This window comes from Chanos chanos, chromosome 1 (assembly GCF_902362185.1).
Source record: "Chanos chanos chromosome 1, fChaCha1.1, whole genome shotgun sequence".
Taxonomy (NCBI): Eukaryota; Metazoa; Chordata; class Actinopteri; order Gonorynchiformes; family Chanidae; genus Chanos; species Chanos chanos.
In genome coordinates this window covers 15,846,887-15,991,065 of record NC_044495.1, presented here as the reverse complement: position 1 = coordinate 15,991,065, position 144,179 = coordinate 15,846,887, and the positions used below count along the sequence as shown (strand labels likewise).

The 144,179-nt window shown below is 41.6% G+C and overlaps 2 protein-coding genes across 2 annotated transcripts; both read right to left on the bottom strand.

Moving 5' to 3' along the window:
* Nucleotides 1-6,911: 6,911 nt before the first annotated feature.
* On the bottom strand, nucleotides 6,912-13,374 carry tfec (transcription factor EC). The gene is made up of 7 exons (XM_030779543.1): nucleotides 13,313-13,374; nucleotides 10,921-11,054; nucleotides 9,662-9,718; nucleotides 9,475-9,550; nucleotides 8,454-8,601; nucleotides 7,211-7,373; nucleotides 6,912-7,126 (listed from the first exon to the last, which is right to left on the bottom strand). The coding sequence occupies exons 1-7, from the start codon at nucleotides 13,372-13,374 to the stop codon at nucleotides 6,912-6,914; spliced, it is 855 nt and encodes a 284-aa protein (XP_030635403.1).
* Nucleotides 13,375-54,225: 40,851 nt separating this feature from the next.
* On the bottom strand, nucleotides 54,226-129,068 carry wnk1b (WNK lysine deficient protein kinase 1b). Its single transcript, XM_030771724.1, has 30 exons — nucleotides 128,310-129,068; nucleotides 92,529-92,701; nucleotides 89,131-89,351; nucleotides 87,309-87,466; nucleotides 82,791-82,879; nucleotides 80,735-80,954; nucleotides 80,183-80,518; nucleotides 79,905-80,096; nucleotides 74,118-75,413; nucleotides 72,279-72,362; nucleotides 72,028-72,063; nucleotides 71,274-71,408; nucleotides 69,200-69,261; nucleotides 68,732-68,894; nucleotides 68,155-68,271; nucleotides 67,548-67,655; nucleotides 67,382-67,436; nucleotides 67,028-67,171; nucleotides 65,538-66,679; nucleotides 64,722-64,802; nucleotides 63,185-63,271; nucleotides 62,571-62,607; nucleotides 62,293-62,363; nucleotides 61,552-62,036; nucleotides 61,128-61,333; nucleotides 60,449-60,646; nucleotides 59,721-59,792; nucleotides 58,245-58,286; nucleotides 55,857-56,071; nucleotides 54,226-55,432 (listed from the first exon to the last, which is right to left on the bottom strand). The coding sequence occupies exons 1-30, from the start codon at nucleotides 129,066-129,068 to the stop codon at nucleotides 55,085-55,087; spliced, it is 7,332 nt and encodes a 2,443-aa protein (XP_030627584.1). The 3' UTR covers nucleotides 54,226-55,084.
* Nucleotides 129,069-144,179: the final 15,111 nt, after the last annotated feature.

Below are 144,179 nucleotides of genomic sequence, written 5' to 3'. Positions count from 1 at the left end.
GCCCTCTAGTATATTTCACATTAATGAAATATACTAGATTTACTCATATTTGCGCTGAATATATTTCTTCCAAATGGACATTTTATTCTATTTCCTTATGTACTAACATGCTTTATATTTGCAATGTAATATGTCTTTGTGAGATTGCTATATTTTCTTGCATTTGTTTCCCGTGATTTAATTAATCTGGTGATGGTTTTCATTTTAAATATCATCATGGTAATTACAGGATAAATTAATTGTGTTTTAACGAGGGCTGAAGTGAAGTGTGTGTTTGCAAGTGTAGAACTCTTCAGGAAAGTATCATTAGCTGCACACACACACACACTCTCTCTTTCTCTCCCTCCCTCTTTCTCTCTCTCTCTCTCTCTCTCTCTCTCTCTCTCTCTCCCAGTCCTTCAGTTCACACTTCAAATTAATCACTCTCTCCCCAACAAAGACAGGGAAATGTCATTCAGCTGATTATATCACCTCACAATATTTCTCTCTGTTTTTTTTTTTTTTTTATTTTTATTTTTTTTAAATAAGCAGTGAGAGATGCATCCTTCTCATGCAGTATGGGAATTTTATGAAAGGTGCATTAAGTAAATATGTTTCTCTGCAAGCTACCCTCAAAGAATGCTCGCTCTCTCCATCTCTCTCTCTCTCCCTCTCTCTCTCTCCTTCCAACTCCCATACCTTCTCTTCTTTTCTCCTCTCTTTCTCCTGCATTTAATACAATAAATTCTTGCACTTTCTTCTATACTGCTGCTAATTTTTTATGCTTCTCTGTGTTTACTTCAGCACTTACTTGTTCCGCTATGGAAACTTTATTTCTCTCTCCAGACTGGGTGTCAAATAGCTTTTGCAGATATTTTATCAAACAGATGGTACCTGATATTAATCTAAATTGTAAGATTATGTTTGCTGAATAGCAGAGTGGCACAACTGAAAAAAAGAATTTTTGTGAGTGACTGTACCGAATGCTGAATTTAAAGTGCTGTGGGATGCTAATGTGAATTAAATCATTTAATGTCAGTTGCTGGCATTGGATGGTAGAATGCATGTAGGTTTAGAGGGAGAATCTCCGTCTGAAATGTTTGTGTCACTGTGAGAGGAGCCTCATCGGACAGAGGAGCAGAGAAGTGTCTGAACTCTGTGCCAACACTGACCTCTAGTGGCCATTACTGCTCGTCCTTAGTGTAAAAAATAAATGACCTTTACATGGTCTCCCTCTCTCTCTCTCTCTCTCTCTCTCTCTGTCTCTCACACACACACACACACACACACACCATATGCATGCATATTCCCTGTCTTAATTTATAAAGTCACAGTTTCCAATAATGATTACAGCTTGAGTTGCAATGAGAAGTGAGAGTGTGAATTCAGTGTACGGACTAGTGTATACCAGCCTCGTCAAATCACCTTTTCCATATTATCATGATCCTATCGGTTTAACTTTCTGTGATCTTTCTGAAATCTCATGGGATGTTTTTTTTTTAATATATAAAGTAATGACAAAGTAACATTTTAGAAATTCTGCAGAATATTTCACTTCCATTAACTCCAATATAAAGCACTAGCTACACAGGAAGATTTTATTAGTGTAAACCCAATGTTGCCTTTGCTTCTTTAATGGCAGACGAGTGAACACTGTACATGACTGACATGTCATAAACTACATGTGCCATTTCATCGGCTGAACCACATCCACATTTATGAAATTCCTCTCATTTCTTTGTATAAAGTTGTGATTATATCATATAATCTATTAGTCTTCACAGTTTAAGTGCCAGATTAGTGAGTGTATGCCTGATGCTGTTATACCGGTAACTCTGAGGCCCAGGTGTTCCACTGGTTCTGTATATTCCATACCATGGGGAAGCACACTGGCGCTTCACCATAAATATGTATGTCTCCTTTTTGACCCTACACTCACAAATCTTTTTACATCTACTTTGTCACTCAGAGGGTTTTCTGTCTTCACCTTCATCCTCCTCCTCTTCCTCAGACATTTATTGCTCCTTCTTTTGCCCTGTGCAGCTGTATATATCTAAAAAGGCGAATGGCAGATCTTTAGAATATGGTCAAATGCAGGTGCTGTACTCTGCAGTCCCTAATAGGCATAATAGGGTCATAGCCCCGCATTTAATAAACAATTACACATCAATAATGAATGAGTGTGTCTCTGAAGAGGCCAAGCAGGCCCGGTGCTGAGTGGGAATGAATAATGCACACCACCGTGGTCAAACGGGCCGACCCACACACACACCCACGCACGTACACACACACGACCAATTATCTCACCGCGATAACGAGTCTCCCGAACCTGACGCCACACACATACACACACACACAAACACATACACAGGCATTAAACTTTGGTTCTTGCTGATTTTATTTTCCCAATTTCTAATCTGTTTTTTTTTTTTTTTTTAGGGGAAATCCATCGCGTTAAAGGAGCCAGTCACTGTAGACCTGTCGCTCCAACTTTGAATTACAAATCAATCACATACAGACACAGACACACACACACACGCACGCACACACATCCACCCCCCACCAAGGTCGCGCACATTACCAAAGGTCACAGGAGTGAGTGGCGGCCCAGCGGCAGATTAGCATAGTCTCTCACCCCGGCCTGAATTAAACAGAGACAGAGCCGCAGCTCTGCTCCATTTAAATACAGAGTCACAGAAGAAGAACTGGATATGAGGCCCCTCGGATCAAACACACACTGCCAAATCACATCCCTTAGCCTTTATGGACCTGGGGGCCCTTGTAGTCTTTTTCTGTAGACAGAGTGGAAACACTACTATACTACTACAACTACTACCATAGCTCCCACAAAGTCACACATTATAGAAGGAAAAACACCCTGTGCCTCACACATGACATATACATACACACACACACATATCTATATGCATAGATATGTGTGTGTATGTATATATGTATGTATGTATGTGTGTGTGTATATTTATATACACACACACACACACACACTCACAGCCTTGAATTAATTTGCACTCATGCATATGATTCATATGCACATAAAAGCAGAAAGTGTTCACTGCCTGTGATTTTAATGAATAAAATGAAGGTTTTACTGATGAATGAATGTATAACTTTTCATTACAGAAAATTCCTGGATGTAGCCGTTTGCTCTCTCTCTCCCCCTCCCTGTCTGTGTGTGTGTGTGTGTGTGTGTGTAAGCGTGTTCCCTTAATGCACCCAGGGAAATTCTCTGCATTAGCTTTGTGCTAATGACCCAGTCTCTCCTCCCTTCAACCACCTCCAGTGATTTAAAACACATACATACACACACACACACACACACAAAGCCATACACACACTGTAGTCGGCTTTTATTGTGGAATACAACAAAGCATGTCCAGGACACCTTTGCTCCCCAGTCCCCATCTGTTGCACATCTGGAAGTGTGTGCTTTAAATAATTGGATGTCAATTTGTTTGAAGTTGTGTTTTGGCATCTGGTTCGATTCATATAGACTCTGGAAATGGCATTGCGTTTTATAGCACTAGTCACAGCTGGCCCATTTTCATCTCTCATTGTTCCATCGATAATTGGCTGCTTGCCAGCCAGTTGACGTGGGCGTTTGTGAAGTGCCCCCCCATAAACACAAAATGGAGGCTCAGCCCAAGAGGGTGATGGGATAGCTGGTGGTTTAGCATGGTGGCCCTGAGGGTGTCCTGTATCAGAGGTTCACTTGAGGTCAGAACACCCCTGTAGAGAGTGTTTTGTTTTGTCTTACTGGATAACTAAGAGACAGGAGTACCTTATTTTACAGTGCTGTCAGATTATTATTCATATTTTGTGATTTGTGTATAATTTGTGCACAGGCTCTGTGACAGGCATGATGCTGATTATTTTGCTGTATGTGTATGTATGTGTGTGAGTGTGTGTGTGGGTGCGCGCGTGTGTGTGTGTGTGTGTGTGTGAGTGTGTGTGTGTGTGTTCTGCTCTGACTTGCAGAGAGGATGATTAAAAGTTGCTATTGGCAGCCTCAGCAGTTGAGTTCAGTTGTGTATTCAGACAGCTGTGGCATTCTGTACAGGTGACAGCTTCACACACACACACACACACACACACGCACCCACACACCAAGTCAGGAGAAAGACTGGTGACAGAACAACTCTGTCTCTGACTCTGTCTGTCTGTCTCTCTCTCTCTCTCTCTCTCTCTCTCTCTCTCTCTCTCTCTCTCTCTTTCTCTGCAGCATGCTTCTTCAGTGAGGCTTCATTTCATAAAGATTTGTGCTCCTTAGAAATATTTTACTGACTTACACCGTACATCACCTCCGGAATGACTGTTAATTTAGCTTTTTCCTAACAGAGTACAGATGAACTCACTGTTTTACTTTGAATCCATTTTGTTGGTAATTACAGTATAGTTTCTTCATTCTGTGTTAACCTGTGTAGAGCTGTGCTAGACTTTTGGATTCGTGGCGTGCTCTGCTGCTCTCAGATATTTTTTTCTTTAGCAGTGGTGCCTTACCGCCATCAACTGGTGAAAAGTGGAAAAGAGTGTACAAAGCAACAAACATGGTACACACAGGCACATTGTTCATCTCTTAGGGTAATATCAGTTTAATATTATATTTAATGTAATCTTCTGGCATTTCAAAGTCTAGTCTAGTGATTAGCCAACATGCATCATATAAATCAAATTAAATTCAGTGTGACGGAACATGAATAATGGGATAATTTAAAGGACATCAGTCAGGTTCAACCACACTGTGTTTCCTGCCATAAAATGACACAGTCTTGGCCAGTATATTTTCGGAGTGGGCTTCATTCAAATGTTAGATTTCCCAATAATCTCCAAGCTGCAATCTGAAACCTTAGGAGACTTTTGAAAATACTCCCTCTTCATGTGGCCAGAGGCTCCTTGTTCTGATTTGTCTTAATGAGCTGGGATATTCTGAATGGAGCTCAGTTCTTTTTATTTGAGTGCCAGAAGGACAGACATCTCTGTTTTTAGGTCCAGAAAATGAAAATGTTCAAATCTGTGACTCCATCTCCAGTATAACAAGTGTAACAGCGATTTTATGTTTTTTGAAATCTGTGCCATTCCGGACCTGGAAAAATGCCCTCTCCTGTGTTAGGCATGGTTGTCATATTGAAATAAATCAAAGTGTTTGCTACTTAGAAAAAAAGCTCAGAGTAAAAAACAGAAAAAGTTGAATTGCATTCATGGAAATTAATTCCACAGGGCTTTTTTTTCTGAGACCCTGTGTGTTTTCTTTTTCATGAAAATCCATATTTGTTTTCTGTAATTGCGGTTGTCCAATTATCTGTAAACATCACTCAGTACTTTGTACTGGAAGTATCTGAGTTTGATAATGACATGGAAGTTCAATTTTATTTTTCCACTTTAGAGGAGATGCAAGCACCAGTGTTCGATTTCATTATGGAGAAACACACAAGCTAATAACACTCTAAAACATTAATTTAGAGGAGCTTTGATGAGGAAGGCAGGCCTTGGAAATGCATTGGCTTGGCTTGCTTTTTTAGTTTCTAGTGTTTGTTGTATTATTAATGTATTATTTTATTTCACACTTGGTTAAAACCCTATTCACTAATGAAATGTTTCTTCAAAAGGCTCTGCATCATGTGGAACTACTATTGAGTCCAAAACAAAACTTTAAATAAATTTAAATAAAAGAAGTTTGAGCACAGCAGGAACATGTGTATGTTGGGGGCTCTTACATTTAGTTACTCAGTATTTATGATTAATCATATTTAATATTAAACAGTAGACACAAATTCTTTTGGGAAGATTGGTACAACAGCTTTATCTTTAGTGCTTTGGAGGGGAAAAAAACTTTCCATTCACTGATCAAACAAGAGTGTTTTATAGCCTCTTCATTATTGCTGGAATTTTCTACATCATCAGTGAGTCACTGTGGGGTGATCCTCATCAGTGGCTATCCAACCTGTCAATCATTACTCAGTCCCAGCTAGGGACACCAGACATACCACAGCCTCATCAATGCCATCACTGTGTGTATATGTGTGGGTGTGTAATTCACCTTCTATTGCCTCTTTCTGTGTTAACTTTATGTTAGCCTTGATGGTATTCCATGTTTGTATTGTTTTTGCTTGGACACCATTTGATTTATCGCAGAGTAGTAATTAGCATCCCCGGTGTCTTTGTTTGAGTGTAAATGCTGAATTTCAACTAAAGTTGCAGTAGGAGTATGATTGTAGTTGATAATATTTGTTGTTGAAATTGAACAGATTTTTTTCAGAATAAATAATATATAAACATATTAAAGTTAGACTACCTGATAAGATATGACATGGAGGCAAATTGACTTTATCAAAAAAGGGGGTTTATTATATTTTCCCAACCCCTAAAATAATAATAAAAAAAAGTAACATGTTAGATAATGTAAGAAATATCTTGATTACACGGATTAAGACATATAAATACATAAACAGATATCTTTTTTTTTTTAAAAAATTATATATACTGAATGAAAAATAAAGAGGACATGTTAGGGTTTGGGCTAGTATAATCACATTTGCATTGTTTCCTCATAAAGTAGTAACAGACTTTCAGACAGCTCTGAATAAGGCACAACAAAGGAATTACCTCCTATATTTTTTATACTGGTCAATAAGCCTTGAAAAAGCTCAGGAATTTTACACCTGTGAAATGCATTCAGTGTTATTATTGCATATAGTGACCTCGGTCTGCCAGGAACAGCAGTCTGTACAGTGTATCACCACACAGTCCTTCTCCCTTTTCGGTGTGTGTTTTAATCTGCGTTTGTCGCAGAGAGATGTCCCCTTTAATCCCCGACGTAGACGCCGTGGCTCTGTAACTCAGACACAGTGACCTGGGTCTTTTCTAGGGAGTGCGGTGGAGCCAGTTTAAGGTGAAGAAAGAGAGTCCAAAGTCGTCTAAAGGTCTTCTCCGTCGTCAGTGCTGAAGCTGCTCCTGCGGCTGCTGGTTTTGGAGGCGGCGGGCGAGGCGGCGGAAAGGAGCGGGTCGGCGCCGAACGGCGAGAGAGGGTCGTCCATCAGAATCTCGTCCAGTCGGTGCTCCTCTTTCAGTGTGGCGCTGAAGAAGTCTGTAAAGTGGGATAGAGGGTCAGAGAAGGTGGTGGAACCGTCACCTTGCTCTCCGCCCCCGACGCCGGCTGCCGGGACGCCCTGCCTGGGAAGGTATTCTGAGCCGTTTAGGTCTTCCTGGTACAGGCCTGGCTGAGGGGCAGGTGGGGGAGCTGCCTGTGGGCCCTGTGGTGCTTGGGTCTGAGGCTGTTGTTGGTGCTGCTGTTTAAGGAGATGAGAGGACAGCTCCACTGATCCTAAAGCATTAGTCATGTTGGGCAGACCGTGAGCACGAGCCTGGATTTCCAGCTCCTGTTAAAAGAAAAACACACAAGTGACAGATTAAAGATTAAAGTGAGATTTTACAAATGAGGTTCATTGCTTTCTCTGTGAATGAATTCCACATCCTGAAGAGGGAGAGGCCATGGCTCTTGCTCCCGTGGAACAATAGAAGCTGTAATTTGATTTGTGTACCCTTGCTGTCTCCCTTGGGGGCAGTCAGCCCTCTTTGGGGTTTGTTTGTGGTTGTGTGTACTTGAGAACTGGTATGTACTTGTGTATTGGTGTGTGTGTGTGTATGTGTGTGTGTGTGTGTGTGTGTGTGTGTGTGTGTGCTTGTGTGTGTGTGATGGATATGATAGGGAGCAGTGTCTTTATACACATAGCCTTTAGCACACTCAGCTGGAGTTGGTACTATCAGTAGTGTCAAAGTAAAAGTCATCTCAATAAAAAGTCATAGCAATACTATCATAAACTACACTGCATGCTGTTGTTTTCCCTCATTCATACAATTAGAGGGAAAAAAACTGGGTGTAGCCACTGAGAAACAACCTGTGTGGTATATACCAATGGACAACCAATATCAGTTAAATTCCATACATGTCTCTCTACCAATGAGTTCAAATGTCTTTGTTTAGTAAAGCTGTGTGGACTTGGTTGTCTCTTGGTCTAATGAGTTTTCCATAGACTTACTCAGCCGCTGGGTTATAGGATGAGGGAAATCCTGGATAATTCCTCTGAGGGCTAATTGGAATGTCTTAGTGTGTGAGGACCCCCGATTCGTGTGTCAATACCCACCGAATGTAATGCATAATTTGAGAGGAGGAGGAAGAGAGGCATGGCTCTCCAACATTATTAGGTCTTATAATCTAATTTCAGCTCCATTCCTCTCTTGCCTGAGTCTCAGCTCTCTAGTTATTAATCAGGTAATTACTGCAGCACACCATGCTTCAAAGCAGGATGGGAAACATGCTCACAAACATCAGTGAGATTGCCCCAGCTGCACTGACAGGCAACTAAGGGCCGGCAGGGGACAGAGAGGTTGGAACTTAGTGAGGGACCTCTCTGTCTCTCTGTCTTTCTGTCTCTCTGTCTCTCTCTCTCTCTCTGTACCTGAATTCGGAGCAGTAGTCTCCTGTTGGCCTGTTCCAGCTTTTTCTGCCGACTCTCCAGCTCTCTGGCATGCTGCTGCTCCTTCTGCAGCCACTTAATGTACTCCACCGACGCTTTGAGGATGGTCCCTTTGTTCCAGCGCATATCACTGCCAAAGAACGTAAAAGATAACCTTTTTCACACAAGCTGCACGTCAGCAGAACCTTCATAAAAAAAAAACTTACAAAGGACCCATTTTTCATAGGAATAAGAAATGGTGATTTACATGCCCAATTATTCATGCTCGGACATTACATTGCCTTTGAATGGGAATTTTAATAGAATAGTTAAGTACGTCTGCAGAAAGTCCATTCCGAAACCCTTGTATGGTAAAATTAATCCCTGAGTAAAAATAGGTGGCGGGAGAAGTAAAGGAGGAAAAAAAAAAGAATGAAAGAAATGGACTTTGGAATCTAAAGTAAAGTGCAGCCGTACCCAATACCATTACTTTTTTAAAAGGAAAGAACTGTTGTAAAATTGTCTCTTTCTTCGGAGTAAGATGTTGGTTAGATCCAAGCTAATAATCTCCTTTATCTTGTGCTAATGGCGTGGCAGCAGTCGTAACCTTCCATTTAAGTTCTATCAAAAGTTCAATTGAGCTGGAGCAATGGATTCCCATCCTGGACCATATTCTGTCTGAGAGCCCAATTGTGCTTGGTTCAAATGGCTGATGCTTTACATTTAACCCCATTTTCATCATCCAAATGGTGCCACGCGCCAAGGCTCTTAGCCCTACTCGTTTGCTCCAAAAGAGTACAGACATTACAATGGTTCTCTGGCTTTTTCTTTGAAATATCACCCATTTTGCAGTTTCATGTAATTCTAAACACTGGAAAATTTGCATTTTGCCATATTTTGTAGGTGCTCTTTTATTACACTGTTGTATAAAATGGCCTTTCACATGTATGGTATATGTAGAGAAAACCGTGACAGTTTCAGAATGGATTGAATCTAATCTTAAAAGGATGTGGATGGCACTCACGGGTCATTTGACTTTGGTATCAGTGTTCCAAGCTCCTTGATTCTGTAGTTGATATTGTATCGCCGCCTTCTTTCAACTGTCAAATAAGAAGAGGTTAGAAATTAATTCAGTGTCAAAGAAGTACTGCTTTTGACTAAGATTTGGTGAGGGGGGGAAAAAAAGCATTGTAGAATGAATGGCGACTTACTTAAGTTATGGTTGTCCTTTTTCTGTCTTTCCTTAGCCAGCACTCTGGTGTCGTGTTCTATTAGAGAAAGAGAGAGAGAGAGAGAGACAGAGAGAGAGAGAGAGAGGTCACATCACAGTAATGTGCACAAACGTTGGAGAATACCACTTTAACTTGTTCTCTTACTCTCTCCTGATTAGTCCATGGATGAAGCGGTAGAGACCAGCACTAAATTCTATTCCACAAGCTTTGCCACATATTGGTGAATGACCTCTGTGACTATGGGCAAGCTGGTATCTCTCCCCTCTGGGCATACAACACCAGTTCTCTTGGTTTATTGTGGAAAATCAGTGTGTCCCCTTTTCAAGCCACTCTAACCCACAATTAACTAAGCTTCACCAATTTGCTGATGTACCAAAGCATGAGGGGATGGAGAAAGAAAACTCAGACATTCATATTCACATTCGCATTCTTCCAAATTATACAATTGGGAGCTGTGATTGGATTTCTCAATTCATTTTTGCTGATTCAATAAGGCCATTTAAACGCAGTGCAACAACTCATTGTCTGGCTGCACACTTATATGAAAAAGATAGTAATTTACTTATTTTCTCATTGGAGTGAAGAGTTCTTGAGGCATCCTTTCTATTTCCTAAATCAATTAGCTTTACTTGATGCATGACATTCATAAGAAAAAAAAAAGACTCTCAAAGCTGTCTTTGTGCTCTGTATATTAGGACAAGCATAGACACTAGCTAGTCAGTGCCACTACTGATAAGGGAATGTGAGTAATACAGCTACAACCTAAACACAAGCATGCTTTGAAGGGAATAAACTCTGCTCAAGAACGCTCACACATCTTCCTGTGTATGCCTTTGACATCTGACGTCATTTTATTTAATATTCCGGACATGAAGAGCGACTGTCCAGGTCCAACATTTTCATTAGCACAATGTTAAACGTCAGATTTTGAAAACTCCAGTGGTTGCCTTCATTTTGTATGCATTTCTGCTCTACTCTGCTCTGTTCTGCTCTATGATGTGTGCTGATGTACCATGCTGTGTGTGCTAAATGTGTAGTATATCAAGTACATAGTCTCATTTACATTAAAATGAATTAGCTAACTCGCTCTCATTAATGTGGTGTGTAAAACAGATTAGCTACTCTTTTGTTCACTGTGTCTATTATAAAAGTGCAGTTTAGCTGCACTATAAAGCTGTCTCGTGTAATAATGACTGCATATCTAGGCTCTGGTAGGGAAGCTTTACTGAACTGCATACCTGTGATTTCCCTTTTAACTGTGAGCTTTGTTGAGCATGAGGTGGGTGTCATTCCGCCATTAGGGGCAGTCATACCTTGGTCTCCGCTGTACACCTCCAACATGCCACTGCTCAGGGACACCTTCAGAGGAGAGGAGGACAAACAAACAGGCAGACAGACAGAGAGAGGGAGACAGAGAGAGACAGACACAGAGAGACAGAGAATGTTACATGGGTGTGGGAGTAAGTACCTACATTCATTCACTCCTAGCTTGCTTAAGAAGTGCACTCAGGTTCACCCCTCTGTTTGAAGGGTTGCACTGATGAGGAGATTCATGAGACTGGTACTCTAACTATCACCTTCACAGTAAATTAATTTATGGATACGATTTTTTTCTACATCTTTTAATAGACAGGTTCCATTACTACAGACAGGTCTACTAGACAGGTCTTTTGCTTTCTACGGTGTCCAACCAGTCAGCCGTAGGACTCAGCTGTGTGTGTGTGTGTGTGTGTGTGTTTGTGTACTCTGAGATCTAACATCCTGGAGCAGCTCTCTAGAATAGGATCTAATGTTCACTCTGTATGACTGATCCAATTTGCCTAAACTGCCATTCTCAAAGACACAACATTTTAAAGAGGACTGACACAGAAGAGTCAGTGTGTGTGGGAGAGAAAAAAAAAAGAACTCCCATCATCGTCAGGGGTCACCTCTCTGTGTTGAATACTTTTCCAGCGCTACACACAGGTCAGCTTTTACCAAACAGGCATGATAACCTCTCTGACACTCTGCCCCTCTCTCTTTGACTCTGCTGGAATGTCACATGTGGATTATGACGGTTATGGTTCTAATCCATTCACTAGTTTCTTTTTCTTTTTTTTTCTGTGTGAATACCACACGCACACACGCACACACTTTTTCCTGGCTTTGGAAAGCCCATTTGTAGCAGTGCATGGGTGAAAGAGTGTGGTCAATCACTAAAAAAAGTGTCTGGGTCTGGAGAGAGAGTGAGACAGAGAGAGAGAGAGAAACAGAGAGAGACAGAGAGAAAGAGCAACAAGCGGGCGAGAGAAAGATGGTGAGCATTTTAATATTTCTCTGTTAGTTTGCTGTGGCTGCATAGCTGGCTCCCATTCTGTGTGTGTGTGTGTGTGTGTGTGTGTGTGTGTGTGTGTGTGTGTGTTGGTGAGGGGGGGTGCTGCTTATCAAAATGAAAGATTGCAACAGTCCCTCGACTGCTCTCACGGTAATCGCTTCAATCCATTCCCATCTGTGTTCACAGATATGTTGACACGGCCAAGCGATGTGATGCATCGTACTGTATGACTAATTAGAACGAATTGATCCATTTAAGCATGGTATCATTTCAGAACAAACCCACTGGGAATGGAAGCATTAGCCCAATCCAATGCCTCACTGACTCCCTCAAATACTCTCTCTCTCTCTCTCTCTTTCTCTCTGTCTCTCCTCTAAATTCCTATATCTCTATCTCTCCCCTATCCACCCCCTTTGTGCATCACTCCATCTCACACACAAGCTCTCTCTGCCTTTTTTGTATCTTGTTTGTTTTGTTTTGCTCTATTTATTTTGGAATGCTACTTCACTTGTTGTAATGCATACCTTTCTGGTGAATTCTGTTGTTGCCAGGATTATGACTAAACGGATTCTTTGTCCGACCTCAAGAGCCTGCTCATGGCTTTAGGATTCTTGTTCTGTTCTAGTTATCGAGCTCTTAGGGAACTCTTGTTTCCACAGAGCTCCATCTACGGGATTAAACCCTTCCTTTTTTTCAGTGCAGTGCTAGCAGCGTTGACACACAGAATAGCTGTATGTGTTCTTATATTTAAAGAGTTTTCTGTTTATTTTTCTATTATCTCTTTTTATATTCTGTCAACACAAAGCACAGAATCTTTCTGGTCCTCCTCCAGAGATCTGGGTGTATAATGACATCATTAGTGGACTAATCTTTATTGTTACCACATCTTAGAAGAAGAAATGTTTTAAGCCCCTTTCTGTAGAAAGTTGGTGAACTTTGACTTCCAGGTGGACTTAATCTGACCTCACACAAAGCCAGGCTCTTTTTTTCCCATGCACACAGGGACTGGCAGCTGATGTTTGTGCTGAAAATCACCTTTTTCCCTGTCAGTGCTCACATGCTCACAGCAGTCGCTCTCACCACACTTACGCATAAACACAGACTTCTCCATTCCTCTGCTGACAGCATAATTAAACTATCCCAACTGAACTAAAAAAAAAGATCTATATTGTGCAATATATATATATATATATAGTGCATATAAACTTTGCTCTGTTTTGTGGTCTGGACTCAGTGTCAGTTTAACTGATGTAATGAAGGAATTAACTTGATTCATACTTACATTATTTTTCATTATGATGCTAGGCTCCATACATTCCAAGCCCCCATCATTGAACCCGGATTCAAGGTTAATTAAGTCATCAATAACTTCATCCATTGGAAACTAAAAGAAAACAGAGATTATAGCATACTCTCTGTTCTGTTAAACAGTTGCGTGATGACTTGAAGTGATGTGAAAACTGTGTTTCTGATTTGTTTTGCTGTTTCTCTCTCTCTCTCTCTCTCGCTCTCTCTCTCTCTCTATCATTTTCATCTTCAAAAGGCTCTATCATTCATTAGTTGAGTGTAGAAAAGATAGTGTGAAAGGAAGGCTGAGATCAACCCTAATCTAATAAGAAAGGTTTCATCAGCATGGCAGAGGAAGCCAACAGTGTGGAAATGTCCCTTAACAAACTAGAGAGCTCTGTTATCAGCAACAGGGGTGAGTGATTGAAGTTATTGATGAGTAGAAAGAGACAGTAGGAAGAGCAGAGCACAGTGTTGAACTCACCTCACTGTCGTGATTGGAGGCGAGGGTAAGCAGGGTGACAGGACTGTTTGGGGTACTGCTGTCAGTCACTGGGGGCATGTGTCCATTCCGCATGACGGGAACAGCGCCAAGGGCTTGGCCTGTGTGAGGGTGGCCGACGGGATGGGTGGGACCGGGGAGTTTGCTTCCCAGCGTCAGGTACTGCTTGACCTGTTGGGCCTGAGCCTGGTGGAGGTGGTACTTAGAGTTTTCCAGATGGGTCTGGACCTGAGGGACATAATCACACAAAACAATTCATTTACTCTGAAGCTTATGGAAACTCGCTGTTCAGTTAACTCACAATTTGCTGAATACACTGAAAGTTTGACACGTTCTGTTCAGTCATAATATTATGTAAGCTGTTTACACTGCACGCAAGCATTGTAATAAGCATAAACTCTCTAGAGCATTACATATACTTTTGAACCAAATAACAACAACAAACAAAAGACATAACCACAATGTAGCAAACCTCAACACAAACGCATCAAATTATTACATTTAAATGGTTCCCACCATACAGCAATGCTGCAACTACAAATGAACCATTGATGAGTGTAGAAAGATTAAATTATGAACATCCCTGGCTTATTCTTGTATTACTTAACGTGAAAGTTTTGATACCACCTAACCGTCATTAACTGTTCCAAAGTTGCGTTTCACAAAAAACTGCCAGTCACCACCCAAGACTGTAGAAAAATCCAAAAAGCCATCTGAAACTATTGAAGACACCTAAGAAGCCATTCAGATTTCGCGGCGAAAAGTCGAAAGAAGACAACCGCATATCCTTACGTTGGAAACGCGAGCCCCGTCTCTCATCTTGTAGTAGCTACAGTCAGTTAAGTGTGGCATTCTCAGGGTGGTTGTCTCCAGCACTGGTCTGAGGAGGAACTTGAGCAGGATCCTGGGTTGTGACTATCCTGTTTAAGGGAGATGTGCTGACTGTCCCCTGCTGTCCTCAGCAGAGGCTTTATAAACGGCCAGGAGAGAGCTAAATGACCTAATTATCAGACAGGCCGGGCTATCCTTTTATTGCATAGCGTGGTAATCAGCGCAGACAGAGGCTAGGCAGATTAGTGATTGGGTTTGATCTCAACAGGATTCTGCATTTTGCCTATATCATTAATTCTCCAGGACCGCCCCGTTCTGTTTGTGTGAGGCAGCCAGTCATGGACCTCCCTCAGCCACCACATCTCCTTCAGGGGATGAGGCACAAATGCTTGTTGTTCTATTTGGTTTCTACATATCTCCAGGGCTCTTTCCACCACAGGCCTCAGAGAGACATTGTCCTCTCTCTGTATACAAAAAGAAACTGCCGTGAATTGTGTTCTCTTCTAATTTTAGTCCACAGCCTATCGTAAAGCTAAATGTAGCACAAATTCTACACTACTCACTTTTTTTTTTTGGTGGTGGGGGGGGGGGGGGGGGGGGGCACTCAAATGACCTGTTTCGTCACTCTTTTGTCCAAGTTTACAATAGTATGTCTGTAGAATGAATCTATGGTTGACTAAAATATTTTTAGAAACATCCAGAAGTTAAGTTTGGCCCTCAGAGACTAAAATATATCCATTACTTAAATATCAGACTTGACCTCTCTAGTATGGGAGATCATGAAAGTAAAAAAAAAAAAAACTGAAAGAGATATTTTCACTTTTGATTTTGTAATCTTAATTTCTCTCTCTTCAAACCCCAAATGTAAGATGGACACAAGAGGGGTGGGGGGACACTTACCGTCTGCTTATTCCACAACAGTGACAATGGGATGTGTAACAATATATCTTACAATAACTACATGTACCACGATTATATTTTATTTAGCTAGGAACATTCATTAAGACTAAACCATATTTTTAAGAGGGACCAGGCAAGAAGACAACACCGTGCAGTTGTCCATTATGCTAAGAACATCTTTATGAGGATTATGCTGCGTACCAATCTATATCATCACACCACAGTTTAAAGATAATGCTTAATAGTGATTACTGCAGAGGAGAGACACAACGAGGCATTATCCACATAGTATAATACATAATCAGTCAAGAGCACTGAACACTCAAACAGCGTTGTTGTTTTTTTGTTTTTTTAATAATAATAATTCTGGCAAGACTTACACATGGCATATACCTTCTCTCTGCCTCTCTTTCTTCATGTAGGGAGGGCAGTGCTTACCAGGGTTACTACTGATTACAAACTGTCAGTTATATCTGAGGAGCTTGTCCCTGTCTTACACTTCTCTTTCTCCCTGTACTGTAAATTCAGGAGATACACTTGTTAAACAATCAAAGGCTCTAATCTGATTGGCGTTGTAATGGTGCCTCAGTCAGAAATGCAGGGTGGGCTGTGACAGAGCAATGTGTGAACATGCCAGGATTCAAAACAAACAGGCCTGAAAAGTATTTTTAAAACTTTGATTTACAACATTTGTGGCACATGAATAATAAGTTAATGAGTAGAACATTTTGAATGTTACATTTAGTAACACTCTTTTTACTGGCAAAATTTCTCTCTCTCTCTCTCTCTCTCTATCCCCCCCCCCCCTCTCTCTCTCTCTCTCTGTCTTTCTTTCTTTTTTTTCTTTGCTCCAACTGTTCAACGACGTGCACTGGAGCTCCCCCTTCTGTTTGAGAACTGCTACATTTTTAACCACGACAGAAAACAGTGTTTTACATTTAATATTAGTCTTCCTATGTCTAAAACTAAAAACATTTGCCAATTAAAATGAAGTCTTACAGACGGGAATGTTGGAATATTCTCTTTGAATTACCTAACCTGCCAAACTTTGTAACTATCAATGCTTTACTAGCCAATTTACCAGCAGCTTGGGGTGTTGACAGAAACTTGTCATTTTGTGCTTGGCTTTGAAGTTATGATTGAATCAGTCCATGAATTTGTTTTTGTTTTGTTTTCTTTTCTAATTGCAAGCGCAGAGAGATTGAACATGAGACACGTTGCTGATCTTGACAGTGCAGCTGTGGGTTCCTAACTTCGTTTGGCCTGTTTTAACCACTCAAATGTGGAATGCTGCACTCTGCTAATCTGATACTGCAGAATACAGTGCGACACACAGACAAATTCACTAAATGTCAGATCAACACGTACATCTAGCATTCCCACACTGTGGCTAACATTACCGCTTCTGCTAAGAGTCTGCCTATGCTATAAATGTGCTACCATCATGGAGTCATGCCAGAAGTAGCAGGTCCTTTGCCCTACATTTGAAATGTTATGAATTATGTTTGAATTATTTGTTTGGGAACTTTTGACAAATTTTGACAAAAATAAGTTAATATGCTATTATACTCAAAGTTTAAAAGTGAAATTGATAAGAAACTTGCACCAATTAACAAGGGTGCTGCAATTTTAGACCAAATACTGACCACAATTTTATTCCAACCAGCAACGATTTCATTGAATACTTAAAAAGAGGAAACCAAATTATCCACCATGTTTAGCATCTCTGCATTAAACGTCAGATCAAAGATAATAGAGTTTTACCTTTCTAAAATGTGGAGTGTGTAACAGCAGGTCCGTACTCCAAGCTAGCACTGAAGCTATATGTGTTTATCTGAGATATCAAGGTGAACTCTAGAGCTAGAGATGTGCTAATGTTGCTCAACTTTGTTTCAGGATTAGCCAAGTTCTTGTTTCACTTCAGAAAAGGCTGAGTTATGAAACACTGGGTAGGATGTTAAACTGTCTGTAGAAATTATGGATAACACCCTGAAGACCCAGAGGTCAAGCTGTATCATAAGTGGCACTGTCTTTAAACCTTTGCACTTTGTCTCTGTGGTACTGGTTTTGCTAGAAAACACTGATCATGAATCAAAATCAGTAATACTCAACACAGGCGTAACTGAAACCAAATGACACTTGCTGAATCAGATAACTGACATACAATATGCTAGCTCAACCACAACCCTTGTCCAGGAGGAAGAGAAAGCAAAATTAGGACTGCCCAGAGTCTGGAATCTACAATTGCCTGGGTTTGCTTAGAAGGGTTTTTTTTTTTTTTTTTTTTTTTGCTTTGGGTGATGAGAAGGATCATGAAATGAAATGACCATATTGATGGTGTCTCTTTCTAAACATGCCTTTCTTTTGTGTATTTTGGGTTCATTCACACTGACTCTTCATTCACACTGACTCTTTACACTAGTAAAAACACATTGCAAAGCAAATTCTGAATCAGTCCAGGACACCATTGTTAAAACTGTCATCCTTTGAAACCAGCAGTTGCCACACAAACCCAACTATTACTCAGTTCCTCCTAAAAAAGGCCAGAACAATGCCCCCAACCTAGCTGTTTGAAAACTGTTTTAGTTCAGTACCATGGAGAAATTAACAGTGTGCTAAAATCAACACACATACACACACACGCACACACACACACACTCCACATGCCGTGACAGTAACAGTGAGTAACACTAAGCTTTAAATCTATGTGTAATGTAAATGAATTGACTGACTATGAAACCAGTGATGCAGCAGTGTGCTCTCTCTCACTCACACACACACACACACACACACACCTACCGGCAGTAGCTGGATCTCTGTTAGGGAGATCACTTTGACCACACAGCAGCGACTCATGGCTTCTACAGCAGAAGCAGCTTCAGCAGAGGTAGATCACAGATCACACAATCACACATATACACACACACACACTCCAGCCATGCTCTTCTCAGGATCCTAAGAACAGGATGAGTGAGTCTGTGTGGCAGGCAGGGATAGTAGAGAGAGAGGGGAGCAGATGTGGCTTTCCTGTGTGTGTGTGTGTGTGTGTGTGTGAGTGAGCATGAGAGATAGACAGAGAGAGAGAGACAGAAAAGCTGAGACAGGCCTTGTACGGAAACTATGACATGTCAGCTTTCTCAGCACACACACTTCCTCTGAGGTGGGTCTGCCCGCAGCTAGCACTTGTTGAAAGACCTGACTTAAGCAGAATTTCAGGCAGAGAAGGGATGAAAGAGGGGAACGAGGGATGAGGGGGTTGTTATGTTCCTGATTCTCACTTTTCCTGCCGGACTCTCCATGCAGCCTGACACCGCACATTCCTCTCACAGGTTATCTGTGTGACACACATTTCTAATAAACACACACATATACTCGGAGGTCTTCTTCAGCATTTTATCTCTAACTTACACTCATATACACACACAGGGTATGCCTTTATATCAATTCTGCAGACACAGCGATCTACATGTCTCATTCTCAGAGAGAAAGGGGGAGACAGAGATTGCCTTACTCATGGGAAATGTATAGTAAAAAAGGGCATCAAAGTAGAAATGTGTCACTTTAAGCCTTTTGACCAAAGGCTTTCAGACATTGCAAATAAGACTGAAAGAGAGGCCATGATAAGTATTGTACTATCGGTCTGTTCAGTATATTTATTGTATTAAATGCGAACCATCGGAAGCTTTGTGCAAAAGCCCTATGTGACCAGTTCTAACTATTAGGATGGAACAGGGGGCGGAGATGCCCATTTCCCTAAGGGCTGGAGAGCTCCAGGTATAGATTTTTGGGTGGCTCATCAGCCTGAGCTGTAAAAGGTAATGTGTAAAAGAGCAGAGAAAGGACTTGCCTGCATGACGAGAAAGAGAGAGATGCGAGAGGGCTTGTGCCAGTCGTTTCTTTTCGATGTCTGATGTTTTTAGCCTAAGACCCATTAAAGTCTTTTTTTTTATTCTGAGCTTGATTATATATCCCTTTTCTTAGATTCTCCATCTTGGTCTCTCTCTCTGGCTAGTTTCACTTAACTTACACCTGGTCAAACATCATGTTCCCAGCTGTGATGATATGGAATTAACAGCAATTTAGATAATAATAGTAACCTGCATTAATGTCATTGTATAAATGTATATAAACAAAGTGGATCACACTTTTACAAAAGTCATATAATATACAATATATTTGGATTTTTAATAGAATTGGGAATTGTCTGTGATAAGATCATTAATAATTATGTTTCTGTGGATTTGTGTAGGCTCTGTTGTTGCTTATGTCCTATCCCTAGTTTCCTGTTCTTAGGAACATGCTGAGGAGAGATTCTAACAACGGAAACATTGGTGTGTGTGTGTGTGTGTGTGTGCATGTGTGTGCATGCATGTGAGCGAGTGCGTGTGCGTGTGTGTGTGTTTACTCTCTCTGAAAGTCCTGCTTGGCCGTTTTTCTCCCTTGCTCTCTCTCTCTCTCTCTTTCTCTCTGGACACGGTTAGAATGTTCACCTTTGTTAGTTCCACATACAGCATGTATAAAACATGAGACACTTCCTGTAAGAGTTGGGCTGCTTCTGAGACAAGACTTCAAAGTCCAGCTTCCACATCAGAGATCTGTTTTATCTAAGTAGAAAAGGAATGCATAATAACTACTGCTTTTTAATGATTCATATATAAATTAAATATTACACTCCTTTTAACTGTATTATACCAAACTGTTACCTCTGAACACAGTGTTGATATTAAATCTATAGGCAGAGACTAATATGGTAGAAAATATCAGTATATATGCCTTTTTTCTTTTCTTAGTGGAGGCAAAGCCACTAAGTTGGGCTCCTCTATATTTCTTGAATAGTGGAGTCAGAAACTTAGGAGTATAAGAGATTAAGTCTTCGGTCCTCAGTTCTCTGTCCCTCAGATTCACACACAAGTTAATGTAACACACTATAGACTATACTGGGAGTCAACACGTGTCCTGTGTACATTTGGTAATGCCTAGGAAATGCCCACGTTCATCCCATTCCAACACCCAGATTGTTCTCTACTTTTGACGTGTCATCACTACTTTATCATGCTCTGAAACGTATACAGTCTTGTTGCACTGTCCATATAAATATCCCCAGGGAGGAAACGAGACTTAATTGATAATATAATGAGTTGCAACGTTACATAAACAATTATATGAGTGGCTAATAGGTCTCTACTCAGTCTACTCACACAGTGAGAGAGAAGAAGAAGAAGGTACAGTTCATGCAGTCATTTCAGACCAGATGAAATTAAGACTAATGCAGTTTTTACCCTAAATCAATTTTACCAGAGCTCAACAAGACCTTTTATTCACAGGGACACCTGAGAGAGCAATGCCACTGTATCACTCTCAGTGCCATTTACTGTGCCACTCTATGGCTTGATCTAATAGTGACAACACTCAGATCATGCCAGCAGCTCATAATCTCATCTCATACAACCAGTTCATTCACAGACTGTCAGTTCCATGCAACCTTCAAACCACAACAGGGTTTCACTGCTGCAACTGTCTGCCTCTGCACACTTAGCTGTGTAGCAAATGTGAATTTAAACTAAAGGCTTTCTTACTGTTAGTGTTCACTTTGTCTGATTGCCAGATTGTTTGACACAGGAGAACTGAGGTTCTCTGTGGAGGAATGCAAATGTTTAAATATAGTAGGTGGTCGTATTTACACAGTATTAGATCTAATAGGTGATTCCATTTTTGGAACTCCTGCTACTTGTCTTTACAGTTTCCCCCTGACCTCACACAGTCTAAAATCCCTAACTGAACAAGCCACGGGACAAGATTTCCTTCAGCACATGGGACACACAAAAAGCACCCAGTGCTACAGAGAAGGGGGTTATGGGTAATCTGCTGTGTTTTGTGACTGTGGTTTTGAAAGAGCCCTTTTTATCTTTGCTTGGCTAACCACTGGTTTGTAACAGCTAAATGGATTCTCTGTACTGTCACTCTTTGGCTAATGCTGTGAAATTCGGTGTTCTGGTCGAGCAAAATTGCATCTTTGGGTTTGTCAGACGGGGAGAGGGAGTTTTGAGGGCCCCACCTAAGTCTAGGTTTTGTTTGTGTTCCATAATTTGATTTTTTGATAGCGTATTGCTGTGTATACGTACTGCATCTAGTTATATATTCACAGAATGTCACATGATTTGAGGAAAACAGAGGAGATCAGAGTTGACAATATCAAAACCATAGCTTGCAATATTTCAGTGTTTTCATTTTGTTGTCAAAAACAAAAACATGATTCAGGACTCTGGAAAAACAGAACCCAGAGGTTGGGCTATGTCGCAAGTGGATATCTGACCACAAAAACCAGAACTTCAAGAGTGCTTCCCTGGTTTACAGAGACTTACAGTGTGTAAGTATTTGTAAATCACTAATGTTCAAAAGTAACTGGGGCTTAAGCAACAAAAACACGGTTTGATAGGCGTTCTGTTTCACACTACTTTATGACTGCAATATTTATACTAAGCCTGAAGATAAGTACCATCCACATTTTTTGCCACTTATATCCATTAAATAATATAGAATACCATTAGCCTTCCACACAGCACCTCAAAAATGTGTCCTTTAACTGTTCTGGTGTAAATGCACTTTAATGGTAGTATAATGCTTTTATGGCTTTAAAACCAGAGAGTTTATCTGCAAATTAAGAAACACAGATCCTTCAGTTTGATCACAGACTGTTTAATTTTAGTATCCTCAAGGCCTGGGGTCATTTCCAGGTCTGATCGCGAGATGCAACTGTTAGATAGTTTTGGACAATCAGCGTTCTTTACCTCAAATGTCAAAAGAGATTCAATAAGAGAAAGAAATTGACTGTTTGAAAAATGAGCTGCTATGGTATCTGATTTCAGGTGTCCAAAGAAAGTGCCAAAATTTTGATTCTATGAAAGTGTGACGAAAGTTATTAGTAGTTCCCAAGAAAAAGACTGCCAAAAAGGGAGGTTTTTTTGTCACACTTTCAATCCCAGGAATAAGTTTAAATCCAGTATTGAAAAGCAAGGGTTTCTTACACAAAGACAAACTCAGGATAACATTAGTACACAAGCTTTTTTCAAAGTGCAAGTTTTCTATTGAGTTAAAGGTACATATTATGAGACATCTTTGACCTTGGTCTTCAGCAGAGTAAAATATATTTAACTTTTTTTTCTTTCTTTCTTTTTTTTTTCAAATCCACATAAAGTACATTTGTGGGCTAAATTTGAAAACCACTGTTCAAAAGCTTTTGCTGAAGATATATTCATTACACCTCTAATTCAATTGTGGAAAATTAAATAATGCAATAGCCGTTTAACGAGAACTAAGCAGAAAATTAGATCAACTTTGACCTTACCCGAACTAATAATACGCGGTTTGGAGGCGGACAAAGAAAGATCTGTATGTCTGAACTCAGGCTGCTTTTGTGTGTGTGTGTGTGTGTGTGTATGCTCGCGCGCGTGTGTTTGTATGGGTGGGTGCGTGTGTAAGCTTTGACTGTCTTTGACTGTTTTCTCCAAACCGGGTTCATTGTGGCACACTCTCACATGCATGCTTTCACATGCACACAAACACTGAGGTGAGAAGACACAAGCCAGACTACAGACAAGGTAGTACAGATAACTGACCTGAGCTCTGAGGTCAGGTGAGACTCAGTTGAAAGGTTACTAGCCTAGCATACATGTGCTATTTAAGCTCATAGTTCTCCCTCTGACAGTCCATTTAGACACATAATTCCCACAAGTCTGTGTAGGGACATAATATAGCAGATTGATATGTTTATACTCGGTACTCATTCATACTTTATTATACTCTGTCATAGCACATGCACGTAGTGTTATTGGCCTTGTCATAGCAATTTACTGTTCTTATTTCACATGCGCACTGACACCAACTTCAGCTCTAAATGGCACTGACCTGGCCTCTGATTAAATAAAGTTGAATAAAAAAAATGCAATGTCCCATGAATTGGACACACCATCAGTGGAGGGAAACTGAACTTTCTCAAGACCTACTGATTACCTTAACTTGTCCCTTTTATGACTTAATCCAATGGGTTCTGATATTCGAGAAGTTCTTTAAAGATTAATACATTAATTAGTCAATCTACTTTAAATTTGATCAATGCAATTTCCCTACTACAGGATCCCACTCAACCAGCCAGCACCCCCCCTCCCCCTGCTCAACTGCAACCACCCCCCCCCCCCCTCCCCCATCCTCCCACATCTCTCTCAAAATTGATTAATCTGGTTCCCCTGAGATTAATTTGATAACGGGCTTGGGGGAGGCGGTCACAGTGAGTACAAAGTGAGTAGTGTGGCCTGTACTCAGGTGCTGTGATGAAAAACTGGCCTTGTCTGCAGAAGATCATACTCAACTGCTCCTAAGTCTTCTGCCTTCTGATCTACACTGTCATGAAGGAAATCTCTGTTGATCTATGGGACATCAGATAAGCCAAATTAGATGCACAGAGGATTATAGAGCAGAGAATGAGAACTTGGTCTCTATTTTTCCCTCTCATCCATCTCAAGCTCAAACAGGTGGGCCATAATCCCAATTTCAATTACACTTCCAGTAAGTTAAGCATGCTCTTTAATCTGATATCAGTACACTTAAATCTTAAGTTTATGTGAAAATTAAAGTCCAGTAGAGTTTTGATTTTTCCAACATAAAAATGGTCAGTCTCTTAAATTCACAAATATTTGGTGAGTTGAGTTATCTTCTGCTTTGAAATGTGTTTTCACCTGGATACACTACTAACACAAATGGTGATAAAGATCGGCATTGGCTGGCTCCTACATTCCTGAAATTCTTTAACAGGCAAACCCTCTTTTTTTTTGTTTTTAGTTTTTTTTTTGTTTTTTACTCCTTCATCCCATGCTTTAGCAAATTCATCTGAGCGAAGGAACACGAGGCACCTGTGTGAGTCTAACTTGAGATGACTCTCCTCTTTTCATCTCTGCTGGGAGCCCCTTCAGACCAAAGTTCAGACCAAATACTGCAATAAGGCTATTAATTGCCTGACATGGCACACCCAGGTATGGGAAATCTATAAACTCAAATCAGGGCATGAAGGTTAAATCAGAGGTTATGAAAGGGCAGTCGGGGGGTGGGGGGTGGGGGGTGAGGGGTAGGGTCGGTAAGACGAAAGTTTTATTTCAACATTTTAGCTTAGTTACAAGTCGTAAGGTTCTTTAACAAATCACGTGTCAGAGGCTTGCACACTTGGGTTCTGGCAATTGAGTTAAGTCCCAGTGGTTGGGAGTATGTGCGTGAGTGAAGCTAATTGCATGTGATTCAAAAAGCCAGGGTCCTGAATTGTGCTCTTTGACTTAAAGAGCCATTTGCAGACTCAGAGACACAAGAGGACAGGCATGAAGGTGAATGACTGATAGTGTGTGCCTTCAATTGAAATGCATTCCTTTACACACATACACATATAATGTGTTTGTACACACACATGTCCTAGTGTACAGTCAAACACCCTAGTGTGCAGTCTAGAAGAGCTAATTCATAAATCTCTGTTATTTATTCATAAAAGGTAAGACATGCATGAATCTTGTCATGAATGATTTAAAGTTGCTGGCTGAGGGTGGAAGCATTGACTTTTATCATGAAATGGCACAGGCCAAGAAGAAAGATAGACATATCAGATGTTCTTTTTTGAGAACATCTAACTTCCATGTGTTTATTGTTCTCTAACACAGAAGTTGCACTCATAGAATGTTTGAGTGAACGATTCTTTGGAAACCTTACGCATTTCTAATTATGTACAGACATGTCCTATTACCTTTACAGAAAAAGTTTCATGGTGTATCTTTGCTGTGATATGATCCAATGTTATCATTTATGTAAATATACAGATATTTTAATAGGACTTACTGCAAAACATTTAGCAAAAATCTCTGGGTAGCTAAAAGGTACCGTGCACATTAGCTGTTTCTAGAGATATTAAAGCTAATTAGCCTGCCCTGTACCAGACAGAACTAGATATAGATGTTTGCTAGTGGCCTTTCACATAACAGGCACACAGCCCAATCCCGCAAAAACCCTTAGGACATGCTCACACAGTCTAAAAGTTGCATTTAGCTTACATTTACACAGGTTACCACACATTTTGTGGGCTTTTGCCATAGCCCATAAAGTCCAAAAGGAAGTATTTCTATACACTTTCAATTATGTATAAATATGACTAAGCTACTAGAATATCTTGACTATGCCATTATACCACACTATGTTTAGTTGTTTTATTAGACTTACTCTATGTGTAGTTGTTTTATCAGACTTTTAATGTTCACTCACCGTTAAATATTATGGGACAGTAACTTTAAACTACGTAGACAAAGTGTATAGTTTTAGATCTGATAGGAAAAGATGAATGGTAAAAATGCCACTGAACATCATTAAATATACCCCAACATTGAAATCAGAATAGTTCCCTTACCTGGCCATACCAGCTGTACTCCAGCATGACGATGAAAAAAAAGTTTGTTCTTGAAAGCTGACCACTTGTTACTCTCTTGCGTTATTACAATAACGTTCGCTACTTTCCCTGTCTGCCGAGATGGCAGGTTTAGGGGTACCAGTCAGCCATCGACACTACACATACACACACGCACTCGCACTCGCACTCACACTCACACGCACACACAGAGCCGTCGCAACCTTCCTTGTTGAAGTTTTGCACACCAAGAGCTTACGGCCTGTTGATAATGAACCTGAACCCATTATTTTGAGTCAATGAATTGAAAGAAATAGGGCAAAGAATGAAAGCCACAGGGCCAATTACCCACATTCTTTGATGCATTACTCCCTCCCTCCCACCCAAACGGCTCTGTGCCTTTTGTCTTTATCCCCTCTGTTAGTCATTAATTATTGTGGCCGGGGTCAGGGGTCGGACGACTAATTGCGCAGACAGTCTAACTTTGAGGATGGTGGGGATCTTCCTCACTCTGACACTCTCTCTAGCTGTGCTCAGCCACCTTGCATTATGCCAATTAATCCAATTCTTTGATTTCTCTCTCTCTCCCTCTGTCTCTCTCTGTCTCTCTCCCTCACTCTCTCTCTCTCTCTCTGTCTCTCACTCTTGCCTTCCCTCCCTCTCTCTCTCCTTCCCTCATTCTCTTTATGCTTCATAATTTCCTCCCATGGTAGTTGTATTGGGGATTCTTTGTGTTGTGGAGGGTGTAAGAGAGAGGTCTTGGTCAAATCTCTCTCTGACATGAGGAGCTTTGGTGAGGTATGTGTGTGTGTGTGTGTGTGTGTTTAAGGATATGTGTGTGTATATTTGGGGTCGTTCAGCTCTGGTCCTTTAAGATTTCTGATTATTGTACCAAAAGGGTACACATTCACTGACTCTGTACACCCCTAATCATGCCAGTCCAAACCAATGCATGAGATTCCATGCCCATAAATGGAAGTAGTATAGAAAAAAACCCTCATACTCAGGGGCAGAGAAAGAACTGAGTAAATTCAGAAGCCATGCAGTGGCTTGGATTACAGCGTTCACTTCGAATGGCTACTGCTGATCTTGTCTCAGTTTTCCTGAAGCTTTTATTCCCCCACCTTCCTTTGTAACTACAAACTCACAGGGACTAAATGAGAGAATACAGAGAGAGCCTCAAAGAGCAGAACATCTCTGCTTCTGATAATTCAAATGTATAAAACATAGATTTGGCTCAAGCTGACTGTCCTTCACCAAACTTTGATCTCCTTTCCCACAGCACTGGGGTGTCACCATGTGAGCCATTTGAAATGCACCTATTAGCAACACTTCACCCTAATTAGGCTGTAAAGGCAGATTCCTCTGTACAGGTCTTTTCCTCTCAGTAGTGTAGCATTTATGCTTTGAGCTGACGGTGGAGCTTAGCATGCCAGACAAACAATGGAGTGTCTGTGTCTGAACCAGTAGCTTCAGTGATAACCTCCATCGATAGACTCCATGTAGAGCATAAGAATCAGTCTAAACTGTAAACCAGATATCAGTCAATACCAGTTTATGGAGGGACGTGTAGCACGCGTATATAGGTTGAATAAGGTTATGCGGGTTTAGCTGAGTTTTCTGACATTACAGACGGTCTCTTGTGGATATATGAACAAAGGAAACATTATTATATGGCTTAACTTCTTTCTTTAAGGGGAAAGAGAAGGTTTGGGGGGTGGGGGGGCTATTAGTTAAAACAAGCCCCGCTGAATGTGATTAGGGAAATGTCAGGCAGCTGACAGTTTTTTGTGCTCCGCTGGTGGGTTTATTTGTCGTCCCATCAACAGCCTGACACGTCCCAGAGCCCTCAGGGTCTGCTCTGAGGACAGTCAATTTGAGGTATTTAAAAAAAAAAAAGTATGACTCAAAACCAAAACAAAGTTGAAATTTAATCTCTATACTGGACTTCCATGTTATTTTACTTTATAATCCTCAGCCATGTGCGTAAGGATTTTTCCCCCCTTTTTTTAGAGGTTTACAATTAGCTCAATAATTGCCTTTTTCCTTCACGGTAAGCTCTTTAAATACACAAATTGAAAGTTCAAAGTAAGTTAAAATAACTCCAGAGGCTAAAAATATTTCATTGTTTGTAAGAGCAGTCATACTTTAACCCTTCAATGAGCTTTAGATATTGCTTTGGGGTTATTTAAAAATTAGTGGGTAAATTTCAGGGGAACAGTGTAGACAAGTACAGTGGGTTAAATAAATGTATGGCTCAATATTACACAGAGCAAGTGCAGTTTAAGAGTAAAGAGGAGTCCAAAGTCATCGTTACGGAGTTAATGTATGCATACACTTTTGTTTTTCATTGTCTCAGGCCTTAGTTAGGGGCTGACTGAAACGCTTTCAAAAACGCCCCGTATGCATCAGCTTTGTTTCTTCACAATCATGATCTTATCTAACATCAGACTGAAAAGCAGAAATATGTGTACTGGTGATTTAACAACTGAATAAAAACAGCCAGATCTTTAACAAATGAAACAAACCTAAATATGTTGTGTAGGTGTAGACTGAGAAACATGACATGAAGAATACATACCAAACACACAGCTTCTTAAAATCAAAGTCATTCACGTCACAGTCTAGAATGAGTCTGTCTCTTATTTTGGAAAGCTAGGTGAATCACACAATAGACACATATCGGTCATTTATCTTTATGATCTGTTATCCTCATCAGAAACTATGCTCTCTGTCAAAGCCAGCTTTGTCTAGCTCTCTGACTTCCAGACGCCATTGCCTAATTGGTGTGACTGGCCAAGTGATGGTGGGATACTAGCAAGGCAGCCCCACACGACCCTGTGTGCATACAGGCCTTTCTATCCAGCACAGATGTACGCATCTTACATCAGCTTTGAAGGTCACAACAATCAGTCAGGTTTTATTCTGACAGGGGATCTACAGAACTCATCTTGTCTCTCTGTTGGTATTTCTTTGGCATTTAAAGGATAGATTTACTACTGTAATGTAACATAGTGTGTTTGCAGGACAATAGTTCAGACTGCTTTGATGGTCATGCTCTTTGTTGCTTTGTGCTCACTGATTTTGTGTGTGTGCGTGCATGTGTGTGTATGTACTTGTGTTTGTCCCAGTAAAACCTGTCAGATACGACTGATTCTTTGCCCTGATAAAAGGCCAAAAGACATTAAGAAGCAGTTTTTTGGCAAAAATAAGATAAGGTAGTAATTTGATATTTTAAATGTGTAAATAAAATTTATTGAATATTTAAAATTTTTGCTTACTTTTGACATTTTTCACCTGCTAAACCAAAGTTAACACAGCAGATTGCTTTGATATGTTGTTTTCTCATTTTGTTCAGATTTTTATTAAATTGGTACAGTCAGTTTTATTTATTTATTTATTTTTGGAGGGCTCAAAATTTCACACAAACACACAGGTGCACGTGTAATTCTCTCTCTCTCTCTCTGTCTCTCTCTCTGTCTCTCTCTCTCACTCTCTGTCTCTCTCTCTCTCTTTCTCTCTCTTCCTCTCACTCTCTGTCTCTCTGTCTCTCTCTCTCTCTCTCTCTCTTCCTCTCACTCTCTGTCTCTCTCCTGTTCTCCGTTTTATGCATATGCCTTTTACACATATATATATAAATATATAATATTTATATGTTTAATATAGAGAGATGATTAAGCTCAACAGTTGATTAGCACAGTGCACTGTAATGTAAAATATGCATAAAATTTATACATAATTTGGTTGGTATTACAGTTGGTATTACATATAGCTATATGTAATAACTATGTGCTGACTTAAAAAATTGTACTGCATTTTTTTTGTTTGCATAGGTAGAGAGTAGGAGAGAGTGTGGGTATGTCTGTGTGTGCGTGTGTTTGTGTTTGTGTGAAAGTGTGTGTGTGAGAGAAAGAGAGAAAGAGAGAGAGAGAGAGAGAGAGAGAGAGAAAGAAAGAGAGAATTTATACATAGGTCTTTTTGTGCAAAATGTTCTTTCTGGCATAACTTTGACTCCCTGGATCCCTCGAGTAGAATGATGTTCTGAGCTCAGTGCCAAAGCTCTGCACTACTGTGTATTCCATGCATTGTACCTTTTCTTTTGAATCCTATTAGTGGCTGAACTTGGTTTAACTGAAAAAGACTGCCGACTTCACTCAATTAGGCCTAATAAGATTAAATCTCTGGTATGGTCCGGGAGGTTTAAATAGGGCTGGAATTTTGGCAGACACCTGCTACAGGCTCTGCATTAATCTCATAAAGGCCAGCAGTATATTTGGCCCATTCATGTGGGTACTGATGCCAGTGTGGGAGTGCCCACATTTCTGTGCAGGACATGGAGGCCAAAGAGGGTAAAGGGCACGTGCATATTTGCGCACATATGTGTGTATGAACGCGTGCATGTGTCCTTGTTTGGGTGTGCGTGTGTGTGTGCGTGCGTGTGTGTGTGTGTGTGTGTGTGTGGGTGCATGTGTGTGTAAATATAAAAGTCTATTGTTTCCATATTGCTGAAAGTATGTACTGGCCCTCACCCTTTTAGTTTGAGTCAGCTGTCATGTAAGAAGAATACTTAAGATCTATTTCGGCAAAAAGTAAGTGACCATTCCAAGACTTAGCAAAAAAAGTCTCAGACATGCTGCCTCAACCTCGTCGTGATGTTAACCCAGGATAAAGGTATACCACATTGTTCACCTTCTTCACAAAGCATAGGAGCTCTCTGGCACTGGCAGCTTCATCTGGGATCATTTCATTATTCCATAATAGATTGTAAACTTCATCTAAAACTGAGCCTGAATAGATTGTGTTTCGACTGAATTGGTAGTCACGTTTTAACGTGAATAACGTGACCGGTTGCTATGTCAATGCACCAAAAACTCAGAGTAAGCCAGGCTGTCAGGCCATAAACATGAATAACCTGTCACTCCATCATGTCGATATGTTTGAAGGATGTTGAAGGATGTGAGCACATATGTTTGTGCAGATGAAATAGAAAGCCATGAGATGTGAAACCACGTGTCATATACAGAGATTAGGGTGTTTTCCCTTTTGCCTTTTCTCTCTCATCCTCTCAGTGATGCAGGGACTTAAAGCCTTCATTCTCTGGTAAAGATGATGTGTCCACACAATCTCACTACTGGATCATTTCTGCTGTCTCTTTTCTCTGAGGGAATTATGCACATAAAATTCAATCAGGGGGTGTCCTCACACTTTAGATGGGCTGCAACTTTTTCTGATCTTATCCATGGATTACTGAGCGTTTTTTCTGGTCTTTCCTCCGTGTGTTTTGTCTCAATATGACAGACCAGGGCATATGGAGAGACAAGCCAAGTTGATACAAAGAATGAATGGAATGGATCAGACACTCACTACCACAGTGAATATAACATACATAGCGTTGAAAAGTGCCCCGTTTTAATCCTATTAGTGAGGGACTGCCTTTCCAGATCAAAGAACTCCCACATAACAGGACCAACTAAACAAGTCTCCTGTTGCACACAAGAGTGACAAGAACACCCCACTTAAGCCAATCAGACTCCCGGTGGCCAACAAATGTTATCGGAAACCATAATCTGCAAAACGATCTTCTTTCAATTTGTGGGAATTGGAAACAATTAACTGGGATCTTGGTGGGGGGGGGGGGGGGGGGGGGGGGGGGGGGGGGGGGGGGGGGGGGGGGGGGGGGGGGGGGGGGGGTGGGGGGGGGGGGGGGGTTGTGTGATTTGATGAAGATTTTGTTGCTTGATAAAATGAGGTAAATAGATCATAGTGTGTTTCACCAGACAGGAGCAGAGGCAGTCTTGTGTCCTTGATAAACACTGGTAGGACTATGTTTTCAATCTCCAACACATTGCTGTCATCATCTTTCACATTAAATGCCTAATTCTCTCCACTCACTGAAAGCAGGGGAAGATTAGGAAACACGTTTTTAATACATATATCTCTCTCCCAGGCCATCTCTTTCCTCCTCTCTTTCACTCATCAGTTCTTCTGTCACTGACTGAGAATAATGTGGGTTCAGCTGAGGACAGTTTGATTTGTTCATAACTGCATTTCGTGTTCTAATGGGTTATGTCCAATCGTTCCTATTTGGGTTTGTCCTCAGCTAACCCTGTTTTTATGAGGCCTAGAAGAGACCTCACAGTCAAACTGTTCATCAGTTTTAGGATCTTTCATTCTTAATCAAACATTGCTCTAAATAGTATCAAACATTCCTTAGATTATCTCTCAAAAAGCCACTCAATTGGCCGTGAAAACTTGGATTTAGACGGATATTGATCCCCAGGGAGACCTATCTATCTATCTATCTATCTATCTATCTATCTATCTATCTATCTATCTATCTATCTATCTATCTATCTATCTATCTATCTGTCTATCTGTCTGTCTATCTATCTATCTAAACACATGAGTTTATACAGCAGCTTTAATTTCTCTGGAAGTAAAACACATGCCCCTCCACATCTACTCCATATACTAACCCATAATTGAAATACAATTTTGTGTCATAAATACGTAAATGCTGCCCCACAAAACAATAATTCACGCCCATTATAAACAGCCTTATCCTGTCAGAAGCAGTGTGCCTTACAAACACTCTGGCCTTGAGCCAGTCAGAATGGGTGGTCTCCTCTCCCCGCTATGACTCAACACCAGTGGCTCAGCCAGTGAGGAGCCAACCAAACAATTCCACTTCCATCTCACCCCTGTGAGCCCCAGAATGGGGGTTTCAGCTCTCCGTCTGTTCCAACACTCCCCACGTTCCCCTGACAGAAGCATTAAAACCAGGCTCACAGTGGGAGCAGCTTGTACATACACAGTTATGGATCTGTCTGTCTGTGCATCTGTGTAGCAACCTCCAGGGACCTTCTGACAGACAGGAAAGGAGCAGAGCTCAGGTAAAACAGGCCTCAGCCACACACACACATACACACACCCCACCCCTACACCATCCCCCTCCCAGCACACACACACACACACACACACACACACACATGCACTCCACCTCTACACCAACCCCCCCCCCCCACACACACACACACACACACACACACACACACATACCCCACCCCTACACTAACCCCCCACCCCCACACGCACACACCCCACCCCTACACCACCACCACACACACACACACACGCACACACACACACACACACAGACAAGCTTTTTCACATGCATGGCCTCCTGTGGAACAGAGTAAACACCAGACTGCTTTGATGTGTCCCTGGCTACCCCACCTCCACCCCAGACTCCAAAACTGCTTCTGCCCTCACCCTCTCTCTGAAAGGTGCAATCCATTCATTCTCCTTTTGAACCCCCAGAAAATGTCAAAACAACCAAAAGTATCTTTCGTTTTAAATAGATGTTGGTATGCAAACCAAGAAAAAAAACCCAATCAACTTTAAAGAAAAACGGTCATTTAACTAGCTTAACTTAAACAAAACTGAAGAAAAGAATATAGATGAGATCATGATGTCATGCTTACAGTCTTTAGTAGAAATAAAAACATGAAATGAACTCACATTTGACCCCCCCCCCCCCCCCCCCCCCCCCCCCCCCCCCCCCCCCCCCCCCCCCCCCCCCCCCACACACACACACACACACACACACACACACACACACACACACAGAGAGAGTGATAACCTTATTCCTCTCGTCTGTCAGTGTTGTGTGGGGACTTACTCCCACGCAATGTCGCCATAAAATTCACAAGGACAAAATTCCAAAGAAATGACCCATGAACGACAAAGGGACTTTTGGGTGGTGAAAGGCTCAAATGTGCAGACATCGGCATGAGTCTGTAATCACATTACAGGGTTACGAATCAGTGGCATAGGCCGAGAGAGAAGCAGGAAAGGTATCAGCTGTAACCATACACACACACACACACACACACACACACACACTCACAGACAGAAGTTCAGAGTCCACTGCTCAGGGCAAGCCTTTTGTTCCCAAAAATAAAGACACTGTACGTATTTTAGTATATTGTTGTATAGTGTATATTGTATATTGTAGCGTACTGACTGTACCTGCCATGGATAACCCCAGGTTGCAGTATGCTGGCCGTGGTAGGCCCGTGGACGTGACCCTGTAGAATAGGCATAGGGACAGGAGGAAAAACGTGGCCCTGTACCCCATGAGCTGTTTTCTTCTGTGAAATTCCCAAAAGAAGATCTATGCAGGTCAGTGTGAGCCTGGAACATCTCCTCTTCAAAACAGATTGACTGGCCGTCTGGAACCGATGCTCTGGAACAGAGGCACAAGATTTTAAAGAGAAAAATGTTAAAAAGATGACGCTGAACAATATGAAGATAAGAAAGGATTTTGTGCATTTTTTTAAAATTCTCTCCCCAAATTGCTTCACAGAGGTGCTGCATCTTTCTGTTGTTGAGTTTGATAAATATTTAATATTTATCATGATAAATACTTATTATTGATTCACACTGTAAACAGCCTGTATCTGTGACACAAATATATTTCATCACAACATATTCTCAAACTACCTTAGGTTAGATTTTAACTGGAAGCTGTTGTTATGGTATTGGCTATGCATTTCTGTGGAATACGATCCATATTTCCTATTGCCATGTGTATTCAGATACTCTTGCTGAGCAGTTTATCCAGAAGTCTAATTTCCCACTGAATTGAACAAGAGAGCATGTTTTTCTTCGGATGTGTTAATCTTGAGAGACTTAAAATGTGAGATTAAAAATGCCACTCTGTTAATGAGCAACAGCATGTCCCAAATAAGCACTTTCAATTACTGTGTCACATACAATGATTCGACATGTAAACGAAATCAGTGGGGTTATTTTAGAGCACAAACACTCTGCTTAACCCGTCTCTGCAATGTTACTTTCAGATAATAATAATATCCATTCAACTGGAGGAAACAGGCATACATTTTAAGTCATGTTTCATTATTTCTTTAAACAGAATTTCAACGTGACAGCAATTTCCAAAATTCACTTAATGTGTTTTAAAGGCAGTAAATATTTTATGCACACTATTTGCAAAGAGTACAACACCAATCAGTGCATCATAAAGTTCCTCCAAAAACTCTTAAAAAAACAACATGTAAGGATGTCCTGTACTGTCCCAGTAACTGTGAGCCTGACTCACTGTCACCATCAGTTTAGATTAGTCTAAATCTGTTTCTTCCCAACCTCACAAGCAGAACAGAGCTTTATTTTATCAGCATTCAACATGAAAAAATGTCATAACACTGTTAGCGATGCCAGGATACAGTTCAATAACACGGCCACCAAGTAATGACATTGTAGACTGGATCAGTTCAATAGCGGGTCGGTCCTAAACAGGCTACTTTGTTCCTGAGAGTTTGGCACGACAGTGATTGACTAAGATTGAAGCCATGCTGCTTAGCAAAGCTGCGTCTTGAGGGTAATTGGCTATCAGAAATATGTCTTTTCTCCAGGAGGGTGAGTGGATGACTCGGACGGCTTGTCCCGATGAAGAGCAAAGCTAATGAATGTGAGATGAACAATGACTGAGCACAGACAGCTAGATTAGACCCAAGTCCTCAGGTTTGATGTAAAATGAGGAGACCGGATAATAACCGTACATGATTGTAAAATAGTTTCTCTGACACAGATGCAGACATCCCTTTGTCATACTTATGTATGCGAGTTGGAGAAGGGGTTTCTGCGAGTTTGTGTGTGTGTGTGTGTGTGTGTGTGTGTGTGTGTGTGTGTGCGTGTGTGTGTGCAGTGCATGATATTCTGAATGAATGATCCTTTATAGCTCATAGTTATGAGTTCTCTATTAAAGAACAGGTCGCCACGGAAACAGCCTCAGTGAAATTCAGAGAGGCGGACTGGGAGATGAAGAGTCCTGAGGAGAGAGAGAGGGGAACTAAGCGCACAGCAGCTCTCACTTCACATAGAAGGTAATTGGCAAGCCTCCTTTTTCAGTGAATGGTGCAAAAGTTTTTAAATTGCCTTTTTCTCCATTTCTTTTATTCTTTCCTCTCCCTCTCTCGTTTTTTTTCTTTTTTTCTTTCTGTCGCCAGTAGTGCGGAAGGCTGCTGCTGTCTAATTGCAGATTCTGGACACGGGTCAAATTTGTAGATGGAAGCACGACTGGGTGAAAAAAGAAGAAGCTTGTTCACCTATCTTCATTCCAAAAGTGATGCCTGTTTTAGCCTTCTCATTTGGAACAACTGTCTCTGTCTGCACTTGTCTTATGTCTGTGTTTGTGCTACTCACTGTTTGTGTGCAGGCCTTTCTATTAGGACTAATAGGTAGAGGGCAAATACTCCTCTCAAACAAGGGAGCCATTTTGTTTGTGAAATACTCTAATAAACTCCTTCTGTGTAAAGACACAACACTAAGCAGATTCATTGTCACTGGCTAGCTCCATTCCGCCATTTGCCTCGGCACTGGGCAAATTTAGAGGTCAAATAGTTTAAGACATTTACCAATTAGAGTCTGTGGAAGTAATTTACTGAACAGTGAGGCCTATATTTGGAGCAATGTGGAGGATCTTACTAAAACAAGTGAAGTACTTTTAAATTTCAACCTGCTCTATCCAACATTTCACTTTACACTCAGAGAGAATGCAACAAGTCATGGCTTTTTCTTTTTGTCACTAGTTTAAAGGTGTATCCATTGAAAGGGATGTGCATTATATACTTTTGGTCACTATTTTTCACCTATGGCCCGAATAGTTATAGTGAAAAAGCAATTTCCTCAAGTTCTAAAGGCTGTTAGAGTATGATATGACTCTAGATGACCCTGGTGTCAAGTGGAGGTCAGGCTATTTGTTCCTTACATGGCAAAGGAAATTCAAAATTTCAGCAGTGATTGACTCAGGGTTATAAACCTCTCAAGATGATTTAAAGCAGGCAATGTAAGCCTTGATATGTTTACAACAGGCCAAACAGCAGGACAAGGCATCCTGTATAGAAGGGATCAGGCCTCAGGGAGCAAAGTCCTGTAAAACCAGCTTGACATAGTGTCATTCTGTGTGTGTATTTGTGAGTGTGTGTGTGGGTGTGTGTGTGTAATTCTGTGTGTGTGTGGGGGGGGGGGGGGGGGGTGGGTGGGTGTGTGGGTGGGTGTGCAGCATGAATCTCTGAGGATGTGTTACAGTCTGATGAGCTCCCCTTTCCCCCTGTGTGCCTCATTAAAAGCCTTCCCACTGAAACAGCCCTTCGTCTCTCTCCGCACCTACACTCTCCACCAGCCATCCTCTGGGTCTGAGCCCTTTATTTTCATCAAGCAGTAGGCAAAAAAAAGACAAAACCCTCTCTTTCTGTCTCTCCCTCTCTCTCTTTCTCATGCTTGTCTTTAAGGGCCTCATAGGGTTTTGTCACAGGCCTTTCAAGTAGAAGCAACTATTTATTTGCTCTTTTCACTGTTAATTCTCTTTTTTGTCCCCGGCAGTCTCCCCTAGGGCTCTGTACAAGGTTGCAGTGAGGGCTTTTCTGTACTCAGGCTTTGAGCCAGTGAGCTGAGATAATGATTAAGCTTAGCACCAGGCTTCTGGGCCTCACAACCAGAACAGGTACAACGTTAAAAAAATACAACAGTCATAGCTAACATTGTTCTATTAGCTTTTCTTTGGAACAAACGTTGGCTAACACAGGCTAACGGTCTTAATACACACTGTTTGGCAAACATACTGGGAAAGAGCTTTAGGAAGCCAAGAGCCACTGTAGCCATTGTTGTGATGTTGCTCATTTCTCTGTCAACACTCTTCTAATAACAACAGATTAATTGGAGCAGACGAATGGAATTTAAAATAAATGAACTGTAAATTAAAGGAATTTTGTTTTCTAATTTTAGTAACCGAGTGCAGCAATGTTACTTCTCAGGTTACATACCGTCACATTTTTGTTATCAGCTACAATTCTCACTTCAGTACATGTAGCCATATGGATTTACAGCGATCATCTCTTATAAATACATATTATAAAAATATTATACAAGCAACATCACCATACTGACAAACTGATCCAGAATATTCTGGTTTAATTCAGTTTTGCCTGTGAATGTCTGATCTCTGTGGAAGAACAGAGGAAGTCATGTAAAGCAAAGTCTTGTTTTCCCTTTTTTTCTGAGGGCAGATGGAAAAACAAAATGAGTAATTATTCGTTTGTGCCTGTGGTACATGCTATGGTACTTGAGTAATCACTCATCTCATTTTCCATTCGACTCTTTCTCTATATTTTCCACTGGATGAGCCCCAGTGATCAGTGATGCTTTTGTGTAGTCTATGAGAGAGTATGAGTGCTCAGGGTCTATGTAAAGTCCAGCCGTGTTGTAATCCTGTTAGGGGTGCCTGTGGAGATGGCATGTGAGGTCATTCTACTGCCTTCAGCATTCCCCCTGCCAAATGACCCTAAAAAATGAGTTTTATCAGACTGCAACACCCGCCACAGCCACACAAATGTACACACGCATACAAACACACACTCACACACACACAAACACACTCACACAAGAAAAACAGACACATAAGCCGTTTTCACATATGTACTATGGACTATAACCGCAGAATCAGGTTTGCATTATACACACACATTTGCTAAATTTACTTCCCAGATCAGTCTTATTAGCCACGTTGTTAAAATGTTGGTGAATCAGTTTGTTATGGGTATAGTTACAGTATGAACTTAGTCTCTGAAACAGGTATGACAGCTATTACCCAATGTTTTCCACCGTTCTTTGACCACATGTCAGGGCCACAAGCCCTTCATGGAAAAAAGAATGTATGGACGGGAAAGGCATCAATGTCTAACGCTGTGCAGTATGGTATAGTGATTTGGGAAAACTACTGGGTTTTAAGGCTCTCACTTTGGAGTTGTTTTTGTATTTGAAACAGTTAAATGTTCTCTTTCTTGGCAGACAAAGAGTAATCACCTTTAACTGTGTACTCTAGAGTGATTTAGAATGAAAGCATGGGCTTCATTCTAAATCAATGGATACTTTAGCGCTTGACTGAGGAGCACTCTCCTGTTAGTAGATCAAACACATCTGCTGTTTTTGATTAAAGCATCCCAGACAAGCATTGAGATTTGATGTGTTTATGTGTCTCTAGCTAGCCTATCAGCTCATTCACATTTCTGGAGAGGCCCAGAATATGGGGTCTTTTTTCCCCTGGAGAGCTCGTAAAAGGGCCGACGGACTCAAGAGACAGACTGTCAATGTCATCTCTGATTGGTCAAGGGTGAGCAGCGCCTCACCTTCCCCTGATCCCTCCAGCATCACTGATTGGATAAGGTTAGCCAAGCCTCACTTCTGGCTGAACCCTGGGAGGCATTACTTCCCTGAGAGCTGCTCTCTGGCTATGTAAATCCAGTCTGACAGTAAAAGTGAGTGTAAGAGGAGCTCTTCAACCCCCCCCCCCCCAACTGACTGAGAATGTGAAGGACATCCTTCATCACCATGCCACTACAGCAAAGAGCTGAGCCCCCCCCCCCCCCCGACACATTCTCTCTCTCTCTCTCTCTCTCTCTCTCTCTCTCTCTCTATCTATCTATCTGTCTATCTATCTATTTATCTGTCTATCTGTCTGTCTGTTTCTCTCCCTTTCCATCAGTTCCAATTCATGCTGTTCCCAGTCATTAAGCAATAGGAAGTCTAAAATTGAGTGCCAACATCTTAAAACTCGTGCCTTTTATAAACTAAACTGGGCCAGCAATTGTATACTTTCGTTTGTGTATCTGAATTTTTTTAGGCCAGCAGGAGTTTAGATATCAGAATAGCAGCGATTGTTTGAGTTTGTGAGTCATTCCCAGACAGACCATAAGAGGGCATTGCATTCAGAGTTTTTCAGTGGGAAAGCACTCTGCAGTTAAACACACATATCAACAAGTTTTGCATTCAAGCTCATACTGGTCAATGTAATTTTAAGTCAGTGGATATACTGATTATTAATGTAATAGTGATGCTCTCTTTTGTCTGAGGACTCAAACAATGTATCATCTCAGTAATATCTTGGCTTATACCAGGCTTTGACTGATGGTCTTAATGGCACTTATGTACTCTGATGATGGATGACTGCATGTGCAAACAGAAACATCTTAAGTTGAATTCAGGTCTCAGTTTGAGGACTACAGAGTTGACTTGATAAATTACAATTGGAGTGATTTTGCTTCTGTAACTTGTAACTTCAAACAGTTCAACTCCATACAAGTCACAGCCCAAGTCTCTGCTTTGCTGGTCCCCAAATTTAGCTTGCTTACAGCCAGCTGACAACTAGCCCCAATCAATGCTTTTCACCTTTCTGAAAACATGCCCATGACCCACCCACAATATACACACACACACACACGCACACACACACACACACACACACACATATATATACATACACATATATATAAATATGTAAATTTATATGTAAATATAAAAGTATATGTACAATTGCTGCTGAACTGATAACTGTGGAGTGCTGACATGAAAGACTGCTAAGTATCAGTCTTAAGAGGTATGACAAACATATCACAGTTCTTTATGCAGAAAATGGAATTTATTAATAATGAATTACCACTTAGTGTTTTTAAAAGTTATGGAAAGGCATATTTCAAAGAAACAGATGTTTGACTCATTGTCCATAGTGTTCAATTTTAGAGAAAGAAAGAAAACATAAACAAGATTATCATCGGGGATTAACTATCTATCCTATCTACAGGTGCATTTTGAAAAATCTTCCTAGACATCTAGAGGAGAGACCTAAATAGCTGATTATGCTATCAGAGTTATAAGAAAAGTGTTTAGTGACATTTGTTAGTGGGAGGCAATTAGTCAGTGTGCCACCATGCCTGTGCTCCCTCTTTCACTATTGTGAACAAGTTATTAAACAGCAGTTATGATTTGAGGACATTTAGACTACTGAGCATAGAATTTACCTTTCAAAAAAAAAATTTAAAGTGCTTATTTAATTGTTTAGCTTGATTGCAAAAGATTTTAATGATTTATTTCAACAACAAATGGACATTACTGGCAATTAGAGAGCCAGGGGATCCCAAAAAAAAAAGAAAGTGTTCCCAGTTTGAAAACAAAAAAGATCTTTTCCCCAGGTGACTGCTTACAAATACTTAACAAGCAAAATATTCCTGTAAATTTGCAACATTTGCATATACTCTGGAAACTCCAATTTCTTCTTCAGTTCTAGAAGTTACCTGATAAAATCATAATGTTGATATAACAACTTCTGATTTAGTTTCTAAATTGTTTGCCACAGGAGTGGAGGTAAGGAAATTTTGAAACAGTTAAGAGACAAATCAGAGGAACACAGCTTCCGTATGAGAACAGCACACACACACACGCACGCACACACACACACACACACACACACACACACACAAAGCTCCACTTCCCCTGTACAGTTCACACGTTCTCTTTACAAAAGCACATAGCACACAGCACAGTACCACATGGTACTCTTCCATGACCTGCATTACGAAAAAAGGAAAAAAGACCATTCTCTAGACTGCACACCACCTACATCCCTCTCTCCACAGTGCACTCGAAACCCTTCTCCCACTTGACACATATTTACTCCCCCTTTCTTTTTCATTTACTCATTTTCTCCCTTTCCCTGTCCATACATCTTATCTCTTTCCTTTTCCTCATTTCTCAACATCTCGTCTTATCTTATCTTATCTTATCTTATCTTATCTTATCTTATCTTATCTTATCTTATCTTATCTTATCTTATCTCATCTCACCTCATCTCATCTCATCTCATCTCATCTCATCTCTCTCTCTCTCTCTCTCTCTCTCTACTGCTTAACAGTTCGTTATCTCTGTATTTTTCTTGGCACTCATCCTTTCTTCCTGCCATCCAAACTTTACATTTCACAAGCTGTTTATTATGTTCCCCATAACAGTATAATAGTGCACACAGCAAGTTTATGTTCACCACACACTGTCAACCACTTCTGCTTTTCAAGTTTGTTTATATTGTTGTTTAATTTGTACAATATGATCAACGTTGTTTGTGCATAAACCATTTCGCCAGATTTGTAAGACAATTTCTTCTAAAAATAATTGCTTATTGCCAGTACACTTTTAGTATAAGTTTGTTATTTAAATGTTGTTTATTTAAATATATATATATATATTTTTTTTTTTTTTATTTCTGCAAAGTCATGCCTCATGTGCCACTGTGATGATGACACAAGGATCATGTGCTATAAGAACTGCCCCCTCCCATTTAAACCCCTCTAATATGTACTGTGTGCAAAATACCCCACATCCTGCACAAACACTCTCTCGTCCGTGCTCAAAACCCCATGATGACCAATCTGACACACTGAAATATGTCGGAGTTTCCTAAATATATCAAACTAAATATCTGATGACATTCAGAAAGAGGAAGTCCCAAAGCAGGAGCGCGTGGAAAGCTTTTCTTGCTGTGTCATTCTGTGGCTCGACCCGAGACAAAAACAATGTGATTGCTGGAAATGCTTTGCTGGTAGAGAGCGGATTCAGAGAAACACTCTGATAGTAAAGATGTTGTGTTTCTAAGATTTGCATGGACATCGTGGTCCCTGGCTTACATCCTTATAGTTCTTTAGCACTCTCTGCTCAAATTTAAAAGTGTCTTTCTTTGCTTTTTTTTTTCTAGTTCTTGCAATTATGACAAAATAATGGTGTATCAGGTAATTCATAGTTACAGTCACAATATATTTGTAACACAGATTTTCTGGTATTTCCCACGTTACGAAAGTGACATGCATATAGCATATTAGACAAACTGTGTGTAAAGCAAAATGGCCTTTTAACAGTTTAGATTAGGGATATATTTTTTGTAAATATGTGAATTATATCCATAATTGTTCCACATTATGCACTAATTATACATCATACATTATGCTTCCTGCAACTATATGAATCTACTATCTTCGTGAATGTTTTGTATATGTCTTCATGATTACAGCCACACAATTGTGAGAGAATGCAATGATTATGTTATATTATATTATATATTATATTATAGACATATTATAGAGAAAGAAAATGCATCGCAATTAGTCGCAACTAGTCACAGACTCATCTTGGATCATGTGCTGTCTGTAATATTCACACTTTACACACACTGTTTGCTCCTTGTTTTGTAATTTTGTAATTTAACAATGTCATTGTGGAATATGTGCATAAGCTGCTTTGAAGCGTGATTTTTTTTGTGTTTTTATTTTTTAAGTATAGAGGACTTTAGTGTTCTGTTTCTGCCCCTATTCATATAAAATATCATCATCATAATTACTGGGTTTATCAGCACCACAAAATAGCATAATGTTGTTGATTATATGGCTGTTTGTGGTAAAAATTAAATGTATATGAAATTGAATGAATGTATATGAAAACTCAGCATTAATTATGGTTATTCAGTTACTTCAGAATATTTCTCTCAATATCACCTTACAAAGGAAATCTAATTACGCAAAACAAACAAATAAGATCTGTTATTTCCAATTCAATTAAATGATCAGATCTGTGAGATAATTATGTTTTCAAGAATGAAAGATAATTACTAAATTAAAATATGAAAATGCATCTGACTCCACTGGTAAGCAGTGTACACCACTAATCATGATCATGTGAAAGAATGACACACAGTCACAGTGAGGCAAATATCTCAGTTCTTATTTCAACTTTTACACTATGTTCCACTACTGCTACTCTTCACAATATTCCCACTGTTGGTGGAAGTCATTTAAAATACAAACAACCATCTATTCTCAAACATACATCTCCAGTGTTATGTCTTGTGCCACATGCGTATCATAAGTAAAGTGTGTGTATAATTTGTGTGTGTCTGTAATACCTGTAGTCCAGTAATGCTGAGTAGGCCAAGGAGCTGATGCGTAGTCTGTGCTGGTTGGTTGGCCTTGGGTATCAGCCTGAGTCAGTGAAACTGTGTCAGATTTAAAGCGTTGTTGGTTTCCTCTTTTTCAACGAAGGGACTGAGTGCAAAGGGAACTTTCCATGCCAGTATTGAGGTACTTGGACCGAAATACTTACAGGCAGACTTTAAAATGATGCTTTCATCACTGAAAAGAGTATTGTTTAATTTCATAATGCTGGTTTATTTTAGATGTTCAATGTCTAACTGTTTTGTTGACATGTTGTCATGGAAAAAAGGGATGATTTAGGATTGTCGCTGTGTCCGAAACCGCTCAGTACTCACTATATAGGGCGCTATATAGTGAGTCTGCCATTTTGTAGTGTTGTCCAAATGTATAGTGAGAAGTGTTATACCCTATATAGTTCACTCAAAGTATCCCACAATGCATCGTGAGAAGTAGGGTACAACTGATGTACCCTACATCGATCGACTAAGACCATCATGCGTTGCGGCCTGTCTTGTGAAATCAGGCAAGTCTTTACAAACCAATCAGATGCAGATGCTCTGGTGTTTGTTTATGCGATAGAGATAAAACAATACGGATATCCGGCGCATAATTATGTAGCAGCGTAACACCCGAATAGTGTCCGAAATATATCAACAGCTGTCTGCCCGTATCCCCTAGCGAGTGTTCTATGTACCACTATATACACTATATAGTGAGTAGGGGGTAGTGAGTAAGGAGCAATTTTGGACACAGTGTTAGTCTCTGTGAAGATGTGAGCACTTTGAGGTTATCCAGCGTGAAGTGATATGTGCCAAACCAGAGTTTTAATTCTATGGTTTTAATGCTGCAATGAGACATCTAACCTGGAACACAAGCTCTCTTATCACATTCTCACAGCCAAACAAATTGGATTCCTTGACACAAACAAACTCAGAGACTATATCTCAGTTTGACCCCTAATTCCATATTTAGTGTACCAACTGAAAGTTCAGCTATTTTCTGATGTGCCCCAAAGCAAAAATTGTATTTGTCCTTTAGAATTATCCCACAGCCTGTCTCCAGTGTAAGGGAGTAATTGTGTACCCTAATGGGGCAAGTGTATCCAAGAACGCATTGGAAATCCACACAATTAAACGTTTTTATCCAAGATGACCAGCTAACCAGCACTAGCATGGAGATATAAGTCACCACAGTAGGCGCCTTGATTAATATGTCAGTGTATTTAAATCATATACCATGGACTTATTATGTACCTATCCATCTACCTCTCTCTCTCTCTCTCTCTCTCTCTCTATCTCTCTGTCCAATGGACAGCACAGTGGGCAGTGAGCAGTTGTCTCTGTGAGTGAGGCCATGCTGATTCTCATACTCAGATACACACAGGTTAAGCATGGTACAAACTACATTTGCATAATAACACATATGATTAAAACCATCTCAGCCATCAGAGCTTGAAAAGCATCTAATTCTCTTCTCAGCTGTGTTTATTCAGTTACTTAGGGAAAATCTGTGAAGTGAAGAGGATGAATGGCCACTAAAAAGGGAAAAAGAGAGGGAGAAATCTGCAGGGGGAAACAAACAGACACCCTAAAAATCATAATAATCTATTCAGCACTCAGAGTGTAGAACTCAAAAGCCCTTCATTACTCCATTCTCACTGCAATCTCCTGCACAAGTGCCTGAATTGAGAGATTAATCAGAGACGAGCCCTCTGCTGAGGAGGGGAGAGGAGAGGAGGGGAGAGGAGAGGAGAGGAGAGGAGAGGAGAGGAGAGGAGAGGAGAGGAGAGGAGAGGAGAGGAGAGGAGAGGAGAGGAGAGGAGAGGAGGATAACATGGAGAGAAGAAAGAAGAAAAGAAAAAGAAGAACATAGAGGATAAGGGAAAAGAAGTGAAAGATTACCAGAGAGAGAGAGAGAGGATGAAAGGGCATAAAAGGAGAGAAGAGGCCCCTGGCTGTAGTTCATAGGACGCAATGAGACTAGACACTCACCAGCTATGTCTGCCTCAAAGTCAAAGGTCACTTCGTAGAGGAGAGCTTGTGGTCTACCAGACAGAGGAGGACTTTCTCTACTGAAGCAAGAGCCGAAGTATTGCCTGCCATACAACCTGTTTTTTTTTTTTTTTTAAGTTCTTCAAAGGACAGAAACCAGAGTCCTCAGGGAGAGATATATTAAAGGTCATCAGATTTCAAAGAAAATAACTTTTTTTTATTAAACTGCAGAATCTTTCAGCCCATGTTTACCTCAAAGGTATTCAGATGAACGGGTTATCCCTTGAACGTTTGATTTTTCAAGGTTTGTGGTGGTCAAAGCAGCTCAGTCATCCAGATGTGATGTTATCTGACATCATTTTCTATTAATGCACTGTGAAGATCTTGTTTTGGGGCCTTACAATGATTTTTAAAAAATTCTCACTAATAATTCAAGCTTTGTTTTTTTGTTGTTGTTTGTTTTTTGTTTTTTAATTTATCCATTTATTGATTAATTTATTGATTTATTGCCATTCATCTCATAGTCTAACTTCTGAAGAATTTGTGAATGAGTGAGAGCTCAGTGAGATCTGAGTCTTTGGAATAAAAACAGGGTTTGAGAGAGAGATCAATGAGTTTGACCTTTATGAGAAATCAAAGCATGGATGGTGTCACTCATGCTGGTTTTTGCTTGTCTTGTTAAAGTATGCCATGATGACCAGTCATCTACCCAAAGACAGTTGGATACTAACCAGAGAGAGACAGAGACAGAGAGATAGACATACAGACAGAAAGAAAGACAGAAAGAAAGAAAAAGAAAGAAAGAAAGAAAGAAAGAAAGAAAGAAAGAAAGAATAAAGAAAGAAAGAAAGAAAGAAAGAAAGAAAGAAAGAAAGAAAGAAAGAAAGAATGAGGAAGAGAGGGAGAGATGGGATAAGATGGGATGAGATGGAGAGAAATGGAAAAGGACAAGGGGAGAGAATGAAAAAGGACAAAGAAATATTTGTGAAGTGGGGCAAAGAAAGAGGGGGAAAGGGAGAGAAGTGTCCATGGTATTAATGATAATGTGTCAGTATTTCATTGGTTGAGAGAAATGACAGACAATGATATCTGTGGTCACTTGTCAGTGGACATATTGGATCTGTTTTACTTTGCTACAAAGATTTAAATGTCTAAGCATCTAAGTAATAGTTCAAACAAGGTCAAAGAGAAGCCAAAAGCATTTTCCCTTTCATATCTAAATTCTTTAAACATCCTTTTAAACAACACCACACACTCACCTAACACTCAGCACTCTCTTTATCCAGAAGTTTCTGAGGGAACAAACTTATTCTCGTATCTTCAAATCCAATCGCTTTTACTTCATTCTGATCGATGTGCTTTTGCTCGCACAAGCGGTCGGTGTCAAACTAGTCAAGTTGTGAAGACAAAATGGGGGGAAAAAAATAAATAAATAAAATAAATAAAACGGCTCAGTCTTTTAGATAGCGATTGTATGTGGCTCTGTGTCTGCTTTACCTGTGAAGCTTTGATCTTGTCAGGGCGTGAGGTGGCGTTTGATTCCAGGGATACTTTGACAGCTCTCAGACTGGCAAAAGCCTCACAGATGACTGTGGGGAGATCAGAGGAGACGGGTTGGAAGGCAGAAGTCCAGCTGGGAGAAGATCAGAAGAGGCACAACTTCAACCACAGCCATTGTGAAAGAACGTAGTGGCTCAGACAACTTTTTGTCCAAAAAAAAAAAAAAGTCTCCTTTCAGAATTTTGAATGCCTCTGTTAGAGGATTGCCGGATTTTTGTCTAACTTTAACAAAAGAGACATGTTTTAGCTTTTTTTTTTTTTTTTTTTTTTTTTTTTGTCAGCACTCTCTCGAGGTTTGTCTCATCTTACCTTGCTATGAACATAACTATTCAGGTCCATCCCTGTATGTTCAAAGAGGAGCCACTCACCATATTTCTTTATACCCTTATGCTTTATTTTACCACGCAGTTAAAAAAAAAAAAAAACTGATTCATGTCAAATGGCTGTTATTTAAGTCAGCATAGGACAAGGTGATAATTAAATGTTATGTGGGAAAAAAATATGTTTTAAATGAGAGAGAATACATATTTAAAAATTATCCACTATTAAGCTACTACACAAACCACAGCACTGGGTTTGTTCGTCCTGTGCTGAGATACATATGTAAATTTAAATTGAGTTAAGGTATAGTCTTACCTCTGCAGGTTTACCTCTGGTTCACAGAGAGGCGTTGACTGAGACGTATCTTGTTATCCTGTTCCATACAAATAATGCGTAAAGATTTGCTAAGTAGTCAGATTTTCAGGCTTTTTTTTTTAAATTTCAACTCTTCATTTATTTATATTAAAAAAAAAACATTTTTACTGAAATGAGTCATTGTGTTATTTTAGTTTTTGAGGTATTTCAGATGCTTTTGTTTTTCATCTCTGTGATTTTTATGAACTTACAGTGAATCATTCCTCATCAGTGTTATCCAGAAATGATCACTTTACCAAAGGATTTTTGGATCAACTCAGGATTGTAGTACAATGAAGTAACGTCTCCCTCTAGTGGTTTATTAAGTGAAATGCACTGAGATATGTAGACCTCACCGCCACCGCTGCGGATGTTACACCACTGAAATGTGCCAGTCTATCCATCCATCAGTCATGGCTTGGGTTTGTCACAGTCAGACACTTTATAAATCATCAGCTTTCCTTAAAATCTCATCATACGCTGAGAATTCAACAGCTGGCTACACAAGAAAACAAGAGTGGAAGCCCACAGGAGGACAAAAGGACTGCAGGAAGACAAAAAAATAAGTGGCCACACAAGGGTAGAGAATAATTCACACAGTCTATTACTGTGCATAGAATTTGATATCGTGTTCATTAAACTCATTCAGAGCTTCTTCTCTTTTGTCTGTCTTTTGCTTTTTACTTCTTTAAACACTTGCTGTCCAAATTAATTAACATTGGCTCAACCCAGTCAATTCTTTGTCTTGGGGAACGATTAACCCAGCTAAGTTGGTAGAACTTGGAGAGCTTTATGAAAATGATGAATTTATTTGATTGACTGATTTCCTCTCTCAACCTGAGGGCAGTAGTCAGAAGGTGCCCAATCATATCACACATCACTGTGTGTGTGCATTTCCACATCATGTGTGACAGCCAGTTGGGGCAGTGGTTACAGATTCAGTCTTTCCAAGTCTGCTTTTTCCTTGACACCCAGCTCTTGGCCTCTGGTCTTCACATCTGGGCCACCATCCTCTCAGACTGAGTACTATGTTGTAGGTGATTGGGTCAGCTAACTAGTAATTCACCAGGTAAACTGAACTCCTGTATGTGACATCCTTGCTATAGCTTGACCACTTTGACTGAAAATTGATTCTCTTGTTGAGATGCATTTGTTGAAGAAAATCCAACGGCCAATCCAAGAAACATCATCCTAGACCTTCCCAAATACGTTTAAAACAGTGTCATTTGTTCATAGGTTTATAAAGATGGGCTTTTAAGGACCACCGGCCTCTGTGAGACAGAAGCTACAGGTGCAAGGACTAGGATGTTAATACTTTAAATGTCTCAGATCCTGAACAATGACAAAAGTTGTGGAAAACTGATACGAGTATGTACTGTGTGGGTGTCTGTGTTTGACAGTGGACAGAAGCAAATTGTTACCCGTGTTACCCTCCATCTTAGAATGTAGAGTCTGTCCTCTACTCACCTTCAATGATTCCATAAACATTTCCAGAACATACTGGTTCAAATGAATGAATGATGCGTGAATACATGCTCTTTTAAGACATTTTCCATGTACTAAAATTATTATTAGATCATTGTTGCATTTTTTTTTTTTAGCTCTCCGTTTAGATAAGAGAGCTATTTTTTTTTTCTTTTGCTCTTCAACAGTCAGGGTTTCCCATAAGTCTGAAATCACAGGGAAAAATGCTTCATTCAAATTTTTTAAACAAAATCTTTTTTTTTTTTTTTTTAAAGGAAGGAGTCCAGAACTTGACAGAATGCATCCAGACTCCAAGCCAATAACGCAACAAACTTGTAGCAAAGTTCTGGAGAGCAGGATCCCTACATGATAAACTACACTACTGATAAGCTACAGCTGTTCTTGCTCATTTCAGTCCCAAACAGTGTCTTGGGCAGATTACCAGGTTTTATTATTTATCCCATGATTCCAGACATACTGGCTTATCTGAAGCAGCCCCGTGGTCTCATTAGATATGCAATAAACACAGCATATGCAAACTCAGCATGAGTTCAGAAAAGTGTAAAACAAACCACTTGATTTATTTAAATGACTTTTGTTTATTAAGTTTACAAATAAGGTAACAAATTTATGTTTTACTGGAGCGCAAAGCGCAGTTTCATATGAAGCTGGAACATCCTATACTTAGTGCAAAACGTACAGTTAAATGCTGCCAATGATTCCCTACATGTTTTTTGTTTGGTTTTCGTTTTATTTGAACTTTTTTTGATCATTTTGTACAATGTTAAATAGCATATGGAAAACCACTGAATTAAGTCACTAGATGATCTAGAGACATTAACATAGCAAAACAAAACAAAAAAAAAAATCAGATAGTAGTACAAAACAAGATAATGCAATGATGGATCAGTAGCATTAGGTAAACACATCGCTCTGTTGAATTTCTTTCCACAGGAGAGCAAATTGATTTGAAAAAATAAAGTTTCCATCCAATTTGACAGCTGGAGTTGGTTTGTGCATTCTGAACAGGTGAAAAATCGTTTTGCGGTTGAATGACTTGTGACTGCAGTAGCATGCAAGTGCTCTTGCTTTCTTTTTTTTTTTTTATATCTAGAGAAAAATGAAGCAGGTTCATTATTGAATCTCCATGTGACAGTCGGTGAACCGAATGGCATTTTCACATTTCGGCACTTTGCAAAACATTAGTTACAGCAAAAGGCAAAGGAGACAACGAGAGAGGAACAAAATCAACAGTTGCGTAGATCGTATTTGAAATGTTGGTACTGGAAAATAACTACAATCTGAATTCAGTAACTTCCCTCCACAGTTTGACTCACCACGGTGATGGTGTTGAACCTTTGAACTTTCTATGGCTTTCGGATTTGCACTGAAACCAGAAGACCCTTTTATAAAAATGGTAAACAAGCTGTTCGCTGTAAAGTGAGGACAAATTCACACCACTATCATTTCTAAGACTAAGAAATGGCACTCACTAGGTAGCATTGTCCAGGTTTTATCTGTTTAAACATAAGATGGTGGAGAACGTGAAGGAAAAAAAAATTATAAAACAAGAAGCAAAGATTTCATTTTTGTTCACAGCTTGAATCAACCACACAATGTAACTTCAGGTTTTTTTTGTTTTTGTTTTTTTTTTTTGTAGGAAAAGAATGAGCTGTATACAGGTAAAGCATTGTGTACACAGAAAATAAGAATATTTCAAACAATCAGTTTGTTATTAAATATTGAAAATACAACAAAGCCACCCACAGACAGTAAACCATTGAGAATCTATACTGTATAATTGGCTTCAAGTTCACTTTTCCTGTACCAGACTTGGGGTCGGCTAAGTGCTAAAGTAGAGGCTTGTGAAACTACCAGTCTGTATTAGCTATCAGTAGTTACGGTGACGAGTCTTATTTCCACAATATTCACTGCTAAGTTGTGTTCTATTACCAGGTTGAAGTCAGCGCTGTTCTATGGATTTATACAGTTGATACCGACGTGACAGGACCTTACTGTTCTACATGTAACTGCGTCACACTCGACCGACCAGAAAAAAAAAAACAAAACAAAACAAAAAAAACCAAATAACCTACAGTGAGTCTGGTGTTGAAGATTAAACAGTCATAAAACAGGACCAATACTAAACTAAACTAAACTCATTGACAACACCTTCAACAAATAGCAGAACACTGGTGCAGACACACTGACAGACACTTTTTGCTTTGCATTGTGAATGATATTGTGTGTGGCTGCAACTGTGAGAATTCTCGGGAGGAGAAGCTACTAATCTGTATAAAACCAGCCAGCATTCACCAGCATTGTCACGTGAGAACCATTTTATATTTAGGGCAGTAGAAGTATGGGTTAAATGTAGAAAAAAGCATGAAGGAGTAGCTGTTTGCAGCCAGCAGAGGTCACTGTGCAGAGGGGCCAGTCACAGCCTTGTATTGGTGAAGAGTCAATCTTTCTTCCCTTTACTCTGATCCTCATTCTCAAATACACTTCTCATTACTACTTATATTGGGCTTTCAGTCACAATCACCACACGTACTGCACATTTCCTCACTCATTCAAACACACAACCACACAACACCACACACTCACACACACTCACACAACACACTCACACACACACAACACCACACACTCACACACACACAACACCACACACTCACACACACACACAACACCACACACTCACACACACACAACACCACACCCACAACACCCACACACACACTCACACACACACAAACAGGAGCTGAGTATGCAGTGGGGGCTATAACACCTGGTTATTAACTACCAAAAAACTCTGTTAATCAAACTTCAAACCATTCACACATAGCTGTCTCAGACTTACTTTATCATCAACTTATCTGTGCCTGACTCCACAGAACTCTGACCAACACAAGGCTGGAGCCCCTGGGCCACTGCAGAGTGAGCGGGCTGTGCTGGGAAAAGGGCACTGCGGCTTATCCTAGACACAAAGATCAAATGCATCTAAAGGGGGTTGGGACGGAGCTCAGTAAGAGGCACATTTAAGATTATTCATATACTCGAATGGTATTACAGTAGCCTATTTAAATCCAACCCTGTGTGCACATATTCAATTACAGCCTAACCAATTTTCAGACCAACACAGGCAACCTTGATCTTACCGGGCGTTCTGTTTAAGCAATTCTTGTATGGTTGCCCAAGCTTAAAAACCAATCCCAGCCCCGGCTCCTGCATTAGGCTTGAGCTAGAACTACTTTTTCCACATCATCTCAACCTTTTCCCGAGGAAAGATGGCAATAAGAACAGAACCTTTTTCTCCACAGTGTACCTTAAATCTTAAGCTTATCCAACAGAGCTCGTGCAGCACTCCAACAAGGCCCAGAGTATCAGCACCTCCATGGTTTCATGCTAAACCCAAAAGCAAAAGAATGAATGCAAGGCACTAGAAACTCCAGCAAGCTTACTGGGCAATAAGGGGAGAGGGAACATAGACTGGTTATTCAAGTATGTTAATTGAAACCATTTTGCATTCACATTTATCTAATATGAAGAAAGTTCAAAGGGAAGAAGATGAAAGTGTCTTTAATAGGTTCTGAATAAGGAAATAGCTAGCCTTAGTTCTCCTTTACTCTAATATGAATAATTTCACTCCAATTTCACTTTGCTTCTATTTTTTCTACTTTTCTCTCTCTCTCTCTCTCTCTCACACACACACACACACACACACACACACGCACGCACTCAACTAATGTTGTCCAACAACATTTATAATAATCACAGTGTTTCAACATCAAAAACTGATGGGTATATGCAGGTCCATACAGAACACAACTTTGTCTTATTCAAACAAACATATCAAACTACTGTAAGAGGCCCCTAATGCTGTCATGATTACAAAAGCTGTTACATTAGTAATAATAAGTCTAAAGCTTCACCAGCCTCCGAAGGCAATGTGTGTATATATGTGTGGTGGAGTCATATTTCCATCCCCTGTTTAACTGCAGGCCTCCACTGCTCAGACCCCGCCTCTCACTAAGATGTCACTCAAACATTGCGTCAAAGATCACTCCGCCCCTTTTTATCACCTACTATAAAAGCCATTATAGAGCGTGACAGAAGACCTGAAAGAGTAGGTACTCTAAACTGTTGACATCCCTCTCTTCTCTCTATACAAACTCTTAATGTGGAAACAGTTTATCTGAGGAGCACAGTAGAGAGACAAAAACAGTGAGGAACTCTAACACGTATGTATTTCATCTCTCAGTCCAGGACACTGTCTGAGTCTACTCTTCCTTAGTCCCGATAACACACAAAGCCCACGTGATACGAGCAACAAACCTTGTGGTGGAACGCATGCTAATATACTGGAACACAGGGAGTAGAGATGTTAGGTATGGAGATACACTGCAAAGCCAGCTGCGAGTTACTGTTGTAGCATGCTACTTATTAACAGGAGTGGGCTTTGGGGAAAGGTGTAAAGGCCTCTACACACATGGATTTAACCTTCCCCACAGTATGCTACAGAAGGCCAGCGATTAAGGGAGATGAAAACTAAAATAAACAAAACAAACAAATGAACAACAATGAATCATAACCTAAAGAAGAAGAAAAAAAAAGAACAAAAAAAAGAAAGGCAAAATTATACATGGATTTTTGTATCTTTTACGAAGGCCACTTTTTGTGTTTCTTTTTTTTTTTTTCCTTAAATGGGCTTTTTTTTTCTATTACTGTTATTATTGCATCACGTGGCAACAGAGGGGAGGATGGGCGAGGGTGATGGAGACAAAACATCTGCCTTCACCCGCAGAGCAAAGCTCCAACCTTCTTACCTCCACCTCTCCTCGAACATCCAATCATCAATATCCAGACAAGCCACTAAGGTCAGATTCACTCTCATAATACAAGAGATCAGGGCTTGAGGTCCAACTATAACAAAGTGGATGAAAGGTGGAGACACAGGTGGAGAAGGTCAGGCTTCGTTTCCACCCCTCGTCAACCAGACACTAAGATGACCCCTGGTCCTCATCACTCTGGAGTAAATGTCTGGGCCAGTCAGTGAGTTAACAAACCCATCACCACAAACTGTTAAAGGATTTTAAACTAGAAAAGTCTTTCACAACCTTCTTTGGCCACTGAACATTGCACTCTTGTGTCCGTTAGTTTTTTTGTTTTTTTTTTATATATATAACTTGCATCGCCCCACCTTCGTCTTCACAGTGCCCCATAAGCAGAGCTTCATGAAGAAGTGTCCATGCTGCTGTCCACGGTCTTGTGGAAAGGGGCAGTGAGCGTACGGCCCCAAAGTCACGTTAAACCTTTGATTCATTCGCTGGCTGTGCTCTGTCTTCTTCTTCCAATCTCTCGTTCGCTCTCTCTAACTCTCACTCTTTCTAACCCCACAAAACGGACAAATACAAAAACAAAATGGAAAAATAAACACTTTCGCAAGCCAGCTCATTTCACTCCCACTATTGGTGGCGGTGCTGCAACGCAAGAAGCACACAACATCCCATGCCCACGCCATTGCCTGCATGTCTGTCTCAGTCTCTCTCTCTCTCTCTCTCTCTCTCTCTCACTCACTCTCTCTATCTCTCTCAGACATGGCGTGGCCAAGCCCAGCCCTATGTGGTTCTCAGGTTGGGTCCTCCAGGGTTGCTTACGGATTTCTGCAAAGTGCTGATGTGGAAGGCTTGAAGTGGGGTCGGGGGGACCTGGGGGAACTGGCCCAAAGGTTGTGACGTGGCCATCAGGCCAGCCTGGGAGTGAGGGATTGAGCCAGCCCATTGGGCGCTGTAAGGTACAGAGGGGTAGCCGTACTGTGGAGCGGGGCAAAGGGACCCCTTACGGGCCCCTAGAGAGGTAGCGGGGGTGTTGGGCATGGGCGCATGGCCACTTAAGGAGGATGCAATGCTGGGACACAGCTGACCTGGTGCAGAGAACTTACGGCCCATGTTGGCAGGAGGGATCATCTGGAAGGAGAAGATTGGAGAATAAGAGAGTAGGGAGATGAACTGTGTGTGCCTCATGTAATGTATGTATGTATTATAAAACATTCTAATGTAAAAGCTTCAGGAACTAGACAATGAAACCAATCTGAGCACAGTCCAAGCCTGCGTCTGCAGCCAAGAAGTAATACCACTGTGTGCCCAGTAACAATTTATCAAGAGGAGACTACAGCATAGCGAAAACAGTATCATAACTATTTCAAGACTAACTTAATATAAGGGTACTTGCTGCTGACAACTTGCATGGCATACTATCAGTCATACAGTCATGCATTGACTCTGTATGAAAGAGTATCTTGTCTATAGTCTACTTCTTTGTCCTGCAGAGACGCTGTAGTCAGGCATGCTGCGTAAGTGAGATGTCTGAAGTGTAAGGAACACGTCTCACATCATAGCTGTGTCCCTGAGAGGGCTGCTGTTGGTGTTTCGAGCCTCTCTTGCCCTGGGAAAGGTTCATCGCATCCCGGGCCCAGTTGTCCACCAGTTTGTGCAGGTCGTCCGTGAAAGTGCCCTTGCGGCTCTGGGGCAACATGCTGGGCGGCTGGTTCTGATTCTGGCCCTGTCCCTGACCGGTTCCGCTCACTGTGTTGGTACTGCCCGTCCCTGTAGAGGGTGAGAGAGGGCGAGAAAAAGAAAGACAAAGAAACAGATTGGATTAATGACATTCACAACAAGTGACCACACAACATACTGATACAATCTGAGTGAACAGACTATATCAATGTGTCCATGTACATGTTCCCATACATATTTGCGTGCATGTGTATAATGGCAGTAATGAGGCAGGACTCTATAGAGCACCTGGAACTCCGCTCTGAGCCTAAGGGGGTATTTTTATCTCTCTGACTCCAGCCTGAAAAACAGGGCATGGTTAGACTTTACATTCCCATGGAAGAGCATCCAGGAGAACATAGCCAGTTTTGCCAAATTTTAGAATTCAAGTGTCCTCAAATTCTACTGTTAGGGTATCCACTTACAATTTATCACTAAATTCTGTGATTGTCTCTCTTTCTGAACATTAGAGGGCACCATAGGGCAAATAATACTAATGCATTCTACAACTATGCTGTATTTAAGCATTTTCAGTTACAAAATGCTTCCACAGAGGTGATATAAATGAAAACTTAAATTAAATGTATTTATGTAACAGCTTTAGCAGCTTGCTGTAGGTTATAAATACAGTTAATTAAAACACTGCTCAGTTGAGTTGCTAGTATGATACTATAATTGAGGAACAGGGGGCTTTAAGGGTCATATTAAAAGTAAACTGATCTTTTGGAAGCCAGAAACAGGCTTAAGCAGTGTGTTAGAGTGAGAGAGGGGCTAAATTAGTCCAGGTTTTATATGGTCATAATTTCCCTTAAGGACAGCAGAGGCAAATTATGTACAGACACTTTGTGAAAGTACCCCAGCTCCTCAAATGTACAAAACTCTCTCTCCCTGATCTTGTCCTGACCATATCTGATTGCATATACAAGAACAATCTTTATCATTTATTTTGTTACTCTCTATTCCTGTACACATAAGAGGAGCTGTTGTCTTTACCAAGTAAAAGTTAATCACAGATACATAAACAATAAATAAACGTATAAATGCAAAACCAATGATTTAGAATAATATTTAAGTGTATGACTTGGCTGTCAGAAACAGGACAAAAGCATAGCCAATGTCAAGGCAAAAAAATGGACATGCCTCAGAGTAACTTTTCATACAGGCCAAAGAAAAAAACAAAACAAAAAAAAAACAACAAAAAAACAAAACCTTCTGTTACAGCAGCCGCTCAGAGAATGCAGAGACAGAAAACACTGCACCAAAAGTGAAGCACCAACGGCATTATGGGAAATGTAGTCCAAAGCAAGCCATGACGAGAGAACTGGGTGCACAGCTTGACTTCAGCATTTACTGGATGACTTCCATTTACTTTGCAGTGTGGGACCTGTATTCTTTTCTGTGAGCAGATTGGCTGGGGTGACACATGAAGAGGTCACAGGGATGTGTGTTGGCTGCGTATACTCGGAGAACTACCCTAAGAGATGTGGAAAATGAGAATGAACCAGCCAGAGTTCATCAGGGCCTTTTAATGGGATAACATTACTGAAGAGAGAGAGAAGAATGTGTTTTAATGGGATAATAGTTAGTGAGAAGAGGGGAGGAAGGGTCAGGTGCTTTAAACTGGCCTTAGGGTAATGGGATGAGAGTTAAGGCAGCTCCGATTAGAGGTACATTATCCCATCTCAGTAGAGTGCAGCCACTGATAATGAGGGAATCTCTGTCTACAGGATCAGGGAGAGACTACATATGGCCTCAGATACTCACACTCAAGTTAAGATAGGACTCCAACATGCACACGCACACGCGCACACACGCGCACGCCCACGCACGCCCACGCACGCCCACGCACGCCAGGATTTGTTTGAGAAAATTAATTAAACCAACACAAATCATCCATATGCAGGAAGTAGAGTCACTGAATGTGTGCTCACAGATAATCACACTGAGTTTCATTCAAACAGGGAAAAAACAAACAAACAAACAAACAAAAATACCAAGGCTTTTGGATAAATTTTTTTTTGAAAAGTCCACAAATGATATGACACAAGTATATAATGTGAATGGGTCATCACAACAAAGAAATGCTCAAGTCAGCTGACAGCCTGGGAGGAACGCCACAAACGCAAAGCCCGAAAAACAACAGAGCAAGGGAGTGCAGGAGAGACTGAAGAGGGGAGGAGATGGGAATTGTAAAAAAAAAAAAAAAAAAAAGAGAGATAATTACTACAGAGCTGGTTGCACGGGCACACTTTTTTCACCATCTTCCCTGAAGCGTGGAGAGAACGGTGGGATTGGAAAAATATCAGTGTTATATATCACTGCACAACTCATTATGGGGGTGCATGAAAAACATGCACACTCTCAATTCTAGACCTGAGCTCTGACTACACCTGCCGCTCTTACCCCCAAATGGTGCTGAAGTAAATAAGGTGGAGGGAAGGATATGAGGGGTGGAGGGATGGGGGTGGAGGTTGGGAAAGGGGGGGGGGGGTAAGCTGCAGCAGAACTGATTTACACACATATATATATATATATATATATCTTAATATTTATACTAAAACTTCTTGTCCAAGAGGCAGAGGAGCCAGAGTGAGGGCACATACTGATAAGAGGTTAAAAGGTACAGAAACAGCTTTATTCGGGCTGGAAGACATGTGATTGCTCTGGAAGACTACTCTCAGACATAACATGAAATTGTCATGAAGTGAATTATGACAATGTTTCCTCATCTATGTATGTATGTGGCATGTCTGAGAGAGGAGATGAAACTCTGTTCACAGATACAGTGAAGGTGTAGATAAATTGTTTACAACGATCAATGTCAATTTCATTTGTCCATCGAGTAATATGGGTGACATGAGGTGTCATGAAATGTTGTACTTATATTCTCTATATCAGAGGCATACAGGGAAATAAAGAGTCACACACCCACTGTGGTGGTGTGTGCACATTTATTTGTATATGCAGTCATGTTAAACAAATCTGTTAAAATCTTTATAAGCATCAGATGAAGTTTCTCTTAGTGTTGTGTCAAAGAGAGTGAGGTATGACAGGATGAAAAGTTTTAATGTACTTAAACAATCTGAAAGAGGTGTTACAAATGTGATTAGAATTGTAAAGCAGAGAGCAAGAGTGTGCTTAGAGAATCAAGAACTACTCGGAGGAGTGGAGCATTTTCTGAAGTGGGTGAGAGCAGCCATTCTGGGAAGACTGTAAAAGATAATTTAGCAAGCTGATGGCTGCAGGAATCAGAATTCTGGGAGTTTCTTCCGTTAATTCAGTCTGTGTGATTATTCATCCTTCAGTCATTAAGGGTTTTTTTTTTTGGGGTTTTTTTTTATGACTGAGCACATGATTCAAGATGTCAATCAGCATAAATTTGAGGACTGTACAAAGAGTTGGTTTACCCAGATTGCTCTCTGTAAGCAATTTTAAGCGAATTCTACAAAGTGGGCACAGTTGAGAGCAGAGGAAAATGGATTCCAGAATCAGCACACGATTGGATATTAAGCATTAGACCTGAGCAGTGATGATGGACTGTTTTCTATGAGGAGTGAGAGTGTTGGAAAATGGGGAGAGGATTGGAATGGGCTAGTGATGGAAGCTCCTAAACGCCCGAAACAATCACATGACAGTGTAGGAAAGGGGGAAAAAAAGACAAAGGAAAAGCGTTACACACAAAGAGCCAAGCAGGGCGTACTCAGAAAACGGGTCCTTCTGCCACCTGGTTTGAAGCTCACTCTCTCCGACCCACAGCTGAACTTTACACAGCCTGTGGCACACAAAGAGAGAAACAAGAGAGAGACAGAACAGAAACAGAGAGAGATCAAAAGAGAGAGAGAGAGAGAAGAAGGCGTACACAAATACACAACTGTAATGGAATCAGGTCAGTGAGCAGTGAGAGAGAGAGGGAGAGGGAGAAAGAGACAGAAGGAAGTGGTGGAGGAGAGGAGTGGCCCTGAGTGGAGAGGAATAGGGCTCTGCACAGTGAAGGAAAGCAACGGCGTTCCCACATGGATGAGTGTCCAAAAAGTGACTACATCCACATTTAAGCACACATTAGTGAGATTTTCACAGGAAATGTGCCATTTTAAATACAGAACTACATATTTGGGCTCCAATCATGACTTCAGCAGAACTGCATACAAGTCTGAAAGACAATATTTACTGTAACAGACAATGTGAAACAGCACGCTGTTTGTTTCACTGATTACATCTAATTTAATTAAAATTATATTGGTCTTGTGAATTTAAATTTGTACTACTGAGAACTGGGCATAAAAAGTAGTCATTACAGACCACAAAAATGATGGCCTAAATAGCTTAAATGTTCATTTTTAAAATGTTTTGAAGGCTTTTTTTAATGGCTTTAAGGCAGACGCACAATGTGGATATGAGTCAGCACAGGCAGTGGGCGCAGAGCTTTACCTTGCGTGGGAGCACACAGGCTGGGGGCAGACAGTGCAGCATCACTGGTGTAGGTGGAGCACAGGTTCTCACTGGAGGGGGAAGGTTTGAAGGATTGTAGCAGAGGGCTACTCCCTGCTTCCGTCACCCCTCCAGGGACCAGAAAGCTCTGCTGTGTAGGGCAGACAGAAGGGGCGCTCTGTGCTGATAAAGTGCTGCCTGCTAGAAACATAACACACAGATGACCTCCCATAAACACAGACAACAAAAACACAAATTCAGACAAGTTTAAATTCCCTTGACTTTAAATAAAAAAAAATTTCAAAAAATAAAAAAAAAAGAGAGAGAGAACAGCTGTTACTGTTTGTCATTGAGCACTGACATTTGTCCATTGGACTTAGCATTTGTGAAACAGCACCATAACAAAAGTAAATAAACAGCTAGGAAATGCAGCATGAAGCAAACATACAGGCTATTAACATTTGAGGACTATCAAACTACCAAGTGACCCAGTTTCAACAACAGCTGCTGAACATAATATATCTTCTTATTATAAAATTATTATTATTACGTTACCATGTCAAAGAAAGGATTACGTGTTTAGTGTTCTGATCTAGAACTTGACAAAGCATGTTTCCAGAATCCACATCGATTATGACCGGAGCATTGCGTACAGTGGAATACCAGATGGAACCAGTACCTGTAGGCTGTAGGGGGCTTTTGCTGCTCTGGGAGCTGCAGCGGCTGGACTTGCTACTTTTGCTCTTGGTGGGACGTCTTCTCCGCCCTGCCAGAGTCACCATGGGTGGGTTGACCACGGCAGGTGGCACTTTGCCCAAGCGGGCAAACAGAGCTTCGATTTCTTCTTTCTGACGAATGTACAAGGCTTGGCTCTCTTTTAGATGCCTGGCACAAAGACATAGCAGGATTGTAAATCAGAAAAAAGGGTGAAGGAGAACAGTTCATATCAGATGTTAAACGGCATGACAGACCAAAACAAAGTTAACTGAAATATGCCCTTTGACAGACGTGAGTCAACAAAAATGAGCATAAAGAAACAACAGAGTACACATCTATGTGGAATGGGCAGATGAAAAAGAAAAAAAAGAAGAGGAATGACATACTTCTCCCGTAGCTTGGTAACCTCTCTCTTGAAGTCCTCATCTTCAAACTCTGAGTCATTGTCGCTGCTGATGTAGGAGTTGACAGAGTTGTTGAGGCTCTTAGCGTCGGGGCTCAGCGTGGGTCCGTTTCCCATGGCAGACTGCTCCTCAGCCTGATCTGAACACGGCTCTGGCTCCTCCACTTGGGCCCGACTGACCGAGAAACGACCTACTTTGGTGTCAACACTGGTGGTGACCTGAAAACGGCCAATGGTGGTAGTGGGCTGGGTGGGTTCGGTTGCTTGATTGGGCAGAGATGGGAGACCATCCACTACATCAGCTCCACACGGCCGGAGAGGAGAGGATTTGTGCAGCGTGTTTTCAGGGCTGGACAGAGTGGATGAGGATGAGGAGGATGAAGATGTTGACGAAGAGGCTGTGGAGGAGGAGGAGGAGCTGCTAGAGGTGGGGGCAGCAAGAGATGGGTCATCTGTTGCCACAGACACCTGGGGCAAGAGGAGACGAGACAATAGAAACTGAGCCCGGAGACACATTTGTGATAACTCAACCACAAAGCACTTGTAGTTAGACAGTCACTACAAAGAGTTCAGTTTTGTATCATTTTTGTGGCTGTAGGATAGATGTATTAAAATAACATTAGATTTTTACTTTTTTATGTTAATATAGTAATTAATGAGTATACAAGGAAACTCCGGAACAAAGCTTAATAAGAGATGTCAGCTAGTATGAAATAACTCTAACCTTGAACCGTCCCAGTTTGATCTCTGGAACAGCTGGTGTGACTGCTGGCTCTCCATCCAGAGAAAATGGCACTGCGCAGTTAAAAATAAACAAATAAGTTCCATATAAGTGTGTGCACATGTGTAGTTTCCATGGAAAACAATATTGAATTATACTTTGGGAAAAACTAAATTGTGATGAGGTTAAGTCATATTCCACAGCACTGTAATATCAAATTAGACACCGATTTCAAAACATTACAGACATATGTTTGGATGGAGATGTTTAGCAGCCCATACCTGGCTGCCCTCCTGTTGGCATTGCTGTGAGAGAGGCCTACAGCAGAACAGCAACAACATCAAAACATTACAGTATGTCTTTCCCACCTGTCACAAATATATCTATATTTGCCATGTATGAATGACTGGTCCAGTCCCAAAAATCTCCATTGTGCCTTTTAAACCTGCTCTCCTGTCCATCTCACTTTAGAGAATAAGTATACTAATCATCATAATATTCCCTCTACCCTCTATTTAAACACTCGAAGATTGTCTGCTATTGAAAGAAGTTCTGTCAGATTTCTTTTTTTAATTTCAGTGGAAAAGAGCACTAGAACAGAACTTATCTATTCAAATGCGGAAAATACATGTTCATCAAGTACACTGGTTTCATTTCAGGTTTTTATCTTGGTTTTTCTTAGGTCCAGATTCTTTTTTTTTTACTTTAAAAGAAGTAACAGAAAACTCTAGAAGATTATACAAATCAATCAAATAGAAAAATGACTGATCTTGGAAAGATTTCTTCCACTATCAACTATCCCTTTGGAAACCAAGCAGACTGGTACCAGTATCACAGAATTTTGAACTGTGGGAGTGCTGTATTGTGTTTAGATTCTAAGCGTGACAGTTTGTACCTGAGGTGTGACGCTGCTGACCGGAACAGTCTCTGGGCTAAGAGCTCGTCTCAGCTGAGCATCCAGATCCTCTAAAGGCTGCTGGGACTACACAATGACCCATTTGACCAATTAGACACGTGGCATTCAAAACACAGGCAACATTGAAACACAAGCAAAAAACCCAAAGCTTACACGGTACTGTGTCAAACCATTGACTTAATCTGAAAATGGAGGAGGATCAGTTACAGATCAGTAATTCCTTATCACATCAGCTCCTGCCTGATATGATGTCCTACTTCATAACATACACCAATTAGTTACTTACTACACACAAATAACCTTGTATTGAAACTGAAATTCATTCCCTTTTCCAGTTTAACACTGAAAAGGCAAAGAAGAGATCTTATAACAGGGCTTTGTCCAGTTCTATGTGTGGGTGGGTTTTGATCAAGCTGGCACTGGGCTGAGCACGCTCAGGATAATTTAATTTGCAAAAGCAATGGAAGGAAATCAAAATGAGATTGATTACTCATGTAATTCATATTCAAGTCAGTTCAATTTTTAAAAGATACAGTTTCTGCTGAAGATTATTTTCAGATTTAGTTAAACTTTTTAAAGGTAAAGGTAAAGGGGTGGACCAGTGGCAACCCTATTTTCAGCTGAGATTGAAAACATGCAGGAATACAATTTGACCTGACCATGGCTGGTTTAAGTATTGAGTTTTCATTCAAAAATGACAAGAAATTACAAATTTCATAGGGTTTCTTACGAGGATCTGTGGAATATATTGGAAAAATTATGAGGACAACCTGTGAATGAAGCCAGAAAATTGTCTAATTCAATCTAACTGCAAAAGGAAATGCCAATAATTGCCAACAAGTGATAGGATTTAAAATGTTGGTCTTTTTTGTCAATACATTACACAAGCTCTAAAAGTCTAAACACAGAATATACCAAAGGTCCTTAAAATGTCAGATCAAACTGAAAAAAAAAAGCGGATGAAGAAAATAAATATATAAATAAATAAATAACCAAAAAAAGAAAAAAAAAATCACAGACCACTGCCACAAAATCACCATAGTTTTGAAAACATTCCTGAGCTTGAGTCTGCAAGTAGGACACCTTCAATTTATGTAAAAATCATAATAATAATAATAATAATAATAATAAACTCTCGACATCTCAAAGTTTACTATTAGAAACAGGCTTCAGAACCATTTTACTGCTGCTAATTTAATTATTTTCCAAGTTCTTTTAAGACAACCAGATCCATGTGAAATAAAGAGATACTCCTGAAACCCATGTTATGGGTAGGGGTGGGTAGAGAGAGAGAGAGACAGAGAGTGGACAGCTGCCAGTCTGAGTTAATGAGAATCACAGATCATGCTCCTCACAGAGACCAGACGCCATGCACCGATCTGATTCACTGATCCCATTAGAAATCTCCTCTCATGCCTTGGTTGTTTTTCAGAAGAGGAACAAACACAGTGGAAGGGAGAAAATAACGAAAGGAACAGCTGCAGTCAGAGAAAAAAAAGAGAGAAGTAAAAGGCACCTGGGTTAAACAGGGTCCTGGGAAGGGTGGTAGATGCTCTGTGGGTGGAGTACCAGCCTGATCTGAGCCAAGAGGCAACACCTGATAAACGAAGAGGAAGATGAGGCAGGCCACTTAAACAAACGCTGCGAGGGGTTAACACACACTGAACCCCAAAACGCAGTTTGACAGACAGTAGGGAGCTCAACCGTTTGCTGGCTCTAGACACGAGATAGCTATATCAGTAATATGTAGAAGTATTCTGACGTTGTACTGTGGAATCTTCAGAGAGTGATCACAGGGATGTGTGCCTAACATGTGCCAATGAGTGTAAATAGTGAGAAATGCCCGGTATTTACTTTGTGCAGAGAAAGATCATATTCTGCACTGTTCACAATGCTATGATCATGGTAAATACTGTTCTGATCCTAAATGTGATAGAATAATCCTGAATTACGTTGTATGATGCAATAATCAGAATAATATTTAATAATATATAGGGTGGTGAACAGGTGCTTTGGGTAGATACTCTGACTCTCTACAATGAAAGAAGACCGGATTTAAATGACATCAAAAAAAAAATTTTAAGACAATTTTGTTTGGGGAAGAAAAGCAAAAGCCATGCATTAAATATGTTAAACAGCACAACATGCATTCATTTCAGGCCACGTTAGTAATTCTGGTCAGTGAGAAATACAAAAAAAAAACTTTAAGATCAGAAAACGCATTTATACTACATTCTATGACACTGACCTTACATGAAGTATAAAATCTCAAAAGCAATAATATCACCTGATAAAACCTACAGATCTACATATACTGGCCACATCCACTTACCGGTACTCTTGACAGAGGGGCTTTGACAGGTGTGTTCTGGCCATAACTGGCTGTGGGAGCACTTGTGCCAGGTGTAGTCAAGGGGGTGCCAGCTGGCTGCCCTGCTGTGCCCAGGGGTAAACTGGACGGGGGCAAAGGGGTGCCAGCGGAAGTGGTAGAGGAGCCAGTTGGGGAGGAGGTGCCAGGTACCACAGCAGAGACATTTCCAGGGTCTACGTTAGTATCGACCTGGGCAGAGGGAGGGCCAGTGCCCAGGTCCATGAAGAGAGATCGCAGTTTCTTATCCAGGGCCTGGATATCATCGATGCCAGGTGCTTTGGCCTGGGGATCGCCTTCGCACTCGACACAGTGGGCGTGCGACTGGTTTGGCATTGTACTGGGCTGAGGTTGACTGTGCACCAGCGTAGGTTGCACCACAGGGATGTTGGTGGTGACTGGCTGCAGACCAGGCAGACTGGATGGTTGAGCAGCTGATACTGGGAGAGTCGCTGCTGTAGGAACTGGACAGGGGGCTAACTGGGGGGTTTGTACAGCTGTAGTGGGCAGCACAGTCGGGATAAGCTGAGCTGTGGTGGAGGGGATGGGGAGAGCCTCTGAACTACTACTGGTCATAGTACTACTGCTGCTCATGAGTGAGGCAGGGTGGGGCAGAGGGGCCGCAGTACTGGGTACTGACACGCTGGATGGTGGTTGCATTGCTTGGACGCTGGACGGAGGGAAAGAGGTCAAAGCTGGAGAACTAGCCAGAACTGGTGGAGAGGTGGAAGAAGGCAAAGCTGCAGCACTAGGTGCTGCGGAGGGGCTGGGCTGGCTGACAGGTATGGTGGGAGGGACCTGATGCTGAGCAGGCATGGAGGAAGAGACTTGATGGACAGCAGGAGGAGGAGACGCAGACCCCGGAGGGGAGATTTCCACAGACGGAAGGGAGGAAGGCGGAGCTGACTCTAGAGGGGGAGACGCGACCGGGGTTGCGCTAGAAGGTATACTGGTGACAGGGGGCAGTAACGGAGGCATTGATGTGTGGAGAGTAGCTGGCGCAGTGCTGGGTCCAGGGTCGTATTGGCCTTGTCTCATCTCTGAGAAAGCCTGCTGCAGACTCACTGATGACGCAGACTGAGACAGACCCACAGCAGTCGCCCCCGCTGACACGGCTGCAAATAAGAAACGATAAAAAACAAACAAATAAATAAATAAAACTAAAGGCAACCAAAAAGGGCAGAATCTCTCACACAGACTGTAGGAGGCTCAAGGTTACATAACCACTCTAAAAGAGCTCCCACGATCACACAGACAAAAATGAGGCCACATCATCTTTTTACAGTTCTGCACTGCTATTTTCATGTTGTTTACAGCTAAAGTCATGTGTCAGAGGAATTATTGTTTGTGAGAACAATTTTGTTAATAAGCAAGATGACATTATCTAATTTGAAAGATAAGGAAATAAACTAAATTAAATATTGAGTAAGAGGTGAAGTCAGATGGACACGCACATGGTGGCGGTTCCTCTCGGAGGGGAGCGGTGGGTTGAGCCGTGCCAAAGAACTGATCCTTCAGCCTGGACTCAGGCACAGGACTCACAATGAAGCGGCGACCTGCAGAGTGCACCACCTGGGTTGCCGAACTTGGGGGTAGGCCTTGAAAACAAGAGCGGAGTAGAGAGTGAAGGTAACAGAGCAAAGAAGAAAAGGAGGAGCCCAGAGATTGGAGGAGAGAAGAAAGAAAGAGAGAAAGAAATGAGAGACAGGAAGATGAGACAGTGAAGGAGAGAGATAAAGAAGGAGGGAGAAAAAAAGAGGAGAGGGAAGTATTTAGATGTGAAGTGAGAAGCAGAAGAAGGGCTTTACCTGGCTGTAATGGTGTACATGTTACAGGTGTCTGTTGTTCCTGGTCAGTGGTACTCTGTAAAAAAAAACAACAAAAAAATCACATGAAACAATGAGTGTGTGAATAAACACATTATTATGATTATATGCTGTTATATGTGTGATTATATGCTGTTAGAAGACCTACCTGGCTGCCTTCTCTCTCCAAACGCTTCTCATCAGCAGTCTCGATGACCTCCCGAATCTGGTCGATGAAAGACTCTCTCTCACTCTCCAGGATAAACTCACTTTCCACCTACAGTCACACACAAAGAAACACAGATCGGTAATTCAGGACAAATATAATGCTGTATGTAACACAACACAAATGACCTGTCGTTCACATTTGTCAAACTGTCTAGCTTTGTACCCTGTAACTTGTTGTAGGATTACAGAAAATATCCTTTTTAGTGACAATCTTCAGACATGAAAGAATTCTATCACATTCCAGTACAAATGAAGTTTTTTTGTTTTTTTCCCCATTAGCCTACATATGTGTCCTTGTGTCTATTTGCCAGGTTAAACAAAGGCAGCAAAGAGAGAGTAGGTCGGCTTTTAGAGCAAGTGCAACAAAATTCTTCTTTCAACTACATAAGATTTTGTGATTTCATAAGAGATGATGATTGAGGCTGCAATCCTGAAATAATAAAACTCAGTGATGAAAAACATCTGCTTATTCAAAGCCTGAAATTTTTGTTGAAACTCTTCATTAACGATCGATGTGAAAATAATGAATTCATTTCATTACACATTACCATGATCTGTGCAATTTCCTCTGGGTTATCACCATCCAAATCAAATTTGAATGTCACCATTTTCCTGTTGTGAGTTTCCAACTGGCACTCAGCTACTCTGTCACCAATGTTGGAAATCTGCAACAAAAAACCAGAAACAGCAGAGGAAAATCAGATAACAAACGATATACTTATTCGGCTGTGAGCTGATCTGGTGTAGGCTGAGTGATCAGCTGCCAGAGAAATCAATGGCATCAGAATATGAAAGACTGACTGGATCTGAACAGGGAGAACCAAGTGCCACTTATTCTCCTGACAACAATAGAAGACATAAATACTGGAGTTACACTGAACATAGAGGTACAGACTGTAAATGAATGCAGGTTTGTCCTCCTCTTGATAATGCACAAAGAATCATTTTGAGTTGCATAAGCACCTACACCTGGACCTATTATTAATATTATAATAAAAAGCGACTAAAAGAAAAAAAATGCAACTAAGCAGTATGTAAATTATTCTACATATTTAAACACTACATTCATTCTGCACAAATCTGGTCTTTTTTATTATGGTGTGGTGTGTTTTGTCGGACCCTTACATTGAGTACATTGAGCTTGGCTTTGCTCGTCTTGTCGTGGCGAGAGCGGCTACGCACTGATCTCCGTTGGTGTCGTTTGGTAGAGCGACCCTCGTGCCGCCCTCCCGTGACCGACGCCCCCTCGTTACCATCACTCAATCCAGACGCCACATCAGAGTGACCACTGAGGAACGAGCAATACACAACACAATCAATGTCATTCTCTAGTATTTCTTGCTCTTACTCTTCTTATTTTTTTGTTTCATTTTGGTATGTAAATAAGGTATATCATATTTACGATTAATATTATGCATATTCAGACGGTGCGTTTATGTGTCATGTTACCATCTGTGAAAGATTTTCAGAATGAATGATACAGAATTTCTTGCAGAAATAATTAAATAATCATTCCACATGAAGAAAACTGCGTTCATGTTTCTTAATGACGTTTTGCCATCATGTTAGAGAGGGCAGCAGAATGAGTCTTACCTCTCCATGGAGGAGGGCACTGCTGGAGCCAGCAGCTCTGGCTGAGGAACATTCTGGGATGTCTGTAAAATGGCAGCATAGTTTTTTTGGTTTTGTTTTGTTTTTAAATAAACTGGAGTAACAAGGTCAACTGTCTTTGAAGACGAGGAAAGGAGTTCAGGTAGGAGAATAAAAGGACAGAACAGATGTCTTAGACAATGAGACAAGAAAGAGCCTTGGAAAAAGCTGAGGCAGATTAAGTCTTAACGCTTACAAACTGGAAGTTCAGTGTTCACGCTTTTGAGGCTTACTTCCCCCCCATACAAAAGCACAATAAGTCTAAAATCTACCGAAATCCAAACATTATCGCTATCTCAAAATATGGATGGGCGATCTGCAGTATCGTGCGGTGAGGTTTTGCTCCATGGGTACCTGGACAGGGCTGTCAGTGGGTACTAAGGTCTGCTCGACTGGGTCAGGGGCAGTACCCAAGCAGATGGTTGGCACGACAGACACCAGCGGCTGCGAGGGCATCATTTGGGGCTGCGGCTGGGTGACGGGTGGCGCAGCGGCGGCGACGACAGCAGTGGGGGTAACGGCAGCTGGAGATGCCAAGGGCACCGGTGGCGTTGCCATGGGTGTTGTCATGGGAGCCACAGTTACTGGTAGTGATGGAGGTGGGAAGGGCATAGGGCCCGAGGAGGCATGTCCTGGTGTGGAGGGTGGAAGGGCCACACTGCAGGGCTGTGGGCAGTAGGACAGGGGCGGGGGTGTCAGATTGATGCTGGGGGGGCATATGGGGGAGGGCAGTGCATCGGCCTGCAGGGTTGGGATTGGAGGGGACAATGGAGACTGCAGGCCAAAAAATAATGGAGGAGAAACATTGTCCGATTAATTTCTTTGATAAAAATAGATAAGCGAGCAGGGAAGAACGGATCAAAACTAAGATCACAGCAGCATGCCCAAGAACCATAACAGAGGATAAAATCCAACACAAGCCACACACTCACGTAACATATGATATTAGGATACGCTCAATAATGAAATTACCAACAAACTGCATGCCAGAAACGGCATCCTCTCAAACAAACACACCGTGTGAGGTTTCAGGAGCCGTTAAAGTGACAACCTTCACAATACACACAAACCACAGTACTACAACAAACACGACCAAAACCAAACCAAACGAGAGGAGAAGATGGGGGGGGGGGGGGTCTGACTCTCCTCTAAAGGGCTGCTTTTTGGTGTGTGTACCTGTACCAGAGAGAGCTGGGCCGCCTGATAGAGGAAGAAGAGGTGCTCTGCACACGGTGTAGGAGACAAGATGGGAGGACTCAGCTCACTAGCACACAGCTGAAAGCCATGCACACACGTACATAAGCACAGCAGTGCCAGCATGCCACAGGCACAGAAATGCAAGCAACACAAAAACGGCCCGGTTAAGAGACGTAGTAATTAAGAATGAGGAAAGAGATCACAATGAGACAGAACAGCGGTAGAATTCAGAGAAATTCAATTACACTGATGGAAAGTTCATTAACACTATTGAAAGTGTGACTGTATTTGGGAGAGAGAGCTTATCCTCAGGTCTCCAGATGTTTTAGAGAACTGGCAAGGAACTTCAGATGGACAACTCTGCGTTGTTATTCATACTGAAGCCATGAGGTCCTCTGCTGACATGTGGATGATTGATATCCTGCAGTAGTTTACTTGAATCTTGGCCAAAGCTGACAGAACCTCAACTATAACATAAGACTTGGCATTTGTACATATGCATGCAAGGTACATACACCGTCATGTTTAATTGGTTGCGGCATCTGTGAGGGAATTCAGAGCTTGGGTCTGTGGTCTGTTCCCCCCCCCCCCAGAGTTTGGGATATACTCTGCAGGGATGTGTATGTGGTTTATGTATGCATTACTGTGTAGGTACATGGTATGTGAACAGGGTGAGCCCAGAGCTGTTTCTGTATCTGTGTGTGTGTGTGTGAGAGCATGTGTATGACAGCTGTGTGGGGTGATTGCCATATATGAGTTCCTGCTTAAGCTCTGCGTATGTTCGTGTGTGTGTGTGTGTGTGTGTGTGTGTGTGTCTTACCTGCATATGCTGAGGCCCAGGTTGTATTGGGGTCTGTGAGGTGCTCTGCGTGACTGTGCTGGCAGGGTGAGGCTGGGGAGGCAACGAGGCAGCAGGCTGAGACGTAGCAGTCATGGACACCTGCTGAGAACCCGCCTAAAGAATAGGGAGAGACAAAGACACATATTCATGTTTACTGTCATAACCATTCAGCCCTTTCATCTCCTCACACAGATCCAGATATTTACCCCTACATCGCACGCAAACAAATACAAATTGGCACGCGCACACACACACGGGCCCGCACGCACACACACGGGCACACATGCACACACACAGGCACGCGCACACGCACGCACAAGGATAGCTTCACATCTTCAAAAGACGAACAATTACACCACATCTGTTTTAAATGAAATCTGTGAATGGAAGATTAAATTAAAACTTGAGCAACCAAATACTCCTGAGGGAGTTCCAGTGTGAACAAAATACAAAACTTCTTTATATAAATCCTTCAAATTACTTACCTTCAGGAGCAGTACATACAGGAGATTTTGTAACTGCTACATAAATAAGCCTATTACTGTCCATATGCAGGATGAGGTCCATTTGAAATTATAAACAGACATTTCCTTACAGAGATGACACACAAGTCCCATCATACAACAGAGGATGAAATGAGAACTGAAGAGGGCAAGGTTAAGAAGAAGAAAAAAAGAATGTGAGAAAAGAGAGAGAGAGAGGAGGACACTTGGAAGGAGTGGGGTTTCTCTACCTGCGGAGGGAGTGCTTGGACGTAGTAACCTCCATACTATAAGAAACAAATAGAACAGAGTAAGACAGAGCAGTACCGCCTCTGTAGTCCAACAACTTTCACACAGGAGAGAAGTTAGAAGGTCCAAAAAAAGAAAGAAAAAAAAAACACTGAAAAATAGTGTTGTATGGAAGTGGGCATGGTTGTTAATGTGTATCATGTGCATCTGCCTTGTTTCTGGAGCTCTCTGTATGAGGCTCAAAGGGTCTTACCTGCTGACTGACAGATGGAGGCTGCTGAGAGCTGGAGGGCACCAGAGGAACCGTACTAGAGGCCTGAGGAACAGGAACCTGAACCTGCTGGAATATGATTATAAAGAGAGAGAGAGAGAGAGAGAAAGAGAGAGAGAGAGAAGTGGTGGAAATGAAGAAAAAAAACGAAAAAAAATGAGAACATGTCATGTGAGCACAGGCTTGTGACCATTACACATACAAACATACACAAAGCATGGCTCCTCCGAGATAGAACTGTATCTCTCAGATAAACAAGCACTCCTTTGTGTATGTATGTACATCTCAACTCCACAGATAAACAACAAACAACAGACACTACATGTTAGTTTTGGTGTGAGTAAGGTTTCATGCACTTAGATTCCTAGATGATTCGTAGCTTTAGGTGAATGTTATCACTTCAGAGAGCACAGGGAAGCAGGTTGTGTCCAATATTGTGTACATGTCTGATAAAAGATGTGCCCTGGAATAAACTGTGAGGTTTGTAATCCATGATCCAACCTTTCCCCTCCATTAGGGGGTCTTAACTGAACCAACCCTTAGAAAGCTGCAGGCAAGTATACTTATTATTGTCTCTCCTTTCAGAGCAAGATAGACACAAGTATAGTTGCTTCAGGTAGATCAGCTTACCTTGCCTCTCCAACTCAAAATGAAGAGCGTTCATTAATATTCATTAAGGGTAAGAGGCATATAGTAAAGCAAGCAATATGAAATGCACCCAATGGGCGAGATGAAATTAGGGGGGGGGGAAGAAAAATGAAAGAAATAAGAAAAGATAAACAGAATTGCTGAGAGCAGAAAAATGGGCGGCTAGCAGGATTCTGTTGAGAACGTCAGCATTCTAAGGGTTACGAGATGAACTCTGACCCTGAAACGCAAAAGCTAACCCTCCTGAGGATAACCGGCCCAAAACTGTGGCAAAAGTTGTGTGGCCACACTCCTTCACAGGTGCTGTGTCATGATTGGTGTCACTGACAGACACAACGACAAAAATCACAGAATACCGTTTTAACCATTTCCAGCCAACTACAGTAAGGTACCAACACTACAACTGCAGCAGTTAATAAGAAATAATAATAATAATAATAAAAAAAACTTCAAAGTGAAAAACAAACAAACAAACAAACAGAAAGAATAAAACAGCGGGACAAAAGAAGCATCTGCTTTATTAAAGTAAGAGTAGGGCAACCAGACTTTGATAAGTACACCTTTCTAAACCCCCTGTTTGTGTTGTATGTGTCTGTGTGTTTGATCATACAAATCCTCAGTTTCCTTAGGCCTCTCTCATACTGTACATCAATGAAAGGATCTCATGGTGATCCTATTTCTAAAGTGATTAAAAGCAAAGAGAGCATGTCTATGGAGGATAACACATCCTATTTGTCTAAAGATCATGTGATGTATTCTCTTGAGGCCACATTAACTTTGGATTTGTATGCCAGGGTGTAGATAAAGACCATAATACCATGTATCCCTGCAAACACACATTTTTCATATACTTCCATCATATATGAACATACACACAAAATATTACTTACATGTCAAACCCCTCCACATACAGGTGTGAACATAAAAAAAAAACTAAACTCACATTAGGTATAAATAATACACAAATGTAAACAGTAAACATAAGGGGATTTAAAAAGCAGGTTTTGGTCCTCCTGTAATGACCTATACAGAATTAAGCATGGCTGGAGAGGGTTAAAACCACAACCACAAGGACAGAACTAAATCAGGTAACTCATAGATAGAGTAATGTGTCAGTTGGGATGGGGAGGGGGGGGGGGGCAAAGTGGGAAGAGTAGGGGTTTTGTTAAATACCAAAGTGGAGCCCGGATGGGGCAGGATGGACTCGTGATACGTCATGTCAGGCTGAAGGACTGCCTGTCGGGCCCAGGTGCTATGCAGCAGGTTGATGTGGGAAGAAGAGGCTCCCGGGGGTTCGGAGGGCGTTACAAACAGAAATGTCTGCTGGCTGGGCGGGTGGCCCTCGCCGGTGTTGTTACTTCCATCTGGTCCATAGTAGTTTGTGTGTGGAATGGACTGGGCAGCTGATGCCTCCATTTGGAGGTGTACTGGGTGAGGCGGAGGCGAGTGGAATTCCCCAGCATCAGAGGAGGCAATAGAGTCGCTGGAAGGTTCCGGGCTGTTGTCCTTTTGCCCGTGTAGTAGAAGGCTTCCTGGTGGCAAGGGTAGCTCTGGGCTCACGTAGCAACACAGCTCCTCAGTGACGGGCTGAAGCCGTCCACACAGCCCCACGGTTCCAGAACCTTCTTCCAGAGCCAGGTCCATAGAGCCACGACGGGTCCGGTAGAGTCTAGACGCCAGCATGGCTGGGTCTGTTTGGAGGTTCTGGACATGGAAATCAAATGAACCACTGGGTTCTCCTACATGGGCCAGCACCGGAGGTGCTGACTGGGGGAAAGAATGAGACTGATAGCAGGAGTCAGCTGCTGCAGCAGCAGCAGGAAGAGGAGGGGCCACAGACGCTGGTCCGGACATGCTCATGGGCGGCAGCTGTGGGATGGGGCTGTGCGTCAGGCGCATGGGTAAATGGGGGTGCAGGAAGGCCGCAGTGGGCTGCGGCGACTCGAAGGCAAGACCAGCTGCAGCCGCGGCCTGCATCTGATGATGGTAGCTGATCTGACTGAGCTGATGGGCAGTCATAGGGTAGCCGCCATATGCCATGGCCTCAAAGTGGTCCAGCAGGGCTGCCTGGTTGAGACTCAGTCTACGCACAGCTTCCTCCTGCTCTGCACGTACGTCCTTATATCCATATAGCTGATCTGAAGGAGCCTGTGGGTGTATCGGTTCTGATAGCCTTTGGGCGGCCAGACCCGGCATTATGAATAGGGACGGTTCAACCCCGGCCCCCAGAGCCTCAACACCAGAGAAAGGGTGCAAGCTGCTGCCGTAACTGCGGTAGGCAGGCTGGAAGTGGCGTGTGTGTGCCTCTAGAATGGAGGTGCTCTTGCGGCGCTGGACATTGAAGCCTTTGGGTGGTCCAGTTGGAGGTGGAGAGAAGGAGACGGGACGCTCCGGGATGGTGGGGAAAAAGAGCGGTGGTTCTGGGAAGCCCGTGCCCCCTCCGGAGTACGGGTGTGAGACTGACTGCGGCTGCAGTGACAATAACATACAGTCATAGCTTTATGAGGATGGAAAAACAGGCAGCATCATATGTAGAGTGACAGAGAAAGAGAGAAGCAGATGGAGAAAAAAAAAAAAAAACAGGAGCGATATTTATCAAAAACAGCAACAGACTTTTGGTGTGCAGAATAGGAAATTTCAAAAGAAGACAAAAAAGACAGAGGTTCTAGATGTGGAATTAAATACAGATGTGGCAACAGCTGTTTAAGGTCAAGACACTGCAGCTGCACCATATTAAGACATTTTTTGACCAACATGTTGAATGATTAATAGAAGAAATCGACTAATTTCAAACGATCAAATGATCTCTAGAGCCAGTGCAGTGATCTGACCTATCTGAAATGGGAAACAGGCTGCCCCTCAAGCTGTATTTAATATGAACACAGGATTCCCACTGAGCCAGCCAAACTGAAAACTATGTGCGCAGGTATCTGAAAAAGTTATCTGAAACTGTACCCTCCACTGTACTCAACGTCTAAACGATCCTTCTAACACTCTGCTAAATAAATGCTTTCTTTCAGGGAAGGCTTCCCTAGTGCTATATACTCGTGAATTAAGCAAGTTCATTGAAACTAGAGTAACTGTTAATACATAAAACTAAATCAACAGTATATTTGGTATGAAGTATAATGCTGGGTAGTTTTCACGTAGAGAGGGAGGACAAGACAGCTAGCAAAATCCAACTCCAATGTATACACACCATGTGTCTGTAAGTGTGCATACATGCGTTATTATAAGCTTAATGAGGCTTTTAATTCAATGCCCTCCTGCTGTTCACTTGGCACAAAAGCAAAAATTTTGCTCAAACAGTAGAGAAAAAAAAAAGTCCAAGCATGACACGTTTCTTAAATTAGTCAAACCTTCAACTCTTTTTTTGAAACATTCAGTCACCTCATTCAGTTGTTTTTTCTCTTTCTTTCTTTCTTTTTCTTTCTTTCTTTCTTTCTTTCTTTCTTTCTTTTGTCTGTCAGTCTGTCTTTCACTGTTTTTAATTGTTATTATAATGATCATTTTTAAATATCTTTCCACCTCACTTTCACTTCAGACCACTGTGTTTTGTCTGCTGGTTAGACTCTGGGCTCAGTGGAGGTTCCTGGTTCACCTACAGACACTAACATACAGGGCTGGCAAAGATTGCTGGGAGGCTGGCTCTGCGGCGTGGAGGGGCTGAGTGCAGGGGCAGGACACACTCCAGAGCTTTGGAGAGACGGCCCGCAAAGGTCTCCCCGTCAGACTGGCCCGGACATGGCCAATGAGGGTCAAACTCGGACAGCGCCGGTGGAGGGGTGGAGGGTGGCTTGGGAGGGCAGGACGAAGGAGGGGTGGCAGAAAAGTACGGAACACAGACAGACATGCTACGACCACGACGACGGGGGAGAGGCGGCAAAGGCTGCAGGCGAAGGAGGGATGGAAATCAACAATTAACCAACGGAGCATAATGGACCATAAATACTCAAAACACAACCAAAAAAAAAACCAGATCTGAAAAAAGAAACAAACATAGGGATGTGTGACAAAGTTCAGCGTAAAAGAGTGTACATTAGAGAAGACAAGAAAAAAGGAGAAATGAAAGAAAAGATGAAAAGTCCCTTAACTGGAACAAGACAACATAGACGCTGCATGGACTGATTCAAAATACTGATTGCCATCATTGGTCAAAAGCAGATAAATGATTTCGAATCAGTTGTAGAATCATTTGGAGGTGGTGATCCAAGATGAGAGTTTCAGGAGTTGCTTAAAGTAAAGCAGACTCTCTAATACAGAAAATCACAGTTATTCAAATCATTAGTAAATAGCACTTGAGTATCAATCCAGCAGATTACTGGGAATTTAAGATGGCTTTGACTGAACAAAAGTTCACATTACAATTAACTGTTGTGTACTGACAAACAGGTAGATTTACTGAAAACAATCAACAGTCCTGTTTCAGGGATTTGCATTTGCTATGTTTTCAAAAGGTCTGTAAAACCTTGTACTTCAGCATTCAACTTATTCCTTGTCCAATAACAAAATCTTTCACTTTAACTATAATTTGGTGGCTAATTGTGAGTGATGCAGAAAATACCATCTCATGCATGCTGAGTGCATATCATGAGAATTGAAAGTGACTGAAGTCTGCTGTAGAGGATAAGCATGTCTTTCAGTCTTCCAACAGAATCCCAGTTTTCTAGAGACTCCAACCAACTAACATCTCCTCAGTGAGGCCGATACAGAGTCCACTAGCGTATCTTCAGAATTTTTTCAAGCTACTGTACAATGGAAAATAGAATGTGGAAAAAGATCCATTGATCCTCAGAGCTGTGAGATCTTTTTGCAGCAAAGACAGGTGAGAAACACAGTGAAGACTGAAGGAATAAAACACCCATGAGGAATACAGAGAGATTAACCATGAACGAAAACCAAATGTGCACAAAAAAACAGGGAACAGGAAAAAAATATCAAAAAAACCTAAATTGGAGTAAACATACACTTGATGTACTGGTGCTGAGCAAACCTCCAAATCAATATCGCCTTTAAAAGTTTAAAGTAGGTCAAGTTGAATAGAACCACTGAGTGTATGAGATGATTCTTTAGAGTGAGCAAAGTACAGTAAGCTCACAAGTTTGGATTCATGTCATGTGCCTTCAGCAATGCGTGTGCTAAGAGAACAACTATTTCTGGACATTCAGATTAGCAAGAGCTAAGGAGAAAGTCAAGGTATAAATACTGTCTGCCTGAGGGGCTCATGTCTCAAAAATAGAAACGCTAGAAATATCAGTTATTACCTGTGTTCCTTCCCAAAATAGGTCCTACTAACAGACAAAACAGACAGCCAAAATAACAATAATAATAATAATAATCAGAATGGAGAGACTAAAGACAGTATGTCATGATGTGTAATCTGTGATGGCGTTCTCCAGAAGTCAGTGAGTTTGACTTCTTGGGCTCTGGGAAAATGAGCTGAATGTAACATTTGAATGGTGTGACACTGATGAGAGTGTCTGATTAGACTTTAAGTGCTAGGGTTGTCAGCCTGCGGACAACAGCCCTGGCACCCTAAAGTTGATTGATGGAGTCTGGCAGCTGGTACAGCAGTACTAAAACACTGTTTGGCAAAACTAAAGTGAAAATTCACACTGAGAAGAAATTAAAAAAACACCACACTGACAAAGAATAAAATAAAACTTTTGGATCAAATGCATGAGAAGATGGTGGGAGGGGTACCACAAAGCAGGCTTCACAGGGGTGTGTGACAATACGCATGGAAGCTTAGAGAGACGGAAAAAGAAAGTAAAGTATTCTTGTGGATTTTATGGCTTATAGAGTTTGAGTGCCTTTGGTTTTTCTTCTCATGCATCATTCTGTCACAAACACTTAACAAACCAACCGCATGTTCAAGACATAAAAAAAAGAAAGAAAGTGTTAATACATGCAACCAAAAACAGAAACCAAAATTATGTCTTCAGGAATGATGTCAAAATATAATACAATTCTTTCAGAATATGTAATCTGTCATAAGTTCTTAGGTTTCTGAGTCATTTCCTCTCTCTCCTCTGCTGTGACTCACCTGTTAGGGCCCTAAATTAAACTGCACATTCATTATGCATTTAAACTGTTAGGAGGGAGTCACGCCAGGCAGCAAAAGTCAAATTTTATGTGCCTTTTTGCATATCGTCTCAATTGCCTGCGCAAAACAAGCTAAATTAGGCCTTGTGATTCCCAGATCATCATGGTACTAAGATTTATCTTCATATCATTAGATTCAGAAAGTTGTTTTTAATTAGTCTCAACTGGCCTCTAAAACAGGGCATTCTGCTGTTCTCTAATATCTCATTTATGCTAGGAAAGACGTTTATTTTATTATAAACTTACATAACCTTCTGTGCAAAAAAAAAAGATCTTTGTGACGACTGGGTCTCTTGCAGGGGAAGGAAAGCTTAAGTGCCTCCTCTAGGAGAATCAATAAAATCTGATCACTGATTTGGTGTACAAATTGCCACTGCGAGTCTGTAATTTACTCTTTAGTCATTTCTGAATAAGGGGTTGAGCAGACAGCTGCTCAGCCCAAACCAGCAGCAGGAGCAGAAAACAAGCTCTCAGTAAAAACACGGCTGAAACTGAGGGAGCGTTAATAGTCTGAGTTGAGGAAACATGTCAAGGACATCAGCTAGAGATTGCTGGGTCGTACCGTTATCATCTCTGTGCAAAAAAGCTGTACTGTTGTCTTATTTTAGAACTCTAAAATAGCATTCACTCCTTGTCTCGTCTCCTTCAAAAGTGCTACACGAAACAGATAGATGAAAGCAAAACGGTCACACCATTCTGCTGCTATTCATCTAATTTTTTTTTTTTGTGAGGACTACGTAACAGGAAAGGATCCAAGGAGAGAAACATCTTTTCAGAGTACTGAAGCCAGAACTAGTCTCACAGCTCTGATCTGAAGTTGTGTGTGTGAGATCTTGTTGAAGTGATGTGACCTACCATGGGCTGCTGTGGGTAGGCGGTGTGCTGGGGAGCAGGCTGGGAGACTGGGGGGTATGAGGGCTGTGGTGGCTGCTGTTGCTGTTGTTGGGGGGGTTGCTGGGGCGCCGCGGCAGAGCTGTAGGACATGGTTAACTGGCCTAGGTGAGACTCAGAAAACACAGATGACCCCTGACCACTTTCCACTGTCCCCTCCGCTGCAGAGAGAAAGACCACATAGGTTGGCTGACAGCAGTGAAAGACAGCAGTGATCTAGTAGTGACTGGCGTGATGGACACACCTGTCAAGGGAATGGTGCCTTGCTGGTACTGCAGCTGCTGCTGATGCTGGTCCACTTCTGGCTCCTCAGATTCGGTTTGACCTGGTCCGGGGGTGGGCGGCTGGGAGCTACACTGACTGGGGACAGAAGCTGGAGCTCCTGAAGCTTTCTGGGAATCTGCTATCTGCTGTTGTTGTTGCTGCTGCTGTTGTAACTCTTCCTCCCTCCTTCGTTTCTCCTGCTCTTCTCTCACCTGCTGCCTTTGCTCTCGTTTGCGGCAGATCAAAGCAACGCGGTCTTTGATGGCCTTGGCCATAGTCTTATGGTCTCCATCACAAACATAACCAGAGTCAACCTACGATTCAGACATAACACTGTGTCACCTTAGAGTTATACATGCTGGTTCATTTGTATTTTGTGTGTGTGCTCTGCATCATGTTGTTTGTGTCTTCCTTTTCAAGAGCAATGGTTTTACATTAGCCTGAGAGCTAAGTCTGCCATTGCTAAAAAAAACAGTGTGTTGCCTCCCATAAACAAAAATACACGAAACTTAAGAAATAAAAGCACCCACCATTTCCTGTGCCACATCTTCAGGCACGTCCTTACTGAGGTCAAAGGAAAACTCGATGGCTTCGTTGTCCTTGTATTTGCCCTTGAGTTTTTTGACGTCTTCAATGCGCAGCCAGAGCTTAATGGCAATCATCTCCCCATCATCCTCCTCAGCCAGCTCCACACGCACACCAGTGTCCTCCTGGAAGAAGGCATGGTTCAGCAGGACCTTTATGGCATACCTGTGGAAAAGAGACAGACACAGATGGAAGAGAGTAATCAGAATACAGCTGTGCTTTTAAAACATCCTGAAAGATACTGGCTTCAGATCCTGGCTCTGTTAACAAATAAATGAATTTTTTTATCATTAATAGTAGTATAGTATTTAAAGGTTTACTATATTAAATAGGCTGTACATGGATAGTTTAAGCCGTGAGGAGATCTATTACAAACCATGAAATGCAATGGTTTGCTAACTCCAGATGGCAGCCAATGACAGATGAAGTGTACAAAAAGATTGTATTTGTTATGTGCAAGGACCGCTGGCCTCTTATTTCACAGTCATGTGATCAGAAACCATAACCTTGATGCTTAATGGGTTTCTGTATAGAGAGAGCTAATGCATATTATGGTAACCATCTCAGACAGAATCTGATTGGAGGGGGTCAACAGCCCATATGAGATCATTAGTTTAGCCTCAGAACATTATATCAGATCATCCAAGACGCTATATATTCAGACCAGCGAGGGTCCTGTAAATCTAATAAGACAGAGCAAGTCAGAGAGAGATGTGTAACTCAAGAAAGGAGAAAGGACAAAAGAAGATTTCTCTGGAAACACAAGCCCACAGGCAGAACTCTGGCACCAAAAACTGAATACACTGGAAGTCCCCAGCATGTGGCTATGGTTTTAGTTGCGCTGACCTGCTGTACTGTGAACTGATGTGTTTACTAATTGTCTTACAATAGTCACATCAATTGTATGTGATGTGTAGCCGTGAAATGGATGCAAACAGGGCTATCTGTTGGGGACAATGGGTTTTATCAACATGTCATCGTCACAGTTAACTTTCTTTGACATAGGCTACGCTCCACAAAGTTAGAACAACTAAAGCTTTTGGAATTTATAATAGCAGTGAATAGACACAGCGTTAACAGAAACCTCAGAGAATGTCACTATGAAAACCTATGTAGGAGCATTGTTGAAAAGCTATTGTACTGCAACACCAGAGTGGTCACATGAGGTTTTTGTGCGCTTCATCCTCCTCCTCTTCCCAATCCTAGACCTTGAAGAAAAATAATTACTGCAATCATACTTTTTTTTTCGAATTCAGTTTTCATTCCCTCATGCATAACACTATTTTTTTTTACAGCTATAGAGTGGAGGAGAGCATGAGTAGCACATGTGGAGACAGAACAGAAAGTGTGGCGTTGTTAACAGTGTTTTATGACGAGAGAGAATGACGCTAACTCGAAGAGCATTGATTTCAAAGAAACTCAATTATATTTATAAGAATTTGCTGTCATCGTTTTTTATCCATAATTTCCCAGTTGGGTAGAAAACAGATACTCGACTGCATACATTCAGGAGAGACAAAGCAGAATGAATGAAGACTGCTACCAGAGGCAGTGTAGCATTTTGCTGATGGAAAAAGAACGGGTGCTTTTGACTTGGAGACAGGGGAGAAAGTGAAAAGAGAGAGTAGTGTGTCTCCTATATGCCATTTGGAGTTTCTGCCTGAGAGGTTGTGTATCCGTTCTTGGCTTTGCGCCAATGGACTATGCGGGAATCAAGGTTTATAAGCAGCTACTGGACACATTCCACCCTCAGCACAGCAGTCAAGACCTTCAGCATACCATTATATCAGCTGCATGTGCAGCAGGGGGTCTCATTAGGACGAAATTGCTTTTAGTATGAGGTGCGGTGCATATTTTCAGGTGCGCTGAACATCACCGCACACTTCTGGGTGTGTATGTGGGATGTGGGAAGGAGGGGAGGGTCAGAGATAGAAAGACTCATAGAGACAGTGAGAGAAAAAGAGGACTGAGAGACTACCTGTGGGTGCTGCGCTCACTCACCTCTCATCTTTGTTCTGACGGATACATCCTTCGATGATTTCTTTCACCTCAGGTATGGCTACCTTGTCAAAGCTGCCCGGTTTCACTCCCTGCAGAGACCCATCACGACAGAAAGTTAAATCAGAGTATCAACCCCTGCAATTCCACTCATAAACCAGCAGGAAAGTGTCTATTAGCAACATAGACAAAACAACAGCGCCAACACATTTTAAAATTTACTGTAGGCTACTGAGCAGCAGTATGTAATTTTCTTTATGGCAGTACAGTGAACCATATATTTTGGGGACCAGGGGTGTTTTATGCAGTCTAAGCTGTCAGTCAGACAATGTTTTTTTCTGGTACAGTTGCATCTGCAGCAGTTCGCTGTAGAGCTTCAGAGATGAGGGACCAGAGCTCTAAAAATCAACTAACCAGAGCTAACCTTCACTCCGCTCAGAAACAAAGAATGTTTTAGTACTTGACTCACTAGGCAGTTTTCAGATACATCTTCTAATCTAATCCAAGATATCAGAAGATTAAGGAATCTACAAAGCAGCTATGTACCACAGGACACTCTCACACACAGAAAACATGCGAGGTTTGTATATATCGTAAGATGATAACGCACCTCTCGAAGTATGGATAAAGTGCTTTAAACTGGACATTTAACCTACTTCCTTACCAACACTGATCAGTGAACATCTCATTGACACTGAGTCAAACTGCGGTGTGATAATGTCTGTATTCTTACTGACCTTAGACAGAAAGAGTAATGTAAACCAGTGGACCTGTGCACTATTGAGCACTGTGTGTCTTCATCTTTACAGAGGAGCTCCATTAGACCAACACAGGGATTCAAGTCTTAACACGATCAGTGTTGGACAATCCCTTCATGCTACAATCAAGATCTGATTGCATTTACATTAGTTAGTTACCAATGCAAATAAAGTATTTTTAAAACCATAAAAAATTATATGTAATCAGCGTCTCTGTACAAACAGCAATTTCTCTCAACTTTTACCTCAAAGCATTCCTCACAACTTTCAGGGAATAAACAAATACTTGGCACAATAGTAAGTGTACCCATTATCAAGCTGTCAGCCTAATCCACAAAGTGGAGATCAGTGACACCGTGTCCTCTCAATCAAGCATCATTATGACACAAATATTCCACAAAGCATTTTTGAAAGGATTAGATTTTGCAAGACTTTCTTTCACAGAAGTCCTGACACATCCCTTCCCCTGCGAGAAAAAGACCACTCAGAACATTTTCACATCAAAGCTTCTGAGGAAGGCCCAGTGTCAAAATAGGCATCAGAGAAACAAAGAGATTGTGAGAGACTTACCGATGATAACCTGGTACGTCGAACGCTCTGGGCTAAGTTCTGTCTCAAACCGTTGTCTACCACACTATTTACTAACCCACCCCCCACCCAACTCCTTCATCTACTTCTTATATAACGCTGCCCCCCTGCTCGGATTCCAGGGGCAAACAAAGTTAGGGATGACGGAAGAAGTAATGGAATTAAGTCAGAAACTAGAAGTATTCCAATAACAAGGTGATTATAAAAGCTCTTTACAGATCCTAGCGAATAGGTGCATTTAAGCCGGATCCACTCAGCTCCCTATTCTCCTCCCAGTCAACAATAGAGGAAAATTAAGGAGCAATCATTTTTAACTTTTTCAAAAGAGAGAGGGAGGAGATAGCCTGTAGGAGTTTGGGGGTGGAGGGTTGGTTGAGTAATTGGACATAGTGAAGATAGCACAAAAGCAATTATGACCTAAACTCTTTGAATCTTTAAGCTGAGCGGAGAGTGTTGCGGTGTGTGTTAATATTGAAAGTGTTTTATTTTCTGGTTGAATTCATTCAGCAGTGTACGTCCTAATTACTTTTAAGGGTCTGTCGGATTAAGCCATGAACAAAGAAGGCCCAAAATAACTTGAACATTATCCACAAATGACTGAGACTCAGTCAAACTGCCACATACTATAAAGTCTGCAGCACAAGGCACTAATTAACGAGACAACTGACTGTGTAGCCAGAAAGGAAGACCTGTAGAAAAGGGATTAAGGAGAAAACACAAGCAGAACCATATGGAAGTTTGGCTAAAAAACTAAGCAAAAGTGTCACACACTTCTATATTACAACAGCTGCTCTATGTTTCCCTGCTCTGAAGCATACCATAGCTTTTTAAACCAGCCAATCTACTGCAGTGACAAACAGATCTGCAGGGCATAAAGAGAATGTCAGGCAAGCACAAGACATCTTCATTCTGCTTTAATTCTAACATGATGATGGTGTGCAGTCACACAATGGGCCCAAGCATTGGGATCTGCCTGCTGACATCATAGGTATTTAGTGAGAGAGCCGTAATTCATCCACAAGAATTTAAATTATCCAACATCCAGTCCTATTGGCCAACAGAAGTGCTCACAACAAAGCCTGACAAACATCCTTACAGCATATGCATCTGAATGAATATTTAATTACAAAAGGCTGTATCTTAACATAGGTTTATGGAGAAAATTTAAAGGACTCCATATAAAATATTTAATTACAACCCAGCAGATTAGGATTTATAAATAAACAAACAAACAAATAAATACATTCTCACATCTGTGAGTGGGTTGAACTCAAGACTCTTGATCTTAAAATGCCTTCCAACTGCATTATGGTATTGAACTTAAATTGCTTCTCTATGCACTTTGTTGTGTCTGTGCTATTGGATTTCATCAGATTAAACAGGCTGGAGGAAAGTCTGGCAGCAGCTTTTTCTGAGAGGCGGATAAAGCCAGAGCTGTGAAATTCAGGACACGGTCAGTCTTCTATCCATCAACAGTTGGTGGGACGCGAGCAGAGCCCCCACAGCACTAGACACACTCTATGAATCTCGGTGCTGACTCACAGAGCCAGACAGGAGCTACTGCATCACTAAAGCAGTACAGAACCCTCTACAGTTTCCCCTTTCTGCCTCGCTCAGCTTTGCCTGACTAGTCACACAGCACCATCGGTAGCTGGCAGAAGTGCGGCAGCAGATCTGTGTCTCCCTCCACTCCTCTGGACAGAGGAGGTTTGGATGACTCAGTAAGGGACTATTCTCCACCAAGGTTAGGGAGGAGAGAAAGAGAGAAAAAAAAATACAGAAAGAAATAGAACATACTCTTTAGCTTAGGTGTCAGTCACAGGCAGGAAATAACAAAGACATACATCACTGCTTTTGAGATAACAGAGAGGAACAGACATGTCAACGGTATTCAAAGAATCTGAGGATTCTCTGTAACGTAACAATGAGGGTTTCAATTCTTCATCAAGCTCACAGAAACTTCAACTTTGATCAGAGTGCAAATAAGCCAGGCATGCTGAACAGATTACAACCACATACAAACTTCTAGAGAATTTTCAAGCAATCACAGTCTCACAGAGCATTGCCTTGGAATTTCACTTCTTCACAGACAACTCACTCACACGTCACATTCTACCCCAGCTAAAACACTCTTCCGAATACTAACACACCCACGATCAGCTCACTCAGGCGCCCACAGAAAACTTAATCAAACATATGCCGTTCATTAAATCCATGGGACTAGAGATTATGACGAAATGCGACAGAAAAGTCTTCCTCATGGTATAGACAGTGCTGCCCCCTCCTGGTAAGACTGAGAGCATTTAGCGAGAACACATGGAGCATTTACAATGACTGTTTTCAATTTCTTTTGACAGCAGAATCATACGACCTCTCATCTGACTGGGCCTGAACTCAGCTGGGTTCATGACAGCCTGATTTTCCCCCACAGCCGAACAAATAAACAACCGGTGTGTGGAAGACAAACAAAGGCCATCCTGAGGCCTGGCTACGATCTGACACACAGTACATTTAAACAGGATTTACAAGTGATTTCTAAGGTAGGAAGAGCATTCATGAGGGTGCTAAGCATAAGGAAACTGCATGTACTTATTTAAAGCCTTCAGTCACTCTAAGGGTTTCATCAAAGTGATTTTGTTGCACAATATCTAACTACATAAATCACATGACAAACAGGTGAGCGACGTACTATAAAAAGGGGGTCGGAGCTAAATTAAACAGTATTAGTCTTAATCAAGTCTGTTGGTTCATACTTAATCAGAAGCAAACACCTATTTCTAGTGACAAAAACATAACACATGAGAAAAATCACATGAGCACTGGTGTGACAGCACCATCCTTGTGAAAAGCAATTACATCACAGTGTGTGTATCTTTGGCTGACAAACATTCCTCTGAATCCACAGCTTTATTTGTTTAGTGTATGACGGATACAGAGATCATGTCACTGGGCGGGACAGGATCTAATATTTCACCCACTAAGCATTGTAATGCTGGCTTTTTATGGCGTGATGAATGCTAAGTCATCAGAGTGGTTCTATGGGAGAGAGACAGAGAAGATAGGAGAGAAAGAGGGAGGGAGGGAGCAAGGGGGAAGGGAGGCAAGGAGAGAGAGAGAGGGGGAGAGAGAGGGAGGTAAGCGTGTGTTAATATCAGTAAAGAAAATCATCACTCACGCTGGTGACTCTACGGTAAATCTGGGCGGGGTTCTGACATTCGGAGTAAGGGTACTCCGAGGTGGCCATCTCCAGCATGCACATCCCAAAGGCGTAAACGTCCACTGACTCATCATACTTCTCCTCATACATCTCAGGAGCCATGAACTCAGGGGTACCTTCAAATCAAAACAACCATTCAGAACTCTCACAGCCTCAGACCTGCACACACTCACTCACTCACTCCCCCTACAGGCCCTCAAGCACAGGGCTCGGAGAGGAGAAGAGACGCGATCTGTGGTGCTGAGCAATCCTGGGAAGAAAAGAGACAGAGGAGTAGAAGTGGGGTAAAAGGTAGAGAGAGAAAGATGGGGGGGGGGGGGGGACAAAAAAAAACAAAACAAAAACAAAACAAAAAAGAGGACAAGGAAAGCTGCCTTGAGTTATTAAGCCTCCAGAGAAGTTCATATTTTTCTCTGTAAGGCCTTTAGGAGTGAGTTGGCAAGAGTGGGACTGGAGCATTGGAATCAATATCAGGCCCAATTTGAAGGGTTTGGCTGTCAGACAATATGAGCTACTGTGCATAAAACAGAAAGCATTAGGCAGACTTACTGCATTAGTAAGCACTAGAGCCATCTTAGGTGAACATTTTTCAATATTTTCTAATGCTATGAAAGAATGACTAGCTATGGAAATAAATGTATTTCAATAACTTAACACTTGAAAAGGTTATTTTGAACCACTTACCTTCATGACACCCTGCTGAGAGGAAAGGTTAGGAAAGTTCAGGACTGGGAGATGTATATCCCATAGCTAGTGATTATACAGCATTATTCAGCGTATCAAATTAGCCTGATAAACAAAAGGCCTTACAGAGAAAAAGAGAAGAAAGTATATTTATAATCTTTTAAGTTCCCTTTTTTTATGGTAGGGCACATAGTGCTCAATGACTTACCAGATCCATGTTCAGCACACTTACTGTCTGAACTGCAGTACGGTTAAATAGGCCATACTGCACAAGAGACAGTTGGGGTTTTAGCCCTATATTTTAGGGGAAAAAACACACTCAAGGGTGGCAAAAAAAAAAAAAAAACTAAGGCAAAAGACATTGATTAGTGGAAAAAGAGAGGATTGGAAGGCCAGACAGACACAAATCAGAAGACTACATGTTGCTGAAAAGTAAGGGGGGGGGGGGGGTGACGAAGCAAAGTGGCACACCTTTGGAGAGAGATGTTGCAGGTTACTGGCAGAATTCTCTGTAAATACATATGCAACACACAGACCACAGATTCCTTCACCATCAACCAATTATTTAACGAAATTCCACGTGTAACTAACTTTCTAATGATATGCGCCTCAAGACTCTCGACGCCTTGCATATCGTAAAAGGGATTAAACTTAAACCCGCTAAACTTGATAAAAATTTGGGGTGCTTTCAGCTGCTCCATGTGGAGGCCAATTGTTTGTTTATTAGTTTCATATGGAGCACAACAGAACCAAACAGTGTATTTGACTTTTATGGAGACATTTAAACATATTCAGTAGTCATATCTATTTATAACTCCAACGACAAGTTTATTGGATTTAGGAATTAAAATTGGAGGTCTTGTGTATTCGGAAGGTGCAGAAAAAAACTGTGATCTGTTCCATTTCTAAATGCATTCTCAACTGTAAAACAAGCATGATTTTAATTTACCATCTACCACCTCTTCACCACACAACCAATGAGGTAAGCAGGGACACATAAAATATTTTGTATTCTATCACCTATGAAGAAGCTTTGCTCAGTTCAATGTTTATGCACACTGCAGGCAGCGAGGACTGGCAGAGGGCAGGGTCGTACCTATGACACTCTTGGCAAACGATGAGCGTTTGAGGGTGGCCAGACCCAGGTCACCGATCTTAACGGACCCAGTAGGTCCTGTGATGAAGATGTTGTCACACTTGAGGTCCCTGTGAATGATGGGAGGGGCCCTGGTGTGAAGGAAATGTAAGCCCTTTAGGATCTGTCGACACCAACTTCGCAGAACTTTGATCTTCATCACCTTGAAACGCTTCAGATACCTGAAAGCAAAACCAGGAACCACTGCAGTTAACAGAGATACAATTCTTTTGGAGAGATCTGGGTTTTTTTCATTGTTGTTTTTTGGGGTTTTTTAAACCACAGTGAGTCACAGTGCAATCTGACAGATTATCTGTGACAGACGATCCTTGTCGTGGGAAAAGACATACAAACCTGATAGTCACAGTGGCAAAAGAGGAACTGTTTACTGTTTGCTGGCCTAAAGCGGATTTAGACCCCTATCACTGCCATTACTCACAATGCCAATAAACACAGACAAAACCTCCATTAATGTTACATGGCAATATTCCAGAATTTATCTGAGAGTTTCCGGGATTACCTAATGCTGAATGGAAATTTTCTGGATACAACCATGAAACACCTTGATTTAATGCCAGGTACTATGAAATCAGAAAGATAAGATAAAGGTCACAGCTCTGTTTTACTGTACATGTTGCAGGTGACCCATGCACACATCTTTCTGGCACAAACTCACCTGGACAAACTGCCAGCACAGGCAAGTGTCAGGTCCATCGTCAACAGAGATGGAGATTAGACAGACTAACTAGAGACAGATGGAATTGTAATAAACACCACAATTCTCCCTTATGGCTGAATTAGGGGATTTACATTTCAAATAAGTCTGCGTTTTGTATTTCAGGGATACAGAAAAAGAGGTGGGGTCTCTGGTGGGACAAGAGCATGTGAGAGCAGAGCAGTCATTAGATTAGTCCTGCATACAGAAATCTACTGGAGTCATGCCATGGCCCCAGGATTTTCTCCAGTAATCCTCATTACAACAATCTACTCAGAGTCCAGCAGCGAGGTGAGCTGGGAATCCATCGTTCAGCCCAATCCTGTATGAGGCTACAAACTCTTGGCTACACAAATGTGGGAACAAAATAAGACAAACACACAAACAACAACTAGGCCTATACACTGTCAGTCCCACAAAATAAGGTGTTGATTGATCTTTGGTAGCTATCACTACTGTACTTAGGTGAACTTTGCAGATTCAGTGGTCTTACCAGTTTGACGTGAGGAAAATCAGAAACAACGTTAGCCCATGTTGGGCTTGATTCCAGGGAAGTTTGAATGAATGTGACTGATGTGATTGATATGTATTAAAAAGACAGATGTGCACCCTGTTCCAATGACAACTTGCTCACACATTAATTAAAATAAAAGACACAGGACTTTGTTTCTTTTCACTGAAATGTTAATTTCTATCTAGTTGAGCAACACTACAAAAGGCTGGATAAATGACAGAGAATTTACCGGAGGAATATTTAGTACAGAGTTTGTGTAAACAGCTTGACAGCGTGGTGTACGAGAGCCCACAGCGATTTTGGGTTTTGATTGTCAAGTGTCCCTGTGGGAGAGGCCGAGTGACGAGATGGGTGGGGCTGCTTTGACGGAAGTTAAACGTTGACTGAAGGACGCGTTCAGTGCCAACGGTGAGATCTGTGGATGTGCAGGGGAGCGATGACTGACAGTGCCCCAGGCAAACTGTCTCATCACTCATCAAGTAGGCCCCATGGTTTTCTTGCTCAACAAAAACTTCCCTCCCTCTTTCTCTCCCTCCCTCCCTCCTTCCCAGCTTCCCATCTCTGCTTCTCTTTCTCTCTCTTTCCAAGCTTTTCATTAGTCAGTCTCTTAAGAAAACACTACCCTTAGTTTCAGGTAATCTTTATAACAATGAGCTTTGAGAAAAGGCAATTTTGTGAGCTATTTTTAACCAAGGACAACAGTACAGATGTTTGAGTGGCACACGAATGAGAAACTGTTTACATGCTGACAGGAGAGTAAAGAACGGTCAGTACAGAGGTACAAGACAACCCAGGGGTTTTTTTTCTTTTTTTAATAAACAGACCTCTGAACTGGGTCACTGCTCATTTTGCAAAGAACGAGCTCACCTGGACAATCAAAAAGTACACCAAAAAGAGCACAGGCGAGTGTGTGTGTGCATGTGTGTTTGTTTATGTAGGCCACGGTGCAGCTACCTGCTCCCTCTGTCGCTGTTTATTTTCGGGTAGGAGAGCAACCATGTGCAAAGTTACAAAAGGCCTGTTTGTCTGTGGGAGAGCAACACGAGGCACATCTGATCCTGCATGGATGTGTATGTTTGTTTATGCCTGTCCTTTGTGAGTGCCTGTAACTGCTTGGACTGGTTCTCTGACCTCAGTGTTAGACCTCAAATTGAAAAAGCCCTTGAGTTAGCATGCACCTGTGTTTGTGACAACGGCAACTTCATGACTCTGAGTGTGAAAATGGAAAGAACAGTGGGGGTGAATGACAGCATCAACACGTCCACAGGAGGTTGCTGTAGAGCCTGAGTGTGATCCGCTTTGCCGTGAATCCCCTCTGGTCAGAACAGTTACTGTCCAACCCTCTAGACCAAGAATGTTAGGAATCTGCAGCAGCAGCAACAGAAGCCACAAGACAGTGGTCAATACCCACAATGCACCACTGATTAGAGATGGCATGCCTACTCCTGCTTGACAGCCGATTTTTTTTTTTCCCACCACTGAAACCATTTTACCCAGCACCCTATTGAAATTCATGGTTTTGTAAGAGATAATGGTTGTCCCAGCTGGATAGCCAGACCAAAGTTGTTTGTGCTCAGATGGACTTATGACTGCTGACTGGCATCTGAAAAAGCACCCTGCTAGGAGCTTCAATTAAACCCTCTCTCTACCTATTGTGCTCCGCAATACTGCAGAGACGCTTTGAATGCAATCACAATTCTACTGCAGGAGTTATGCAAGAGACCTTTACATTTATAAAAAAATTTTACTTTCCATGACATGCTTTCATAACATGCCAATCACAGTGTCATACATGTCTTCAATCAGGAATGTGTCATGAAAAAATGTCAACCAAGGGGCATATTCGTCATGTGTATGACACCGAAATCGATTTGTAACTACACACATGAAATAGACGGTTACATGAGTTATCTAGCATTCATGTTGTTAAATCTTGAAAGACCAACTGTGAGAAGAGGTAGAGTTGCAGATGTGGCAGTGGTAAACCGTGGCACTGACATGACCAGCGCTATGTCAGATAGTTGACTGTTGGATCAGATGTGCTGACAGACTAAACACAGAGACCCATGCACGACGTGGAATCAACAGAGAAGGGAGAGCCATGAGGGATTTGTGGAATCACTGACTCACGTTTTGAGGGTTCCAGATGTCATGAGTTCGGTCACCAGCACAATGCATTTCCTGCCTTTCAAGGAGGATTCCCAGGAGTCGTAGAAACGCACGATGTTAGGATGCTGCAGTCCTTTCAGCATGCCGGCCTCCTCTTTAAAGCGCTGACGCTCCGATCGGGACAGCTTACGATCCTACAGAGACCAAAAAAAAAAAGGATCATCACTTAGAGAGTACAGGTCAGACAAAACCTTTATTAGAGATGGAGTGGTAAAAGTCAAGGGTCAACGAGACATCAGTGTCGTAAGAGATTTTACGCCAAATCACTCAGCTTCTCTGAACACAAAACAGATCAGTGCGAAAGCACTGGTTTAGATACTCTGATGTAAATACCACATTCCAGTCAGGCCTTTGACACCTCAGTCAAAAGTGTCCCAGAATGAGCGGAGAGTGAGAGCAGGCCGAATGTCACAGGAGAGAATGCCTCTACTCTGCTTTCAAGAGTCCTATAGGCCCCAAGGGTTCACAGGACCACACACACATATATGCACACAAATGCACAACCCTCCACACACACACACACACACACACACATACAAGCATATATCCTCTTTACTTAATGTATCAAAGTATAAATCAATGTGGTTTTTGCCAAGAGACTGTGCAGGAATTCAGCCTAAATGCAGATACACTCTCGTCGACACATACTTCTTGAAGCTAAAGCTAAACTTGCCCAACCAGAGAAAATGATACAGCATCACCTTCCCCTTCCTCCTCTCCCTAAAAAACCCTCTGATATTCTATCCAGGGGGTCACCACAGCTCCCCTGGTTTGTGGTGTTTTCTCCTGTCTTTATGAGGATACCCAGGATAGGTGAGTCAGAGGCCCTGGTCTGGTCTCGTTTTCGGTCTCCGTCTCTCTTCCAAAATAGGCATGGGCCTTATCACCGGGTCAAACTGTGTGCACAAGCCCTGCCCCTACTCACACATTATATCCTTAGAGAAGTGCAGATAGGAAATGAACTGATGGCGGGGGGGGGGGGGGGGGGGGGGGGGCTGCGTTTTACAGCAGTGTCCTAATTTCATCTTGCATGCAACCATGACCTCTCATTCACCTCTGAAAAGTTGGGTGATATGTGGTAAAAGAAAAAAAAAAAAAAAGAAAAGACAGGTTATCTTCTCAAAAGGTTATGTTTTTAAATGGAGTGAAATGATAATAACAGAGCATAAAATGCAATCTAGAGTTCTAGGCAAGCCAACTAGCTCAGGACCCTCATAAAACTTACTCTGTCTGTTCTGTGACTGCATGCCTGGCAAAAACGCTGACAATAGAGTTTCAGCAACATATTAATAAAAGCACAGGCTCATACCCAGGCCTGCTGTGCTACAAGAGGAGACATAAAACACAATTACAACCACTAATATCACAGGGCTGGCAGAGGGATGTGAAAGGAAGGGAGAGAGAGAGAGAGAGAGAGAGAGAGAGAGAGAGAGAGAGAGGGGAGGGGGGGGTAGTGGAGAGACAGATCTGTAACACTGAAAACCTGAGCTCTCCCATGGTGAAAATTCGAACCATGAAGGGAAGGAGGCTTTCTGATAATATTTTTTTTCTGTGTCATATTTCTACTTGTTAGTGACACTCAAGTGTGTCATGTCTCGATCCCCTGAGATATCATCCAGCTCACTCTGTATCCTGAATTGTTTGCAAAAAACAAACAATAATTTCAGAGCCAAACATGGTGTATTGCTATAGCAGTGTTACAACAATACATGATATCATAACTGTACATATAAAATGCTCATCACCAAGCATAATAGCTTTTGCATAAGTAATACGTGCAACATACATTTAGTCTTCATTTACATTATCCATTTCCCAATACTGTTTTAAATCTCCAACAATGCACAACCCCTGCATCAGTCTGGGAGGGTGACGTCTAGGGCATGCATCCATCATTACATACAAAGTCAGTCATCACTTCTTTTCAAATGCCAAACTGCAGACGGCTCCCCAGGGATGCAGGACCACACCATGTAAGGATGTTGCCACCGTTTCCCTGGATTCACCTGCTCGTGTCGGCATTAGAGGCTCCAGAAAAACTGCTAACGGGGAGAGAGCCAGTCTCACTGACCTTCCAAGAACACAGTCAAGCATGTTCTTTGCAACACCCTTCCCAACCACTTGTAAACTATGGCAACCACATACAAGTGTTATGTCTATGTGGTGACCAAAAGCTTTACCCCATCATTGATGATCATGTCTTCATGCTATTGGTTGGGGTGTGCAGACCGGTTGGGAATAGATGTTCACATACTGACTGACTTTGTGTGGTGAGGCTCAAATTTTCTTCTGGACTACATCACACAGATCTACAAACATACTCTCAGAGTTATTCAAAGTGCAAGTAATGCATGACCAACAGAGCACTGCTTCTACTAGCTATTAATGTCCCAATCCCACCGTTCTCTATCACTCTGAGCTCAGCTAGGCCACTGAAGTGCAAGGCACCAGAGCGTACCAGAGTGGCGCTGTGCTCAGCAACCAGGGCAAATATTATCCCTCATCACACTCACTGTATAAGGAAATTCAATCAGACACTGATAACCCTGGAGAAAAGGAGGGACTTGTAGGAATAAGTAGAGGTCACATCATTATCTACTGTTCTGGTCTGAGAAAGAGAGAGAGATCAATTGCTCCCATCTCTGAACTAATTATCACTCTGTAATGTTCTCTCTCTCTCTCTCTCTCTTACTTTGGTTGCACAACTGAAAATAAGTGACAGGAAGCAGAGATGACCTGCTTGTTTGTTTGTTTGTGGCTGGAGAATAAGGAAAGATAGTGAATGTTTTGCTGTAGAACCGCATGCACTCGTGTTCCGTTTACTTGCCTTGGTAAACCACAACTGACACTTATAAAGCACTTCACTGCTTAAAATACAAACACAGGTGTTGCTGTTCCTCTCAGTCGTGATGCAAATAATTAAATGAATAATCGCTTAAGCAAACCATGCCCATAAATTCTCTGATTTAATTATTAAGGGAGGAGTATTGCAAACAGAAAAGTACTTTAATGTAAAGATTCAGCCAAAGATCACAATTTTGCTTACATTCACTTGACACAGGAATATGCTCTAGTGAAAGTACGTTAGGCACGGCATTAATTCTTTTTACATCTCTACATTACACCTTCATTTACACATTGCCTGGGACCATGGTAATTAATATGCGTCATTTGCAAAGAGAAGTCTCTCAAAGCAGTTATCTAAAAAGTGGATAACTGCTAATAGATGATGCAGCGTTTCCATTAATACACTGTCTCTCTGCCTCCCACTGCCCACCACCCACCCACACAAACGCATACACACACACACAAAAAAAAATGCACACACACAAAAACACACACACACACTCACACAGAGTTAAGCTGTGATCTCTGTTCTGCTCGTGCTCTATCATGTGACCTCTCGGTCCACAGACATCATCAGCTCAGTGAACAATCAGATGTTTATTCTCGATCTTAACACTAATTCTGGCACTGTTCATCCACAGCTACATTTAGAGATTAGCAAGCTCTGCTCTGACTGCCCGGCCATCCAGTAAACAAACCCACTACAACGTGGGCAGACAGAGACAACACTGGCTTCAGCCCTACTCCACCCACGCTTCTGGAAAATTCCTTTCACAAAAAATCATGGTGACAAGACATGAGATGACTGACCGCATCCAGAGCTGCATTTTATTTATTTATTTATTTATTTATTTGTGTGTTTTTAAAGAATGAACAAATATTCCAATTTTTTCTTCCTGTAATTCACAAGGAAACAATTTCAGTTTTTTTAACGAATGCCTTTTCCCTTGTTTGTAGCATGAAGCTTTGTACAGGATATGAGAGAAGGGAGGGCAGTCCATGAATCCCAACCATGTGGGCACCAGGGAATTTCATTTATTTCCGCATATAAAATATTAATATGGATGCAAGCCACCTGAATGCTTGCTCTGGGGAATTTTCGATTACGCATTACAGGCAGTGTCATGGCCAAGGACTCTCCCCTGTAGAAGAAATAAAGTTATTACATTTATATATACAAGGCTTTATTGAGTTGGAAATAAGAAAGGGAGTCATAGCTTTCGACCTCAGGGAAGCCACAAAATCATTTGATAGAATTTACAAAAAAGCCTGAGAGATTGTGCTGAAATTCTGTGATCCACGTCCAAACAACCGTGCACTTAAATAATTTCCAGATTTAAATTTATGCAAGACAAACGTAACCGCTTTCAGTGAGTCAGCACGGCGGGTTTCTTTGAATTCCTACAAAAAATGCCAGAAGGGAGTCAAAGGCCGAGCAGATCAAAGAGCCCAGTGATAACACAAGGTTTCAGTGGGTGTGTGAACACACACACCCTGTGATATAATAAAAAAAAAAAAAACAGTAGCCGTAACCTCTGGCACTGATGTAGTCTCATCCCAATGTAAATTTTGATTTTCCCTATTGAGTTTGGTGTTGATCACCGTTTGAGTTTAGGCCAGCGACTGAAGATTGACGTCCTGACTTTGGCGAGGAGGAGGTGGGGATAGGTATGAATGATTATCTTGGCATGGTGAAGCGCTTCTGAGTGCTTGTGTTTATAGAGTTCTCATGGGCTTGAGGCATATGTGTAACACACTTGAAGATGTCCAAATGTGTTCAGGTGAGGAGGGACATGAGAACTGGCACCTGTTCAAGCAACTGTGAATTTTAAACCCATCAAAAAATTAACCACTATGGCTCCCATTACATGGCACCATTGGGCTGTCCTCCTTTTAGATTTGATCTGATTCTACAACTCCGAGACTCCTAAAAGTACCGCTGTGTCTTGTGGATGATCAGGGCAAAAATCTTTGCACACTGTAGTTTGCTTGTATGTACTGTACTGGGCTGAGCTTCATGTACTGGATCTGTGGACAAGCTCTCTAAACCAGAAAGTGTCTGTGAGCACATGCAGCCAAGTTGTAACACACTGCAAAATGGCATCTGCTTTAGTGAGAGACAGAGCAGGGGGAGTTTTGCCTGACACACTATAATTCATATATGACAGCTGCAGTAGGATCTGTATGGAAATCCTATCTACTCTGAGCAGTTGTGAACAACTGATAGCCTATAGCTGCCAGAGCCTGAGCATAATGAGTGGCATCAATCCATAACGACATGTCAACCCAAACTGGGTCTCTACTGACTGGGGAAAGCTTCCTTCAGAGCCAATGCACAAACAGTTTACAGAGAAAACAGCTGGGCCCAATATAGCACACATACATAATCAACTATCCATCCTATAGAACCCCAGGCCTGCTCCAGGCTTGCTCAGCGTACAATCTGTAGCCAGCAAAGTGTATCCAAAAGAAAAAAAAAAAAAAGAAAAGAAAACCAAGCATCTCATCCTGGATGCAGGCCACGATTTCGAGGAATGCGAGCTCCTGACTGAGCCGGTACTTTTCCAGAAGAATAAGAAACCCAAAAGCCCAAGTGTCCTGACAGACAAAGGGAAAAGTTCGGTCTTTAAAAGCATTAAATGCTGTTCAGAGGTAGAGAGCAGGATGCTATCTCTGGCTTCATTATCTGTCGTTACCATCGTTTCTTTACTTCCTCAAGCAGCTATCAAACTGTCTTCCCAGGGATTCGGAGCTAATGACAGGACAAAGAATTTGGCTCCACCGCGCCTCAACTGACCCTGGTTTTTAAGTGATTCATATTTCACAGACAGGGACGTTAGCAGAACAATGGCATGCCACACCACAGCCAAAAATACCCATCACCCTTCGCACTTAGAATATGGCTGGCAGCCAGAGAGTGGACACCGATATACCAGTGAGAGTGGTCAAAGTGGGACGCTAGTGCCTGAGATACAAGAGAAGGACATGAAGAGCCAGCAGGCAGAAATCCTAATGTAACATGCAGGCTGAATAATAACACATATCTGCTCTAGTACAGTAGTCTGAAAGGAGCACACTGCAGTGGTTACTGAATAATCTGCTACACTAATTTAGGATGGAGGAGCAGTGGGGCAATCAGCTGCTGCATGCTGATAAAACAAAAAAATAAAATGCACTGGTGACGAATAGGCACTTCATCACATGACTACCCAAAAGCCTGTGTTCGATTTCCCAGCAGCACTTAGTAACAACCGAGGGGGGCTTTCATGCATCAAGACAAACTCTAACTGTACCCTCTGGGCAGAAATATATTGCCTTTGTGTTTCTGTGTTGTCACGATGTAGTGGAAACAAGGCACTGGTTCAAACCAAGGGAGACTCCAGGAATAGTGAGCGTTGAACGGAGCCAAATAGAGGCCAGCTGGTCCACCACTTGTTTAAAAAAATCCCCTTAGCTACACACGCTCCTCTCATGCCTTATTTCCCCTGTCTGCACTGAACTGTGAATATCATAAGGCTTTCATTTGACAACTTCACTATGTTCTCTGAAGTCCAAATAATGCTTTTTCCCTCCCTGTTTCCTCTGTATGTTCAAAGACACGCAAATCTATTGTAGCAGAAATGACATTTTTGTGCCTGTCTTGGCTATTTATGGAAAACAAAACAATCATAGTATAACACACCTCAAAGGTGAACCCAACACTGATCAAAGCACAGCATTTGAGTGACGTCCTGTCTTACAGGTCTCCCACAGAGGACCATGGATTCTAAATGGAGTAGTGGAGATTTAAGTTTGTCCTCCCTACCCTCATCCATCCGCTCCTACACAAGAGTGACCCAGCATGATGCTGACAACGTGTTTACAAGGGAAAATTGTTTACCATCTGGCTCCCTCAGGCCCTGGTCACATGAAGTCCAGACCATCTAATCCATCACTCCCCCAACAACCCAACCAACTTAAATTTTTTTTCACCAAATGAAGCCATCCATTTTGACACATGGTTTCATTATCAATGCAAATATTTCCCTTTGACTTAAATATGGTTTTGTACTTTAAAGTACAGAGCTTCAATCTGAGTCGGTTATCAAAGGTTGGCCCTTCTGAACCAAAGAGGTTGACAGAGGAAGCAATAAGTGCTTTATGAACCATTAGACCATAAGTGGATGGAAGGGTCTGATAACCTCCTGCAGAGAGCTTCGCTGTGGGTCCCCTGATCAGACTCCCGTGGTGCAAGGATCTTCGGAGGTCTTGAACCCAAAGAAATGACAAAGGAAATAAGAGAACAGCAAGTGTCAGGCATCTGCTTTGAATAAGTGAAACCTTTCACTGCCCATGCAAGTGGGAAACAGACCACAACTGTAACACTAACACAGCTAAATCCTGGGTTTAAAGCAGACATTTAAGACACTAGAGAAGTAACTTTGAGGTTTGGTTTTCCCATCCATCAGCGCTTCACAGATGCTTGTAACCAAGGCCATGTGCATTCTGTGACCTAGAATTGCAAGCTGTAGTTCAGATATCCAGACCCTGGGGGCTCTTGCAGGTCCACTCCTAAATCTATGAGTCACGATACCATTCCATTTCTTATTTTTGAAACTTTAATTACAGTCAGGTTCAGCTGAGCAAAACATGTGTCAGCTGAAACGTAAACCTGTGTTGAGGCAAATGCCCTGAGGTCGGTACAGCTGTTTTGGCATTGACAGAGAGCCAACGTGCAGTCACTCAACAGTCCCGATCCACATGGAATAGATCTGAAAAGTAAATGCAAGAGGCCAATCTTACAAAGACACATACACACACACACAGACACATATTCCACCCACACCTTGAAAACAAGAGTATCAAGCCACCTCTACAGAAAAGTCAATTAGCATCATGCCACAGGTGTTCTGCACGCTATCCGCACCCTCTTTTCCCTCATTAATCTGGCACCATAGCACAGTAGCCTCTCAGCAACATTTATTCATTAAAGCACTTCAGCTCTGCCCTATGTGCACACTGCCACATGTGAGCCTGTTTACATATTTAAGTGCCTCTGTTTTTTGCTGCCATTTGCATCTATTAGACCTTCAGAGGTTTCCATCTCAAACTCATCAGTACAGGCAAAGTCAATAAAGAGCTACCATGGTGCTCGAGCACTAAAGTCACACTGTAAATCTAACTGCCATTTGGTTTACAGAGAGTCCTTTCCAGCGTGTGTATCCAGGCACGGCACAAATCCCAATCTAGTCCGCTGTGACTTCACAAAAGGCAGAGCGGATTTCCATGTGCTTTGCAACCTTGGCCTCGATGCCTCAAAAATAAATAAATAAAGCCAAACTAGCACAGACCACAGAGGCTAACTGTAGCTATAAATAAACCCCAAAAACAATACAAGGGTGTGCAAAAAAGAAACACATAGAGAGAGACAGAGTGGGAGAAAGAGAGAGAGATAGAGACAGAGAGAGAGACAGAGAGGGAGAGAGAAACAGAGAGATAGAAACACAGAGAGAGAGAGGGAGAGAGAGCATATTCTAAATAAGACCCTTTTATGGTGGTGCTCTGAAGATGATCTATGCGTTCCTCAGTGGTGTGGGCTCTATCTAGGTCAGTATGACAAGGCTTCTTCAGTGAGTCTCCTGGCTTGTCACAGGCCATGGGTTCTGAGGGTCAGGAGGTCTGATGAGCTTGTTGACAGCACCCGGCACAAAGTGAGCTAGTGGCACCCAGAGACAGGCTCCATTGTCCAAGAGACCGGGCCAAAGGACCTGTGCTCGGTTTGCCACATCAACTTTGTCCTCCAGTCATCCAGTCCTCAATTCTCCTCCCTCTCTCATCTGAAAACAGGCTGTGGGTTGGAACTGGGAGGTGACTTGAAGTGACAATAACCATTTGTCCACAGCCTTGCATACTGACTGGTCTGGTGTGCTGAAATGTTCTGGGTGACAGCTTCAATAAATCAAAAACATATAGTCTAAGTGGAGGGCAGAGTCGATATTACTCATCTTACCAAAAGGAAACTCGAGTGGTTTTGACAAATGTTCCTTAGATAATAGAGGGATCGGAAAGATACTTGTCAGCAATCACATCTTGTTCAAACGACCTTACACTTGCCTTCATAAAGAGAAGTTCTTGACCAAAATGAAAACAAACAAACAAACAAAAAAGCTGCCTCCACTGTTAAAGACTGTCTTCTCCCTGGAAATAAAAATTAAAGCTTTGAGAATCTTTGTTAGGACTGTTTCAGTCCTACAGTCCAAGTGGGGTCCTGCATATTGAAAAACAATGCCTGAAGGTTCTTAATTAATTGTATTCATATTGCCTCTTTCAGTGTATCTTCTATTTTGTACAAAGAAGGAATGCGTGCCTCTGTGGACAATACTTACTTCTACCCGTGACCTGTTTTGTTTCACTTAATCATCAAATCGCTTAAGAAGATGGACTCAAGGACTTCCGTACTGAGATAACACAATCAGCAGTCTTAGATTTTCTGGAACAGTGCTGCAAGTTAATAATCTTTATTTAGAGAACACTCATAAAGAGTAGATGATGGTTACACTGGATGATGCTTTATATCAGGCAGTCTAAGCAAATTTGTATAATGTCAGGAGGTCATTAAATAACCTCGCCTTTAAATGTGTCATTCATCACTACATTCCTATCAACCAAACGTGAAAGACTGGACCATAGAGGACTCTGACTGTCAGTCCATCCATATCGGGGGCGAACATCCATTTATAAACAGCTGAACAAGAGCACAGATCATATAGATAAGGTCATGGGGCAGTGGTGCAGCAGGCCAAAAATGGCTCCAACAGTTGCTCCTGAAAGCTTCAGGAATGCAGTAGCGAAGGCTTTCAGCCCACCAGTGCACTTGCCTTACTGAGTTTCCATAAGACACTACCATGAGGATTCTTGTCCTGAAGTGACTGAGGGTACTGATCTGCTAAACTCTTTCAGGAATCTTAACAAAATCCCCAGTCAAATTGCGAATGGGTTGGTCAACACAGCAAGCCTTAATCTTAAACAATCCTGAGGGAGATACATAGCAGTCAATCAGACTGTAGAAGAAAAAAAAGGTTCAACGCTTAATATTGTCTCTGAAAAGTCCACTGCCTCTTTCACTGTGTTCAACTGAAGCCAGTGTGGGAAACAGGGTCTTCGGCCAGAGAGAATGGGGAAACTGAGATAGAGCAGCCCAACTGGATCGCTGACAACGCTTTCTGCCTCTCCTGCATCTTTCCATGGTTTTCTTTCTTTTTTTTTTCTTTTGCACTGGCCTAAATTCTCGAAAGGGTTGGTCACTCCAGAGAAACGTGGGAAGGGAGCTGACAAAGTTGGGTGGAGGAAAGAAAAATGTCCACACACTCTTAAAATGCATCAGTCCACAATTGTTCTGGCCACGATCCAGAAAGCCAAAGCAGAACCAGATTCTAAAAGCTTTCACAGAAGATCTGGAACAGGCCTCACTTCTGTTACATGCCAGCCACAGTTGAACTATTCTTGATGGAACATCCATTACAGCAAAGACATTTTTCAAGCAAAACATTAGCCCAGTTTTCATAGCTGGCACCGGGACCCTGGGTAGCCACAGTGCTGGAGAACCAAATCACCACAAACAAAAATAAATCATCTAATTGTAGAATGACAAACATTTTATGCTGTGTAAATACACAGGGGGGAATATGACACACAGGTTCCTCAAACACGTGCAGCATGCCAGTGTAAGTCAAGACTTATGTGCAAACAGGCTCCTCTGCAGCTTAACAAAACAGAGGACTGCTATAACTCAGTGGACACCCTAATTCTGTCTAATACACTCTCTTTTGTCAGGGGCAGGGACTATGTCAAGGACACACCTAAAAGTTCACTAATGGTTCTTTAAATAAGAAGAGGACAAGTCTAACATATCACTTTGCAAAACATGGAAACAGAAACGGTGTAGGCGTCATGGTGGCAGGTGTTGATGATTGACAGTCAGGGCCGATAGTTCAGCCACAGTCCCATATCTAAGATTTCCCCTGAAACATACTGCTACATGCGTAAACGTTCATGCATGTTTTAAGCATCTTGAGCGTCTCTCGTAGGCAGTTACCTAGGGTAAGCCTGAAGGGAAACGAAAGAGATTGTGTGTACGTATGCCGCAGCTGTCACACTACACTCAAAACACTGTCAACTGCTCACAAAATCCCCTGGTCAAGCACACCCGAACCCAGTACGCCAAAGAGGAAAGTACAGAGCTTACAGAAAAAAAATTCCAGATTAATGCTAAGAGTGCACAGCTGGACATAAAATTTGATTAGAGTCCTCGTGTCTCCTCATATTGGTTTATTAACTTCTCTCTGCTTAATAAGAGAGAGAAGGGGCAGAGAGCCAGCCATGCTGCGGTGGGGACACTGAGAACGGCCAGTCACCACGGTGTCAGGTTTAGGAAATCCAAAGACGTCACATGAACAGGGTATGTGGTAAAAACGTAATCAAGTCTCATGTCCATGAGATCTCGAGGTGACTCTGACTAATGGTGCAATGGATGAAGGAGGATGAAATCTCCTTTTTACCAAAACTTCTAACGCTACGTAGATCACGCCTGGATATCGCTACTTTAGCTCGACACTCTGGACTTCTTTAACTCCCAACTACAACACAGAGCAAGCCTGCAACTGATACCAATCAGCACAGGCAACCACCAAAAATTTTAAACAGAAAGAGCCCCCAGCAAAACACTAACTCTCTCTGTTCCAGCCTGAAAAAAACATTTTTGGGAGTTGACACACCACTTGTGTGAAATGTAGGTCACGGCAGTGTGGAATGTAGTCATTGTAGTTTCCTTTTTGGCTCTCTCTTACAGGAGTTATATGTTAAGCTCAGACAGTGATTCGAGAGCTATGTGGATGGCAGTTAAGTTTTTATGAAAGACACAGTTTTGTCCACTTTTAAGAACAGTTGAGGGGAATTTAGAAAGAAACTCAAATTTTCTTAATTCTAAAGAGAAAAGATGACAGCAAAAAAAAAAAAAAGTACAAAGACAACATGCGTCTTATTTTTTTATTTTTATATATATATATATATATATAACAAAAGCACAGTGAGCTGGAATCGAGGCATGTGAACAATTAACAAGGAGTTTGCTTTTTGGGTTTCCTCAGTTTTAAGAGAGAGTTAATGAGAGCCAGATCTCTGTGGTCTGGAGCAGAGCAACATGGTGAGGGAAAGAAAAGAAGGCAATGAAAAACCAAGAATCAGGGTGAAATGATCACAACCTCACAGTGGAGGCCACCCCTGCTCTACCAGCAGCTCTTCAGGGCCAACACCTCAGTGACACAATACCACCCAGTTAAGGTAAAAGAACATTTGTCAACATCTAATCGGGACAAAGGGGAAAAAAAGGGCTGGGCACAGAGGATCCAAAGGCTCAGGTAGTCACAAGTCCCTTCATTAAGGTATCCTAAAGTTCCTAAAACCTCAAACACATCATGTACTCAAGCAGACTGCAACTCAGCTGTCTCCCAAAGCAGTAGTGGTGTCCACAAGGAGTGGGAATGATCTTGCGTATCTGAATAAGCTTATCTGTCTTACACAATTGCCCTCAGTGACACCAGAGCCCTTCACAGGATCACATTCATAATTAACATTAACACAGTAATGGGTGTGCATGTGTATGTGTGGAGTGGGAGAGATATGAGAGAGAGAGAGAGAGAGAGAGAGAGACAGAGAGAGAGAGAGAGAGAGAGAGACAGTGTATTATTGGAAATGCTGCATCATCTGTTAGCAGATTTATCTACTTTTTAGATAACTGTTATAAAACTTACACACATCAGGGAGCCCTGCCTCTCAGCGTCAAAAAGAAAGGAAGAAAGAAAAAAAAAAAAGGCCAGTCAGTCATTCTGTTTATCTCAGTTATTGAAGACCATGAGGATGAGGCAGATACAGCAGAGTCCTCAGCATAAGACAGACCCTAAAAATGTCAGGAATGTAAGGGGGAGGGAGACAGCAACCATAAAACATCTCACTAGGATGCCTTGACGATGATACCTGCAGAGTTACAACCAGACCAGTACATGAAATCTAGTGTTTCCAGTGATAATCTAGGGGAACACACAAACACAGATAGCACGTCACCAAACTACTATAAACTCATGAGAATGAGAGATAAGAACATTACAAGCAAAATATACCAAAAAAAAAAAGAATCAAAATCAAAAAGTTGGCAGAACTAACACGAAGTTCAGAATTAAAAGGGAAGGACTCAATAACAGTTCAAGTCCCTAGGGTGAGTGTTCCAGCAGTTCAATCCAATCCATGCATAAACTCCTTATAATCACAGCTGCAATTTACAGTACATGTTAAGCAACATCTAAATTGTTAATAACCATTAATGGGAAAAACAATTAATAACTGAATAGTTACTGAGAACTATTCTGACAAGCAAGACTTCTTATTCATTATTTGTGGCATATCCACATTGGAACAGTGACACGTATGGGCCAGTGGTAAATTTTAGCTAAACTCACACCTGTGATATAAGGACTGCTCACTAAAGCACCAACATACAGATAAGCTCCCCTAAGTTCAGAAGTGTGTTCCACACATCGGAGCATATTTTTCCTGATAACGCAATTCTTACACAGTGTGGTTTGTTACCTCCTCCAAGGAGGTTATGTTTTCGGTTGGTTTGTTTGTTTGCTGGTTTGCAGGATTATGGAAAAAAATACCAGGCCAATGTTCATAAAACTTGGTGGAAGGGTGTAACGTGGGCCAAGGAAGACCCCACTGAATTTTGGTGCGGATCCGAGTCACGGGGTCGATCCACGTATTATTTTCCACTTTCGCTAACATTGCGAGCAAAAATAAACTAAATTTGTCATGCATGCGCAAACCTGTCATGATTACAGTGAATGGTGTGCCGCAACCACACATACAACAAAACATTAGACATTACAAACATCATTGAAGAAACAAATACAGCAGGTATGTAAGAAATAAGCAAGGTCTAAATTATCCTCACTGTTTTTTGGTAAATCAGTATGACCAAATTACACTGTTTAAAGGTTACTGAGGGTTGGCATAACACGTGCGCAATCGCTAATCGTTTCTTACAATAAATTAACTTTCACAATAATACATTCTGACTTATTTGTTCTAATACTTTTGGAAATATATTCAGACAAATGGGTTGCGGTTGCAGATTGGACTATTGGCCTTGGCAAAGGTCTGTGCTCTCCGAGTACCCTTCTAGTTATCTTCTGTTTTATTAATGGTTAATAAAAACTTTCCTCACAAACCTAAGTTACAAACCTAAAATATCCTGCCTAAAAAGGTTATAGGGATATATCAGATGTAAACAGTCATACAACTCAGATGTGTGTTAATCATTAAGGGACAAACTCTAAATAAAGTCTCACTTTCCATGCCATGCATTCCTCCTTCCCAAAAAACCAAGGCACCACCAGCTTTGACCCAGGGTCACCACTGTGTGAACTCTGAGGACAAGGCCTGGTTTCCATCAGCTCCCTCAGAAATAAGAGGTGAAAAAGATTTTGTTCTAACAGCTCAGGGAAAAAACAGAGCAGAGTTAACAGTTCCTTACTAAGAGAGAGGCATTAACTTGGAGTTAGAGAGCTATTTTTTTCCATGTGAAGATAAAAGGGCAAAAGGACACTCGTAGGCATAATTCTATATCTGCCATTAGCTGTGACAGTAATGTGCACCTTCTCTGTATCAAAGCGTCACTGTAGCAGAAGAAGTGCTTTAAGAAAGGCATGGGGGGGGGGGGGGTAATTACAATTGCACAAATCAGTAATTAGTTTTTTGAGTGACTGCAAAATGAATCTCTCTTTGCCATGACAAACTGTAAAAGAAAGAAGATTCCTCCCACAAAATCCATGTACTGTTGGAGGGCACGAAAATAACGGCTAAATTCTTAATGTAGTAAATTATATTCATATGAGACAAGTAGAAATTGTTTTATGTTACATGGCGTTACCTTCCCGCAGTCAATAAAAGTTGTTGCAGTCAAGAAACAGAAGCTTGTATTGAACTATAACAACCAAACCATTAGCAAATAGTTCTGGTCAAGACAGGTCATGGATAAATCGCACAAGGGTTAAAATAGTTACTACTCGTTGGAATGGATCAGCAAAAACAGGGTTCAGTGCATGGTGTTTCGTAGCAGCAATCAAGAAACGACAGCAGGAACATATCAGTGAAAGCTGATGGTCATGTGTGTTCTGGAATGTTCTGAGGAGAGACCCCAAGGAGGTGTGCACAAAGGAGAAGAAGCAGACTCTGTATACAAACATCTCAAAAAAAAAAAAACCTCACCCAAGCTCCTTCCATTAGGTAAGTATTACCTCAGTGCAAAGGCTTTATGGGAGTTCAGAGAAGCCCACAATCGAAAGGGAAAAACAAAAAAAAAATACATGAAATGGCTGAGTCAGAGTGAGCCGAGAGGAGCCTAACTCTTCAGAGGCATGTAACTCACTGCATGTTGTTTAAAGGTTAACTTCAACATGGTAAAAACAAATCAAGCCTTTAATCTTTATACTCTGTCTATGGGCTACAGCTTGCTTTATAAATACAAAGCTATATTTAAACTTCCTTTAGAGGTGTAAGGCTAGATGATATTTTCTAGGGCTGCCCCCAACCAAACATTTTCCTAATCCACCAGTAGTAGTTAGCTCAAGCCAAGTTAGTCGACTAGTCATCGCACATTTATGATATTTATTTAATAATATAAATATATATTTTTTGGGGCAATGGTTTCATGTTCCATGGAAAGGTAATGTAGCAGAGTGTTAACATTGTTAACACTCTGCTACATTACAGAGCAATACAAAACCGTAATAATGAGCCTTAATATAAATTTTACAAGCGCATGCACGAAGCGAGCCGCCTGTTAACGACAATGCTAACAGCAAAATCAGTAATGATTCTGAATGTGTCAGAACAACCAGCAAGGTACGAAAATCATAATATTACAAGAATAAAGTTGTAATTTAATGAGAATAAAGTTATAATACTTAAAGAAAAAAAGTGGCAATATTATGAGAATAAAGTCATAATTTTACAAGGAAAAAATCATAATGAGAACAAAATCGTACAATTTCAAGGAGGAAAAAAAAACCCATAATTTTTAGGAAAATATATTACCACCAACAGTTTCTTGTGCAATCTTTTCAAAGTCCTGTTACTTATGATAATGTGGTACTGATGTGCTGAAGTATTTCATTATTTGTGAAACCTATAATAAAGTATAACTTCACAAGATGCTCCACGTTCCTCATTTTAACACAGGCGGCAGGCTGCTCTTCTGATATTTCCCTCCTAAAATAACATGTAGCCTAAAATTACGACTTTATTCTCATAATATTACGCATTTTTTCTCATAAATTAACGACTGTATCATTCTCATAACATTATGACCTTTATCTTGTAAAATTATAACTTTATTCTCGTAATATAACGACCTTATTCTTAAAATCTCAGATTTTTTTTTTCCCCCTCAATGAGGCCCTAATACTCTGTCGTAGCAAGGAGACTGAACATTTTGTTGATTTATTTCAACACAGTATAACATCATACAACTTAACACCAACATATAATAACAGGGAAACTACCAACACCATATCATCCCACAACTTAACTCTGCTCCTCTGATCACCACACACCATCTGAAAATTAAGGTTTTCTGAAACCTGTGACTCCACATTCACCTTACTTTGCTCATAAAAAAAAGGAAGATACCTTCACTGAAAAATCAGGGTGAGTGGCAGGCACCAGGCTGAAAACCAGAGGCCTCAATGCAAATGTGCTGATTGAGGTAGTCCTTGCTTGGCCAGGTTTGGCTAAGGAATCTGAATACTGCTTCAGGGTTGGGGGTGCAGAAGGGGGTACTTTTGTAGGGGGCACAGAGCCATGGGATGTCTGTCTCTCTTTTTAATAACCCTGTGAAAGTGCCATTCTATACCTGAAGACCATGCAGGTGAGCATAGCTCTTTTCCTTCCAATACTGACAGATCTGATACGCCTGTTCCTCTATAGGCCCTCACATTCCCCTATGCTGTGTGACTTGTTCAGTACAGCAGTGAGTGATTATGATCATGCCAAGCTGCATGCCTGTGGAGAATGAGCACGCCCAGGCTGACATACCTCTAGGGCTTTATGAGTCGATTGTTGATTTAAATTTGAGCAAATTCTTTATCAAGCAACTCTAACATGTTGCCACAGATTTGACGACTGTTGTCGCCCTTCCGTATCCTTCACTCTCTCTGGGTTTAATGGTGGGTTCTGATGTTAGGATGGGAGTGAGGGAATAATGTTATCCATGTTAACCGTCTAGCCAACCTAACACAGCGACATGCTACACGAACCCCTGCCCAGAACAGAGACAAGCACACAGTGTACCTGCGCTCATTACCTGGCTCCAACAGGTGTGTGTCTATTATGGTTAAGCACACCAGCCGTGTTCATGGATACCTAGCTTCTCTTGAACAAAATGCTGGTGCTTCAGGGAATTGATGCAACACAGTAGCCAGGTGATGGGACCTGCAATGCTGCTCATTGAAAAAGACTGCTGTGAAATTGTTAAACTAATACCCATCCTTTGAGTTGTGGAGTACTTCAACAAAGAGCAGCTCATTCCTATTAGTGGTGATGCACCAAAAGGCACCAGCTGGTTTACTGTACTTGGCAGGAGTCACTACGTTCAAGGACACAGCATAGAAGACTCTCATTATACTGAGACTAAAACACGTGTCAGAAATCATACTGGGGGCAGATGACTAATTCATGGACTTAATCACAACTTTTAATGGTGTTTTCTTTGAGGAATTAAATATTATGATCTCATCAATTGGAATAATGTTGATGTATGTTGTTCTCCTGTTGTTTCACCTCACACCTACTGAACCAAAGTCCAAACTGAGTCCAATCTGAACTGAACTGACACCAGTGATGAGCATATGGCAGAGCAGATGTGTTCTGCTGTGCTCTCCATCTCTCGCTCTCTCTCTTTCTCTCTGGCGACTGACTCTGAATCAGCTGTGCTGTCGATCTGCAGCTCTAAGTTCTGACTCAGCCCCTGCACTGTCAGTCAGGCATGAGGAGAATTGGAGCATGTCACATGGTTAATCGGAATATGCTGGTCTCCATTCATAGCGCACTTCCTACATAATGACTCACGGTCACAAAATGATAGTCTTCTGTCACGTTCATATCTGGTTGTTTCAGAAAACCTCTCCTGAAAACAAAAATCTAGCCAAAAAGTAAATAACCCAATGAAACAACATTGCAGCGATGTTGGTGACTCATGTATACACAGGGACAGAACTGAGGGTCAAGACAGAATAGTAAGGACAAGTTGCCGGCCACGCCGAAATTACTTTAATCGACAATACAAGACACTAGAATGACCACAAATTTAGTGTAATATCAGTGGAAAAAAAGAAACCTGTAGGGGGTGGTCAGTGACGCACAAAAATATGATCACCCCTCTCATTTGTGTCCAAAAGAGGGCACGCATGAGGGACAAAGAGATAACATTGGAGGATTGCAAGACCTTTCTCCACCTGCAATTATCTGTGTTGCAAGTGGCTATACAAAAGACAGAGGGTCAAGATCCTCTTCACACATAGACAGGGCCTTGCATCATGGGGCCTCCTCTGTTCAGATGCATATCAACAACAGGAAAGACTGGAATCCTGGAAAGATGGGGGGGGGGGGCCACAGAATATAGAATCTGCCTCCTCCCCTCTTTACAGATAAGGCACAGATTGAAGGCACTGACTCTGGCTCTGTTTCATATGCAGCTCCAATGCATGAATAATGCAGTACATCACATTAAAGACGGTGTATATAAATAAACATAGCATTACTTCCAGTTTTCTGACTGATACTTAGCATCTGGTTGCACGGTCGCTATAAGACTTCAGGTTTCTGAGAAAAAAAAAAAAAAAAAACTAAATTTAGTTAAGCAGAACCAGTAGAGAATGAACAGTTCCACTTTTCGTAGAAAAGTGTGTCAACATATCTGTCAGTGTGAAAGTCCTTTCCCCTCTCTACTGAACAGTGAGTGTACTCTTCTAGCAAAACCACAACCCAGAATCAGACATTTCTTCAATCTAAGAGAAGGCTAAGGCCTGACTTAGCAAAGGGAGAGCATAGCTCCTCATACATAAAGAGAAGCCTGCTCTGTGCATTGACTGTACGTGGTTATATAATCAGTAAATGGGCTCTGACCCATATTTCCAACCTAAACCAGCTAATGTGAGTCAAATGTGATGACCATGTAGGTAAATGACGTCTAAATTGGAAAATCTTAAAAGCATTTATGGGGAAATAAAATACATAATTAGATAATTACATAATTGTATCATTATGATTTTAAAGCATGGGGGGTATGCTGCTTCATAGAGAACAGCCATGGATTGCCCCAAGATGGCATTCCCCGAAGCACAGGAGTACATACAGTAGAGTTACAGTCTCTGTCCTTTTTCAGCTGCTACATTACAGCCTACAGCCTAAAACCTCCAGGTCTCCACATTATTTGCATTCTAAAATGTTTGCATTCATCAGAAATAGTCCCATAACAAACCAAAAACAATGAAGAACAAAGTGTGATTTGACATTCCTGCTTTCGGCAAAAAAAGAACACTCAGTTGTTATTTCAATGGGGGGGGGACAAATTAGAACAAATAAACTTTTTGCATTCCTAAGTAACTGAATGGGGGCAGAGGGTATCAGTCAAGCTCGACATGAAAACCCAAGAGGCCTGGCCCAGCTCTGCCACTCCACTGCCTTATGACTATCCACAGACCTCTGGGACCAAGTCAGGACTGAGTAAGACAGCAACCTGATAGGTCCAGAGTTTATACTCCAACCCCCCTCTCTCTTTACCCAGACGCAATCATTCAATCAACTAAGGCACCCAGCCAAACAGGCACACATGGTGTTGGTTAAAGAGGAACCTACACTAACCAGAATACCCCCAGCAGAGAGAGAGAGAGAAAGAAATGAAAGAGAGAGCAGTGGGGAGGGAAGGAAAAGGATAGGGGGTAGGGCGATTTATGGATCAGTGCCAAGTTGGAAGGACCCAGTTACTTTCTTAGAAATGTTACTCTAGCACGAGAAAACGAGGGCCCACGAACATTACGAGCAATTCCGATCCCCTGTGATCTATTACACCACAAACTCAAAGAAAGACCATGTGTAGGTTAGTTACAGGACTATGAGGGCTATGTATATACCAGAGAACCCTTTATAGGGTTCCCTTCATACAACTGTATCACTATACACATACCCCATGACCTACATTGCCTTATATTTCCCTTGTCCAAAAAAAGAGAGAGAGACAATGCGAGAGAGCAAAAAAAAGAGACCAAGTGAGTAAGTGAGAGACAGAGAGAGAAAGAGAGAGAGAGAGAGCGAGAGAGGTCTATCAGATGAAGCTCTCTGACTGCACTCTGAGAGGGGAGAGGAACATGTCAGTTCCACAGAGTGCCTAGCCCCTTTGTCCAGAAAAGGGGGAAGAGGAGAGTTTCTTAACATGGTTGTTTTTTGTTTTTTTTTTCCTTTCCCCCCTCTGAGATGATTAAAGTCACCAGTGATCTACCAGGCTCCTACTGTGCCTTTTATAGAGGGATTCCGGAGGTTAGTAAATTTGATTCTACGTGGGGGATTTTAAGGTTAAATCTTGTAAATTTGGAGCTGTGCACACTAGGACAGAACTAGTGAGGTCAACTCTCTAGTGGGCAGTGAGGGGGTTTTGGTCTATGGTCTGAGTCCTATGGTTCTGGGACTGTCCATGGCTAAACTATGAGGCTCTAGTCCAGAATCCCTGCCTGCAGAGAATATGACATTACAGCATTTCTACTCTCAACAGGGAGGGAGTGGTTTAAATCTGTTAAGGATGCATTTTGTTACACAGTCCACGATATCTGATAGTGCAGATTTAAGTAGTCTCTAATCACATATGCTCTCATTTTCTGTAATGTTGAAGAGAGCACATGTAATTTTTTTTTCCTTTTTTTGATGTTAAGGCCAAGGACACTAATGTATGTTAAGTGTCTCTTAGGTGCTGTGGGGACAGATGAGAGAAAACCTCAAGAAGAGCATATTTAAATCAGCAGAGGAGTAAACACCTTCAAAAGGTCATCTTCATCTCAGTCATAACCATCATGCCCTCCTCCCTAAAACTGGTAGGAGGGGGTGGTTTGACATGGAGGACAGGTCTAAAATGAGCTCAAATGTCTGCTCCTCAGATCAGAGGAGGAGCGACCAACCAGGCGAGTGTATGTCAGTGCCCAACCCCTCAGCTGGAAACGGGGGGGGGGGGTGGGGGTTGACGTGTCTTTGGGAGTTTTAGATGACAGGGTGGCATTTGTCACCAACACAACAGGTCTGCTCCTCCTGACGTTGACACAAAAGTCTCCACCAACCAAGTCTGGCCAAAAGCCAAGCAACAGTTTTTGTTGAAGAAAAAAAATTCTCAGGACCAGTGAGCAAACATCAGAAATAAAGTAGAGCAGTAGCCAAAAATGAGCTTTTCTCCAAAGTCAAACGGAGCTGAGAATCTGACCTGGACAACCTACAGTGCCTGCTCTTCATGACAATGGGTGACTGAGTTAAATCAATGACCACGGTCTGGACCCAGCAGAACAGTCATGCTTTCTCTGTATTGATTATAAATCTGTTCCAATCATGAAAGAGTATGCTTGGCCTAAAGTGAAGAAAAACGAGGAATCTTTCAGAAATATGAACATGTTCCAAATTTTGATGAATTTGCAGTTTCATTTTTCTTTATGTCAGATTGTCTGCTTTTGAGATAAAGAGAGGGAGAATGAAGACTGAGAGAGAGAGAGAGAGAGAGAGAGAGAGAGAGAGAGAGAGAGAGAGAGAGAGAGAGAGAGAGAGAAAAGTCCGCCCATCCTCCTCAAAAGAAAAATTCAACGCTGATGTTGGGAGTTCCCCTAACAGCTATAGACAACACAGATTTATTGCAGTTAATCAAGGGAGCGTGCATCTTTATACCACACATCTCTCTAATTTGTGTCATCTCAACAAGAATAAGGAAAAACTTTCAGACTGAGTCACTTACAACCATAAAACACAACATGGTGCTACTGACTAACCTTGCCTTTTTTTTTTTTACCAGTTTCAATAAAGCAGTTTACATCCTGTTCAAATAATAAGGTCTGTTCTACAGACCCGTGAAAGGCAGGCAGAAAGCCAATCAGCTAACCTCAAGTCTGCTACCACAACCAGGCGCTGCAGAGCAAAACCACTCCGAGCCGTTACACAAGTCTTTAAAAGACTAAAGAAAACCCATTTGGTCTGTGGTACAAATGGTCCCTAAATATCACCTCAGTCTTCAAACTTAAGGTACTTTTCACCTCTGCCATCGCAACTGAAAGAGGAAAATCATGCAACTGAGTTGATAATGAATTGGAAAACAAAATGAAAAAAAAAAAAAAAGACGCAGTGATCCACATTAAGTTTGAGGCCGGTTAAAGTAGTACAGGCTATATCCTCAAAATTACTGAGCCTTATTAGACAAACAATACTATTGAGCGAAGTTCCTCCCCTCAGCTTGGTCCTGTTAGCCTCTGTAGTTCAGGGCAGAGAGCCAGAGAATAGAATTCAGTGGAACACAGGGAAAGCAGGAGAGAGAGAGAGACTGAATACCTCTCTGCCAGAGCGTGGCAGGATGCCTGCTGCCCTGTCTGTGTACTAAGCTCCTGTTCATCCTTTACTGGGCATGTGGCACACACAGTGCAGTGGCACAAAGTTCAGCAGAGGTGAATACACAGAGCTGAAAATGTACATCATAAAGTGCAAACACCTTTGTTTCACAGGAGCTCTATTTAAAGAGAGAGGCAGAATTATGGAGAGATAGAAAGCAAATGCTGAGAGAGAGAGAGAGAGAGAGAGAGAGAGAGAGAGAGAGAGACCAAAGGAGACAGGGGAGCAGACGTATCCAACTGTGTTCCTCCTCTCTCCTTCTGTCTACTCACTCCTGTGAGTATTGACACGGATGGCGGTGAGAACTGTGCCAGGAAATACAAAAAGACACATTTGGACAGACAAGAGAAGAGGATGCTTGTTCTGAGATGTGAGGCAAATGAATAACAATGCACACTCTAAAAAGAAAAGCAGCCTTTTTTTTCTTTTCTGTTCTCCTCCTCTCTGATGCAGAGAGGGAGGGAACAGAAGCACACAGGATGAGTGAAGGATATGGCGAGACAGTGATTCACATGTCTGGAAACCACCTGCCTGCTGTGAGACAGGCATATTTAAAGCCCTGTGTCTGTGATGCCACACACATGTGTTAAAGTGGCACGGGCCCTGGTACAACAATGGCACAGCTATAATGGCTAAGATGAATCACAGCAGTCAGTTCAAAGTAAAAAGAAGAAGGAGGAAAAAAAATCACCAACTTGATGTATGTAACATGGAACTGTATATTTGTCCTTGTTTAACTTGTTCTGTATATGTGTATGTGTGTGTGTGTGTAACATTTTTTTTTATTCAGACCTAATTAGATCACATGTGAGGTCTGTGTAACATGAGCAATGAGCATGTTAGCTATAAGGATAACCAGCTACCTGATTTTGCTGGTCAGTTCTGACCCCAAACAGTCACCTGTCACCACTCCAGTGTATTTCAGCACTTCAGGTAAAAATTGCGCAACACACTCCTTCACCTGCATGTTAGCTCAGTAAGCTCCTCCTCTCACTCACACACACACACACACACCTGTTTGATGTCCTGTGAGTCACTGGCATGCTTACATAGGCATGTAAGATATGAATCCCTCATTCATTTAATAGATGAAGTCCATCCCCCTCTCACAGGTGTGCCTTACTTGACTCAGTGCTTAGTCAAGCATTACTGAGAGAGAGAGAGAGAGAGAGAGAGAGAGAAAGAGAGAGAGAGAGAGAGAGAGAGAGAGAGACAGAGAGAGAGAGAGAGAGAGAGAGAGAGAGAAGGCCTCTGCTGTATATGTGGCACACCTCTGGCATGCTGGCATAACATTTAACTCTCTCCCTGGCAGGGCTTCACAGGGCATCAAACAGAGAGACACAGACATCAAACATGAGAGAGAAGAGCACATACCATAGCCTGAGTGATTTTGTGTGTGTGTGTGTGTGTGTGTGCGTCTAAATATGGGAACCGTATGCTAAGCATAGCAAAGCCCAAAACAGAGAGGCACGTTGTGGTTAAACAGCAATTTCAAAGTTTCAAAGAATTGCTTTTGGTTGACAAACAGGTCATTGTTTACTTGAGAAAGACTGTTTAAACCAATCAGAAAGTTTGGCTGAGTTCAGATATTATTTTGAACACTTTTTTTCAAACCCTAAAATTTGTCTTTGTATGTACGTTACCAAAGAGGAAGAATAACTAAGAGAAACCAAGTGAGTTTTAGCAGGATGCCTTCCCCTATGACAAAAGCAGTCTGACCGCACGTTATACCCACTGCAGAGGGCAGGATGTGATGTAGACAAGACTTGACCCACTTTCCCACACTGCCTCTACCTGAGATTGCCGAAGGCCTAGCCTAATTACAAATAAGACAGAGGACGTTCAAAGAATCTCAGAAGTAAGTGCACTGAAGCTTCTACACTAACGCTTCCAAAAGCACTGACGTCTACAGACCTTGTAACAAACCAAGCATTTGTGATGTGTGCTTTATAAGACAGTGAGAAGTGAGAGAGTCATAGAGTGAGCGCAAGTGACAGAGAGAGTGAGCGCAAGTGACAGAGAGAGAGAGAGAGAGAGAGAGAGAGAGAAAGGTAAAAACGGGAAGAGCATATCAGGCCCATATAGGGCAAAAGATACACCTAACAGTGACAGATAAGCACACAGAAAGCTTCCTCATCAGAGCTGAAGCATAGTCAAACAGTCAAACCACTGACAGGAAGCTGTTCATTTCCCTTTCATATCTGAGCAAATGTACATACAGTGAGGAAGAGAGACAGGGTAACAGATGAAGGAAAGAGAGGGAAACAAAGAGAGTATAAAGAGAGAGAGGTGGGATGAAGAAAAAAATGAGAGAAAGAAAGAAAAGAAAAGAAAAGAAAAAGAAAAAAGATGAGGGTATGTGTGTCTATGAGGTGGGGAGGGGGGGGCGGGGGTGAGAGATGGGGGGAGCATACTTCTGGTGTCTTGTGATGTGAGGTGTAAATTTCGGGCTTCTGCTTAAAGCAACACTGCGCTTCTATTAATAAAGCTGTTGCTAAACTCTACAGAGAAAGAGCACACTGTACCTTAGCACAGCAAGCAAACAGACACAGACATTCTAGTCTCCACTGAAGAGAGAACACAACCCAAACACAGCTAAAGGAAATGAAAGCTTTAAAGCTTTGGGAGCAGGGCTTTTGGGCTGTTGATGTAACAAGCTTTACTGTGCTCAGGGTTTACACTGGTCATCTGGCTGTGGCGATGGTGGCTCAAATCCACTAAGCCTGGAAAGTACGACACTGAATAAAAAAATCTCTAGCAATCATAGAGAGCTGGGCAGCCCAGACCAGATTAGGCCAACGGGACCGGATATCTCTAGCTCCATGGATCACATGGAGAAAGCATTGGCATGTCCACACTTTGGATCTAACTCTTTCTCTTTCTCAGCTGAGTACAAACAGCACATTAAGACACGGTAAAGGGTGCAGACATGTTATGCTCGATGTAGGCAAAAAAGAACAACAGCCACAAGGGAGACATGCAATGTTAGACTCTCTCGCTCTCTCTCTCTCTCTTTCAGCATATGTGAGACAAACGTATTAAGCAGACTTTCTGTCTGCTGGATGAGTGCTGGTGGATTATCCCACACCAACACATCGGATCAATACAGGCCAGGGCATCTCAACTGGCCAACCACAGAGCAACAAACCGTATTACTAATCAAATATTTATAAAGCCAAAGAGGGAATGGAAGATTTTCAGACTGTGTAGGCACTCTTCTCTCTACACATGCAGAGAGAGAGAGAGAGAGAGAGAGAGAGAGTATAAGAGTGAGTGTAGCAAGGCTGGACTGTTGAACGTTTGCTTTTCAATTCAGCTCCCCAGACAGTGAGTGTAATGCACGTGCAATAATTCAGGTCAGACAGGGGGAAAAAGAAAGACTGCAGCGGATACAAAGTCTGATGCCACATACAAAGCAAAGGCGGGAAACCATGCTACACTATACAGCTCAAGAGAGAGATACAGTGTAGGGGAGTATGGCACCTTTTCCACACCCAGGTGGAGGTAAACACACACGGACAAACAGAGTGGGCCCCTCGTCGAACATGGATCTTTCCCACCCAGGAGAGCATTCAGAACAGCTGTCTTATAAAGCAGAGCCATTGTGCTGCTGTTTCACCGACTGCCAAGGTCCTGACACAATATTTACTCAGGCACAGAGACACCTCACCCTAGGACAATAGGGTGATCAAGCGACAATGGGCCAACACTCTCCGTCTCCCAGAGAAACATCCTCAGCGCACAGTCATTTATCCACAGAAAAGCAATAGGGTTACAGTCAGGTCATCTGATTCAGCCAGGAACAGGACAGGAACACAGCCACCTGACTGACACACTCCCCATGTCAGTGTGTGTGTGTGTGTCTGTGTGTGTGTGCGCGTGAGAGAGAGAGAGAGAGAGAGAACGAGATGGACAGCTGGATAGAGAAGGAGAGAAAGAGTGAGGGAAAGAGAGGGAGGGAGAGGTGGGGGCAATGGGGAAGACAGAAAGAAGGCAAATGGTAAATGTAGGAGAAAGAGTATAACCTGAGTGACAGAAGAGGAAACAAAAGAGAAGAAAGTGAGAGAGCGAATGTGAGAGAGTGAACGGGAGTGAGTGAGACACATGAGGCAGAAACTCAGACGGCTCTCAGACATTAATGCTTTATAAAATGCATGAGGCGGCTCAGAGCCTGGTGCACTGCCACTGAAGCCCAACCTGCCTGAATATTTCACATCACCCATTCCTCAGCACTTCTGCTGGGCCCCACGATGACATAATCTTCAAAAAGAGTCATAGTTACAACAACAGGATAAAAGACAAAAAAAAAAGCTTAGCTGGTGTCAAAGCTGCCTTTATCTTAAGGACAAAAACTGTTTCTGGATTACTCAATAATTGCTGTAAACAAAAAAAAAAAAGAAAGCAAAAAAACCACACCCTCATTTGTAAACAATTTTTCCATGGCATTAGACAACAGTAATGGTTATCAAGGCCTGTGTGGGCACATATCAGTGTTACTCAACTGTCTTTTCCATATAAGCCATGTGTAAATTTTCCACACCATACAGGCAGAATGGGTGATGTCGCCCCCCCCCCCCCCCTCCCATGTTGCTAACGATGCCTTTCCACTGTAAGGTCATCAGAATTCTTCCATTCCACTCCTGACAGGGACAAGACCACAAGGCCATGTACAGGACCATGATGCCCTACTGCCAAGAAGCAGAAGAGGTCATCTCTTATGTACGAGTAGCAGATAACTGACTATGAGGAAGAGAATACCGTTTCACAACGACAACATTCAAGGTATGACTGGGCTTTTTACTTTCTGGCCAGTCAACCCCCAAAATGATAGGGAATCCAACACAAAGACAGGTTAAAACACTTTCTGACAAGATGTTGGTGTCACTTCCCCCACAAACATCAAAGGACTGGCTCTGAGTCATGCTTATTGATATAGGAACAGGTAGCAGCTGTTAGCATTTCATTGGCTGGCTGTTGCTCATTTCTTTTCCAATCAGAGCGGACCGACTCTTACAGGTTTTCTCTTGCCCACGTCTGCTCCAATTCTGACCGCGCTGCAGAACCAACGCAGCTGTAAACAGGCTATTTTTAGATTTAAAAAGAAAAAAAAAAAGGAAGAGGAGGAGGAAGGGGAAAACAAAAATCATTTTCTCCTTCATTCCCTGCTCTGTCTTCACTGGTGTGTTATCCTGAGGGGCATTTCCTTGGCGTCTTTGACAAGGTCGGGCTAAATGTCTCAAAATCCCCTCAGTCTCAGGGCAGAATGAGTAGCGCAACCAGAGGATGATGGGAGGAAAGGACACAAGGTGAAATCCTACCGCTGGAAAACATTAAGTGCTGTGATTACAATTTGTTAGGGAACAAAAACAAGGTTTGGACCCCTGGAGGAGACGTGCAGCTCAGACAAAGCCCTGTAAGATTGCTCACTCAAAACGGTCATGGCTTGTTTTCCTGCAGTTTGCTTTCATTTCTTAAATTAACCTTAGACTGAAACTTAGTTTGTCAGGAGCAGCCAACCTACTCCCCCCCGCCCCCCCCCACAGCTGGAGACAACAGAACACACAGCAAATGTGATGAAACCAACCCTGACGGCACGATCAAGCCAAAAAGTCACCAAGCAAAGTTTCAACTCAAGCAAAAATCCCCTAAAAGACTGTTTTACAGCCCTGTGACAAAGTATGGTGCCATGAATTGACTAAACTGTTACACAAAAATTCCCGCCTCTGAACAAAATCAGCCGAGTTCCACTACATCACATTTCATTAGTTACTTTTCAATGCTAAAATAATACTTGAAATGAGACTGGAAAAGAAAAGAAAAAAAACTAATTAAATGTCATCTTTTCTTAGGAACATGCTTAGGCTTTCCATTCAGATTGCTCTGATCAAAGCCAAATGTTGGTTACAGGCCACAGCTCCTGCCTATCCTGGCCTGCTCCACTCTCAGACACCATGTGATATATGATTTATCTCCATGTGGAACTGAAACTTCTCCCTTAATCATGGCGAGACAGAGCAGGGGAGAGAAACAGATGCAATACTCCGATTTGAGCATTTCAGCTTGCTGCATACTGCGAAGAGATGTCCCCTAACACAAAGAGAGGAACAAAAAAAAAAAAAAAAGAGAGGAGTTGGACCTTCATGACCTCGGGCAGAGAAATGATTTTATAAGGAATAAGTGAATGCAGTAAATTAAAAGGAAACAGCCAATTAAAGCCAAAGTCTGAGTCAACAGTCCCCTGGCAGAATATCTGTCTGTATGATCTTGGACACTGACTGCTCTTCCCCAGAGCCAGATCCAACACTCCGTCATGTTCTCATTTCCAGCCCTAAGTCACTAAGTCACAGGGAGCTTTGACTTAAACACAGGGATCCCCATACAAATCAAACTCTACCAGAGCAGCCTTCCATTCAAACCATTCAGCCAATCACAAGCAAGAGTAGAAGCCGAGTTGAGCTGAGAACTGAGGATGTGTATGAACTGCAGAGGAGGTAAATCTGATTCATCTGGGCTTTCAGATTGTTTCACTCATCTGAGTCAGACAAAAGGCACAAGGACGGAGGGAAGACGAGCTGTATTGGGACTGAGGTGAGGCACCCTCCCCCCCCCCCCCCCCCCCTCCCCTTAACCCAAACCCTATTTTCTTTTGTGTGTGTGTGTGTGTGTGTGTGCGCCTGAGACAAGAGCCACTACCAAATGACTGACGTCCTGCCACAGGAATCCCGAGAATGTGAGACGAAACACTAAATTTGGGGCGGGGGGTGGTGTATTGGTTGCAACACATTCATTCAGAATATCAGGCCAGACCACACGACCACTATTACACACACACACTAAACGGATGTCTAACGTAAACACTAAAAGAGCATTTGATCAGGAAAATGTCTTCAGAAAGTCAGACTATGGAGGCTGGATAAGCGGTATGAAAGAGCGGTAGAGAATCAAGTATCAAAGCTACTGCTATGCTCACAGCACATGTTTATTCACAGACACGCACACTTGTCAGTTCATTCCCATTCCTTTTATTTATTTCTTATTAAGTTGCCATGTTTGTAACTGTCACTGTACAAACCCGCTACAGTATTCTCTATCTGCCACACATCAGTTTCCACATAAAACATATCATTTGTAATAGTACAGAGATTCTTGCACTTAGTGGTAGTCTGTGTGTTCTGTCACTGTTACCTGTGATTTACTTTCTCCACTTGCTGTGTTCATATGTGATTGCCCAGTGCAGCTCTCACTGCTGTGGTACGGCACACAGACTGGATAAGTGGTGTGCGTCCGGAAATGTGCATTCAATGTATTTACCCATGCAAGAGTTCCTAGCTTAGATAAGCACACCAAATGTATATTTCATTATAATTACCTTTATGATTTTATTCTAAAGTAAACATGTTAGCCTGCTGTATTTGAAATGTGGCAAATACTGTGTTATTAATTAGTACTTCGTGACACATTCTATTGATTTACTGGTGGAACTAGATTTTTTTTTTTTAAATTAATGAATGTAATCTACAAATCAATATTTTAAAATAGAAGTACTTTTGAACAACTGTAGTAAAATGCTTTGAGCTATACATGTTCTGTTAAAAAAGTTGCCTGTTGTTTTAGTCAAACTATTATCTCATCCATGGAGTGCAGGGACAGAAATAAAGGGCTCAGGATAAAAATGCCCCAAAAAGTTAAAAATGTCCCTGACTTTTTAAATGTGAAGGCAATAAATGTTCCCATAATGAACCAGATTAAATTTTTAAAAATCATGTCTGATACTGGTGGAACCACAAAGAAGGCGTCTGTACTAAGAAGGCTTCAATCACAAGCAGTTCAAATGATCAGCTCACTTTCACTTCATTCACTCACTTTCAAGTAGAAAAAGTGACTGACAACATGGCTATAGTGACTCATAAACAATACTGGCAATGACGCGTGAATCTATACTCTGTTTATAGGGACATTACATTCAGGAGGGCTGAGAGAAGAGCAAGAGAGAGAGAGTGAGAGTTTAAAGAGGGGGCAATGAGAGTACCTGAGGGGGTGCCCTATGGTCAGTTGTCAAATGCGAGGAATTTACGGCCCTTCCAATATACATACAGCCGAACCTCGACTTTCGCAGGTTTAACTTTTGCAGATTTCATTATTCGCAAGTTTGCCACATTTAAGTGGGAATTTTTTTCCCAAGTTTTGCGGCCTGCAGTGAAAATCGCAGATGACGCACATAGACTAGAAAACGTAAGGAAACCTAAAAAAAAGTTTAGCAAGTCATAAATGAAGTACAGTGTATTGTTTTACTTTTTTGTGTGTGTAGAATATGGTCAACAGTATGAAGAATCAAGGTTTGTGGTATTTCCACTTTCGCAGGGGTCCTGCGCCCCTAACCCCCGTGAATGTGGAGGGTCAACTGTATAACCTTAAGCACTCTTACGCTATCTATGGGAGTGAGACAGGAAAAACAGAGAAAACACCAGAGAAAAGGAGAAAAGAAAGAAAAAGGGAGGACAAGAAAGAGAGTGAGGGACAGCTAAAACCTGATTTTCCTCATAAGCTGCAGTCTTGACCTCTTAAGAAATCCACGGAATTACAACACACTTTGTCACATGCCCAAGATGATCACCTCTGTGAAATATGTTTTGTGTGTGTGTGTGTGTGTGTGTGTGTGTGTGTGTGTGTGTGTGTGTGTGTGTGTGTGTGTGTGTGTGTGTGTGTGTGAGAGAGAGAGAGAGAGAATGGGACAAGCCCTGGCAGGCTCTGCATAGAAATTCACAGGAGATTACACATTCTTTGTGAAGGAGCCCCGCCTGCTCTACGTTAGCCTTTGACTATTTAGTGCAGTGTGTCTAAAGGGGAGGCTGCCTGACCCGTTGGAAATGGGCCTACCTAAGCAGTCACTTCATCACTGTCAAAAGTGATCTACACAAGGGTCCACAGCTTCCAATCACACCAATTATACCACAATATTGGTTACAGATGTGCAGCCTCTACTGCACACTGCACATCGCTGACTGGTCAAACTAGGCAACCATCTAAAAGGTATGCTTTCCAGTTCCAGATTATACTATGATTTTAAATGATAGGTTTGATCCCACTTAAAAGTCCCTTCATACCCCTTAGATGGTATTACCTTTTTGTCCAGTCGAATAGGTCTTTTTTTTGTGACTTCGCAACATAGCAGTTTTGACTAGTATAATACAGTTTCATTATAAACCACAATGTCCACATTTCATCAGTCTCTCTGACAGACACCGACAGGCTGAATATCCAGGGGATTGACCTTAGCCCACAGATGTAGGGACATTTTTTGGAATAATTCCTATGATGGCTTTTTTTTTTATCTTCTTTTGGCTTCACTTTGCTAGCTGTAAGAACCTGATGAATGGAAGTCAAACTACAAAGGGGAGGGGTCGTTTTTGAGATCTGGTCAGATGCGAAATTGTGGCTTAAGACAGATTCCACACTTGCAGGATGATGGAGACAGACAAATGCAGCTCTGTAGAGAGAGGCATATCTCTTGTGGGGTTGTGCTTCAGTAGGAAGTCATACAGCATCTGCCTGACGCACTGCCGTGTCCCCAATTCACCCCGAGTTCACCCAAACATGCGGTTGGCTTGTCTCTTCACACACGCGCGCGCGCGCACACACACATTTAGAATTAAAGGAAGGAGGACACAGTTTGCAAACAAAGGAAGTGCAGCCCATCTCACAGTCTTCCTCTTCTTGAGAAAAAAAATGAATTTCAACAATCCAAAGGGAAATGGCGATGGCACAGTTCCATGGGACTGGATTCTTTTTTTTGTTCCTCTGCATTATTCACTGATGACGACACCGTCCCCTGCTCTGCCTCACAACAGTCACATCCCTCCGAGCTGACCTAAGAGGAAGAAACCTCCCTCACAAATTCCACATCACCCCTATCAAATGCCAAGCACTCAGAAACTGGGCTCAGGACATAACAGTGACAGTTTAAAACAAAGTAGATGTCTCCCCGGCCCGCTTGTTCTAATATCTCTTTCTTTCTCACTCCAGGCAGGCCTAGCTCATGTCAGAGCAAGTGCAAAGTGCACATTCATTCCTGAGTCACTTGTATCTCTGTGTGTGTGTGTGTGTGTGTGTTTTTTTTTCCCCCTTGATGTTGCATGCAGGCATTCTCTGGCACATCTCCTGAGGAAAGTGGAAGATGGACAGTGAGCCAAGTATAAGTGGAGAGGCCGTGTGATAACCGGCTTACACACCATTAGAGCACTCTTTCCACCACACAAGGTCAGAGAGAGAGATAGAGAGAGAAAGAGAGAAAAGAAAGGCGGAATGTTAGGACCAAACCGTGAGCAGGCTTCTGAAATCGAAAAAGACAAGACTGTGAGCAGGCTTCCTGTTGGTCTGATGGTTAACAGGTCTCATCTTGTATTTTACAATAACAAAAAAAGAATGGTGAAGCAGACGTTTATTTTTAGGCAAGTAAGATTTATACTAATGCACTTTCAACTTGATTATGTTCCTCTGTAACCGTTGTAAAAGGAACGTTTAATACGTTCTCTTACTTTAGTTTTTCTTTAATTCGGTTATCTTTTAATTTAATTTTCTCAACTGCATTTTCATTTGTGTCACTTTTATGGAACTGGTCTCAAAATGTTTCTTTTAAATTGCACTCTCATTTTATATTGTTTAAATTCTTGCATATCCCCAGTCTACCTTCTCAACTATACTGTAGTTAACTACATTACAGTTGAGAAGGTAGACTGGGGATCTGCAAGAAATTAAACAATATAAGTTTAGTCCTTCATTTTTATGCTTGTTTATACAACATCATTTCTTGTTTGTTTGTGTGTTTTTATGGGGGGGGGGGTCTCTCCTGCCATCCTGAGATTTGTTGGCCTACAATGTAGGAGAGACGGACACAGAGAGTGCATTTTAAAAAATAACTTGGGAGCACTGGTCATTGCTAGTCTCCCTTCCTTTCATACTAGCACTATTATAAAGCAGAATAATAGAAAAACAGAGGAACAAATGCCTATGGTCTTGTGAAGGGAGCATACACACTGAAGCCTTGTATGTGTTTATGTGCATTTGGCAGACAGATGAAGGGGAGGGGGTGGGATTAGCCATTATTGTGTCATTCTTAAGTTTTGTCATCCGGCTCAGTACTTCGCAATCCCGCATTTTGGACTACATTTGCCTTCAGTGAAATGGCACTCAGCTGTGCAGAAAGTAGGCCTACCACATGACTGAGGCAAGACTAATTCAAGTGGGCTTTTTCATGCCTTTTTTTCCCTGGGATATGACTGTGAGGCAGAGATAAGGTTTTTTTAGATTTTAACCTGAAGTATAAAACATTTTGAACATCACATACCACTATCAGTAAAATTCTACAATAAAAAAGGTTTAGCTCATCTTTGCATGAATTATTTTCTCTTTCCCAAAACTGATATGAAAACACTCGATTCATGCAAACAGCATTGCCCTAAATGCATGAAAGAAAGATGAGAGAATCGTTTTTTCAGAACTATGTTAGTTCATTTAAATTGCAAATGCTTCTTAAACTGCTGCATTAAAGAGAGAAGGCGGAGTTTCAACTGCTGCTCCTGAAGTTTAGGCTCAGCAAAGAAACCCATGAACTCATGAAACCACTTACAGTGAAGATGGTGAAAGAAAAGAGTTGCACAAACCCAACAGAAAAACAAAGATTAACAAACATTACAGCATGCATGCAAGGAAAATCCCTTTGTCTCTCCAGAATAACCCCCCCCCACTTAATAAAGTTTTTCGCAAACAATGCCATACCTTCTTAAGCTTTCCCTCTACTAAAAATGATCTAAGTTTGATCACTGCTTTCAGTGCTCCCTGAAAATGACCAAAGACTTGGGGGAAGAATGCTGGGGAGAGCCCAGTCTCCTCACCCTTCCCCCCATGTCTTTCTCTCTCTCTCTCTCTCTCTGTGTCTCTCTAACACGTCCCCTTCTTCCACTTCCCCTGTCTTTCTGCACAAGTTCTTTGTCTTGGTGACCTCTTCTAAGACCTCTAACTGCCACTGCTGGCCCTTCAACCCCACACTACTTTGACCTCCCTTGAACACTAGATGGAAAGAGGCTGCTAGACCCACTATCGAGGAAGCATCAACCTACCCACGCCCCCCTTCCCCAAGCACATTCTCAGGTTCCAGATGCTCCATGCTGGCTATGTTTTCCTACGATCACACCCACCCATGTCGTACGAATCCTATAGCATAACAGTTCGAGACAAATTCAGCAGAAGCAAGAAAATACCAAACATCTGGTCCTGACCTCACATGCATCCACTGGATTACTCATTCCACTCAAGCACAATTTAAAATGCTTTCAGTGACATGCATTTAGATACGTTTATGTAACATTTATAATCTATGAGAGCTTTATGGATATTAATCATTCAACCCACGGTCTCCGGTTGACGTCCCAGTTTAAAGTGGGCCATTTTCATCCAACAACAAGTCATGGTGTGAAGTTGTACTGGTTGTCATTAAAGGGAAGTGTTCTTGGTTGGTACAATAAAAAACACTACCTCCAAGAAAAGAGCGATTTTGAGTTAAATGAGATCCGTGTAAACAGGTCTTGTGATGCATGTGGGGAAATAACTCATCCAGTGAGCCGTTGGGTAATGAGATCCAACTGAGTTTCATTTGCTTTGACCCGTTAAGCAAGGTCTGTGTACAAGCAAGACCAACTCTCCCATTTAAGCCAATGTTGAAACTCCTAAACTAAGATCTCTTTGTACTGGAAACTAGTTGCTTACCAAGGCATTTATCAAGAGTTTTCAGATACTGTTTCCATCTGAATCATTCTCTTAGCAACTTCAGTCATATGATTAACACACTTGCAACCAAAGTTTTCTCTTCCCTTCTTAATTGACCTACATAGGGCACCATGAGAACTCTTGCCACAAACTTGCACAAACAACTACTGTTGAGACATCCTGTTGTAAGTGTGGAAGCCACAGCCGCCTTACCAACTGTAGGTAAGGCATCACTGAACCACTATGTCTACACTCCAATATCTTGTTTTTTTCTTTTTGAAAGCATTTAAATGCAGACACCAGAGCGGTGAGTTTATCAACGCAACTCAATTGGTAAACATGGAACAAAGCAATACATTTTTGCTCTTAACGTAAGGGCATGAGACAGAAAGGAGAAATGGCCTTGTTGGCACTTACCTGCAGTTCACACCATGCAACTTCTACAGTTGTCTCAGTATCCAAGCCTTTGTATACTGTCTTAAAAGAGCCTCGTCCAATCTCAATGTCAAACTTGAGAAATCGGCCATCAGGTGAGGTGCCCACAGCCTTGGTCTCCACCTCTTCATCCTCCTGAACCTTCTTTTCTGCCTCACGTTGTTCTGCCTCTGCTCGGGCCTTCGCTGCACCTTTCTCTTCCTCCTCCTCACGTTTTTCCATTGCACTGCTCTCCAGCTCCTGGTCTCCCAACTCATTGGAAGTTGCATCTGCCATCCCAGGTACCTTACCCTCCTTCTCTCTCAAGGACACATCATGAGCAGGTGCGCTCTGGTCCACCACTATCCCATCAGCCCTCGGGCCCATGCCACCATCACCTACATCCTCAACCTGTTCCTCCACCACCATCACTGGTGTCACGGCAATGCAAGGCTCAGCCGCCACAGTGGGTGCAGGGCCCAGCCCTGCTGGAAATACTGGTGGTTCGCAGTCGGGCGGGGAGGTGAGGATGCAGGCTTTGCTGGGTAGGTCAAGGGCCGTGGCATTGGAGTCACAGATGACGCTTCGGCGGAAGAAGCGGTGCTCTGCCGTCTTGAGGTCTTTCTCCATGGTGTGACGGCGCTTCCGGACTTCTGTTCCCAGTTTCTCACCCACGTGAGTGTCCGAGCTTGAACCATTGATGTTCTTAGGCGGCGGAGGCGCCAAGAAGGTTCCCGCTGTGTCATTAGGGTTTTCTGACATCTTTGTCTCTATATAAATAAATTACAATAACTAAACTCCAAAATGTAAACCTCAACTAAACAAGCCTCTGTTGAGAGGAATGCCTGCTCCTAACAAACTCCTGAGGAAAAAAAAAAAGAGAGGGAAGAAAAAAAAATACACAAAAATAAGCTCAGGTGAGCTCTGGACTATGCTGGAAGACCCCTCTGTGAGTGCCACTTAACAACAGTTACTGCCTTCAGAGTGTGCAGGGCCTGAGCCCAGGAGAGGGGGTGTTCTTTTATAGATAGAAAAGAACAAGACACAGTCACAGAGAAGCAAGCGTTGATGGTGACACAGGAGAACCGTCAAATCCACACCATCCATCCTGCAGTGACCCACTGATAGCCTTCATTGAGCATAGGGGACCGCAAGAGGGAAGGCCCGGAGCGTGTGTTGTGCTTTAGAGCATCAAGATATCACGGACAAGCTAGCCGCCAAATCCAAACCCCAATCCAGATTTACTGTAAGAGAACAGAAGGAGAGCGAAAAAATGTAATTGCATGTCCAAACTTAGGTCATCATTGTCTGTTTGACCTCTGTGATTCACAAAGTAACAATGCAGTGGCTTGGCATACAGTTGTGCAGAAGCAAAGGGAAGGGAAAATAAGATTCAGTGTTTTGGATGTGATACTTCGGGTGCTTTACCAAGTCATATCAAACACTCATGAACAATCCATTACCCAACCAGACACTGATGATTTCTGTAGGTCTTGAGTAAATTTAAACACGTCATTCATGCAGCCAATCTCACCCGATCTCGGATAAAGCTGATGCAACAGATTAATCTTGATGAATTTCGGAATGACTGATTTAACGTACTTGCCCCAGGAAAATGCGGGTCATTTTCTCAAACGTTTCCTTTTCGGGATACAAATTACTTTGATGATTCTGATAAATAATCTTGCCTTCTTCAAAAACGACACCATGAAAACCGCTTTCACACAAAAATGTACAAAGACTGCTCCAACTGTTCAACTATGGATTGAAAACTTCACACTTAGAGAAAGACCATCGTAACACTTGGGGGCACTAATCTTAACTAGCTAGCTTGATAACTGTCACCTAGAAATAATACAGACCCCTGACGTCTCAGCATTTACTTATGGACGAGTAAACATAAAAGTCATACATGTTAAAAGCATTTCTATATCTTACCGACTCTAAAATTGGTTGAATTTAAATCTAATCACTGGTTAAACAATGTTCTCACAGTATCATAGAAGACTTCCAAGTGTTGCTAACTCACAAACTGTCAACCGAGCTATCGAGCTAACTAACACACTACGTTCAAGTAAAGAGCGGTTACAATAATTCCCTGCTATCGAAAAGGATCCAGCTGGTTCATTTTGTGTTTATGACCGGTAATTTTCACATGTTGGCTGGACACTTTCTCTAAAAGGCAACGGTCTAGTTTCGCGAAAGTGGACCATTACCAATACTGAGTGAGCTAGGTTAACGGCTACAGTTATTGCTACTACAGCCCCGGCGCTGGCCTTGTCCATTCGGCTCAATATCGGCTAGTAAGTTAGCTGATCATAGTTGAGTTAGCGCATGTGATGCTACCTTGCCGTAAAACTCCAGCAACAGTAAACACAACTTTGCCAAGTGCAGCTCCTTGTTGGTACAGTCATATACCATCAATTGGCACAGTAGCTAAAGATGAAATTCACTGCTTCGCAGAAGATATAAAATGAACACAAAATAACCTGAGTACGCTCGTAGCGGCTAGCTCGATTGATGTTAAAATTTGTCTCGAGCCAGAATAAACAAAGCTTACAAGACTCGTGCAAATCTGTCTCAGCTAAATAAACAACATATGTTTCATCAATCAAGAAAGGTATAAGCAATAAACTGGTAGGTGAAACCGAGAACAGACGCTATTTGCCTACATATGAGCCTATATTATTCATACACAAGCAAAGTAATTTTAGCAAACAACGTGCAACACCTCTGTATGCCACCGCCAGCTGATCTCAACAAGCTGGCGTTACAACATGTAGTCAAATAATTACACGGGCAAATAAGATAACTTACTCAAGCACAATAATTATATACTTACACACTGATAAAATATTACCTTTCGTATGGTTATATCCATCCTTCCTTTTCTATGAACAAAGCGACAGGGGCGAATGGATTACTTGTCCAGACAGTATTCCCAACCGATAATCCTGAGAAAATGTGCAAACAATGAAAGCGAGCCTTATATTACAGTTCTGGTACAGCAGAAACTGTGAATTTCATAATGATCTGTTTGATATTCGTAGCTATTTACAGAGCGTTGTCTGCTGGAAAGGCCAAGTTCAAATACTGGGTGTACGGATATCCCACACAATGCTCAGCGATTTTACTGGTGGTTGTCAGATAAACCTGATTAGGCGAAACAATGTATCCTCTAATTTCTCATTTACACTAATCTGATGGGATCTGTTGTTCTCCACCGAAAGTTTTTTGTCGCGGCACGTAATCGATTTAGTATTTCAAACGAACAATGTAACAAAAATCCACTGCGGTTCGTCTCACGGTTAAGACGTGCAGGTTGAGCCAGATATCAATAGCGTGATAACGCTTCGTTTTCCAAAACAGCAGGCAACAGTTGACAGCTTGTTAATTCCATGTATAATTTCCTTTCATGTGTGTTCAAATTAAAGCGAGAGAGCTCATTTCAGCTCTCGCAATAGTCCGCCTAGATTCGTACTGAGACTCCAGTCTGTCACGTTGGTGGATGTTGCGCCGACTAGAGTTGCCCTACCTCCTACTGACAGTGGAACGGCCAACCAAGCTTTTTATCAATCGAGTCTGGGGGGTCGCCAGTTTCCACCCAGAGAAAAGGAGTTGCCGATCCCATGCAGAAGGTATCTTTTAAATAGGTAGCGACACCCCTATCCCAGTTTACTTTTCCTTTAGGTTTATAGTACTTTGCACTTTACCTGTTATCAGACAATTTAGAGCACAACGGGGTAATGATTTAATAAAAGTCGACTGTCACAGTTCTGCTGCAATAATTAAAAAAACACATCTGACATCAAAAGAAACCTCCAACATTGTGTATTTGTCACAGATAATATATTAAAATATTCTGTTTATGTGACAAAGACATGCCGTAGCAGCTTAGAGAAGCAGCACCTAAATATCCGTCTTTCGGTATCACTGAGTACTGCAGACTGACTTATAGGTTTAAACAATATGAAGATGATATGATCACGTACTGAAGTTACAAGAAGATTTATCTCCTCAACTCTGGCAAAAGGCTTGATTTTTGGTGCAGAGTGCGCATGCGCGACTATATTTTTATTCAACGTTTCAGAGGGGATTTTTTTCTAATGGTTGACTGTGTAGTAGGTCAAATCACCGCTTAGTTAGAGCAGAGTGTGCATCCTAGTTTACTTATTGATAAATAAGACTTTGTAGAAAACTAACACGTAAAACGTTCTTTGTTTTTAACGTTTCTTGTTTCGCTAGTTTTCAAGTATTCACAAGCTTATTCGTGGAAATAAATTTATCAAAATGTTGTCTAACGTCGTTTTATCGGGTTGTGCATGAACTGATATGTACTCATAATACAGGGGTGTATAAAGTAAAAGTAGAAGTGCTCTTGCTTAAAAAACTACTCTAAGTAGAGTTAATCTGATAACCGTTTTTGTAAATTGTAGATGACTATTTTATTGTTACTTAAACATTTCTCTGGTGGGATATTTTATCTCCACTTAGAGTATTTTTTTAGCAAGAGTACTTCTATTTTTACTTAATACACAGCGGTCATCCTGCAGATTTGTCGTTGGATGTATTGGTAATATAGCTATAATATTAATTATGGCAGTAAGCCATTGTGCACAATTTGTTAACTCCCAGCTGTGGTATTGGTTTGGCTCTATACAGTCCAGTCATATGCTGAACAAATGTTATGGACGTAAATACAGTTAAGCTGTCAAAAAGAAATGTTCCTAAGAGTCGGCCACCGAGAGATGGATAATGGGATCGGTGTTACTTAAATCGAGAAATACGCGTGTTCAGTCCCTTGAATCGATCTACTTACTGGGGGTCGCTCAATTAAAATGTGAAAACGTTTTGTGTTGAGAATAAACATGGCCTCGTGAGCTCCCGAGAGAACTAACGTCTTTCGAAAGACAAGCTATCTGAAGTTTGATGTACTACGCCGACAGCACTTATGCATCAGATATTTAAAACAACGACAAGTTTTTGCAAACAGAATAGAATTGGCCTCTGAGTGTCCCGGGTTTCATTTCAACGGAGAAGGTCTAACTGATTGTTTCTTTATCCCAGTCTCGGTTTGCATAGCTCTGTGTGAGTCCTTCGCGGGCTGGACTGCTTCCGAAAATTAGAACATTGCATATTTTATTGGTTATAGATTTCTTCTCACAGTAGTGATAGTCGTAGCCTCTGTGGCTTTTCTTCTCTTTAAATGATAATAGCTACTGCTGAAAATTCAGCACTCAGTCACTGCTATATGGGCAGTTTCTTTGGACAGAATTATAAAACCATATTTTAACTGTTTAAAGCAGGACACTGAAAGACAACTTCATTAAATGGCTAACATAATTAGAATGCAGCTTCACTGACTGACAATTGAAACAGTTTTCTTGGTACAAATGAAAAATTGCAATATGATTTTGTTAAAGATCACAAGGAGACATGCAAACAGGTTTTTGTAATGTACTGTAAACTGGCACTTCAGACATTCACAGTTGAAACCCCATAATTTCAAAATTCATGTCTCTCTCACCACTTCCACATCTGAAAAAGGTGTAAGAGACACCTCAGTCTTAAGAGAGAAATATGGTGGGCCTCTGTATTTGTTACACAATAGCAAACTTCTATCAACATTAGCGGATTTATTATTTTAATGTGTTGACAGGTTATGTCACCTGATCTTAGTTCATGATGAGTTTTAACAGAACTGTGACTGCACAATCATTTTTACAATATGTTGCATTTGGACCAGTTGTGGTGTTTTCTGTCCTCAAAATCTTAACTGTAAATGATAAGTGCTTGTAGGGTTGTGAAACCAGAGTGCTCAAAACCCAAATTATTTGTGCAGTTCTCCAAAAATCAAATGGTAGTTTAACTTAGCATGCAGAGGTGATCTTGCTAATTAGCTTTAAATCATCCCATGACTTGACCAGCATAGTTTTCATCTACTAAGAGACAGGAAAATCTTTTCATGTTAACTGGAGAATTCCTAACTTGTCAGATGTGACCAGTCATGCAGAGAAACCAGCCAATACTACCTATAGCACTGTGGTCCATTCATGGGAATGATATTAGCCCCCCACCATGGGACCTCTGTCTCAACCCCCCCCCCCCCCCCCCCCCCCCCCCCCCCCCCCCCCACCTGTGAGCAGAAGTATTATATTATTAATGTAGGTCCTGCTATTTAATATGGTAATGTCTGAATAGTGAAAATAGAAGTTTATCATTACACAAATGTTGCTTTCTGTTCTTTGTCTTTTATGCACATATACTGAAGGAGTGAAAGATGCGTGGAACGGAAGGAAGTTAATGGGCAAGAGAAACTGCAGTGTAGGTCATTTTTTGTCTTTGCAGTACATACTTTTTCACAGATAGTTAAAACCGAAAAAAAAACCAGATTTGTTTTAGCTCAGACTTCAGCATTTGAGTCACACGATTGTGTGTGGAAAAATGGATAGGGAGATAACTTATCTACATATTCTTCACTGACCTGACAGAATTTATATATAATGTAATATACTGTTTTGTTTTAACATCCCAAACTAAATTTGCATGTGTAAATCAAAAGAGGAACTTAAAAAACTGTATGCAAATATGTTGAAAGGTCAGGTCATGACTTTGAGATGAAAGAGCTCCTCAAAAATCCTGTCAAACAAGCAGAGAAATTTAGACCCAGATCTGTACACTGATCTGTCACTCATCTCCTCTTCCTGTTGGAATCATCAATCTACCAAAATCTCTCACATCTCTCTGTCTGCCTGTCTCTCTCTATTTCTCTGTCTCCCTGTCATTTTTTATTTATCTGTTGTCACACACACTCATACACAAATGAGGTGATTTAGAAGCCTACAATCACACATGTCATTCTCCCCTTGCCCCTTCACATGACTTTGTGGACATAATAATATCATATTCATATGGATATGTGTGTATTTTTTTTCCATCTAAGACAGTATTCAGTTGTAAAAAGGATTTTTAAACAAATACTGGTCATTTGTCTTCATGCTTGCCTGTCCCTGTCTTTTACCAATGCACATGCGGTACGCATGTGTAAGTGTTTACAGCCTATGGGGGCTCCAGAGCTACGTGACGCCACTTGGGGAGGACGTTAGGAATGTAAGACAATCAAGATAATCATAGAAGACTCAAAGGACCTTCCCATTTTTCTCAGGCTCCAGTTCACATTAATATATAGATCTTAGATAGCGCAGTGTAAACATGATGGCTGTATGCTTTTCAGCTGTGCTTTGTATAGGGCTCATGGTATGTGTACATTTTGTTCCTTCCCCAATGTGGGCAGGGACTCCATCCCCCTTCTGCTGGTCAACAAAGAGCGTTTAAGGTTAAGTGAGCTGAATATGTAACTATGCTGTGTTTTCTATACTGTTCTTCGACAGGGGAAGGGGAAAAAAAAAACATAAACAATGTCAGGAAATATGTAATGATCCAGCGCTGCAGTGTTTTTTGATGGAAGTGCAAAGTTAAAACATGTTGTTGACACAGCGACTTTATCAAATAGAAGGAGAAGACACTCAACATATAGATAAGATATAAAATGTACTGTATGATCTAAGAAGAAACTGAGTGCACGAGTTGGCTTTAGTTTATTTTTGTAACCGAAAAAACAGGTCTTTCATCTCTGATTAATTTATTATTCAAACTGAAATCAATAATAAGTTAATTAAGGACATCATACAGACCACTCTAAATGCAGCTATGTCAAACAGAGTGGGTGGGTGTGTGTGAGTGTATTTGTTGATACGATGAAGTCGACTTGTGCCATAAAACCAGGCAATAGCATGTTTGGCCAAGGGGGGGAAGCAGTGAGCCCAATTATGCACCATCTCAGTTTTCACAGAGAGGTAATATCTGCCATATCTGGGAATAAGCATTGCCTGCATATTTCTATACGCTCACTTTTCAGGGCTGTTTTCTACATAAAGTTTTCTACATAGTGGCTGTCTTTCTCTGTGCTCAGGATGCGCTTCAGGAGGGTAGCTTTTATTCAAACAGTGTTTACACACTTGAAAACGCCTGAGGTCAGGTCATTGTTAGCATGGATACATATAAGAGTGTGTGCACGTGTGTCTGCCCAGATCACAGAAAGAGAAAAAGAGAGAGAGAGAGAGAGAGAGAGAGGAAAGAGAGAAACACTGAGGTTTATGGTAAGCTAATCTAAATTTATTGCTTGATATTTCCTCTGCTGAACAAATAAGCATTAAAAGATGTAAGGTCCTATAACTAATAAAGCAACTGTAAAGCAACTCTCACTTTGTCTATGTACCATTTGATGTGGTATTTAGCTCATTTCAGGTTTTAATTTACATTCTACTGTTCACCAAATTAAAACACACAAAAATATATAAACAAACCCTTGATCATGAATCATATTCGTGCAAAGCCTCATGTTCATGAAACACTTGTAGATGACACTGTGGTCTATTCATAGCACAAAAAAGTGCCATAATCTTTGTGTCATCTATCTGTAAAGCTGTCAGGGGGTGCCTGCATGCAGGGTGAAGACAGACATTTTGACAGTTTTCTGTGTTTTTGTTCCACCCGATAATTAGTGTTTGTGCTGAACCGCATATGCAAGGTACAGAGTGTATTATACTACAGTTCTGACAGGAGCAGAGATTACTGTCTTTGTACACTGGGAGAGCTGTAAAGAATGAAACTCAAAATAAAACACTGCTGTAAAGCAGACTTATAGTAAAAACACTTTAGGATAATCACATTGTGAAATCCCTCATTATTTTTACTTTAAAGCGGCTCACAGTATTTAACAAATATTGCTCCTGGTAACTTACAGGTTTCAGCTTCTCCTAGTTGTTAAATCTCAAGTATTCAGAAAAGGTCCAGAGACTGAATTTGTTGTTGTGAGAGTAAGTGAGGTACTTTTACCACATTTGCCTTGTGATTACTATCACATATAAAGATGTTTTGGACACAGAGGAAGAAAACATTCATGCCACCTTCCCACTATCAGTGCAGCTGCTCTGGCATCTTGCCCTTAGGCTGTCAGTCGCCGTGGTAACAGCAGGGTGGCATATGAAAGGCTCTTTATAGGATTCTGAGAGCGCAGAGTGAGTGACTAGCACAGTCTGTTACGCTGGCAAACGTGAACACAGTAAAGTCACTGAATTCAACGATGTCAACTATAGAAAAATTATAGATCCTATTTTAATAGAAAACAAAACTAAAAGGAAAAACAATTAAGTTTAAATACTCCATGATAAACATGTTCTATCTTGAACATAAACTGTGCCACAGACACACACACACACACACACAAAACTAAGAACTAAAAGTTGAGATACATTGTAGTCTAATGTGTCATTCCTAGCTGTATACCTGCCATGTTGTCAGAGTTTGGAGAGAATTTAGATTGTCCTCTGTCTGGAGAGAGCTTGACTGAAGAGGCACATAGGATTATTTGTGGATGTAATTATTCCTGGCCCTAACAGAAATAGCACAAGTAGCACCTTTATTTCATTGAGCTGAGAATTTGTAGAAGTGCAATAGCACACATGATGTCTTGAAGAAGCTAATATATCGTTCCACTCACTGTCATCAGCTAAACTACAAAAAAGAGTGGTTAAGTAACTTTACTTTGAAAGACTATTTTATTTTTAGGACCGACATTTTCTTTGGCATGGTTTCACTATGCCATATAGAAAAAAGATGATCTCTCTCTTTCTCACACTCGCTCACTCACTCACTCACTCACACTCTCTTTCTATTTCTCTCTATTTCTCTCTCTCTCTCTCTCTCTGTCTCTCTCTCTGTCTCTCTCCCCCTCTGTTTCTCTAAGATTAATGTAGACTTTTTCAACTCAGAGCACTCTGACCTCCTTTTCTCTCTCCTCCCTCTATGGGCTCTAATTTCATTGCAAAGCTCCAAACCTGTACAAACAGAGACTTGTTTAACATTACCTGTATCAGGCTCCTCAAAGACCTCTCTGTCTGTTTATATCCCTCAAACATGTTTAAAAAGAGATCTCAGGTCCAGGCCTCCACTCAGTGGGCATACTACTGGTTGATCTATTATATGAGCAAGTCCACTCATCATTATAGCAGCATAATACAGCCAATGTAAGTATAGTAATATAATAAAGTTCACAAAGAATTTTTATAGAAATTATAAATTGTTATCCTATCTTTCTTTTTTTCATAGCAACTGAGTATTAGTGCTATTTTTGTCGTGTTTCACGTGCCAAACTCTGAACACTGCGATACTGTACAAAGACACAAATGCACTGTTTGCATTGAAGCTACATTTAAACACTATACATTGTGCTGAATATAAGTCTCCCTGACAAGCAGAGTGGTAATTGTTATCAAAGATCTAGTACGTGAACACTCTAATCGTCCTCACCTAAGAACACCTGTTTGTCAAAATGTAAGTGCAACTTTCTGAGAGACAGTTACTTCATATAATATCCAAATGGTTCTGCCATCAGGTTTAACAAACATTGTTCTCCTTAGAAACCCAACAGGTTTCCACAGACCCTGAATAAAAGGCCAGAGCTGCTACAACTAAAAGCTTTAGCTGCTGAGAAAGTCCTGTGTCGTGAATCACGTCATGCCTAGCTATGAAGACACATTTGTCAGAAATAAGCCCATATGCTGCACAGTATGCTTTCAGCACACTAGCCTTGCATGACTGTGAACATTCTTCACTGGTTAGCCATCTTCACAGAATTTGACTTCCATTTTGTGCGTGAAAGTTTGGGTTTCTGTCCTGTTGACTCTACTGAGCAGAAATAGCAAAAATAACTTTCTTACCACTGGAAAGCAAAAACAGAATGTCAGCATGAGAACTGGTGACAAATGTGACCTTCATTCTACCCATACAATCTGTCAAATGAGCACACAAGACTTATCTCTTTATTTGAACAGTTTACCATTCAGCAAAGAGAGCTCAGTTTAATTGCTTTTTCTGTTCTTTTCATATCTGTGTACCATTTTAGAGTGCTGTTGTGAGCGGAGGAGAGAGAGAGTGAGAGAGAAAGAGAGAGAGAGAGAGAGAGAGAGAGAGAGAGAGAGAGAGAGAGAGAAATAAATAACACGTCTGTTTGTCCAACAGCTAGCTGTTCTTGCCATGTGCCCTGAAATTTCCTCAAAAGTCTCTTCCAACTTTTCAGCCTATTTCACTTGGAGTGACTCCGGCTCACTTTCAGCAGGACTTCTATACACCAGATAGCGTTTTTCAGCAGCACACAGAGAAATGAGTGCATCACCATCAGACAGCACAGGAAAACAGGACACAGGAGGAAGCACAGGAGCGCAATCATCACCTTCAAACAATGAACAGAACAGCTCACAAGGGCAGGTAGGCACAGAAACACCAATAAGGCCCCAATGTTGCACTCCCGTAGTGACTCTCTCTCTCTCTCTCTCTCTCTCTCTCTCTCTCTCTCTCTCTCTCTCTTTCGCTCTCTCTCTCGCTCTCTTTTTCTCTCTCTCTCTTTCTCTCTGCCATTTATTTTTCACATTGACACCTGGGTGTGGTATGTTTTGTGCATATGGGAGTAGTTAATCAGAGGCTTTGTAGGTTTTTTTTTTCTCATGTCACTTTCTCTGTTCTAAAGCATAGCAGCTCTCGCCCCATCGATCAAATATCAATTAGCAACCAGCTGTTAAACGATGGCCTGACCCTTTAATGTAGCCCAAGATCAACAAAGCACGGCCTCACTAACCAATAAATGGATCTTGGAGAATTGTAACAGATTTTCGAGAGTGACTTTTTCCTAGAGAAAGAGAGCTCTCCATTTCAGATTACAGGAGGAGGAGCAAGTGGGACTACACAAAGATACAGAGGAGAACACTGAGAGCAATACCCACCCGTCTTGAAACCCCAACTGTCTCAGTCTATAGTGGGAGTGGCTGCAGTTTGTTGTGTGTAAGGCTTGGTTTAGATTATTTTTAGTTGTAACTACAGGGTGCAGAGGGAAGCTACGGCCTATGCAGAAAAGAAAAGAGACAGCATGTGCCTAGAGTGCCAAGAGACACTAATCCATGGAGCTCAAAGTCAACAGGACTTGCTGACAACATCATCACCAATGAAGGTTACACTTTTAGGGGAAAATATGAAAAAAAAAAAAAAGAAAAGAAAAGTACAGGAGATCGTATTTTTCTTTCACAAAGAGATTAATTTTATGAGCTCCTTTACATTCCTTTTGTCATATTTAATGTACAGCTGCTGCTTGTTTGAGTTAATGTGTTGAATTCCTCTGGTGGAAGCAAATTCCAAGGGGATTTGTACTTTGAAAACTGCTATTTCTCCACCGCTATCTATCTATCTATCTATCTATCTATCTATCTATCTATCTATCTATCTATCTATCTATCTATCTATCTATCTACCTGTCTGCCTGTCTCTCTGTCTGTCTGTCTGTCTGCACTGCATGGACCTGGAGAAGTATAATGAGGAGTTCTGATTCTGGTTCTAGATTTCTTTCTGCCAGTCTTTTTTCTGTCCTTCTGTGTCTGCCCTTAGTGCAAAACCACATAAGCTGTAGGACCATGTGTTCCTGGAGCCACATGTCAGCACCCCTTTGAGCTCCACTAATCCCAGTCCAACCCCAACACTGATACTGGGAACTTGACCATGTTTCTCTGGATCAGCCACCCCACAGGACAGATCAGTGATGATGATTTAGTAAAGCTATGAGGCATCTGGATTCTGTGGTGTACCAAGAATATAGACTGCGATTGAAATTGTAACGTGCTTTAGAGCATTAAGATTTCAATGATGAGGTCAAACTCAACGTTATGGAAGAATAGGATTTTAAACAGAACTACACTCAATAAAAAGTGACGGTAACACACAAAACTATAAAAGTACACATAAAACAAAGGTTGTTCTAAGTGGTTTCCATCATGCTTTGGTGAAAGATTTCTGTCCCGTTGTGATCTTTCCCAAGACAATGGGAGCCTCCATCCACAGTAAATGAATTAATGAAAATGTAATGGAAATTATATAAAGCACATCCCTAGGACTTCTCAGTCTCCTGATCTTAAGCCCGTTGAGCAGTTTTGGCAGATTCTGGATGGTGTCTGAGACACCATTTTCCATCATTACCAAGAAAACCTCAAGTGATGAAATTTCTCATGGGAGAATGGTGTTGTGTCTCTCCAATAAACGCCTCGACTTGACACAGGCAGAATCAATGCCAAGGTGGATACTGGGCTCTTGTTGGCCCAGCTCCACAGCAAGGCACTTTATGTTAGCTCTCACTTTAATTTGGCTGTGGCCTGTATGTATACCATTAAAAGAATTAGTTATTTTTTGTTACTAGTTATTTTTTTAGGATAATATTTTGAGGCTTAGTATGAAAGGGATGGTCATTGTGGATGGGAGGATTCATCCCCATAGAACATATGAGTCATTCTTCTCTGAATTCTCTTGAAGTAGAGATTTGGCCCGTATGACTCAGAATGTGTCCAGGCCTCGACCACGTTTCTGCTCTGTGTCTTTCACCTCGTATTCTTCAGGAAATTCTAGTTAACCTTCTGTTGGCTCCTCCAGACTAGCTGAGGCATTTGTAGCATCTCTGTGAAGCACAGGGTGGTAGCAGCCACTTCTGGGAACTAACATGGAAATGGTTCCACCCAAATGCCACTTTGGTGCCGTTTTGACCTGATCCTATTACGGGCGATGGTGGCTGACCAAACATTTCACAAAGATTCAAAGGCAGTTGTTCTTTCCCATTTAACACAATCGCCATATTACATGTACTATGCTGCTCTCTCCAATTCTCTCTGTCTCTGTCCCTCTCTCTCTCTCTCTCTCTTACTGTTGTGTTATGGTAAATGAGTGGGATCAGCAATGCCTGGAGGAGGTTGCTCTGTATTTGTCAGGGTTCTCCTGAAAATCTTTGTGATATATGTTTCTCTGTATTAGTTATAGTTGGATCCTATACCCCACTGCAAGGAAGAATATCGAAAGTTAGTATCGCAGAGAATAGTGGGGATAGAGCAGGAAATTAGTGCTTCCAGATGTTGGTCTACAAAAACATATTTGTGCAATTATGCTGTCATCTATGGGGAGGCCTCATTACAAATAAGGGCATTCATGTGGTTAAATGTAATTTCAACATTGGTTCAAACTGTTAGCTTCATGCACCGCAGCAAAAAATATAGTCCTTGCAAACACATGGCTTTTTACTTTATCCTGCAGTAACACATGACTGTTCACTTTGTCTCAGGCTTATGGTCAGTGCGTGCGCACGTGTGTATTTGTGTGTGTGAGAGAGAGAGAAAGAGAGAGAGAGGTATCTTTGTATAGAAGCTGAAAATCAGAGTGGTTATTAAAAGGCCGTCCATAGTCATGAGCCTGGAGTTGGTGCGGAGTTCAAACATTCCAGGATTGTGTAACAGTGTTAAGGTGAGGTGTAATTAGATTTGTCTGACCCGTGATGTCACATGATGTAATGTTTAACCCATCTGCTCTAATAATAATACTGAAGTGTTTTGTCGCTATAGTGACCACAGGAAACATAACCCCTGTGTAATGTTGGTTCTCCCACTGGCGTGTTGTTGAACACAGCTTTGCTAACTCAACACAAACCTTCTCTGCCCTCATTGAAATTCAGGTCACAGTGGCTTAAAATAGTTGGTGAGAAATTACAGTTTGTGTGTTTCCCTCTGTTTCTGAAGTCTCTAAAGGGCTAATCCATGTTTTAAATTAAAAGTGATCAAATTTGATTTTCAGTTGTGTGGTTGTTCCCATTCATGCATATCAAACAGTTTCTACCCATGATTTGTAGCTTGTGTCCTGTTTCACTATCTCTGCACTAATGCCTTGTTAGAAGCATATAGAGAATTCCGATTTAAGGAACATCGTCGGGATCACAACAGAAAAACTTCTGTTGCCATTCCCAACATCTGAATCAACACAAGCAAAAACTCACAGTTTATAACATATATGGCCCTGTGAAATATGACATATGGAATATCTGATTATTTTCAAATGGTGTGATATACACAGGCACATCTCAAGGTCTAAAATGTTTTTTCAAAAATCTTGGCGTGGATCCAAAGCATGTGATTGACTCCTTTGGCTTTCCATACCATTTCAGTGTCGGACCATTTCAACCTGGACAGCAGGTATTTATTTTCAGCTGCTTGCTGATCTGTCCAAAGTCCAGCTGTAGAAATATGTAGTCATTTCATTTGCTCTTCAAAATAAAATTAAGTTCCTTTTTTCTATTTTAGTGCAACTGGATCAAGAAATTACATCATGATAGAAAAACACGTTATGAAAGCAATCACATCATGTTATGAAATGCTTTTTTTTTTTCAGTGTGACCAAAGCAAGAAGAAGGTATAGCTAATTGGACTCCCACTTTCAAATACAGATGGAATGTGAAATAATATACAAGCACTTATACCTTGGCAAACTGCTTCATATTCTGAGTAAGTTCTGTTAATATAACCTGTATGAGGTTAGGATGGGAAAATGAGGGTTACACAAATTCAGTACCAAATATCTATAGAGAATGGTAGTGGGCTGTGACATTTTGTCAGAATTTCCACTCATAAATGATACCTTGAAAACGCTCTAGCCCTACCCTGAGACTGCTCATGTTTGACACTCCAGACTGTCTGATTCAACCAGAGCTCTCGCTGATGGATATGTTAAGCCAAACCAGATCTTTTCTGCTTTCTTCTCCTACCTATAAAACATTCACAGAGCTCTGGGAATCCGCAGATGACAGAGGGGAGCTTATGTCCTGTGTACGAACACAGTTAGCTACCCTGTTAGCTACCTGAATATTGAGACCTAGACCCCTTTTTTGCCGGGGGGGGGGGGGGGGGGGTGTTAGGTGAGAGGTTAGAAAAGATCAGGGTTTGGCAGAGGAAGATGTGTCAC

What these genes read in the sequence shown, in the direction of transcription:
- tfec (XM_030779543.1), bottom strand. Translation starts at nt 13,374, where the DNA reads ATGGATGAAGTTATTGATGACTTAATTAACCTTGAATCCGGGTTCAAT. An exon ending in GACTACTGCTCCGAATTCAG is followed by an intron (nt 7,374 to 8,453) that starts GTACAGAGAGAG and finishes TTCTTTTAACAG; the next exon opens with GAGCTGGAAATCCAGGCTCG. An exon ending in CCCACCTGCCCCTCAGCCAG is followed by an intron (nt 7,127 to 7,210) that starts GCCTGTACCAGG and finishes GCGGAGAGCAAG; the next exon opens with GTGACGGTTCCACCACCTTC.
- wnk1b (XM_030771724.1), bottom strand. Translation starts at nt 129,068, where the DNA reads ATGTCAGAAAACCCTAATGACACAGCGGGAACCTTCTTGGCGCCTCCG. An exon ending in CCGAGAGGAACCGCCACCAT is followed by an intron (nt 66,680 to 67,027) that starts GTGCGTGTCCAT and finishes CAGCCGTGTCAG; the next exon opens with CGGGGGCGACTGCTGTGGGT. An exon ending in GCCAACAGGAGGGCAGCCAG is followed by an intron (nt 62,364 to 62,570) that starts GTATGGGCTGCT and finishes TTAACTGCGCAG; the next exon opens with TGCCATTTTCTCTGGATGGA.